The sequence below is a fragment of the Saimiri boliviensis genome, chromosome 12 (genome assembly GCF_048565385.1).
Source record: "Saimiri boliviensis isolate mSaiBol1 chromosome 12, mSaiBol1.pri, whole genome shotgun sequence".
In the NCBI taxonomy this organism is placed as follows: Eukaryota; Metazoa; Chordata; class Mammalia; order Primates; family Cebidae; genus Saimiri; species Saimiri boliviensis.
The window spans coordinates 85,005,872-85,147,888 of record NC_133460.1 but is presented as its reverse complement, the minus strand read 5'-3'; the positions used below and the strand labels follow the sequence as shown (position 1 = coordinate 85,147,888).

Genomic DNA, 142,017 nt, shown 5'->3' with positions numbered 1-142,017 from the left:
ACAGTCACATGTAATGACACCTAGAACCGACTTACACCAACAACCATGCAAGAACACAGATACCAGTATGGTCAGTCACCTAGAGCACATGGTTAACACATTCACACACATGACACAATGCACCAAAATGCTGCACACACAGACACACAATCACTCAAGATCTCTGTTGCCCATAATGATAATTTGACAGAATCAGCTTCATAGTGGCACTTAATGACTTCATGTTTATTGAATGATACAGTGGCAATACAGTCACACACCAAGATACACACATATGTACCTTAGAGCTCAAATAGATATGCCACAAAAAGTGGAAACAAGCCCTGCTAAGAAGGTCCCAAGCAGAATGTGACTAAAGTCAGAAAAGCAGACCAGAGAAGGAGACGGAATGAAAGGAACGCACCTCCGTCAGGGTTGGAGACAAGGCATTCAGTTACCCTTTGCAACTGGAGACATCTTTTCGAAACACAAATCTAATCCTCGAATAAAGCCCCAGCACTATAAAACAGCCTGCACAGCCCATCTGGAAAGTGGCCCCTGCCTACCCATCTGGCCACGGCTCCCAGAGCTCCGGCCACACCAGCCTCCTCTCATCCCTTCACCCCATCTCACTCCCCGCTGCCACAGGGGCTTTGCATGTGCTGCTGCTGGATCTCTCGGTCTCTCTTCTCCCCGTTTACCTTTAGCTTTCAGCTGTGGGTCACTTTCTAACTAGGCTAAATCCCCCATTAATGAGCCCTCCTTATCATAGCATTGATCTCTTTTATGTGGCACTTCTCACACATGTAGTTTTTTGGTCCCTACTACTAGACTGAAAGCCCTATGAGTGCAGACAGTGTTTGTTTTTGCTTCCCATTGACTCCTAGGAGTTGTACCTAATAGTCTTAAGGGCAGACTGTGTACTGGGCACAAAGTAGGTGCTCAGTAAATATGTGTTGTGTGAATGAATGAAAAACACAACTTACTTTTTTTTTTTTTTTTTTTTTTGAGACGGAGTTTCGCTCTTGTTACCCAGGCTGGAGTGCAATGGCGCGATCTTCACTCACCGCAATCTTCGCCTCCTGGGTTCAGGCAATTCTCCTGCCTCAGCCTCCTGAGTAGCTGGGATTACAGGCACGTGCCACCATGCGCAGCTGATTTTTTGTATTTTTAGTAGAGACGGGGTTTCACCATATTGACCAGGATGGTCTCCATCTCTTGACCTCGTGATCCACCCGCCTCGGCCTCCCAAAGTGCTGGGATTACAGGCGTGAGCCACCGTGCCCGGCCTCACAAATTACATTTTTTAAAAACACTAGAAGGACAGCTTGGCCAGAAATTAATAAGTCCTAGAATGCTAGAATTGGGAGGAAGTGGGGAAATCCTGAGTTTTCGCTCTTGCTGTGTGATCTTGGGAGAGTCCCTTCACTTCTCTGGACCTTTCTCCTCTGTAAATGATGAAATTGGGCTTTCAGAATGTGCTCTGTGGAGCTCTAACGGTTCTCAGAAGCATCTAGGGTTGCTATGGATGAAGGTTAGAGAAAGGGTAAGTTTCATCCAACATATTTCTGCTTTTATCTCTCTCTCTCTCTCTCTCTCTCTCTCTCTCTCTCTCTCTCTCTGTGTGTGTGTGTGTGTGTGTGTGTGTGTGTGTGTGTGTATTCAGAATTATTAAATATATCCTTGGAAACTTCTAGACTAGATAAGCTCTAGTTCCCTTACAGAATATTACAACGCAATAGAGGCAAAAATAGTTCCCAAACAGTCAGATAGCAGAGCCCGTGCTGCTTTTTATCTGCAAAGTTATCTAAGTGGACCCCCCCATCTGCAGACTCAACCGAGGAAAGGAGCAATAAGAATTGAATGAGCCCAATTGGAGAAGGATTCCTAGAGGAGAGGAGTTTTCAACATCCCATGCAGATTCCTAACTCCGGTGACAGACTCAAAGAGACCAGGGAGCTGGTGGGGGAGGGAGTCGGGGCGCCACTTCTCAGAAGGGACTGTGATCAAAGCAACAGCCAAAAAAAGTCTAGTCCGGGCTGAATAGGAGTGGCAGATGATGACTGGGGAGGAGGGAGATGCAGGGTGGCCTGCGTGCTTGTTTGAAAGCCTATATGCACTGAGGATGGCAAGTAGGAAAAACTCTAAAGTCAGGTCACCTCACAGGAGCAGAGCTTTCCCCTAGCGAAGGGAGTGCTGAGGGCAGAGGAGGCAGGGAATCCTCTGGAGCCAGATGAGTGAGGACAGAGGCTATTTTTCTCCATGTTCCTTGACGCCAGGGCAGAGGAAACAGCCTCAAACTGGGGGTCAAGCGTGTGTGTTTCGGGGAGGTGGAGATCAGAGAATAGAGCCAGGAGAAAGCCGCTACTTTGGACCTGAGGTTGGCTGAGGCTGGGGGTGGTTCCCTGTGAACCCGAGATCAGGGAAATGCTCCTCTCCTGTTCGCTTCCCCTCCACAGGCCTCAGTGTTTCCCAGCTCTCAGGTACACACCCTCAACTTGCCTCCTCAACCTCTCTGTCCACTCTTCTTGAACTCCCAGATTCCTCCTGCCTCCCCCCGCCCCCGCCAGGCATCTTTACCCGCAGCAGCTCCACTGTTCCTGGCTTCCACCCTGCTTCTCTGCCAGCTCCTAGGCCTCTTTCCTGCAGCTGGCAGTGCTGGCAATGCCCTCTCCTAGTTCTCCACTGACTCTCCCGGCAGCTCTCTCCTCACTCCCTCCCCATGCAGAAGGGACTCAGCCAGGCTTAGGCTGCAGGTTTTCAGCACTTATCCCTCTGCTTGACACACTCATCTACAACCAGGACTTCAAGTTCAACAAGCAACCCCATAGGAATGACCCTCCAACGGGCCCTATTTTATATGTCTATTGAGTGTCAGCGGTACTCAATAGATGTGGAATAATGACTCCCAAACCAGTACTTCAGTCCTGACTTCCAACTGGCATCTCTAGCCCCTCACCAGACAGCTCTCAGACTCCCCAGCATCACCTGAAATTCACTGTGATCACCTTGAGTCCCCAACCAGCCCACCTCTCCCAGAACTCCCTCCCAGGTCATGCACCTGCTAGGGCCAGCCCAGCCCATTCGCCACTCCTTCATCTTCACACTAGGAGTTTGCCTTCAAATATCCCTCATTGTGGCTTTTTATCTGCACACTCCAACCCCAATCACAGACCAGACCAGCTGCCTTTACCGCCTTTAGAATTTGTTCCATCTCCCTGAATGGGCCCCTCTTTCTCCCTCTCTAACCCATCCTCTTCCCTGGCTGCATGAGTGATCTTCCCAAATCCATCATGTCCCTCATCCAGAACCCCATGGCTCTCCATTGCCCCTGCTCAGCATCCAGATCCCTCAGCCTACCTCATCCCCACCCTCCCCTCCAGGAAGCCTTGCCCCATAGGTCTGATTCTTCCCAGCCCCTCACAGACCTCCAGGCTCATTTTATACCTTTTCCAGCTACTCCAATAGCTGGGGCTGCAACTCTTCTGAGGAGTTAAATCCCAAGCATCCTTTCAGCTGATCTTCTCCTCTACACTCTCAACTGGGTATGAATGACGACTTTTAACACTCCTGGCTCCTGCCGCCAAAAGTCAGTAGCTCCTTGCTGTCCCCACCCTATTGCTCCCTCTCCCCATCCCACCCCCCAATAAAAAAGTCAGTAGCTCCTCCAGGGCACTGTTACAGCAAAAATGTCCCTTGCTGAGAATCACTGGGTGGATGCCTTTCCCCATGGGACCCTCTCTAAATGACCAATATGCCTTAGGGCTTTCACCTGCCTCTAAGTCCTTAGCATCACTTTAAGGAGCGATGATGGTGATGGTGATGATGATGGCCATTGCAGCATCCCCTTCAGCAGCACTTTCTATGTGCTAGACACTGTTTCAAATCCTCTACCTATATTCATTCATTTCATCATTACAACCCTATGAGATAGTGTTACTATTATCCCTGATTTTCAGATGACAAAATAGAGGGAGAAATTAAGTAACTTGCCCAAGGTTACCTATCTAGTAAGTAGCCCATGAAAAGGCATAGCAGAAAGCCAGACTTTGGAGCCGCTTCTCAGAAGGGACTGTGATCAAAGCAACAGAAAAAAAGGCTTTTGAAAACCAACTGTCACCAACTGACTGTGTGACCTTGGCCAAGTCCGTTCCCCTCTCTGAAGTTCAATTTCCTCATTTGTAATATGGTAAAACAGTGTCTAGTTCACAGTGGTTGAGAGAGGATTCATGAATACAGAACAGTCCGTGGCATGAAGGAAGCACTCCCTTTCTGTACCTCCTCCCGTCCTTCCCTCCCCTCACAGCCTACCTCACATCCTTAAAAATCATAACAATGACAATGCCTCGCATTTGAACTCAGGCCCTTGAGTCCAGGGTCCAGGCTCTTGACCCCACACACCGCATGGCTCCCCACACTGCTCCACCGGTCCCTCCCTTCCCCCAGGGAGGCCTCTCACTGTGCTCATCGTGTCCTGGTGCCTGGCCCCTAGCCCCCTCAGCCTGGCACTGAGCCTGTCAAAATCGGGTCAGACCATGCCTTGCTAACTCCACCCTGCCCCCAGCTGCAGCATCAGCCTCTCCCAAGGCAGATCCCGGGCCAGCTGCACTGCAACCCAGTCCTACCAGACAACACATCACACGCCTCAATTGCTCCTTTGACTCCCAAACAAATTCTTCACAATAGTACTTCCACCCCTCCTGTGTCCGTCCAGCCCAGCCTCACCCTGACCACCCTTACCTGAAGAAGCCAACCTCAACCTTTATTCTTACTTTCAGGAGATCAAAGCCTGGATCCAGGTTGAGCCCCATGACTTCACCTCCTTCTCCCCATTTCTCTGAGGCTTCGACCTCCTCCAGACCCTGTCCCTCCTTCCCCTTCTGGAACTTGGCTCCTTCAAGTGTCTATTCTGTCTGGTAGCCTCCATCCCCGTCTCCAGTGACCCCTTCTCCTATGCCCTCTGTCTACAGATTTGCTCCTCTCCCGCTGGCTAACAAAGCGTTGCTGCGGTCTCCTTTTCAAAACACCAACCTGTCTCAGTCCACTGTGTACTTCTCAAAGGATAATCTACAGTTGTTGACACTTGCTCTGCCCCCACTTCCTCTTCACGAACTCACCCTCTAACCCCTACCATTCTGCTGACCTCTCCATCCCCAACTCTAATGACCTTCACAAGGCCTCACTCCTATCTCCTGCACTCGAGCTCCTCTTCAGAGTTGACCCTGGTTCCCACCCCTCCCGTGTCCTTCCTCCTCCCCACCTCTCACTGACCTCCGCTCTCAGTTTCACTCCTACTTACCTGGGAAACGCCTCTTGAACATGTTCCCATCTCCCCCCAAACCCTCTTTTCTCTCCTTTTCTCCTTTGGTGTTCTCATCTGCCCAATCCTCACTGCCTCTGCGAAGCTGAGCCCAACCCTGAGTTTCTTTCCTCTGGGTTCCAGCCTCACACCTCCCGTTGCAGCCAGACCCCTGTGCCCTGCCCTCTGCCTGTGCCTCAGCAATGGTCAGAGCTGTCCTCTTCATCTCTTAGCTGCCCTCCAAACCTCAGGAAAATCAGCCCTCTGTAGCTTTGCTCCCTGTAGATCAACACGCCATATATATACATGAGAGACAGAATCTTGCTCTATGGCCCAGGCTGGAGTGCAATGGCGCAATCTCGGCTCACTGCAACCTCCACCTCCCGGGTTCAAGCCATTCTCCTGCCTCAGCCTCCCAAGTACCTGGGATTAGAGGCATGCATCACCATGCCCGGCTAGTTTTTATATTTTTAGTAGAGACGGGGTTTCTATGTTTACCATGTTGGCCAGGCTGGTCTCAAACTCCTGGCCATAAGTGACCCACCTGCCTTGGCCTCCCAAGGTGCTGGGATTCCAGGTGTGAGCCATTGCACCAGCCCCAATATATTTTTTCTTCATTTTTCAAAAATTCATAATCGGGAGGAAAAAAACAAAGATAAATGTTCCCCATTTGAAGCTGCAGCTCTAGCTGCCCTCCTTCAAGGGGCCTTCTTTTGTAGGCTCCTACCTACCTCTGACCTCCCAGGTGTTCACCATCAAAGCTCACCACTCACCACTTGACTCTGCTGCATCTCCCCCTTCTCTAGGCAAGGCATGAGTCCTGTCTCCACACCAGGTGCTGGGATCCTCAGAGGGTTACAAGGCTGGGCCTTCACTTAAGGGGTCTGCTCCCCCAAGAGCAACTGGGAAAGACAGCATCAGATGGTATATAAGTTCTCTTCCAGCTCCACTATTCAAGGATTTGGAATTTGAGAGTTCTTTCTAGAATGTTCCTCTGGGAAGGTCTTCAGAGTGTCTTCAGTTAGCAGACATCCACATGTTCATGAGCTGCTGACAAGAGTGCCCCCCCCTTTTGGGGAGTTGAGGCCCAAGATAAACCAGGAGGATCATAAGATACTGTGTGTGGACACAGGGGTGAGGGAAGTGTCCTGGAGACGAAATCCCTTGAAAATCTCCTCCAATAAGGTAACCTTCCTACACACACACACACACACACACACACACACACACACACACACACTCACCTAAACCCCCTGGAGACAGAAACGTTTCCCTACAAGCTCTTAAGGAGCATCCTCCTCCCTTCTTTCTCCAAAAAAGGGAACAGTCAGCATCCTGGGGCTCAGTACCTCACCACAAACTACAAAGCATGGCTGCCCCCATGGGGCTTCACTGAGCATGGCAGCCTCCATTACTCATCCTCCTGCCCCATCAGGACAGAACCAACCACCATCTCCAGCCCTCCAAGAAAACGCCAATGGCCTCCGCATCCCTCCAGCTCCTTCCCCTCTCCCACTCCTCCCAGGAGGCTGAGTCCACTCCCTGCAGCAATCCCTCACCCTCAACACGCCATCCACCCACACCCTCACGTCCCCTCTCCTAAGGGGCACCCACAGCCCCGGACTGTCCTCGGTTCACCCCGCCCCAGGTCTCCACCGCCCATCCGGAGCTTCCAGGTTGCGTCCCGATTCCAGCCCTGGCCGCCTCCTACGGCCACCTGAGCCAGAGCTGCCTGAAGAGCAACCCCGTGTCCTCGGCAGGCCCGCCCCAGGCTTGAGGAGGGGACCTCATCTCCAAATGAGGTCAGAGGACCACGGACCTCAGACTCTCCTGGGAAACTGGTTACAAATACAAATTCCTGGACCCCACCCAGAACTACCAAATTATTCTGGCGGTGGAGCTCGAAACCTGCCCCGCCCACAGCCCCTCTGGCGATCCCGCTGCGGTCCAGATCCAGGGCCCAGTCAGACGCCCAACACCTCGTCCCAGCGCCCCGAGTGAGCATGGCCACCACTCCGTTAACAGCAAAAGAACTCGAGACAGAGCCGAGCTGGGCTGCGGACAGCCCACGGCTAGTCGGTGGAGGGTAATGGGCCCCAAGCTCTTCCATGGCCCCACAGACCCTCATGTTAGAAGAGCAGCACCCCACCCCTAACCATGGGCTGCGCACCAGGGCGGACAGGAGGCCACGTGCCAAGTCGCTCAGGCCGGAACACGTGGCCCCAGCAGAAGCCACATCTGGATTCTACGTGTGCTGGGCGGCGGGCTTCTTCTACACCACTGGCGTCTTCTTGCCACCCAGGAGACCTGGGCCGGCGGCGCCCCAGCAGAGCAGGGCCCACGGGCTCCCCGTAGTGGGGAGTGCGGGAAACGCAGCTGCGGCCTCGCCGCACACTCCGCTCCCGCCATTGGCTCAAGATCCCTGCGTGGAGCGAGTGCGCCATGCTGCGGCCGCAGCAGGGACAGCATGTCCCAGGGGAGGGCGCAGGAAAGATAGTGCGTGAGGTCCAAATTTCCAAGTTCCCTCCCACCTCCATGCCCCGTTTTATAGCCACCCCCTCAGGCTGACCACTACCCTAGACCCCTTCTAACTAATCGCTAACTGCCTGACTTCAGGAAGGCCAGGGATGAAAGTCAGAGGCTAATGCCTCTGGGCAGCCATAGGAAGTGAGGAAATGCAGATCCCAAATTTTCCCCTAAATCCTAGAAATATGCTCCAGATAAAAAAGTCTTTGCCTGGGTTCAGATAATAGACTCCTGTCCTTCATTCCAGAAATTTCAGCACCATAGAATCACTGGCAAGTTTCTGACAGTATTCAGGTCCATTGCCATGCTGGCCTCCTATCAAAAATCTCATTTGTCACTGACCTTAGCAGGGGAAAAGACCTCAGAATTAGACCCGGTACTCCAGAAGTGGCCTGACCATCTCAGAAAGCAGTGGAGTAACACCTCCCTTGATCTGGCTGCTCCGATTGGTTAATGCAATTCATGGCTGTGTTAGGATTTTAGCAGTCACATCACACAGTTGACTCATATTGAGCTTGCAGTCAACTAAACCCCCCAGGTCTTTTCTTCATGAACTGCTGTCAAGCTGGGCCAGCCCCCACACCCGGTACTTATGTCATTGATTTTGTTTTAACCTAAGTGCAGGACTCTACATTTATCCCTGTTAAGTTTAATCTTGTTGGTTCCAGCCCAGTGTTCCAGCCTGCTGAAGTCGTTTTGAATCCTGACTCTTTCATGCAAAGTATTAACTGCCCCTCCTAGCTCTATCACCTGCAAACTTGATGGGCCTGCTGCTTCGGTCAGTTGTCAATAAAAATGTCAGACAGGACACAGGCCCAGACTGAGCCCTCAGGCATACTGCTGGAGACTTCCCTCTAGTCTACGATGACATGGATTCATTAATCAGCCCTCACTGGGTCTGGCTCTTCACCAAGCTTCCTAGCCATTTGATTCAGATGCTTCTGCCACAACTACAGATAACATGAGAAGCTGTGTCAGCTTCTTTGCTGGAAATGTCTCTTGCCCAAGCTGTGGCCCCCACATCAAGCTCAGGCATTCTTTCTACCCTCCACACCCCACCATCACTTGTTTACTCCTAACTTTAGGGGATCAGATTTCCAATGGTGCCCCCTCCTGCATGACTTCAGGTAGTATTTCTGAGCTTCAGGATCAACTTGTGTGCTTTGGTAAGTATTTCATATCCCGTCATCCCATGCCTCCTCTGAGGTCTTATACTCTTATATTCTTTCTCCTGCCGCCTTCTCTGTCTTTACGTGTGCAGTGGCCTCCCTTGCCTAAAAAGCCCTCTACTTGCTGCCTCCTTCAACTGTGGCTGGCTTCTGCTTCTGTCCTTTTCTCGAAAATCCAAACACTTTCAAATTCACCTTTCAGGTCTCCTAAACCTTCAGCAATCTGGGCTGCCAGTCTCTTAGCTGAGCAACTATACTGCCCAAGCAGTGGGCAGAGATGGCGGAGACGGAAGCAGAAAATTCACAAGACCACAAAGATCAGATATAGGAGCTGCATAAAGCAGAGAGCCCAGGACCACTCACACATTAAAGTCAGGCTGCAGTCAAACTAGGCAGGCGACCAGGATGTTCACAAGGGCTGAGACATGAGGTCAGAGCCTAGACAAAGTGCCTGGTCACAGACAAGAGTCGTGAACACTGAGGAGCCCGAGCCTGGGAACTTCTTACACATTTGCTATCGGGGTTAGAATCTGTCCTAGAGCTAGGTCAGCTGGGAAGGCAGCCTGGTTGGAGGGGAGATGATGTGAACAGAGAGGACCAGGGCCTACGCTTTTCCTGAGCCCTTATTTCTAGGCTACCCAGCATCAGTTGTTAGGGACTCCAGAGTGCCTGAAGTCCAGGGCCATACACTCAAATGTCTATGTGGACCAGACAGGTCACATGAGTGAGATATAGGGTACAATAGTGAAGAGCGGACACTGGCAAGCGGAAAGTAATACAGCCAAGGGGGCAGCTGCTATTCAGCTCCAGCCAATGGTTGTCACGTGGGAAAGGCAATTTCATTACTGCCAGATCTGATTTTCCAAAGAAGCGAGAAATCTTTTTAGGTGCAAGTTTTCTGATCTTTAGTGTTGTCATTCTTTTAAAACTAAAAAACTTGTATTGGCCAAACAAAACCGTATCTGTGCCCCTGACTGGACTAGTAGTGACAGTTGAGGCTAAGTGACTTGGGTATGTGGTAATACTACATTTAGAACCCTCTGTCTGAGTTTCTTAATGTCAATGAGGGTGACTTTTGGGTTATATAGAAACAATTTATATTCACAAATTACTTTGGCTTAAAAAATACATTCAAGGCCAGGCGCGGTGGCTCATGTCTGTAATCTCAGCATTTGGGGAGGCTGAGGCAGGCGGATCACCTGAGGTCGGGAGATCGAGACTAGCTTGACCAACATGGAGAAACCTTGCCTCTACTAAAAATACAAAATCAGCCAGGCGTGGTGGCACAAGCCTGCAATCCAAGCTACTCGGGAGGCTGAGGCAGGAGAATCACTTGAACCCAGGAGATAGACGTTGCAGTGAGCTGAGATCACGCCATTGCATTCGAACCTGGGCAACAAGAGCGAAACTCTGACTCAAATAAATAAATAAGTAAATAAATAAATAAATAAAACACATTCAAGGCCAGGCACAGTGGCTCATGCCTGTAATCCCAGAACTTTGGGAAGCCAAGACAGAAGGACTGCTTGAGCCCAGGTGTTTGAGATCAGCCTGGGCAATAAAATGAAGCCCCTGTCTCTACAAAAAATAGAAAATTAGCCAGGTGTGGTGGCACGTGCCTGTGGTCCCCGCTACATGAGAGGCTGAGGCAGGAGGATCACTTGAGTCCAGAAGGTTGAGGCTGCAGTGGGCCATGCTTGTGCCACTGCACTCCAGCCTGTGTGAAGAAGCAAGGCCTTGTCTCAAAAAAGAGCAAACAAACCATTCAACTCTTCAAAGTTACAAATCCAAAATCCTATCTCTTTTCTAAGCTTTTAAGTTCTCCTAACAAATCTTATTATTTTGCTTATAAAACAAAAGTGTGACGTTTGATCCAACTTACATTTAACTGAACTCCTTTAAACACCTAAATGGCATTTATATGATTAATATATTTGATTTCCTTAAGTACTTAATTTATCTGACCAAGACAAAAACCTTCTCAAGTACTTATAACTCCAATAAATTGTTTATAAATATAGCAAATCTTAAGTCATTCTAAATGTTCTAAAACTACAGAGACTTAGCAATGATTGCATCACTGTACTCAAGCCTGGGTAACAGTGTAAGACCCTGTCTCCAAAACAAATTTTGTAAAGGAAAAAAAAAAAAAAAAAAAAAAAAGAAGCTTACTAAGATTTCAATTGAAAAATTCCAGAATAAATACACACTTTTTAGTTGGCATTACAAAAGAAAATTTGTTACTCTCACAAATGATCTTCCATATATCAAGAACTTAAAATACAAACTACATAGATTCTTACAGCAAATAGTAATGATATGGGTTTGATGTTTTTAAACACACCTGTTCTTCATCCTAAGTCATCCATCATTAAAAGATGCATACCTGGCCAGGCACGGTGGCTCACACTTGTAATCCCAGCACTTTGGGAGGCCAAGGCGGGCAGATCATAAGGTCAGGACCGCTGGCTGATATGGTGAAACCCCATCTCTACTAAAAATACAAAAATTAGTTGGGTGTGGTGGGGTGCACCTGCAGTTGCAGATACTCAGGAGGCTGAGGCAGAAGACTCACTTGAACCCAGGAGGCGGAGGTTGTTGTGAGCCAAGATCATGCCACTGCACTCCAGCCTGGGCGACAGAGTGAGAGTCCATCTCAAAAAAAAAAAAAAAAAAAAAAATGCACACCTACCAAGGAAACAACTGATGCCACTCTTAAGTATTTTGGAGGTTATCTTCTCAGACGACTGAGATTGCAGAACCACCAGAAATGTTGGTTGGGATGCTGTGAAAGGACCCAGAAAGCATATTTGTGGCCTCATAAAGCCCTATAACATGGCCTCTATCACATAGAGAGGCAGCCAGCCAGCTCACATCCCTGATTTTGACACTATTCAGGATCTAACTGTACTTTCTCACAGAAGTCTAAAATCCCATCTAGGCTGTCAGATACCTTGTCTCAGTGGCACATTTCCTTGGCTCTCAAAACACAAAAGGTCTTCTCATCTCGATGATTTCTGCTTTTTTTTTTTTTTTTTTTTTTGAGACAAGAGTTTTGCTGTCACCAGGCTGGAGTACAAGAGCACAATCTTGGCTCCTTGCAACCTCTGGCTCCCAGATTCAAGCAATTCTCCTGCCTCAGCCTCCCGAGTAGCTGGGTTACAGGCATGTGCCACCATGCCCAGCTAGTTCTGTATTTTTGGTAGATACGGGGGTTGGTCAGGCTGGTCTCAAACTCCCAACCTCAGATGATCTGCCCACCTCAGCAATTTCTGCTTATTTCTAGGTGAACCACAGCTCTTAGGTTTTTTTGTTTTTTCAAGAAATGGGGTGTCACTATGCTCCCTAGGCTGGTCTCAAACTCCTGGCCTCAAGCTATCCTCCTGCCTCAGCCTCCTAAAAAGTGTTGGGATTACAGGTGTGCACCATTATGCCCAGAAACTCTTTAGTTTTTAAGATGAAACCTGGTTGAATGCAGGATTTCTCTTACAACTTTGACTTCTGGTCACAATTCCTAAGGTTCTCCTGACAGAACACTGGTCTCCTCACCCTTAGTTCAGGGTCTTGGCCCCCACTCCTCATTGCCCATCCTCATTTAGCTTTCCCCTCTAGAACTTTACACCCATCTTCTTTCTTGAGACTCTCTCAGCATCACCCTTTCTGCGCCCCACCCCCATGCCAACTGGATTCCCAGAGGTCCCTACTCCGTCTCCAGTACTGTGGAGTCCCACTCCCTTCTCCATGATTCTTCCCCATTCACACTCACACTCCCTCTTAGGGAACTGTTCTCTCTTCAGAAAAGGGAAATCTGATATTACTTGTTCACACTAAGACATGCACAACTGAGTCCTCCTTTTCATGCTAGGTAAATGATGCTTCCTAAGAAGAAACGGAAGAAAGGAAACTAACATTTCTTGAGCACTTACTAGGCACTATGCACTGAATTTACTGTTTCACTTGAGTAGTCTCATTCTCAATAGCCACATAAAAGGACCTATTAAGAAATCCAAAGGCCGGGTGCTGTGACTCATGCTGTATTCCAGCAGTTTGGGAAGCTGAGGCAGGAGAAGCTGAGACCTAGGAGCCTAGGAGTCGGAGACCAGCCTGGGCAACATAAGGGCCCATCTCTACAAAAAATAAAAATAAAAAAATTGGCTGGGCATGGTTGTACAAACCTATAGTCCCAGCTACTTGGGAGGCTGAGGTGAGAGGATCACTTATGCCCAGGAGGTCAAGGCTGCAGTGAGCTGTGTTTACACCACTGCACGACAGCCTAGGTGACACAGCACTCCAGCCTGGGTGACATGGCAAGACCCACCAAAAAAAACAAAAAAAGAAAGAAATCCATCCCAGCACTTTGGGAGGCCAAGGTGGGTGGATCGCCTGAGGTCAGGAGATCAAGATCAGCCTGACCAACATGGTGAAACCCCATCTCTACTAAAAAAAAAAATTAAAAATTAGCCAAGTGTGGTGTCGGGTGCCCGTAATCCCAGCTATTCGGGAGGCTGAGGCAGGAGAATTGCTTGAAACTGGGAGGCGGAAGTTGCAGTGAGCCGAGATTGTGCCACTACACTCCAGCCTGGGCAACAAGTGTGAAACTCTGTTTCAAAAAAAAAAAAAAAGAAAGAAAGAAATTCAAGCTCAGAGATGGTAAGTAATTTGACCACCTCACTGTTAGGAAAAGGTGAAACCAAGATTCAAACCTAGTCCAGTCAACATAACTTCAAAATCATTTTCTGGCTCAGCACACTGCTTTTCCTTTTAAAATCAAAACCAAATCCTTACTAGTCAAATATTAGCAGAGTGAAAGGACAGTGTTCTGGTGAGAAAATACTGCTTTACTGATTTCTGGCTAGAAACATGAGGCTCTAATCAGGAAACTCCCATGGCTGTGCCTCTCCCACTCTCTAAAAGATCTCCCGAAACCCCCACACACAATATCTCAACAACTAGCATTTATATAGTGCTCAGTTTACATAGTATTTCCACACACATTGGCAGGTTATCATATTATTAACCAATTTTTTCAAATGAGGGGACTGAAGCATAGAGAGATGAACACCCCCAAAGCCACCCAGCGTGTGTAAAGTACATTGACGATCTCAGTTAAGTTCACTGGCCAGAAGCTTGTGTTCTCTCCACTCAGCCACACTGTGTCCTCCACGACATCCTCCTGCCCCATTTCCTTTATTCTTTTGGGAATCAGATACTAACCCAGAACCTAGGTCCCTGTTCCTGTTCGAGACCCTGCCCTAGTAAAACCCTTTTTGTCTCCAGTCCAGCACTTCATGGACTTTCAGTCCCTTCCACAACTTTTATCTTTTCCACCTTGTTTCTCCTGCCCCAAGTCACCTCTTCTGTGATTTCACTTCAAGCAATGTATCTTAAGAGTCAGAGTAGGATCAGAAAAGCATTGCTGCTGTAGTTTCTCTCCAGGCACTAATGAAACACCTTTCATGGACACTTAGTCTTTATAATAAAACCTTGAGTGCCTGCGCCAGGTGTTTTAAAAACATTATCAGGCCAGACACAGTGGTTCATGCCTGTAACCCCAGCACTTTGGGAGGCCAAGATGGGTGGGTCACGAGGTCAGGGGTTCAAGAACAGTCTGGTGAAACCCTGTCTCTACTAAAAATACAAAAATTATCCAGGTGTGGTGGTACATGTCTGTAGTCCCAGCTATTTGAGAGGCTGAGGCAGGAGAACTGCTTGAATCTGGGAGGTAGAGGTTGCAGTGAGCCGAGATTGTGCCACTACACTCCAGCCTGGGCAACAGAGCAAGACTCCATCTCAAAAAATATATATATTATCACAAGCCCTTGTAACAATGTTGCAAGCTATGTGCTATTTCCTACCCTCACAGGGGAATAATTTGAGACCCAGAGACACTGAGTTACCTAAGGTTAGAATTAGCAAGTGGCAAATAGTGATTCAAACCCATAAGTCACCTCTAAAACCTCTGTTCTTGTCAGTGTTATCACACAAACCCTTGTGAAAACAATGTCCAAGCAGACTGTAAAGTAGGTGGGGTTTTGTTCAAATAATATGATCAAAAATTCACAATTCAAAAACTTGGAGGCAATACTCTCAAACCCACGGTCCTACCTCTAGACTAGCATGGCAGCCTCTGCGACAATCGCTTTGTCTCCTGAATCCCTGCACACATCACAGGGCCTCCTTCATGCCCTCTGACTGTGCTGCAGGCTCACACAAATCTTCGATGCCTCTTTAGGAACTGTCCTTTTATCTCCTTGGGGAGCAGCAGCTCTGATGTCTTATTTTCACCCAGTTATGTTTCAGATATCTTTAATATCATTAAATTTTGTTTTGGAAGATTGTTCCCCAGCGATGGCATAGGTGATAGGGTCCTTTTAAGAGTCAGAGGTTACAGAGGCGTAGCAACTGGTTAACACAAGCACGAGTTGATGTTTATACCTCTGCTCTGCTCAGCAGCTGACAACCAGATAAGCCCTGAGACTAGAAACAGGACCTTAGTCAGAAAGCAAAATGGGGAAGAACAGTAAAGACTGAGAGACACAGAAAAGCTGGGGCTGCTGGAAGTTAACGACTGAGCCTTTGCTATGGACCATTCTGCTAAGGCTTACCCTGACAAGGTAAATGATGTCTTCCCCACACATATAAAGAAGTCACGTTTTGGGCAGTTTGTCATTTGCTCAAAGTCATGCAGAATGGCAGATCCAGGAATGCAAAGACTCCATTCTCAACCACTACAACATACTGCACTATATATATTCAAGAGGTAATAAAAACCTGACCCAGGCTTAGCATAGATGACAGCTTAAGGAGAAGAGCTTTCCTCATAGTTCTGACCTCAATGACTAAGTGAATACATTTTAAGTAAACCAAATAAAACAGCAAAATTAGCTAGAGCCAAAGAGAAGGTTTCCAAGGCCCAGAGCCAGTTATCTAGAAGAGGTGATTGCAAGGTGACTATGGAATGGCCTGCAGCCCAGAGGGACGGCTTGGCACAAGCTAAAGAGCTATCTTCTTCACCCATAAGGCTAGGGACCAGGAGCTGAGCAAGAGGATCTGAGTATTTACAGAGAACTACAGAGAGGCTTGGCTTATAGTGAGGAGGAGGGGAGGTAGCTCGGGGTAGGGATGGACCTAAGAGAAGATGAATGGGATCACATTGTGGAAGGGGCTGAGAATTCGAGCCAGCCATAACACATCTCAGACTGAGGTCTGAGTAACTTGATTCAACATTTCTTCCAAGTAGGGTCTGGCACGGTGGCTCCAGAGACCAGAACACAGATGAGGACAGTGTAAGGCTACAAATGAGTAAATCCAATCTATGTCCACTCCAGGACAAATCTGAGTCAGCCAGATTTCTGTGACCAAAGGGTTTTCTTTTTGAGATCTATTGTCTCACCCATTTCCTAGAGTAATTTACAACAAAACCCTTAGGCATTGAGAAGCAGTGTTTGTTATGGACTGGAAGAAAGAAACTAAAGGAAAAAACCCTAACCCCTGGTTAATTATTCCCACATTATCAGTTTGGACTTACCACTTTCTGCAGGAAGCCTACCATAGAAACCTGAACATGGTGAGGAGTTTCTCCCCTACATACCCTAATTCTAATTGCCTGCCTGTCTCCCCCACTGAACTGAGAGCACCACATGGGAACTAATACAGTGCCTGGAACAGAAGTGCTCAACAAATGGTAGCTATGAATATCCCACTCACATTTTTCTAAATTTTCTGATTGCCCTACTACCCTAGAAGAATCCTAACATTCTTGTTATTTTTTATTTATTTTTATTTTTTAGAGTGAGTCTTGCTGTTGTCACCCAGGCTAGACTGCAATGACACGATCTCGGCTCACTGCAACCTGTGCCTCCCGGGTTCAAGTGATTCTCCTGCCACAGCCTCCCAAGTAGCTGGGATTACAAGCACCCGCCACCATGCCTGGCTAATTTTTGTATTTTTAGTAGAGACGGGGTTTCACCATGTTGGCCAGGCTGGTCTCAAAGTCCTGGGCTCAAATAATCCTCCTGCCTCCACCTCCTAAAGTGCTGAGATTACAGGTGTGAGCCATCACACGGGGCCAACACTTATAAATACATGGAAAGGCATGGACTAAAACTGAATCAAGGAGGGCCTGATTTGACTGCTATTATATTTCATGGTGTGAGGAGACAACAGCTGCCTTCTCACCCAAGGCCCTGGGCTGGGAATATAGCAGTCAAGTCTGGCTGCCCAGGCAGAAGAGGCATCAGATACTCCCTGTTTCTCTTCCTCTAGGGTGGGTTTAGGTACTATACTCTTCTGTCTACCCTCAATTCAATATGGTTTATCTCACATGTTTGTTTTTCCCTATGCTTTTCTTAAGACAGACAGAATCTGTTTACAGATCACTAAAACCACGTTTCTGAGTAAATCACATAATAAATATAACCACCACCACCACAGTCATTTATTAAGTGCTTGCCAGGCACTGTGCTAAAGCTTTACACACATTGTTTCAGTTAATCCAACAACACCGAGGTAGATATATTCAACATGCCCCCCTCCACCCATGTCATTACAGTTGAGAAAACTGAGCTCAGAGAGGTTAAGTAAATCAACCAAGGTCAAACCCAACTGGTAAATAGTGAGGCTAGAAATTTGAACCAACTATATCTGACTCCAAAATCCACGCCTTCAAACACTATGCTAGAGTGTTTACCACTGAAAGTTAAAGGACACATGCTCCTTCCCAAAATACGAGAGAACAGATTTTAAGTGGGAAAGCGGGAGTGGGGGGAATATATATAATCAGCTAAGGGACTCAAACTCTTGGAGGAGTCAAGAGATAGTCTGGGTATAAGCTGACTACTGGGTCCTCTCGACCCTTCAGCTGCCAGTGCTTTCTCATTAAGAACTCCACTCCTGGCTGGGTGCGGTGGCTCACACCTGGAATCCCAGAACTTTGGAAGGCTGAGGCGGATCACCTAAGGTCGGGAGTTTGATACCAGCCTGACCAACATGGAGAAACCCCATTTCTACTAAAAATACAAAAATTAGCTGGGTGTGGTGGCGCATGCCTGTAATCCCAGCTACTTGGGAGGCTGAGGCAGGACAATCGCTTGAATCTGGGAGGCAGAGGTTACAGTGAGCCAAGATAGTGCCATTGCACTCCAGCCTGGGCAATAAGAGAGAAACTCCGTCTAAAGAAAACCAAAAGCCAAAAACCAAAAACCAGTACTCCACTCCTGACATCTGACTACACAATACACTGTTTCCCTTTCAGCAAGCACTGGGATGCAGAGGTCGGGCAAATTTGGTGACACAGAGCCAAAGACGCCTCAGAGAAATTAGGAGACACTCAAGTTCATCACCCCTGAACTGCTGGTCCCTAAGGCACACAGATGCATTTAGATGGAAACCCTCCATGAAGGGGACACATTACATATATCATGTGTGATGCCCATCAGCACTCTGCAAAGGGGATGCTGGTATCTCCTTTTGATAGTTCAGTTCTTCCACACTAGCTTCCCAGGCCCAGCCCCATTCTCAGTAAGTCTCAACAACTCCTGCACCTCTCCCCTCAACTGGTCCTCTCCTACTCCCTAGGTGCCCTCCCCTAACCTATCTCCAGAGGTGTCACTGACCACAGGCTCCCAGGCCTCACCACTTCCCGAAGAAATGCCCTCAAAGTGCTCAGCAAGGCTCCATTCATCCATGACCTATGAGGATTAAACCGAGATGGCAAAAGATAAGCAGAAAGGCCTACCAGAGTGAGACAAGCTAAACCAGGATGTACAGAACTGACAACAGAAGGTCAAGAAGACATAGCAGACAGAGAACAAGAGGGCTAGCCATGGGCAAAATAAACAGAGCTGTCAAAAATCAAAAAAAGGAGATGGCCCTAAGATGAACAGGGATGATCCCAGAGAGAGGGATCCTAAAGACAAATCTATTGAAACACTTGAAGCCACAGAGTTTCTGAGGGAAGAACAACTGTTTTGGAAACAGTCTCGGTGAGGAGGCTGCTGGAGAGATGAAGCAGGGGAGAGCTGAAGACGGGAAACTGCAAGCAGCTCTGGAGAGACACCAGACTTCCCTTCAGAGCTGGCAGTTTGAGAAGACATCAGTGAAGTGTGCAGGAAGTGGAGGACAAGCAGCTGGAGGTCTCAAGGCGGAGTAAGACACCAGCTGAAAGGCCAGGCCTCAAACCCTGGAGCTACTTCTAGGCACACCTCATTATCTACCCTATCTGGGTGAAACTGGTCCCTAAGGGTCAGTCCCTGCAGCCCTTGCTAAACGCTGTACCAGATTTTGAAGGGTGGAAGACTCAGGGGTAGGGAATCTACTGAGAGATGAGACACAGCTCCATTTTTGTAAAGTTCCCATTCCGAAAGAGAACCACCAACCCCTCCATTCCGTCATCCTTGAGGGATCCACTCATCTAAGGAACTCACTGTATTCAAGTCACAAAACTGAGGAATCGAATAGCAGTTAGTATACTGCCCTTGAAGTCTGAAAGGACAGCGGAAGGTGAAAGGTGACACAAAGACATGGGAGGAGCCAAGGTGGGTTGCTCTGCACCTTAAGACTCATCCTATTACTGAACCTCAGCACTGTTCACACATCTGGGCCAGAGGCCCGAGCCCTCCACACAGCCACAGCTGCACTGATGTGGGGTTGTGGGGACATCAACGTCAGCAGGAAGCCTAGAATAGAGGCCCTCTCAGGGGAGCCCAGAGGCTTTGAGGAGCCTGGAGGTAGAACTTTGCTCTCTACTGGTTTCCTCCTCTCTCAACAGTCCCTTATCTTGTCCACACACAGTGCACAATATACACGTGTGACCTTGTACCTTCTGGTTGCTTCATGTAATTTCTCCAACTAAGCAGAGGCTCCTGGGATTTGATAAGGATCAGATTTTCCTCATGCCCTGCAGTGCTAGAATGTAACAAATACTTGTCACAGGTGGGCTATCAGGGGTGCTATTACAGAAGCATTTTCCACAAATGGCAAATACATGTCAAAACTTTTTGTTATTCTTTGCCTTACAGCTTGTACTTGATACCTATCTACTTCTATCTTCGTTGGCTCATGCCCAAAGATGTTTGTTCCTATATCCATCTCAGGCTGGGGACTGGGTCCCTGGTCTTTGTTAAGAAATACAAATTCTGTCCACTTATGGCAATACTGAAAGAAGATGTAGCCGACTAGTCTCTGGGGGCAGAGGGAGGGAGTTGTCTCCCCACACTGGGCTGGCCCACTGATAAGGATCCTTCCCCTCTCTGTCTCCTAACAGATTCAGATTAATGATCGCTCATTCCTAATTGTCAAATTTCTTTTCCTTCATCCTGTGTCTAATCACCAGTGACAGAAACCATTACGCAAATGAGAGCAGACGACTTCCCCCAACTGTTCACGTTGGTAAAAACCTTGTAATTTAGAGCTCTGATTTGTAGGGGAAGCTGGTCTCCCCCAGGCATCCTGGGCATCTGCTCAACTGATGCCCAGAACAGCCCCTCCTCCAACCCCAGAACTCCAACCCCCTAACAAATACTTGACTTTACAAAACATGAGTTTTCTCTGTACCTGCTGGTGTGAATAGAGCAGGCTGTAACGTGGCTGACCTCTATACAGGTCCGAACCCCCATCTTCCCTTGCTGTTATTTGTGTACACCACACTGCCAGCTTGGATGGGGGTGAACAACTACAGCAGAAACGTTTCCTCTGTGGCAAGCAGAATTTAAGCCTAAACATCCCTAAACAAGGTAACTGAAGGGGAAAACCTCATCCTTTCCTTGGGAGAAGTAGCAGCAGCTGAACACGAACCAAGACTCACATAGTGCCATCTAGAACTACAGCTTCAGTTCTATAGATGCAAAAGCATGCTGGGAGAAGTTATGGGTCCTATTCAAGGACACACAAGTAATGCAATTAGAGATAGAACTCAGTTCCCCCATAGCTGCTTCTAGCACTAATTCATAATACGGCTTCCCTGGCAGTTTTTCCAAGATGTTGTTAGTGGGAGCCTAGGAGAGCTTTTGCCCTGAGCTGTATATTCTGCACCATCTTGGGCTGGGTCTGCCTTCAGATACTGCCCAGTGCGGTGGTATCTGAGGACAGAACCTGTGGTACAAGGAGGGAGGCAAGGAAGGATAATCAACATAATTCGGTGGAAAGGAAGGAGCAGGAAACAGTGCTAAGTTACAACTGATTGTAACTCATCACCTAATCTCTCTGAGCCCATTTCTTCCTCTGTGAGAATACCTACCTTGCAGGATAGAGAGGAACAAGGATAAAAGCACTAGGCACATATTAGGTGTCTAAAAATGAGGGTCACTCTTGTATTACCCAAGGATCAAGACCAATCCTGTGAAGGTTCCAAGATTAGCCTTTTCCTTCCCTCCCCTTCAGCCACCTTAGGGGAGACCTGTGTGAGCACAGAACCCAGCGAGGACCGGCTAAGTGCACATCTCCTTGACACATCACCCACATCTTTGAGGGCTGAGCCAGGAATACAGCAGACCTCGGAGAACGACGATAATCTACTATCTTTCCAAGTGCGACTGTGGCCAAGCTTATCCTCCGTCTGCCTTGTTTTCTTTGCTGCACTCCTCTTTCCCAAAAGAAGTAGAGGGATAGAGATCACTACAATCACATTTCCCAGCATTGACTATATTTGAAAGAGCTACACTTGAGAAGGTACCATGTCTTCACATCCACACTGCATCAGAGAACCCCAGAATGAGGTACTAAAAATAAACACCCCTCCTCAAAAAACAAACTCAGGCATGCAAAAGCATACAAACACATCCTCTCAGTCCATCAGTGCACTATAAACTGAGCTTCGGGGTGAGAGCCAGAGCTCAGATGCTGGAAGTAAACCTTTGGCAAAAGAAAATAAAACCGGAGACCTTCCAACTCTTCTTCCCTTCCAGAGAGAAGGGGATGAAGACAGGAAGAGAGGTGAGGAGACACAGGGCCACCACAATGCCCAATCCCAGGGGCCCCACTCCTACTGAACAGATGTGAATGGTGGCCCTTCAAGTTGTGCAATCACAGCTGCCCACCTGTAAGCTGCGGCCCTGAGAGGGTGCCCATGAGAAGCTCCTAACAGAAAAGGAAATTCGACTTCCATGCTCTACCAGTTGCCCTGACTACTGAGGGTGTTGTGGCACATTAAATGGGGTCTGGCAGAGGCGCTGGCTTTAAGAGGCAAGGTATGTGTTTGCCCGTGCCCTGAGGTGGATCACAGGTAGTGAGTGAGCTGCCTGGGCTTGACCCCATTTCACTATTCAGCCAGGAAGCTCAGCAGGAGTAAAGGATATGGCCTGGGCAGGGAGCATCGTAGGGCCTGGAGGCTCTAGCCAGTCAGCCTCGGACAGGCTGCAGTGAGACCTGGCCAACATATGATGGCTAAAATCCAAGTGTAAAAGCTTAGGATAAGTCAGGCAGTACTTCCTGGGGGCTCACACTGTACTATCCCACTGGAAAAGGTAAACAGTGGAGACCCTTGGTAAGTAGGGAGGCTGGCCAGTGTGGATACACACACATACGCATACGCGCACGTGCACACACACACACACACACACACACACACAGGCTTGCACCCCTAGGCAGGCCAGTGTGGATACATACACATATGAACACACACACACATTTGCACCCCCTAGAACCTAGACACACACACACACACACACACACACACACACACACACACACACACACAGGCCTGCACCCCCTAGAACCTAGAGAAGCCACAGCTAGGAGAACTCCCTTGGTACCCACCATAGGGGCAAGAGCTGGTGCTGAAAGAGAGTAATTGTATGTGTCTATAATTTGTAACTTATGCACAATCATTGGCTCTTATGTCCCAAGGTCCTTCTGTGTATGGCTTGAGCTTATAGGTCCCAGTTGGAACCCTATCTAATCCTCTCTCTCACAGGAAGGCTATCTAGGCTCTCAAGGGCAAGCCTCCCCTCTCACTCACCCCATTAGAGTCCCAGTAGCCATTCCCATACTGCCTAGAGCTTGACTATGCAAAAACTGTCAGGAGGCAGACTGCCCTAATAATAGTCAGACTAGCTCTGGCCCTGCAGCCCAGATGCAGTGGGGGTCCGAGAATCTCCTCTCTCTCTCAGGCTGAGGCACTGAGGCTGCAGGAGATAGGGCTGAGAGCCAGAAGTGACATCCTGACCCAGAAGGGAGGAACAGGAAACAGATACATACATGCGTGTGCATGCACACACATGCACACACATTCCGAGGTTGACAGACTAACATACACACAGACATGATGACAACCAAAAGCTGGGACTCCACACACTGAATGCAGGACTTTAGGCGGGGGGCAGAGAGAGAAGGTGCTGAGGCACAAGAGGCAAGGGTACGAAGTCCCTCCAAATAGGGGTGGAGTGCCAACTGCCCTGCCTCGCCCCAAACACCTGCCTCCTGGGCCATGGCAAGAGTCCAGTCCATTAAGTGCAGCGTGCAATACTAGCGCTTGGAGTCTCCTGTCCTCATCAATGAAGCGGTGTGGACGGGATAGCAGTCACCTGGCAGGAGGCCTTGACTCCTGGCAGGCTAGTTGTATCGGCCCTTGATCATTGTGTTCAACAAGGGCCCCACCTGTAAAGAGACATGAGGAGCGCATCAGAACTGTCTGTTCCCTGGCCCTGGAGTTAGACAGGGTATGTCTGGAGACATCAGATGTCCAGCCAACAACAGGCACAATGTTTTCATACAACCTTGTGAACCCTCTAATCACCCAACTTCCTGAAGGTCAACCCAGTATTGTGGGGCATAGCTCTTTCCTCATGGGTCCATCTTGTACTATTTCTCCCTCTCACAACATCCTGTCTCTTACTGAAGTCAGCCCCAAACTGACAGACATGGTAGAGGAACTAAAAATCCCCAAACACCCAAGAGTGTCTGCATGTTTTTCCAGAATGTTAACTGCCTCCATATCCTCAAAAAACAATCACCAGCAATTGGGGCTGATGCTGTCTTCTAACACCATAGGTATCTGTGGGTGCTGAGGTTAGCCACAAGAAGGAGGTAAGAGCCCTACAAATACCTCCCCCATGTACCCAATGGGCCACTGGCACACCTGTGTGGGAAGCAGGTCTCAACACTACCTACAGCAGCCTGGCACAGCTGGGAGAGTGCAAGGAAATGCTTTAGTGCTCGCTTCCTGTTCCAGAAGAATCCCCTCAGGGAGCCCCCAGATGGCACACAAGCCCCATGGGGAACATTAGCACTAGCATGGAACAAATTATAATTGATCCGCCAGTCAAGCCCAGCTATCACCAGAAAACAAGAATTTTTCTGAACATACTCATAACCTCTATGGAGAGAGAGGACACAGATACTGAAATACAAAAGCTATTATAAAGAATGTCACTCCAGTCCTGACTTTTCCTAGCCAACCCACCCACTGAGCCACTCTGGGGCAGTAACATACCTCTTGTGGGTTTCCCAAGGCCTCTCCAAGCATCTTCTCAATGTTTCTCATTATGGCCACTTTCTGATGAGCTTTGAGAGGATATTCAATTCTCTTAGGGGTAGGAGCCCCCTACAAAGGAAGCAGTAGCTCAGGAAATGCCTTTAGCAGCAGGCAGTAGTGTCACTCTACTGTTCTTAGTACCATCCTCCCTTCTAAGAAACCCAATTCTTGCTGGGTGCAGTGGCTTACATCTGTAATCCCAGCACTTTGGGAGGCCAAGGAGGGTGGATCACTTGAGGTCAGGTTCCAGAAGAGCCTGGCCAACATGGTGAAACCCCTTTCTTCTAAAAATACAAAAATGAGCCGGGCATGGTGGAGTGTGCCTGTGATCCCAGCTACTCAGGAGGCTGAGGCAGGAGAATCACTTGAACCCAGGAGGTGGGTAAGCCAAGATCGCGCCACTGCACTCCAGCCTGGGAGACAGAGCAAGACTCCGTCTCAAAAAATGTATCAAAAAAAAAAAAAAAGAAACCCAATTCAATCCTATGCCTCTTCATCTCCCCAGACACCTGGGAATCACTTCCAGGGATAGTCAACCATCCCATCCAAAATCATTTATTATACCTACCTCACCCAAGACCCAGTTCCATCTGGAAAAAAAACAAAAAAGCAAATCGTATTCACCTTATACCAGAAGTTCACAGTGATGGTAATCCCCCCATTTAGTAATGATTCTATATGATGCCACCTGCAAGAAAACAAACAGGCCCCCGTTTACTACTGATACTTTTGAGGGTGTGGCGCTGGGGCGGGCTGAAAAACAGGTAGAGGCCAGTTAAGGTGGATAGTGAAGATAGTATCTTTACACTCATCCTGTGAAAAAACACGCACTAGCGTTAGAGATAGTGGTGTTCAGTCTCTAAATACCAAAGAAACAAGAATAGTTTCTCTAGGCTCAAACCTCTGGATTCTCTTAGGACTTGAAGAATTGTAGTCCTGTTCTAGAGACAGGGGCAATCATTCGTCCCCCACCCCCGACCAGTTCAGTATGCTCACATCTGGATATGCCAACATTCCTATAGACCACATAAAACCAATCTTGCCATAACTCAGAAGGGACACAGACAAGGCTTTCCAGGGAATGGAAAAGAAAGCTCCCAAGAAGCCCCCAGCCCTAGCCCCCTTCTCACCAGTACATTGGGATGTAAAGAACATCACCAGGGCCAACCACTGTTTCGTAACCAACGACATTTTGGAAATTAGGGAATCTCTCGTAGTCAGGATTGTCAAAGTCCACCTAAGAAGTTCAAGAGAAAGAAAAAAAATATCAGTCAATCACCAAATCTTTATCAGTAAAACTATTATGTGCCAGTTTGGTAGTAAAAACCAATAAACAAAACGATGCCTTTTAAAAGTCTTTAGAATTTATATTCAGCAGAAGATATAATGCACATTAAACTCTGAGAGAGAACAATGTAAGACAGTCCACGTTTGAATGTTAAATGATAAAGAATTCTAGGCCTTCAGTGCTCCTGAAGTTGGAGGACCTAGCCCACAGCCCCAGGATATAAGGAATTATCCTCCACGCAAACCTTCAGAAACTTTCTCCCAAAAACATATTCTAACCAGTAAAGACTCCTACATGAAGTACCTAGACAGCTTTCTGAAGAAAGGAAAGGATAATTCTGGCTGGCCACAGACAATAACATACCTCACTTAAATCCAGGAAATATATTAAACAATATAGCTCAGTTTTATTCACCCTTTCCATATCAAAAAGAAACAGTATCCATGACAAAAGCAAACAATGATTAAATCCAATGGAAACATTTTGTTCCACGAACTTATAAGCCAATCAAACAGAGTAACCAGAGTCATCGGCATCAATGACAGGGTCTGGCTCCAGAATTAACTCTGTGGGGCTAGTTATACTTAAAAACATTCACTGGCCACTCCAGGGAGCCTGGATATGTGAGCTACACTGAAATTATCCTGGGTGTGACCAGCCTATAATCCAAACCTGGCCTATCACTACGGGGAAGGGGAAAGACATTCCAGCCTGGGCATTCCTACAATCTAGAGTTCTATATCCTTCTCAGACCACAAAAACTCACCTGGCTCTGTCTGTCACATGGGTGATGAACAGGGTATGGGTAGAGGCACTCAAACTGATCCGGAGGGAATAAGATGCATCGCTTGTGGCCTTTTATCTGAGCAAAAAAGTTCTGCTGCTCATCATAGTGAGCAGGCGTCACATTTCCTGTAAAAAGAAAAGCATTTTTTTATGCAGAACAGTGGTTCTACTGCACAAGCTGGAATACAGGACCCAGTGCTTGACAAAAACCCAGCCTGCCTTCTCAGCTAAGAGTTCCAAATCAAAATTTAGGCAGAAATCAGGGAAATTCCAATTACAACTCTCAGAAAATGAGATATTACACTTGTATGGTAATAAATCTAGCAAACATCAATGGTTAAGGGTCCACTATCAGCTAGCTAAGTCAACTTTCCTGAATGTAGGCTGCTGCCCTTACCGGAAGCAAGAGCACATCAAAATGACACTCGAAAATCTCGTAGGGTAATCAACTGTGTATATGTGTACTCTTCTTGACTATGGCAGGAATTCAAGGGAAGCAAAACAGAAATGACTGGTATCAACAACATATACACGAGGAGTTAACCAGCCATTCTAAGTTGTATGAGCTCTATATTTACTTTGGGTAGCCCTGAGGAACTCAAAGATTCTCAACCTTTCCTCCCACTTCAATACACCTAAGGGATGCAATAATTTTTTTTTTTTTTTTTTTTTTTTTTAAGAGACAGGGTTTTGCCATGTTACCCAGGCTGGTCTCAAACTCCTGGGCTCAAATGAACTGTCCGCCTCAGGCTCCCAAAGTGTTAGGATTACAGGCGTGAGCCACCACATCCAGCCAAGACAACACTTCTTAGAGCAACATGAGGCTCACTGGTACAAGTGATTTTCGTTGGAGGGAAGAATATCAGATGACTGAAAACAGTGTTGTATAATTTAAATCTGACAAATTATTTTACTATTATTAGTATTTTTTGAGACGGAGTTTTGCTCTTTGTTGCCCAAGCTGGAGTGCAGTGGTGCGATCCTGGCTCACTGCTACCTCCGTCTCCCAGGTTCAAGCAATTCTCCTGTGCCAGCCTCCCGAGTAGCTGGGACTACAGGCGCCCACCACCATGCCTGGCTAATTTTTGTATTTTTTTAGTAGGGAAGGGGTTTCACCAGGTTGGCCAGGCTGCTCTCAAACTCCTGACCTCAGGTGATCCATCTGACTCGGCCTCTCAAAGTGCTGGGATTACGTGAGCCACCATGCCCTGTGGCACATTATTTTAAATGCCACCTTGAATTAGTTGTACTCTAGTGTATGTTCCATCTACTCCTTTATAACCAGGACCATGTCTGTTGTTTGGCCTTTGTACAGTCCATGAGTTGAACACAGGCTTTTCTGCAGGGCATGGAATTTAGAAAATATTCTGCAGCTCTGTCTAGGTATGCCAAGACAGATGCCTTCTTAAGTGATGAGAGACCACATGCATCCTCAAAGGAGAGCTGCTCTCTCATATCTACCTGAGGGATCCACTTCCACGCACCCTATCACAGAAAATGCAGCAACGGAAAGACTTAAGAGTCAAGCAAATCAGAACTGGCTCTTTCTTGGCAGGTCAACCAACAGTTGGTTTCAAAGGGGCAGGTAAGACCGGCCACAGTGGTTCACATCTGTAATCCCAACACTTTAGGAGGCCAAAGTGGGAGAATCACTTGAGCCCAGGAGTTCAAGACTAGTCTGGGCAAAATAGGAAGACCCCCCATCTCTACAGAAAAATATTTTAAGAATTAGCCAGGAATGGTGGCTTACACCCATAGTCCCAGCTACCTGGAAGGCTGAAGTGAGAGGATCGTTTGAGACTGGGAGGTAAAGGCTGCAGTGAGCCCTGATCATGCTACTGTACTCCAGCCTGGATGACAGAGCAAGACACTGTCTCAATAAGAAAACAAAAACAAGGCCGGGCGCGGTGGCTCAAGCCTGTAATCCCAGCACTTTGGGAGGCCGAGGCGGGTGGATCACGAGGTCGAGAGATCGAGACCATCCTGGTCAACATGGTGAAACCCCATCTCTACTAAAAATACAAAAAATTAGCTGGGCATGGTGGCATGTGCCTGTAATCCCAGCTACTCAGGAGGCTGAGGCAGGAGAATTGCCTGAACCCAGGAGGCGGAGGTTGCGGTGAGCCGAGATCGCGCCATTGCACTCCAGCCTGGGTAACAAGAGCGAAACTCCGTCTCAAAAAAAAAAATAAATAAATAAATAAATAAATAAATAAATAAAGAGGCAGGTAAGTGTTAATTCACAAGCCATATGGCTGGAAATCTTTATTAGTACCAGCAGCAAAAGATCCGAATCTGAATAATGGACAATCAAACAAGAAGAAACCAAGGAGCTCAGTGACAATAAGTAACTTCTCTGCTTCCTTGTTCAACCCAGGTTATTCACCATTTACTAAGTACCTACCACGGGCCTGGCACTGAGCTACTGCCAGAAATAAAAATAAGAATGAAACAATGACCCTGCCACATAAATAGCTCTCATTCTGCTGACTGGAGTTTAAAGGCCTCTCCTTTCATTCAAAAGGGAAAAAAAAGCAAAAACAAAAACAAAAAAATCACATATTTATTAGTATATGCATAAATTTCTCCAGCAGAAAGCACAGTAACTAATAATATGCAATACCTCCAGGGAGGAGGTATTACCAGGGAGGAAACTGAAAGGCTGAGAGACAGGGGTGGAAGAGGTATTAATATATATCACTACATACCTATTTACACCGTTTGAATTTAAACTCCATGAATGTATTATCTATTTAAAAGATAAAGTTGAATTCACATTAAAAAATAAGTTGGCCGGGCGCGGTGGCTCAAGCCTGTAATCCCAGCACTTTGGGAGGCCAAGGCGGGTGGATCACGAGGTCGAGAGATCGAGACCATCCTGGTCAACATGGTAAAACCCCGTCTCTACTAAAAATACAAAAAACTAGCTGGGCGTGGTGGCGCGTGCCTGTAATCCCAGCTACTCAGGAAGCTGAGGCAGGAGAATCGCCTGAACCCAGGAGGCGGAGGTTGCGGTGAGCCAAGATCGCGCCATTGCACTCCAGCCTGGGTAACAAGAGCGAAACTCCGTCTCAAAAAAATAAATAAATAAATAAATAAATAAGTTTCCCCTCTTTTACTGGGATAAAAATTTTCTGAATACAAACAGATCTAGTAGAGAAAAGTGGTACAGTCACAGCCACATAATAACATTTTGGTCAACAACAGACTGCATCAACAACAGTGCTCCCATAAGATTATAATGGAGCAGCCCTGTACAGGTACCATTTTTTATCTTTTTTTGGCAATAAAAAAATTCCCAAAGTATCATTTTTTATCCTTATATTTTTTTATTTTGTCACCTTTTTCCTGCAGTGTTTGATACCATATTTTTACTATATCTTTTCTCTATTGAGCTACATTTAGATACACGAATACTTACCATTGTGTTATAACTACCTACAATATTCAGTACAAAAAAATGCTAACACCATTTAGCCTAGCTGTATAGCAGGCTACACAATCTAGGTTTGCGTAACTACACGATGTTGCACAACGACGAAGTCACCTAACAATACATTTCTCAGAACATATCCCTGTCATTATGCGTCACATGACTGTAATTCAGAGAGGTTCCTATTATCTCAGCATATGCATGTACATACCAGCTGAGGAGGAGAAAAGGGAACGTTTTAGAATACATGAAATTAGCTTAAAGACTCGACATACATTATTTCATTTAATCTTCACAACTATTTACAAGACATTATCATGTTTCATTTCTTTCTTTTTTTTTTTTAAACACAGGGTCTCACTCTTGTCACCCAGGCTGCAGTACAGTGGTGCCATCATAGTTCACTGCAGTCTCAAACTCCTGGCCTCAAGCAATGCTCCTGCCTTGGCCTCCCAAAGTGGTGGGATTACAGGCATGAGCTACCATGCCTGGCTCTATTATGTTTCTTTTACAGATGAGTAGGCTGAGGTTTAAGAAAGTGAAGTGGCTTGTTCAAAGTCATGGAGCTAACAAGCGGTGGAGACAGGATTAGACATGAGGTTCAGGGCCGGGTGTGGATGCTCACGCCTGTAATCCCAGGACTTTGGGAGGCCAAGGCGGGTGGATCACAAGGTCAAGAGTTTGAAACCCGGATGACCAACATGGTGAAACCCCCATTACTACTAAAAAATACAAAAATGAGCCAGCCATGGTGGCACACGCCTGTAATCCCAGCTACTTAGGGGACTGAGGCAGGAGAATCGCTTGAACACAGGAGGCGGAGGTTGCAGTGAGCCAAGATCATACCATTGCACTCCAGCCTGGGTGACAGAGCGAGACACTGTCTCCAGGAAAAAAAAAAAAAAAAAAAAAAAGAAATCAGGTTCATATGACTCCAAGCCATGCTGCTTTTGAAAGATTTCTTACCTTCCATGCCGATGAGCAGCAGGTTAGAGGTCAGCTGCCCCCAGCCACGCTTCCCCTGTTGCTTATTAATCCAGTTCCAGTTAAAACCCAAGAAGTCCATGACAATCTTCCTGCCCACAGTGTCATTGAGTGTTTGCTGCAGATACAACCTATGTTTCCCAAGAAGAAAATCCTATTAGTGCATGTACACACAGCCCTTGGCATGGCCTCCCCACATCTGAAAATGCAAACCCAAATCCATAGCAGCTTCTCCCACAAAGAACAGATGTAGTCATGCAAACTTCACCCAACATGGATTCTCATGGAACTGAATTCTTACTTTCCTTCACTGAGTTCTGTTCAACACCAAACTTTTTAATTTATTGTTTCTTTTTGTTAAAAAAAACAGGCTCTCACTCTGTTGCCCAGGTTGGTCTTAAACTCTTGGGCTCAAGCAATCCTCCTGCTCTGCCTCCCAAAGTGCTGAGATTATAGGTGTGAGACACTGCATCGGGCCCCCAAACTTTTTCTTTAAGGAAGTGATGCTTAACCTTTTTTGGGTCACAGAATGACTCTTTCGAGAATACAAGGAGTAGGAGGGTGGTATGAAAACTAAAACTAAAAAAGAAAAAAAAAAATCTCGAGAAGAAGTCCCAGCTACTCAGGAGGCTGAGATAGGAGAATCACTTGAATTTGGGAGGCAGAGGGTGCAGTGAGCCAGGATCGCACCACTGCACTCCAGTCTGGGTGACTAGAGCAAGACTCCATGTCAAAAAATGAATACACAAATAAATAAAAAGAATCCAGAGGTTCCCCATAAAAATGAGCATACATAGAGAACTTTCACACAATTTCAGATTCCTAGAAGTCTATCCATAGAACCTAGAATGATGAATCAAGTCTTCAGTCTTACTCCAGAGACTCGAAGAGCCTCAGACACCTCCTCTGGCCCTTGATGACCACTGTGGTAAATTGTATTACTGTTCACCAAGAGGTGGTTCCTTCAGTGTGGGAGTTTTCTTTCACATCCCCTTGAAGAGAGGCTTGCTAATTTAACCTGCTCTGGCCAAGGAAATGCCCACAGATGTGTTGTTTCCAACTGTAACTGAAGAACCAACCAGTCCACACTACCACATCTCTTTCCCTCTGCCACAGCAACCCAAAAGTTCCAGATAGTAGCCGCTAGGGCAATGTGAATGCCAGAGCGAGTAAGATGATAAAGAACAATATGACGTTAACCATGACGAACATGTAGTGATAAATAAGCCTCTGTTGTTTCTAGCCTCTGAGCTCTGGTTCTAAACCTAGTTTATCTTAACTAATTCCACCACCTATCCTGTTGCAGCCTTCTATAGCTGAATTAAGGAAGACAGCTTATTAGGTAAAGGCCTCAGGCTCCTAACATAACTGAGGAAGGTTGTAAGTCACTTAAGGGATATGAAAACCCAGAAACGCTTGAACAAGCCCACAAGTGACATTTATTAAATGTGCAAACCTGAAAAAAAGACAAAGGCATCTCTGTCCTGGTCCTGAGATCATTACTTCAAAAGACTCAAAGGCGTCAGGTGCACTGTCTCACACCTGTAATCCAGCACTTGGGGAGGCCAGGGGACGTACATTACCCGAGCTCAGGAGTTTGAGACCAGCCTAGGCAACATGGCAAAACCTGGTCTCTACCAAAAATACAAAAAATTAGCCAGGCATGGTGGTTGTAGCGCATGCCTGTGGTCCTTGCTACTTGGGAGGCTGAGGTGGGAGGATCAGTTGAGCCTGGGAGGTAAAAGTTGCAGTGAGCTGAGATCACACCACTGCACTCCAGCCTGAGTGACAGAGCAAGGCCATCACACACACAAAAAAAATTAAAAGGCATCTCACTGCCTAGAATTGCAATGTTTAAGGCACTGTTAATCAGAAAATCTTTTTTTTTTTTTTTTGAGACAGAGTTTCACTTTATCACCCAGGCTGGAGTGCAGTGGTATAATCTTGGCTCACTGCAACCTCTGCTTCTTGAGTTCAAGTGATTCTCCTGCCTCAGCCTCCCAAGTACCTGAGACTACAGGTGTGCGCACCACCATGCTCAGCTAATTTTTATATTTTTAGTAGAGACTGGGTTTCACCATGTTGGCCAGGCTAGTCTCGAACTCCTGACCTCAGGTAATCTGACAGCTTCAGCCTCCCAAAGTGCTGAGATTACAGGTGTGAGCTGCCATGCCCAGCTTTAATAGGAAATCTTGGTAAGTCGGAAACACTACCTTTGTAGGAACGTGGAATCCTCAAGACTCAATGCAACTCTCCCCAAAGATAATAATATATATATATTCACAAAAAAATTATGCAAGTAACTTTGAAAGAATCAGTGATATTCTCCAAATATGAATGTAAACAATATTAGGATTACACCAGAATGGTAAATGCTCAAAATAGCTCAGAAGATCCTAATACATTTTACCCCATAATCACAACAACCTATCTAATCAATACAGTGAAGCTGATCAGTGCTACAGTCAGCTGATAGGGCAAAACTTGCAATCGATTAAAGAGTTTTCCTTGAAAACTCTTTAATCACCCCTAAGGTACAGATTACATTCATTTTTTTTTTGAGACGGAGTTTCGCTCTTGTTACCCAGGCTGGAGTGCAATGGCGCGATCTCGGCTCACCGCAACCTCCGCCTCCTGGGTTCAGGCAATTCTCCTGCCTTAGCCTCCTGAGTAGCTGGGATTATAGGCACGCGCCACCATGCCCAGCTAATTTTTTGTATTTTTAGTAGAGACGGGGTTTCACCATGTTGACCAGGTTGGTCTCGATCTCTCGAACTCATGATCCACCCGCCTCGGCCTCCCAAAGTGCTGGGATTACAGGCTTGAGCCACCGCGCCCGGCTTTTTTTTGGAGACGGAGTTTCGTTCTTGTTACCCAGGCTGGAGTGCAATGGCGCGATCTCGGCTCACCGCAACCTCCGCCTCCTGGGTTCAGGCAATTCTCCTGCCTCAGCCTCCTGAGTAGCTGGGATTACAGGCACGCGCTACCACGCCCAGCTAATTTTTTGTATTTTTAGTAGAGACGGGATTTCACCATGTTGACCAGGATGGTCTCGATCTCTTGACCTCGTGATCCACCCGCCTCAGCCTCCCAAAGTGCTGGGATTACAGGCTTGAGCCACCGCGTCCGGCCTACATTCATTCTTAAGCAAAATGCTCTCACTACGGGAGGCAAGAAACTTCAAGTGACTGAAGAAACACAAAAGTCACATATCTTATGCTCATTCTAGGGTATATGTTCATTTAAAGGAATTACACACTCCACTGTATCATTTAAATCAATCTTTTTCTCAATGTTGGGTGTGTGTGTATGAAAGTATGCACCCATACACTGTTAAATTTGAGGAAATTAATGCATGAGTTAACAGAACTGAACCAATATATAAGACATCATGGACAGATCAATCACAGTTCATATCCTTGAAACTGTTCTGGTCAAAAATCCCATCATTATGACAACTGCTAAGTTTTAAGAAGAAAAAAAGATATTTCAAATCCATTCACTGGGCCACAGACTGCTGATAGGGAGTCAGGAACAGGAGTGAGTGTGGCAAGAGACTAGAGGGAAACCCAGGGTTGGACACCAAATGTGAGAGGGTCATTCACGGTGAAGTACTCAGCGAAAGCAATTCCCCAGAGGCAGTGTTATAGTGTGGGACCGAATATTATCTGGGACCTACATAAGAGCTGTCCTCATAAGCAGGAATAAGATCAGAGAGGAAGAATCACTTTCTTGTGTGTCTGGTGTTTCTGCTGCATTAGGAAAAAGTAACCTGATCTTCCCTAAGCTAGAGAATCCTGACCTTCTTTACTCCAAAATCACAACAAACCACACAACTTTTCAGGTTGAACTATCCCCAGTGATCACAATACTTAAGGACAATGGCTACAAACTGGCACTTTCAGAGCTAAATCCAGTGACAGACATTTTTGTTCGGCCCCCTGCAACTTTTTTTTTAAATCTAATTTAATTGCTCACATTTAAAAGTCAAAAGATTTTAAATAAAAATCCTGATTTTAAACTTCTTTAAAATCAGAATATCTCGCAACCCTAAAATTGCACTCCAAAACTGAAGCAAGCACAGTCAAGTAATGACTTCTCACTATGGTTTTGTTCTCTTTTTTTTTGTTTTTTGTTTTTGTTTGTTTGTTTGTTTTTTGAGACGGATTTTTGCTCGTTACCCAGGCTGGAGTGCAATGGCGCGATCTCGGCTCACCGCAACCTCCGCCTTCCGGGTTCAGGCAATTCTCCTGCCTCAGCCTCCCGAGTAGCCGGGATTACAGGCACGCCCCACCATGCCCAGCTAATTTTTTGTATTTTTAGTTGAGACGGGGTTTCACCATGTTGACCAGGATGGTCTCGATCTCTTGACCTTGTGATCCACCCGCCTCGGCCTCCCAAAGCGCTGGGATTACAGGCTTGAGCCACTGCGCCCGGCCCTCTCGTTTTTAATTTTGTAGAAACTAGCTCTCACGACGCTTCCCAGGCTGGTCTTCAACTCCTGGGCTCAAGCAATCCTCCCGCCTCGGCCTCCCAAAATGCTAGGATTACAGGCATGAGCCACCCCGCCCAGCCTTGACTTCTCTCTTTGAACACGACTTATCCCTTCAGCTTCATCACAGATTTCACCCAGACAATATTACTCCTTTCATTCACCTGCCTGACCCTTCTAGGCAACTAACTCTCACTTTATGAGGAAGGAGACGAGAAACCAGAGACTCATAGCTCAAGTTTAATCATTCCCTCATCCCTCAAGCTACAGAAATAACTGGCTGTAGCACCAAGAACCACGAAGAACTCAAATCCCTTACAAGCTTGAAGATCAGACTTCTCCTTCAATAGGAATCCAGAGATGGGAGGGGCCAATCTCTACTTCACCCAATTCTGCCACACCTTCAAACAAGTATAGGAAAGGAAAATGAGTGCCCTAAATCCAACAGAAAACTACGACTTGGGAGTTTACCTCTCTTCCCCTCCTCGCTGTTGTATATCCTGCAGTTTCTCAACAAACTCATGAAATTTCATTTCTTCCCTGTTGGACCTCGGCTTAAAGTTCTGGAAATTAGCCATCTTCTTCTCATCATAGTACAAGAACTTGTGGGTGCTGGCACTGTACACAGAGAAGTCTCCATTGCCAATATTCTCTTGCAAGTATTCAAGATCCCATTTCAAGGCAGGATACACAAGATTGGTGTCGGTCAGCACCACAGGCTCCTAAATGAAAACACCAGGTGAAAAACACCAAATGAAGTAATGCCAAGGAGCTGGTCGGTTCGCCTCCTAGACCCCATCTACTTCTCAGCTTCAGAGTAATTTCTCCCGTTAATCAGCACGAACCCCTCAAGTTCCAGATCTCCTCGCCTTTCTCTCCACCTTCCCACAGGCCCTAATCTAGAGCCCCGCCAGTCTCCCATCTCTTTCACCATTCGCCTCCGACCTCTCAACTGGACACTTTCCTCGACTCCCTCTAGACACGACCCCGCCCCCCACCTCATTCTCAATAAGCTCCTCGGCCCGGGGGTCGCTCTGACTCAGACGTGGGATGGGCCTAGTCGGGAAGCTATAACTGCGCAACTGGGATTCATCCCAAGCGGGGCCGAGGGCTCCGGCCTCCTCCCGGGGCTCTCCAGAGCCAGACGCCGCAGCCTCCGCCGCTGTCGCCGCCATCTCCGCCGCCAGGGACGGCCCCCGCCGGAACCGGAAACTCTGCCTATTCCGGACAAAAAAACACACACACAACGGAAATCATAGAGATGAGCTGCGAGAGAGAGCGGTCCAGAAACACAAAGAACGCGGAGCCGAGGCCTTGAGGGAGCGCCTCCTAATGGTAACATGCAGCTCTGCATCCTAGGCTCCACTCCTGAAGAAGTGGGGCTAAACACTCGTCCCACAGAATAGGGATGATCATCTGGTAGAGCAAAACACCAAGAAATGCTGCCCCAATGTGCCCACGTCTACACACGAGTCAAAGAAGGAAGCAAGTTCAGTTAGGCATTAAACTTTACACTCATGAATAGGGAGAAAAGCAAACTCTTGACCCACCTAAAGAAGTCAGAAGGATGTGTTCGGATCAAAGGAAAAAAAAAAAAAGTCAGAAGGAAAAGCAATGATCACATTGGTAGATGTAGGGCAAAGGCTGCCTGAAGGCCTAGGCAAAAGATAGACAGCAAGTTGAATTCTTCCAAAATCAAGGACAGCTTTCTTTTGTTTAGCATCATTTGATTTTCCTGCCTATATCACCAATGCAGAGTCAAACAATTATAAAAGGCCATATTGATTACCTCTATTGGTAACATTGGTTTCATGGCAAGCATATATTCAAGTAGGAGAAATGATTATATAGGCAGAAAAATCAAATTGATTTTATAATCGATATAGATTGTTTAAATCTATATCGATTATAAAAGGCCCTATTAATTACCTCTATTGCTTATTTGGACAGTTCTTCTGACTGGCTGTGAGAGGCCCAATTCTAAGATGTATCCCAAGATTTGTACCCTATGGCATACACAATTCTGTATACATTTATCCCCTTAGAAGAAAACACAACTGCGAATATGATGGAGTGTCACTCCTGTCATTAGGTTAGTTTATATGACAAAGATGTAATTAAAGCCCCTAACCAATTAACTTTAAGGTAATCAAAAAGCAGATGATTTATCCTGGTGGGCTTAATCTTATCACTCTAGCCCTTTACATCGGGGCTAGAGGTCAGAGACAAAATCTAAGAGATTTGAAACCACAGCACAGCTGTCCTGTTTGCCTTGAAGGAGCAAACTGCCATATGGCAGGAAATGGCAGGTGGACTCTAGGAGCTGAGAAAGGCTCATGGGTGACAGCCAACAAGAAAGCGGGCACCTTAATCCTACAAATGCAAGTAACCGAATTCCGGCAGCAACCACTGAACTTGGGAAAGGACACACGCAGGTCCTCAGATGAGATCACCAACCCGGCCGACGCTTTGATGTTAGCCTGAAAAGACCCTGAGCTGAGGACTCAGCCAACCAGTACCTGGACTCACGGAATATGTGAGAAAATAAATTGGTATTTTGGGCTGCTAAATTTAGAGTGATTTGTTGTGCCGCAACAGAAACGAATGCACTGGCTTAACTATGTAAGTATGCTACATAGTAACCATGCTACATCAAACCAATAATAGGGCTACCTCTGTGGAAGGGTTTGGGGCTCTAGGTGACAATCAAGGCTTTCATTTTATCTGCAACGTTTGGTTTTTTTTGTTTTTTAATAGGGTCTTATTCTGCCACTCAGGCTGGAGTGCAGCGGTGTGATCTCAGTTCACTGCAACCTCCACCTTCCCAGCTCAAGCAATCCGCCTACCACAGCCCCCCAAGTAGCTGGGACTATAGGCACATGCCACCTGGCTAATTTTTTTTTTTTTTTTTCTGTAGAGACAGGCTTTCACCACGTTGGCCAGGCTGAATGTTTGAATTTTTACAAGAATGTATTGATTCGTAACCTTGGGAATTAAAAGTAAATTAGGCCAGGCATTGTGGCTCATGCCTGTAATCCCAGGACTTTTCAAGGCCGAGGCAGGAGGATCACTTGAGCCTGGGTGTTCCAGACTAGCCTGGGCAACATAGCAAGACCTCGTCTCTACAAAAATTTTTTTTAATTAGCCTGGTGTGGTGGTGCATGCCTGTAGTCCCAGCTACTAGGGAGGCTGAGGTGGGAGAGGTGGGAGGATTGTTTGAGCCTGGGAGGTGGAGGCTGCAGTGAGCCATGATCATGCCACTGCACTCTAGCCTGGATGACAGAGCAAGACCTTTACTAAAAAATAATAATAATAAATTAAGATCAAGAAGATTCAAATAACTAAAATCAAGAATGAAACAGGGATATTACCCCAAACAAAAGGCGTATAAGGACATATTATGAACAATTGTGTGTCAAAAAATTAGAGAACCTAGATGAAATGGCCAAATTCCTAGAAAGGCACGAGTTATAACAGCTGATTCAAGAAGAAATAGAAAATCTGAATAGACCTGTAACAAGAGATTGAATTAGGAATCAAAAACATCCCATGAAGAAAAGCCCAGAAATTGGGCGCAGTGGCTTACTCCCAACACTTTGGGAGGCAGAGGCGAGCAAATCACTTGAGCCCAGAAGGTTTCGACCACACTGGGCAATATGGCGAAACTCAGTCTCTACCAAATCCCACCAGGCAAAAACAAAAACAAAAATAAAAACTAGCAGATATGGTGGCATGCCTGTAGTCCCAGCTATTTGGGAAGCTGAAGTGGGTCACCTGAGCCTAGGAGGTAGAGGTTACCATCCACCGAAATCATACCACTGCACTCTAGCCATTCGAGACAGAGTTAGGCCTTGTCTCAAAAGAAAAGAAAAGGCCAGGCACAGTGGCTTATACCTGTAATCCCAGCACTTTGGGAGGCCAAGGTGGGCAAATCACTTGAGGTCAGAAGTTCGAGACCAGCCTGGCCAACATGGTGAAACCCCCATCACTACCAAAAATACAAAAATTAGCCAGGCGTGATGGTGCATGTCTGTAGTCCCAGCTACTCTGGACGCTGAGGCAGGAGACTTGCTTGAACCCAGGAGGTGGAAGCCACAGTGAACTGAGATCATGCCACTGCACTGCAGCCTGGGCAACAGAGCAAGACTTCATCTCAAAAGAAAAAGAAAAAGAAAAGCTCAAGACCAGATGGATTCACTGAAGTTCACCATATATTTTTTTAAAATTAACACTGGGCCAGGCATGCTGCTCACACCTGTAATCCCAGCACTTTGGGAGGCTGAGATGGGTGGATTACTTGAGGTCAGGAGTTCGACCAATATGGTGAAACCCCATCTCTACTAAAAATACAAAATTAGCTGGGCGTGGCGGCACATGCCTGTAGTCCCAGCTACTTGGGAGGCTGGGGCAGGAGAATCACTTGAACCTGGGAGGCGGAGGTTGCAGTGATGTGAGATTGCACCATTGCACTCTAGCCTGGGTAACAAGAGCAAAACACCGTCTCAAAAAAAAAAAAAAAAATTAACACCAATCCTTCATAAACTCTTCCAAAAAACAGAACATGTTTGAATTCATTCTATGAGGCCAGCATTATCGTGATATCAAAACAAGACTAAGACATCACAAGAAAACTATAAACCAGTATTTCTTATGAATATAGATGTAAAAATCCTAACAGTACACTAGCAAACTGAGTCTAACATCATATACAAATAATTAAATACCATGACCAAATGAGATTTATTCCAGGAATGCAAGGTCAGTTCAACATCTGAAAATGATCAATAAAACACACCATGTAGTGATCAATATTTTATTAATCATTTATAATCAACATAATACAATATATTAGTAAAAGAAAAAAACCCTACACGATCATCTCAACAGACACAGAAAAAGCTTTTGACAAACTCCAACACCCTTTCATGATAAACACAGGGTTCCAAATGACACTGTAAGAAAGTAAGAAAGACCTACAGTCAGAGAAAATATTTACAAATTGTGTATCTGATCAGGAAATTGTATTTAGAATACATAAAGAACTCTTACAACTCAACAATAAAAAGACAAACCAATTTAAAAATGAACAAATTGTTTGAACAGATATTCCTCCAAAGAAGACATACCATGGCCAATAAGCACATGGAAAGATGCTCAACATTATTAGTCATCAGCGTACTGCAAATGAAAACTGCAATGAAATACCATTCATTGGCACTCACATGGCAATAATAAAAAAAGACAATAACAGGTGTTGATAAAGATGTGGAGAAACTGGAACCCTCACACACTGCTAGTGGGGATGGAACATGTCACAGCTGCTTTGAAAAATAATTTGGCAGTTCTTCAGAAAGTTAAACCATAGAGTTACCCTATGACCCAGCAATTCTACTCCTAGGCATATAATCAAAAGGATAGAAAACGTATATCCAGACAAAAACGTATACAAAAATGTTCATAGCAGCATTATTTGCAATATTCAAATAAGCAAAACCAACTCAAATGTCCATTAACTGATAAGTGTATAAATAAAATGCTGTACTGTACGTTCATATAATGAAATATTATACAACCAAAAAAGGAATGACATACTGGTGTGTGCTATAACACAGACAAACTTTGAAAACATTATCCTAAGTGAAAGAAAATGGACACAAAAGGCCACATATTACATGATCCATTTATACTAACTACCCTGAATAGGCAATCCATTGAACTAAAGTAAATTAGCGGTTGCCAGCAGGTAGAAGTAGGGGTAATGTGCTAATGTGTATGGGCGTTTTTGGAAGCAATAGAAGTGTTTTAGAATTAGATAGTGATGATGATCGCACAACTTTGTAAATGTACTAAAAATTACTTTATTGTACACTTTAAAAGAGTGAATTTTTTTTTTTTTTTTTTTTTTTTTTTGAGACAGAGTCTTGCTCTGTTGCCCAGCTGGAGTACAGCGGCGTGATCTCGGCTCATTGCAACCTCTGTCTCCTGTGTTCAGGTGATTCTCCTGCCTCAGCCTCCCGAGTAGCTGGGATTACAAGTATGCACCACCATGCCCAGCTAATTTTTTTCTTTTTAAAGATGGGGTTTCACCATGTTGGTCAGGCTAGTCTTGAACTCCCGACCTCAGGTGATCCGCTCGCCTTGGCCTCCAAAGTGCTTGGATTACAGGCGTGAGCTACCACGCCCGGCCACCCAGCTAATTTTTGTATTTTTTAGTAGGGATGGTGTTTGGCTGTGTTGGCCGGGCTGGTCTTGAGCTTCTGACTGCAAGCAATCTTCCCGCCTCAGCCTCCCAAAGTGGTGGGATTACAGGCATGAGCCACCACGCCCGGCCTAAAAGGGTGAATTTATGGCATGTGAATAAGATCTCAATAAAAATAAATTAGATCAATTCTGTTTCTTGACCTTAATTAGATCAGGGTTTGCTATTGGTTGAATGCAGATGTTGTCCAATTATTCTGAACATCAACTAGTGATATTCATTCACAAGACAGCAAGTCGTTGTATAGTCCTCCCCAAAATTTACATATTAAGTAGTATATATCTGTATTTATTTACTTTTAATTTTTATAACTTAAAAAAAGAGAGACGAAGTCTAACTATATCTCCCAGGCTGGTCTCAAACTCCTGGTCTCAAGTCATTCTCCAACCTAGGACTCCCAAAGCGTTAGGATTATAGGGGTGAGCCACAGCTCCCAGCTTTTATCCATCTTTATTGCTTTGATATATACTTGAGAAATGTTTATAGTAATAGGTTCTGCTCCCAAACTGTGGTCACCTGAAAAGTCACTGAAAATACATGCATATTTATAATGTGTAAGTTATTCAAATCCCAAGTGAAAACATTCATAGGCAAACATAATAATGTCTCCAATTCTTCTGGTGAGTTAAGAGTTTGTTCATTATGGGCCGGTTTGAAATTTGTTTTATTCAAGTCCTACCAACTCTGGGACTTTAAGCTGTCTCTGGGGAGCTGCCTCTTATGATAGGTTTAATTTTACATTTGTTGGGTTGAGGTCACTGAGACACGCAGATGGAAACACGGACTGAGACTAAGGAGCCGCCAATTCAGGGCCGATTTGTGAGTTGCCCTAGCGTCTAAGTGAAGATCAACCGAGTTGGAGAACAGAACAAGCAGGACCAACGGAATTTGAGGAATGATCACGTTTGGGGATGGAAGGAAGTGCCGGTGAAGGAGAGGAAAGCAAGCAGCCAGAGAAGAGGGTAAGACAGGCTCATTTCACTAGTGCAGCTCCCAGGCGAGGTGGTTGAGCTGTCAACCTGACTTGCTGAGGTTCTGAGTTCCCATCATCCCTGGGATGTCAGCTCGGGGAGAAAAAGGACACAACATTCTGAAATGTAAACGAGACCTGCCTGGTTTTCTCTTCTTCCCGTTTATCCATGCCAGCCTCTAACCAACCACTGGCTTCCCAACTCCGTATTTAGACCCCGCCCCTGTTGAACCCTTCGACATTTCTTCACTCCCGGCTTCCTCCGTCCGGTTTGGCCCGGCTCAGCCGCCGTGACGGGCCTTGCGCATGTGCAGAAGGAAACCGGGAAGAAGGTGAAGATGGCGGTGGCCAGGGCCGGGGTCCAGGGAATCCGGTGGCTCCAAAGGGCATCCCTGAACGTGTTGCCGCTGGGCGCACGGAGAGGTCCGTGAGAACTGGCGAGGCCTCAGTGTGGGAAGTGGATGCCCGAGGTTTGGTGTATCGGGAGGGGGAATTGTGCATGCCGCAGCGGCAGCGTCCAGGTAGGGAGCGGAGGTGGCGTTGATGTATCTGGAAAATGGGTGGAGGGTCGCGCTGATCCTGCGAAATCCCGGACTCGGATCTCTGCAGCCCCTGCGACTTGAAGCCTTCGGAGCGGCTGGAGAGCGGGGTCGCTTCTGACTTGTTCTCTTCTGCGCTTTAGCCTTCCACCTTAAGAAGGACGAGCTCCCGGGGCCCTATCCTAGGACCCCAGAAGAACGGGCCGCCGCCGCCAAGAAGTATAATATGCGTGTGGAAGACTACGAACCTTACCCAGATGATGGCATGGGGTGAGACAGAGGGTCTGCTCGCACCCAAGTAGTGAGGGCTGGGTTGGGTGGCTTGACTGGGATCCTTTCTCCCAAACCTTCTCATGACTCCTCGAGAGTCAATGGAGTGGGTGCTTTTCTCTGTAGGGGGAGGTGGGAGGGGGTGGGTGAGCAGCTGCAGCCGAGAGGACTTCAATTTTCTCCTTGGCTCAGGCTGTTTTCTCAAATGAAGAAGCCGAGGTTTTAATGGCTCCCTCGAGGACCCCCGAATAGCAGGAACCTTCCTTGGCTATATCCAGAGCGTCGAGTTTCATTTAGATTGAGCATCTGCTGGGCTCAGGTGCTGTCATCAGGCATGTGACCAGGTTGAAGCTGGACTCCTGTCATAAGAACCTTATTTGTAAACGGAGTATTCCACATTTGCGTGCCCCCCGCCACCCATTTTTTTTTTTTAAGATGGAGTCTCGCTCTGTTGCCTAGGCTGGAGTGCAGTGGTGTGATCTCAGCTCACCGCAACCTCCGCCTCTAGGGTTCAGGCGATTCTCCTGAGTAGCTGGGATTCCTGGCATGCGCCACCACGCCTGGCTAATTTTTGTGTTTTTAGTAGAGACGGGGTTTCACCGTGTTGCGCAGGCTGATCTCGAACGCCTGAGCTTCTACGCCTGAGCTCGTCATTTACCCGCCTCAGCCTCCCAAAGTGTTGAGATTACAGGCGTGAGCCGCTGACGCCTGAGCTCGTGATTTGCCCGCCTCAGCCTCCCAAAGTGCTGAGATTACAGGCGTGAGCCACCGCGACCAGCCGTGTCTCTTAAAAAAAAAAAAAAAAAAAAAAAAAAAAATTCTCTCAGGGCTGTGGATATCATAGCAACTATTAAGCAGATTAAACAGCCAGCCCCCTTACTCCAGTTGATGTTTTCCTGTCCCTTCCATTCTTTTCCGTATCCGTACCCACATAACATCCCAATGGTTAATTATCTGAAGTCATTATCATCACCTTTATTTCCTGTCCTAACATCACTCTTTCAATTTTGGTTTCGGCAGTTTCTGTGCGTCTTGTTATACAATCATTTTGTGACACATGTCTAGTTGTCATCATTTCTTGTTTTTTATTATGTTGTGGATAAGAACAGCCTTGTTCGCGCCGGGCGCGGTGGCTCAAGCCTGTAATTCCAGCACTTTGGGAGGCCGAGGCGGGTGGATCACGAGGTCGAGAGATCGAGACCATCCTGGTCAACATGGTGAAACCCCGTCTCTACCAAAAATACAAAAAATTAGCTGGGCATGGTGGTGCGTGCCTGTAATCCCAGCTACTCCGGAGGCTGAGGCAGGAGAATTGCCTGACCCCAGGAGGCGGAGGTTGCGGTGAGCCGAGATCGCGCCATTGTACTCCAGCCTGGGTAACAAGGGCGAAACTCCGTCTCAAAAAAAAAAAAAAGAACAGCCTTGTTCAAAGTCAGTGTCAGACGAACCTGGATTTGTTGGGGAAAACCCAGCTTAGCAAGGGTCCCATGAGGTGTTTGAGACATGGAGATGAATGCCAACTAGGTGGTCAACGAACACAGTTACTATGAGAAGAATGCTTTTCCAATCTGTTCCCTTTTTGCTTTTAATTCCAATTAGCTGGGTGACTTTGGATTCAGACCCTAAACTTTTAATTTTTCATTTTCTATTTAATGAGGGGATCAGAGTACAGTCATGTGTCATTTAACAACAGGGATACATTCTGAGAAATGTGTTGTTAGGCGATTTCCTCATTGTAAGAACCTCAGAGTGTGCTTATCTAAACCGAGATAGTATAGCTTGCTACAAACCTTGGCTTTATGGTATGGCCTATTGCTCTTAGGATATAAACCTCTACAGCATGTTGCTGTACTAAATACTGTGGGCAGTTGTTATCCAGTGGTATTTGTATATCTAAACATATCTAAACATAGAAAAAGGTATAGTAAAAAGATGCTATAAAAGATAAAAAATGGTACACCTGTATAGATCAGCTTTATTATAAACTTATGGGATCCCCCTTGTATATGTGGTCTGTCCTTGACCGAAATGTTATGTAGCACATGACTGTTATTGATTGTTAAATTCCCTTTCAGCTCTAATATCACATGATTGTGTGACTCATTTTCTTTTCTTTTTTTTTTTTTTTTTTTTTTGAGACGGAGTTTCGCTCTTGTTACCCAGGCTGGAGTGCAATGGCGCGATCTCAGCTCACCGCAACCTCCACCTCCCAGGTTCAGGCAATTCTCCTGCCTCAGCCTCAGTAGCTGGGATTACAGGCACGCGCCACCATGCCCAGCTAATGTTTTATATTTTCAGTAGAGACAGGGTTTCACCATGTTGACCAGGATGGTCTCGATCTCTTGACCTTGTGATCCACCCGCCTCGGCCTCCCAAAGTGCTGGGATTAAAGGCTTGAGCCACCGTGCCCGGCCTAACTTTTTTTCTTTTTATTAGAAGAAGGTGAGGGAAAGCTGGTGGATTTGTGGTTTTGTTTTTTCTTGTTTTTGTTTTTGTTTTTTTGAGACAGAGTTTCACTCTTGTTGCTCAGGCTGGAATGCAATGGCATGATCTTGGCTCACTGCAACCTTCACCTCCCAGGTTCAAGGAATTCTTCTGCCTCAGCCTCCTGAGTGGCTGAGATTATAGGTACCCACCATCACGCCCAGCTAATTTTTGTATTTTTAGTAGAGACGGGTTTCGCCATGTTGACCAGTCTGGTCTTGAACTCCTGACCTCGAGTGATCCACCCACCTTGGCCTCCCTAAGTGCTGGAATAACAGATGTGAGCCACTGTGCCTGGCCCAGGGAAAGCTTATATATGTTGAACTATTTCAGCGTTTGCCATTAACTTTTAAATACAATTTGGACTTCTATGGTTAGTTCAGTGCTAAGTGACTAGAACTTGAGCTCTTGCCTTGAAATTTAGGTTCTTTGTCCTTAGGTGAGGCAGTTATCTTTGCCACTTGGTTTCTCATCCCTAAGATGAGAAGACTGAATTCAGTCTGAAGGCTGCTCACAGCGCCTTCCAAAAGTTCTTGCTGTCTTTTAGGTATGGTGACTACCCGAAGCTCCCTGACCGCTCACAGCATGAGAGGGATCCATGGTATGACTGGGACCAACCAGACCTGAGGGTGAACTGGGGTGAAACGGTAAGAAAGACCGTATTTCATTTGACCTTTCTTCTCCCTTTGTCTTCTTGGAGATTCTTTAGCTCAGATGGCACTTCTTCGACTAAATAACACTTAAGCTTTTCTGCTCAAGGAGGCAAGGTCCAGTGATGTGAGATTTGAGGTTGCATGTGGCACACTGAATGGGATGTCTGGGAATAATGAAAGCTCTGTATTGTGAAAGCTGTGTACTTCCATGATTGAGCTGACCCTATTCAGCAGAACCTAGGCAGAGGCCAGCATCCAATCCTGTGGGGCAGTGTGCCTCAGAATATTGCGCTAGGGCAGTAGAATGCTTCTATCTAGCCTTGTATTGGGCTCTGATCACTCTGGACTTGCCTGCATTTTGCAGGAAGAGTAGTATGTGACAATTATTTGTCTTTCTGCCTCAGATGCACTGGGATATAGACATGTATAACAGGAACCGTGTGGATACGTCCCCCACACCTATTTCTTGGGATGTCATGTGGAAGCAGCTCCTCAGTTTTGTGGCTTTCATGACGTTCATGTTCTGGATGGGGCATAAGTACCCTGTCTACCAGCCTGTGGTGAGTATCTGAGAAGTGCTGGCTTAGGCACAGTTGCTCAGCCCCATTTCCTGAGGAAGTGAAGTCTCTGGGGTAGGAATCCCAATCAATACCAAGCTTGGCTTCCCAAACTCTTAGGAGATAGGAAGATAGGAGGGCCTTACCCAGCGGAGCACTCCTCCATCCCTACTACTTAGACCAGTGTGAGTGAGTAGATACACTTTAAGACTAGATGAGCAACTAGTGTGTGGAAACCAGCTGGTCTCCAAAGTTGCCATTTGGGGATTGTATTTACTAACAATATTTCATTAAGTGATCTTTCGCAATAGAGTTAAGGAATCTTGAGCTAAAATCTTATCCTTTGTTAGACAATGTGAAGGGCACTTCCTATAATATACTGGAGGCAGTTCAGTGTCTACTAAAGGCATAGACTTACATTTTGGAGAATGTAAAGGACATAGTGATTTCTCTAGCTTTCAGGAAGTTTAGTTAAGAAAATTTAGATAAGTGACATGAGCAACATTTGAACAGATACATGGGAATTCTGCACAATTTATGTGTATGTATGGTTTTTTTTTTTTTTTTTTTTTTTTTTTTTGAGACGGGGTTTCGCTCTTGTTACCCAGGCTGGAGTGCAATGGCGCGATCTCGGCTCACCGCAACCTCCGCCTCCTGGGTTCAGGCAATTCTCCTGCCTCAGCCTCCTGAGTAGCTGGGACTACAGGCATGCGCCACCATGCCCAGCTAATTTTTTTTTTTGTATTTTTAGTAGAGACGGGGTTTCACCACGTTGACCAGGATGGTCTCGATCTCTTGACCTCGTGATCCACCCGCTTCAGCCTCCCAAAGTGCTGGGATTACAGGCTTGAGCCACCGCGCCCGGCTATGTGTATGTATGTTTATAGTGAATGTATATGCTTAGCAGTATGAGTTACTGTCAAGGAGAAGGGTTAGCTAGAGCTAATACACACACAAAAAGGCTTTGGGTGGTGGGAAGTTGGAGAAAACATTTAGGGCAAGAGAAAACAATGAAGGAGGCCAGGCATGGTGGCTCGTGCCTGTAATCCCAGCACTTTGGGAGGCTGAGGCAGGCGGGTTGCTTGAGCTCAGGAGTTCGAGAACAGACTAGGCAGCATGATGAAACCCCGTCTCTACAAAATATGCAAAAATAATTAGCCGGGCATGGTGGTGCGCACCTGTAATCCCAGCTACTTGGGAGGCTGAGGTACAGGAATCTTTTGAACTCACTCGGTAGGCCAAGGTTGCAGTTAGCTGAAATCATACTACTGCCCTCCAGCTTGGGGGAGACAGCAAGACTGTCTTGAAAAAAGAAAGAAAACAAGGAAAAGGAGAGTGAGTTAGCTAGAGTAAAATAGATGTGTAAGATAGTTCTTAGATAACCAGAGAGTGAGTTAGCTAGAGTAAAATAGATGTGTAAGATAGTTCTTAGATAACCAGCTGCATTGGTTTCCTGGAGACCTGCTAAAAATTCAGATTCCCAGACCCCACTTCTCAGTGTTCCTAATTCAGAAACATCACAGTAGTGCTCTAGAAGCAATATTTTTAACAAGCTCCCAGATAATTCTGATGTGCATCTAGATTTGGAAATTACTGTGTTAAAAAATATTGTGAGGTGAGTTCATCAGTTAGGTTGGACAGCTTTTATTTCATTGCTAAGGGATTTGGACTTGGTGGCATAATAAAGCGTTAATTCAACAAATATTTGTGGAGCCTCTACTATGTAGCAGGTGCAGATCCTGCTAGCGGTTGGGGATACAGTGATAACTTGGTCTGTCACTAGGTGGCAGGGAGCCATTCTGGGTTTTCGAACAGAAGAGTGACATTATGAATGCTGAGTTCTTAGGAAGATTAATCTGGGAGTAGTCTCCAGGATGTATTGGAAGGAGAGTGGCTGAAAGCAGGGAGGCTGCTGTGTTTGCAGTTGGCTGCCCAGTGCTACCTCTGCAGAGACAGTCAATGTCCTGGAGGTAGCTGGGATGTCTGTGTGCACTGACACGAGCCTTCCCACCAAGCCCCAGGGGCTCCATGCTGGAGAATGCACGTAGGGTTGGGGTGAGCACTAACTTCACTTCAGAAGAGCAAGAAACTGTGTGGTTCTTCCATTTTTCAGTTCTGTAAGCACATCCCCCTTTTCTCCTCTCCTTGAGCTGTGTTTTCTGACAGCTGTTTGTTGGTAAAGCCAGCAGCCCCTAAAGCACGTCCCAGCCTTGTCTCCTCTGTGCTTTCCCCCACCACTGCTCCTGCACGCCTCATTTGCTGGGCCACTTTAGTGGTGGAGCCATTAGAGGCTGAGTGACTTAAAGGAGATTGAGTCTGTCTCGACCCCGAGAGAGGGTGGGATGGATGGATGCATCGTCTCATTTAGAAAGCGTTGCCTCTGACTCTGACACTTTCTTTACCTCCCTCCCTCCCTTCCCCCCTTCTCCTCCCTTCCCTCTCCCCCTTCCCTCCCCCTTCGTCCTTCTCTCTCATAGTGTAGGCACCACTTCTCTTACAATTTAGGCTTTCTCTCTGACTTGGGCTGAGTGGGGAAGAGGAGTGCTGTTCCTGCCATCCTAGCCCAGCTGGGTCTGACCAGAGGCTACTGCGTACCCATTTACCATACATGCCTGTTAACTCAGAGTGGGGTGTAGCCAGGTATTGACTGAAGAATATATGTTCTTGCTGACCTGTGTTTTTTCCTTAGGCACCAAAGCAGTATCCTTACAATGATCTGTACCTGGAACGAGGCGGCGATCCCTCTAAAGAACCCAAGCGGGTGGTTCACTATGAGATCTGAGAAGGCTTCATGGGCTTTTGTGCCCCCTAACTAGGACTCCCTCATTCCTAAAAATTTAACCTTAATTAAATCCCTAATAAAACTCAGTGCTGTGGTATTTGTGCCTCATTTCTCCAGGAATAGTCACTGCCCTGAGGACCCTCATCCTTTTCCCTTTTTTTCTGCTTGATGTCTGCCCTCTTCCCTTTTTTCTTATTATGAAATTTAAAGGATAGGAGGGTGGGGTGGATGGGTGCTTAAGCACAAGATGTGAATTTGTTAATTTCACTTGGGCTGTGAAGGTACTTAAGGGTTTTAGCTGTGTGGCAGGTGTTAAGGGTCACTCCTTTTCCCATTTACAGGGTCAAGGAAGAAATGTTCCTGACTTCCCAAGTTGGAACAACATTTATTTCCCATAAAAAACCTTTCTAGGCTGGGTGCAGTAGCTCATGCATATAATCCCAACACTTTGAGGGAGGCTGAGGCAGAAGGACTGCTTGAAGCTCAGGACTTGGAGAGCAGCCTGGACAACATGATGAGACCTCACCTCTGCAAAAAAAATTTTTTTTTTTTTTTTTTTTTTTTTTTTTTTTTTTTCAAAAAATTAGTTGAGCACAGCACTATGCACATGTGGTCCCAGCTATGCAGAAGGCTGAGGTGGGAGGGAGGATCACTTCAGCCCAGGAGGGAGAAGTGAGCCATGTTTGCAACACCGTTCCAGCGTGGACAACACAGCAAGACCCTGTCTTGAAAAACGTGGCACTATGTGGCGTCTCACGCCTATAATCCCAGCACTTTGGGAGGCCGAGGCAGGTAAATCACTTGACGCCAGGAGTTCAAGAACAGCCTGACCAACATAGCAAAACTCCATCTCTACTAAAAATACAAAACATTAGCTGAGCTTGGTGGTAAATGCTCATAATCCCAGCTACTCCGGAGGCTTAGGCAGGAGAATCACTTAAACCCAGAAGGTAGAGGTTGTAGTGAGATGGTTGCCACTGTACTTCAGCCCGGGCAACAGAGCAAGACTGCCTAAAAAACAAAAGCCTCCTTAATAGTAGTGGTTAGTTGGAAAAAAAATTGTGCTCTAAGGTGTTTCAAATATATTACAGGATTAATAGGGTTTTTGTTTGTTTGTCCTGTCTGCCTAAGGCTGGGACTGGGTCTGATCTTATTTCCATTATAAGAATATTTCTTATTGCAGAGTAGCTTCTGAATCATAACATCTTAATAAATTGACATTACCTGTATTTATGAATTAGAGGACAGTTCAGTGAATTACTATTGAACATGTTCATAGCTTTCATTACTTTTAATGACTCATCCACACTCCTGTAACAGCCTTAGAGGAAAACTATGTTTTTGAGAGTCTAACTCATGCATCTGTTTTTTTGTTTTGTTTAGAGATAGGGTCTTCCTCTGTTCCCCAGGCTGAAGTGCAGTAGCACAATCAGCTCCCTGTAACCTCAGACTCCTGGGCTTAAGAGATCTTCCTTGCTCAGCCTCCCTAGTAGCTAGGACTACTGGTACAAGACCTGATACAAAACCTATCTTATTTTTTGTTGAAGTGGGATCTTGCTATGTTGCCCAGGCTGGCTCAAACTCCTGACCTCAAGCAATCCTGCCTCAGCCTCCTAAAGCACTGGGAATACAGGCAGAAGCCACTGTACCTGGCTCTCATGCTTCTAATTTTTTTTTTCCTTTTGAGATGGAGTTTCACTCTTGTTGCCCAGGGTGGAGTGCAATGGTGCAATCTCAGCTCACTGCAACCTCCACCTTCCAAGTTCAAGCGATTCTGCCTCAGCCTTCCAAGTAGCTGGAATCACAGGTGTGTGCCACCACACCTGGCTAATTTTTGTATATATTTAGTAGAGATGGGGTTTCACCATGTTGGCCAGGCTGGTCTCAAACTCCTGACCTCTGGTAATCCACCCGCCTCAGCCTTCCAAAATGCTGAGATTACAAGCGTGAGCCACTGCACTGATCCCACTGGCTTTTTGGCTGTTTTCATTCTCTACAGCATTAATAATTTCCTTAACAAACATCTGTGTGTCTAATATGTATCAAACACAGATAGGCCCTGGAGATATAAAACTGAGCAAGACAAAGTAATCACCTTCAAATAGTTACATAGCAGACCAGCAGTTATACAAGGTGAAAATAATTATCATTATTGAGACATGGTCTCACTCTGTTGCCCAGGCTGCAGTATAGTGGTGTGATCACGGCTCACTGCAGTGTCTACATCCCAGACCCAAGCAGTCCTCTCACCATAGCCTCCCAAGCAGCTGGGACCACAGGCGTGCACCACCTGGCTAATTTTTATATTTTTTGTAGGCATGGTTTCACCATGTTGCTCAGGCTGGTCTTGAACTTCTGGTCTCAAGCAATCCACCTCCTGCCTTGGCCTCCCAAAGTGTTGGGATTATGGGTGTGAGTCACTATGCCAGGCCAAAAAGAATTTTTTTTTTTTTTTTTTTTTTTGAGACGGAGTTTCGCTCTTGTTACCCAGGCTGGAGTGCAATGGCGCAATCTCGGCTCGCCGCCACCTCCGCCTCCCGGGTTCAGGCAATTCTCCTGCCTCAGCCTCCTGAGTAGCTGGGATTACAGGCACGCGCCACCATGCCCAACCAATTTTTTGCATTTTTAGTAGAGACGGGGTTTCACCATGTTGACCAGGATGGTCTCGATCTCTTGACCTTGTGATCTGCCCGCCTCGGCCTCCCGAAGTGCTGGGATTACAGGCTTGAGCCACTGCGCCTAGCCTTTTTTTTTTTTTGAGACAAGGTCTCACTCTGTTGCCCAGGCTGGAGTGCGGTGGTGTGGTCTCAGCTCACTGCAACCTCTGCCTCCCGTGTTGAAGCGATTCTCATGCCTCAGCCTCCTGAGTAGCTGGGACTACAGGCATGCACCACTACACCTGGCTAATTTTTGTATTTTTGGTAGTGATGGGGTTTCAGCATGTTGGCCAGGCTGGTCTCAAACTCCTGACCTCAGGTGATACACCCACCAAGGCCTCCTAAAGTGCTGGGATTACAGGTGTAAGCCACCGTCCCCAGCCTGTCTACAGGACATTTTTATCTGGAAGGGGCACAATTTATTCAACATAAAAAATACATGATCTTTTCACGGCCCCCTCCTCATCTGAAGTTCTCTAGCTTTTTTTTTTTTTTTTTTTTGAAATGGAGTATCGCTCTGTAGCCCAGGCTGGAGTGCAGTTGCGCAATCTCGGCTCGCTGCAACCTCCGCCTCCCGGGTCCCGGTTCAAGCAATTCTCCTACCTCAGCCTCCCCAGTAGCTGGGATTACAGGCACGAGCCACCATGCCCAGCTAATTTTTGTATTTTTGTTTGTTTGTTTGTTTGTTTTTGAGACGGAATTTCGCTGTTGTTACCCAGGCTGGAGTGCAATAGCATGATCTCGGCTCACTGCAACCTCCGCCTCCTGGGTTCAAGCAATTCTCCTGCCTCAGCCTCCTGAGTAGCTGGGACTACAGGCGTGCAACACCACGCCCGGCTAATTTTTGTACTTTTAGTAGAGACGGGGTTTCACCTTGTTGACCAAGATGGTCTCGATCTCTTGACCTCGTGATCCACCCGTCTCAGCCTCCCAAAGTGCTGGGATTATAGGCGTGAGCCACCGCGCCCGGCCTGTATTTTTTAGTAGAGACGGGGTTTCACCATGTTGACTAGTCTGGTCTTAAACTCCCGACCTGGTGGTGATCTGCCCACCTTGGCCTCCCAAAGTGTTGGGATTACAGGCGTGAGCCACTAAGCCCGGCCGTTCTCTGGCTCTATTAAGAGAGTACCACAGTTTTTCTAGTCTACCAGGCTCTGAAGCCTTTATCAGCCAGGAGAGCCTCTCCAGCTCTCCTTTACAATAACCATTACCACTATGTTAATCCAGGCTTTCATCACCTGGTACGTGGATTGTTCTATTAGTCTCCTAATTTGAGTCCCTGCCTCCACCTCTGCAGGGGTTCCATATTGCTACACCGAAAATACAATATATAGATATAGATATAGATTGATTGATTGAGATGGAGTTTCGCTCTTGTTGCCCAGGCTGGAGTTGCAATGGCGCTATCTCAGCACACCACAACCTCGGCCTCCTGGGTTCAAGCGATTCTCCTGCTTCAGCCTCCCAAGTGGCTGGGATTACAGGCCTGCACCACCACGCCTGGCTAATTTTGTATTTTTAGTGGAGACCAGGTTTCTCCATGTTTGTCAGGCTGGTCTTCAACTCCCCACCTCAGGTGATCTGCCCGCCTCCACCTCCAAAAGGGCTGGGATTACAGGCGTGAGCCACCGCGCCCGGCCAATATTTTTTATCTTACTGCATCCTACCCCGTAATTTTCAGTAACTCACTTAACTGCAGAATTGAATTGGAACTCCACAATCCGCATCCAATCCCCTCCTGTCTCTGTCTCATTCACGGTATGGAAAATTCCAGGGTGCCTATTGGCCGGTTTGGCTTCTTCCTCCTTGCTGGAATATCACCTGTGTTCTTGCAGCTCCAAAGGATAACAACCCTCCTATGATCCTGAAATATTTCAGGAAGCCCCTGGCCCTGTAGTCTCGCCCCCCACACACTTAGAGCCCTCAATCCAACCAAGTTTTTGGGTACCAGTTTCTGCTGGGCTGCAGGGCATCAATTTACCGTTTCAACTAAATGGATTCCACTCCTGAGGATAGGGCCGGGTCTTCTCCCCTGGCTGAAACTCAACGGACCGGAGCTTACTGGACCGGATCTGACCCACTGCGCAAATCACAGGGCAGGTGAGGGAGCCCCGGTTAAAAGCCAGAATCCCGTTTGGAAACGTTCTCCGTGGGTCTGTGCCGGTCTTGGGCTCGGCGCCCGCGGAGCGTGTTTACGACGGAGCCGTACCCGGTCCGCGCCGCTTTTGGCCCTCCGCAGCCGCCGTCCACGGCGCCCGGCTCCGCGCGAGAGGACCCGCTCCGCCGCCGCGCCTGACCCCGGCCCGGGGTCCTCCGCACAGGTTGGTTCGCCCCGCCGGTCTGCGGTCCCTGGGAGCAGAGACTGCGCTGAGACCCGGAGCCCTGCTCCTTCCTCGGCGGAGCGCCTACCCTGCCCGCGGGTCCTGGCCCCGGGGGCCTCCGCTACGCCTGCTCTTGAATTGGATCCGGCTCTGCTGTCCCTGCCGCACGGGAGCCCCCAGCCCGACGCGGGTCTCCCTGTTCAGCGCTGCCCTCGCGCCTTCCCGTCCGCCTCGGTCCTGACCTGGCCCGCCGGGTGTCGCTGCGTTTGGGCCGGGCGGGAAGACCTGTCGTTGCTGAGCCTGGCGCGCCGGGCTTCGGCGACCGCGGGGAAGAAGCTGTGCTGACCGCCCTCCCTAGGGACTGGACTGCCAAGGGTAGCTGGTGCCTTCCTGCACGGCGGGTCTGTCCAGCATGTCCTTGGTTATCTCCCCCTCACGCCCCCATGGCCAGTCTGACCCCGGCAGGGGCCCTTTTTGTAACAGATGCCTCTGAACAATGTGAATTAAGAGCCCATTTTCCCAATTCCTAGACTGTCAGCGATTTAAACACTTTCTGTATTTAAATACAGTGGTTAGAAATACGAGCTCTTGGCCGGGCGCGGTGGCTCAAGCCTGTAATCCCAGCACTTTGGGAGGCCGAGGCGGGTGGATCATGAGGTCAAGAGATCGAGACCATCCTGGTCAACACGGTGAAACCCCGTCTCTACTAAAAATACAAAAAATTAGCTGGGCATGGTGGCGCGTGCCTGTAATCCCAGCTACTCAGGAGGCTGAGGCAGGAGAATTGCTTGAACCCAGGAGGCGGAGGTTGCGGTGAGCCGAGATGGCGCCATTGCACTCCAGCCTGGGTAACAAGAGCGAAACTCCGTCTCAAAAAAAAAAAAAGAAATACGAGCTCTTGAGGCTGATGGAGGTTCACATCCTGGCCTAGCCAGTTGTCATCTCTGGAAAGTGGGGATAATCGTAGTACTTGCTTACCTAATAGGACCATTGAGAGAATTAAATGAGATATGCACATCAAATGCACAGCTCCTTATCATAGCTCCTGTTTTTGTTATTAGGGGCTTTCCCCAGAAGCCTGAAAATGATTGTGACCAGCAGGTGGCACTAGTGACTGTGTAGCAGAGTGTTGAGCTGGTCACAGGATACCCGATAGTAGCCACCAGTGTTTAAAGGTCCCTTGGAAATCTTGGCTTAACGGGCAGCCTTAAACTTTTTTAAAGCTGGAAAGTGCATTAGCGATTAAGTAATACTATCTCCTGTTTCTGTAGGCGAGACTGATCTGACTATAGCTTATTCAAGCAGGTCACAGTAGGTTCCAGGCTTTCTCAACTTCAGTGTAATTTTTTAAAAAATTCTTTCTACCTCTTTGCTAGCCTGTTGGGATGAGACCTTGAATAAACATTAGAATTAGATCAGAAACCACAGAGTTAAAATGGATGTCTACATTCGAGTTCTTACCGTATGCCAAAGGTTCGTTTGCAAGCTAGTTACAACATGGTGAAAAAAGCAGACACAGTGCCAGCTGTCATGGAGCTTGCATATTAGTGGAAGAGACCCACAGTGTAAATGTAAATAAATATGTAATTATAAATTGCTAGGAAGAAAAAAATTGAGACTTTGTGATTGGGTAGTTCACTTATCTGGGAAAGTGAGAAGCTGAGCCCAGAAAGAGATAAGGAGCCAGTTACGTAGAAAGTGAAGGGAAGAGCATTCAGAGTATAGGGAACAGCATTTGCAAAGGCTCTAAGGAAGGAAAATGTCAGGAAATTAAAGGCTAGCTTGGCTAAGCACAATGAATAAGGAGAAGAATCAAAAGATGAAGTGGTAAGCTGGAGCCTTTGGGCACGGCTTTAAGATGTTTGAATTTTATTTTGTGTATGAGAGAAATCATGAAAGACTTTAAGCATAGAATGCCAAAATCCTTTTTTTTTTTTTTTAGAAGTTCACTCCTGCTGCTGTGTAAAGAGTGAATTGGGTAATGGCTTGAGGAGTAAGTGGTTAGCTAGTTGGGAGACTGTTGCAGTAATCCAGGTGAGAGATGATATAATCAAAAAGGCTGTTGGCAGCAAAAATAGAGAAAAGTAGACAGATTAAGATATGTTTTGTAGGTAAAATCAGACTAAATGATGGATTAGAAGAGAAAGAGGGAGAAGGAAAGATCAAGAGGGATTTTCAGGCTTCTGGGTTGAGCAATTGGGTGAATAGTGGAACCATTTACCAAGATGAAGAAAACTGGAGGAAGAATAGAAGAGATTGTGACTGCTCCTTTCTGGGGAAAAAAAAAAAAACAGAAGAGGTGGTAGAATAGAGAATTCCATTTTAGACAGACTAAAATGGGAGTTTACAACCCACGTTAGGGATCTGTTATATCCAGGGAAACATTTGATTAGAAATTGCATATAGGCAAGCTGATCACTTGAGGTCAGGAGTTTGAGACCAGCCTGGTAAAACCCCCTTCTCTACTAAAAATATAAAAATTAGACGAGCATGGTTTCACATGCCTGTAATCCCAGCCACTCAGGAGGCTGAGGCAGGAGAATCGCATCACTTGAACCCAGGAGGCAGAGGTTGCAGTGAACCGAGATTGTGCCATTGCACTCCAGCCTGGGTGACAGAGCAAGTCTCTGTCTCAAAAAAAAAGGGGGGGGAGGGGAAAGAAACTGGACGTAAGAACTTGGAGCTTAGAGGAGAGATTTGTGGTGGTGGTATCAATTTGGGGATCATCAGCATGTGGATGCTATTTAAAGCCAAGGAAATGGACAAAAAGCACTGAGGGATTGTCTGGTTTGATGGTTATCACCACTGGACCTGTGGTAGCCAGTGTGGTTGAATATCTTTTGGGGTTTAAAGCATTAGATTTCAGTAATTGGGTAAATGAACTATGCTTAGATCTGCAGATGGTCACGTATTTGTCACTCTGTGTTGCCCTGAGATGCCCTATCTTGGAGAAGACAAACAAGATCTCTTGCCCACAGTTGCTGCCTGGATCTGGCTGTTAAGTTTGCTGGTTTCTATTTTCAGTGGGCCAGGGGCCATGTCAGTTTTCTGCCACCTGCAGGATACACCATGAAGCTGAAGGAACTTGAGCGGCCCGCCGTCCAGGTGTGGAGCCCAGCCAGCCAGTACCCTTTGTATCTGGCCACAGGTACGGTGACACAGTGGATTAGGATCCATTGAAAGTACATAGGTTGAGGGGAATTTAGTATCTAGAATTACTGGTTGGGCATCAGAGAAAGCTTTCAGCTCACAGGGAGGTAGGATGGTTCACAGCATAAGCAAGGGGATATTAGGTGTTTTGGGGACATGAGGGCTGCCTGCAACTGTGGCTCAAGGTTGGGTACATCATGTTTTCTTGCTTTTGTAGTTACCTTTTGAGAAAGGGTATATCTAGCTCTCTTCTATTCCTCCTCCTCTTCACTCCTTAATTCTCTTACACCTGAAATTCCTGCATATATTGTTGCTCATATGCTGCCTCTTGACTTTTCTTGTGCCTAGGAACATCTGCCCAACAGCTGGATTCCTCCTTCAGCACAAATGGCACATTGGAAATATTTGAGGTTGATTTCAGGGACCCTTCTCTGGACTTGAAACGTAAAGGAGTCCTTTCTGCCTCGAGCAGGTATTGTCTGATCTATTGGTGGGTATACAGGGTAGGTCCTGACAAATACACTGACGAGGAATCCTGGGAGTGGTGTGTGTTTTTCAGGGCTCATCAGAGCCACATGAGGGAAGAAGGAGCTTTGCCAAGTTGGAGAGAAGTTAACTCAGGGCTTATTTTGCAAAAGAATTTTAAAAACAACCACCCCCACCTTTCCAGTCAGCAGCAGTAGCAGTGTCAGGCTGAATGCATGTGATAGAGATGCCTCAGACAAGCCTGGACCCACGTGTACCTGGTCTGTCTTTGAACCCAGAGATACTGGCTCCTTCCTCCCTTGGCTCTTATGAATATAACAGCCTTACACAATATCACCCTCTCTGCCAACAAGGGAAAGAACGAATGATCCTCTCCTCATTGATCTTAGACACTGATTGGTTCTCATGGATTCTGTGGCTCTTGCAGGCTTCCAGCTCTAGATATTATCATTTGTTGAGCACATGTGTACAGCCAGATGCTGTGCTAGAAATTCTGTACATTTTATTTATTCGTCATAATAAGTGATAAGTACCATATTTCCATTTTACATAGGAGGGAACTGAAACTCTGAGAAGCTAGGATTTAAGTCAAGGCCTATCTGAGTCCATAGCCTACCTTCTTTCCGTTATTGTGCTGTTCTTTTAAAGGTTATAAAGGTGGGGCTTACAATCTGAAGCGATGGTCTCCAAATTTTTATATCATCAGAAAAAATGTGAATATTTGTTATATTCAAGTTACATATGCAATATAAATATATACATGTACTTTTTTTTTTTTTTTTGTCCCTTTCTAGGACAACCTTTTTTTTTTTTTTTTTTTAAAGAACAGGGTCTCACTTTGTCACCTAGGCTGGATTACAGTGGCATGATCAGGCCTCACTGCAACCTCCACCTTCTGGGCTCAAGTGATCCTCCCTTCTCAGCCCCCTGAGTAGCTGGGACTGCAGGCATATGTCACCATACCTGGCTAATTTTTCACATTTTTAGAAAATATGGGGTTTTGCCACGTTGCCCAGGCTGGTCTTGAACTCCTGAGCTCAAGTGATCACCCGCCTCGGCCTCCCAAAGTGCTGAGACTATAGGTGTGAGCCACTGTGCCAGCTGGCTATACTATTAATAAAGTATAATTTCTATTAATATTGGTTTTTTTTTTTTTTTTAGATTAGATGTTACTGGTCTAGAAGGCCGGCCACATTCCATCTGATGACTGATGAACTCATTGTGTATTCCTTGGTCCATCTAAGCGATTAGTTAAAACATTTAGGCAGAAGTACCCTCTTTCTTTTCATGGTTTAACCTAATAGTGAAAGGGTTAGTTGTTTACCTTTTCTTGAGCTCCTATATCACTTTATGACAGCATCTCTTATTTTGCAGGCTTTTGTACATCTCTGTGTTTCCAGTACCTGTATCCTTTGAAGAGCAGGCACTTGAGGATTTACTGATGATGATTAGATATTCTTAGCCCCTAAGCAAGTATTTCTGAAGGAGTCCCTTAAAGGGGTGAGCTAAGTCAAGGTGTTTATACTGCTGGAGATTAAAAAAGAGATTCAACCTGAGAAAGCTGATAGGAAAGGAAAAAAGGGTGAGGGGGCACTGGACAAGGGTTCTATTCCTCAACAAGCAAAGCAACAGCTTCAGCATAGGAGTGGCTCCTTAGGGCTAAGGGTTCTTAAGAAAGAGGCAATATATTCTTAGAATCTGAATGCTGATATCTACGTGGGCATAGATTTTAATGTTTTGTTTTGGTTTTTAGGGGTTTTTTTAGAGACAGAGCCTGACTTTGTCACCTGAGATGGAGTACAGTGGTGCAATCTCAGGTCACTGCAACTTCCGCCTCCTGGAATCAAGCCATTCTCCTGCCTCAGCCTGAGGAGTAGCTGGGATGACAGCCACGTGCCACCATGCCCAGCTAATTTTTTCTATTATTACTAGAGATGGGGTTTCACCATGTTGGCTAGGCTGGCCTCAAATTCCTGACCTCAGGTGATTTGCCCACCTTAGCCTCCCAAAGTGCTGGGATTACAGGTGTGAGCCACCACACCCACTGAGATTTTATGTTTTACTCACTGCTCTATCTCCAGCACTTAGAGCAGTGCCTAGCATTATATTTCATAAATATTTGTTATATGAATGATTTTAGAAACTCCCGGTTACCGGCCAGGCGGAGTGACTCATGCCTATAATCCCAGAACTTTGGGAGGCCAAGGGAGGTGGATTGCTTGAGGCCAGGAGCTCAAGACCAGCCTGAGAAACATGTCTCTACTAAAAATACAAAAGTCAGCTGGGTACAGTGGTGTACGCCTGTAATTTCACCTACTTGGGCGGCTGAGGCACCAGAATTGCTTTCATATGGGAGGTAGAGGTTGCAGTGAGCCGAGATGGCACCACCGCACTCCAGCCTGGGCAACAGAGCAAGACTCTACCTCAAAAAATGAAAAAAAAAAAAAAAAAAAGGAACTTTTGAGTTACCAAACAGCATTCAAATCCAGCCCTTCAGTTACAGTTAGTCTTAGTGTCTTAAGAGTTTTTCAAGCTGTTAGTTTGAATTTGGGAGTCATGAACTTTACCTCATACTCCTGATCCACTCTGTAGGGATTTGGGGCCAATAACCAGAATAAATAGTACAGTTAACCCTATTGATAATATTTCATCTCTGCTTTCCTTTCCCACCTCTGTAACTATATTTAGAGATTGAACTGCATTCCCAAAGACCTCAATCCCAAAGGGATTACCTTTGACACAGCCCCGTTGGGGCCTTTCTGAAGAAATTATCTTAGACACCCCAGGGTCTAAGACACCCACTTCATTCTGTTCCATTCTAGGTTAGGTCACATGCTCAATAGTCAGTATCAGAAACTATTGACCAGGATGATCAGGGCAGATAGAGGGCCACTCATTCTTTGCTTTATGTCTTCCTCTCTCCTTTTTTCTGTCATATTCTGCTTGGTGTGGCATAAGGGACAGTTGTGTGGGGCTGTAGCATTGGCCATAATACCAGCAAAGCTATGTGGCTTGAGAAAATCAAGTCAGTTACCTTAGGTTCCCTCACTTACGTATAAAGAAAAGACTGTACAAGATGACTTCTAAGAAACTATTTGAGACCTGAATTCAGGTTTCATGTTCAGTCTCTTATTCCCTTTTATTTTCTAGTAGTCTTCCTCCCTTTTCCTTTTTTTTTTTTTTTTTTTTTTGAGATGGGGTTTCGCTCTTGTTACCCAGGCTGGAGTGCAGTGGCACAATCTCGGCTCACCGCAACCTCCGCCTCCTGGGTTCAGGCAACTCTCCTGCCTCAGCCTCCTGAGCAGCTGGGATTACAGGCACATGCCACCATGCCCAGCTAATTTTTTGTATTTTTAGTAGAGACAGGGTTTCACCTTGTTGACCAGGACGGTCTCGATCTCTTGACCTTGTGATCCACCCGCCTCGGCCTCCCACCTTTTTCCTTTTTTTAAACCTCTTCCTGTATCTCTTCATTATCAACTAAACACATACCTTTCAGAATCTTCCCCATTCTCTGCCTGCCCTTTTCTCCAAACCCATGCCTCAACCAAATGTGGATCCTGAAGATCCCCTTAATCCTCAATCTATGATGCATCAGTGAAATCTTATCTACCTAGAAATATTTGACTAAAAGAAAAATGTTCTGAAACATCAGTATGGGTATAGATAAGAGACAGCCTGAAGCAGTAAGTAGACAGAAGAGTGCATGGTTAAACGCCTCTGGATGCAGTCAGAATCAATATGGATTAGCATGTGCAGTGAAGCAAACAGTGTTTGGTTAGATGAATTTCACTCAAAAAGAAAGATTTCTGGGAGAATAATACATTGTTTATATCATTGACTGAGGACATAGTTGCTGTGGATAAATGAGGTGAGAGGACATTGTGTGATCTGCTGTACCTTAGCCTCTCTATACACTGAGTTTCTAGCTTTCTGGAGTGGCCCAATAACCTCTGGAAGAACCACCCTCAAGTAACATGGAGAAAGTAGAGGATCTATCTTCTGTCATTCCTTTTCTTGAGACAGAGTTTCGCTCTTGATACCCAGGCTGGAGTGCAATGGCGCGATCTCGGCTCACCACAACCTCCGCCTCCTGGGTTCAGGCAATTCTCCTGCGTCAGCCTCCTGAGTAGCTGGGATTACAGGCACGCCCCACCATGCCCAGCTAATTTTTTGTATTTTTAGTAGAGACGGGGTTTCACCATGTTGACCAGGATGGTCTTGATCTCTTGACCTTGTGATCCACCCGCCTCGGCCTCCCAAAGTGCTGGGATTACAGGCGTGAGCCACCGCGCCCGGCCCTGTCATTCTATTTTTATCTCAATTCTAGCTGCTTGGGGAGCACTCTGTCCTCTCTTTGGGTGATTTCTGTAAGGGACAACGTCAAGCAGAAAAAAATCGTTTGTATACTTCTCTTGTTTTCCTGTTCTCAAGACTTGCCTTCCTAGAGGCATCAAGATAGATAATAGAGAGAGCATGGGTTGGTTGGTGCATAGACCTGAGTTGATATCCCAGCTCTGCCCCTTGCTGTCCTCTTGGACACATGATCTAACTTCCCTGAACCGTTTTTTCCCCACTGTAAATTGAGGATTCACAGTAGCTGCATAGTAGTTTGTTGTATATTAGGCATTGAGAAAAGTAGCTTGCCTCTCAGACAGCCAATGCTCCATTCATTCTCCAGCTTGGAATACTGCCTTAACCACTCAGTTTGACTTCTAGGGAGACTTGAGTGTCCCAAGTTATTTTGGCTTGAATGTGGATAAACTCTTTTCACTTTAGTTCACCAACATGAAGCTGGGATTTTTTTTGAAAAGAAACTTACTAAGAAAATAACATTAAAAAAATAGACATAAGGTATCGCTATATTGACCGGGCTGGCTTCCATCTCCTGGGCACAAGTGTTCCTCCGCCTTAGCCTCCTGAGTACCTAGGATTATAGGAGTGAGCCACTGTGCCCAGCTAGACCACCTTTTTTGTTTTTTAACTTTTTATTTTTTAAAAATCCAAGCTTACAGGAAAGTTGCAGAATAGTACACACCCGCCCATCTCTTTCTCCAAACCCATGCCTCAACCAAATTTGGATCCTGAAGATCCTCTTGTTCCGTTTTCACTTGCAGAGTAGAGATGATTGACACTCCCTGGGCATCCTGAATGATCAAGTCGCCTTCCTTGCTTAACTCCACCCCGGTGTGCCCATTCTCCCAGGTGCTATCTGTCACAACCTATTTAGGCGCCAGCTTTACCCTCACTAGTGAGGTGGTTAACCACAGACATGTGCTTTCTGCACGCATACAGAAAGAAAATCTTTTTGTCACACCCTATATGTGGCATTTCAGGCACTCTGAAGTAACTGCCCTCTTTTCCAACCCCTTGGTGACTCCCCTTGAGGTCTCAGGTACCTTTCACTCTGCTCTGTATGTCATGTGTTCTGACCATGCTGAGGTCACTGCACCCTCTGCATTCTTATGTGTGTTTTTCACTGAACATACCCTCCTCTGATTTCTGTGTGACCTACCGTGGGCTTCTCTAGCTACTCAGTTGACATGCCGTCTACCCCTCCTGAGCTCCAGTCCCTGGATGACATGGTTGCCTCTTGAGCCCATATGGAAAAACTTCTCTGTGCTAAATTAAGATCACTGCAACCTTAGAAAACAGCCTTTCTGACAGTAGCCTCTTGGCTAGCATTGTGTTGGCTCTGCCGTTTTGCATCAGATGCTGACCTGGTCTGAGCTGGTGCTCCACGCTTTGCTTCTGACCAGCTGGCTCTGCTCCAGTGACTGGCCTAGCAAGTTCTTGCCTGTCACCCCACTCAGTTGCTTTGCTGACTGTTCCCAGGGAATATTTCATTATAGTTAGAGATCTCGTAACATCATTTGGCATGATACCTGGCTTCTCCAAAGGGCTGTGGAAATGTCCTTGGCTAGCAGCTATGAAGTGAGAAACAGACCACCTATAAGGCTTCAGAGATTTCACATGCCTCCCGTAGGGGCTTTGCAGAAGACCCAAACTTGTCTGGAAGGGGATCCAGGTACCCAAAGGGATCTTTTTCTCTGGGGGCAACACATCGTCAGTATCTTACAGAAACATCCTCAGAAAGCCAGAAAACCATTTTCTGACTGGGAATGTATCCTTTCATGCGTCTATGTCTCTAGGGCGGGCCCTTTGCAGCCACATGGCCACTCCAGTGGGCCAGCCACATGGGAGAGGCATTGGGTCTTTTCTCATTTCCAGTTTGAGAGTGAAGAGGGGACAGCAAGTGTTGGTCTAGGGATCCTGATTCTAATAGTTACAGAAGAGCTTGGGTCTTTCTCTTAATAGGAGACAGTGTTTTATGATGTTAAGAGCTCAGGCTCTGGAATAAGATGGGCCTGACTTTGAAGCTTGACCCTGCTACTTCCTAGCATTTATCATAAAATGGGAATAAAATTACTAGCTCTGTGTACAGAAATTTTGTAACTTCTTTGTGCCTCAGTTTCCTCCATTGAAAATGAAAATAATAGTAATACTTCACGAGGTTAAATATTCAATCAGCTAATAAATCTAAAGCACTTAAAACAGTGCTGATACATAGCAAGTATTCAGTCAGTGTAAGTGGTTGTAAGTGGTTGCTATTATTACCTGACTATTTGAGTTGTGAAGATTACGTGAAGAAATCTATTTGAAGTATATATCACAGGGCCTATATAACCCCAATGTTAACTTAAAAATGTACACATATATATACCTCCACACAACTCAGACGCAGTGGCTTCTTGGCTTCTAGTGTAACATAGATGGAATATTATTTTCAGAGAAAGGGCAGGACTGGGCAGAGGTTACCTCCTTTCTGTCTGGGAAATGAAGGAGACAGGCAGGTCCCAGCTAGGGGTGGGGATGCCTGCATAATGGCAGAAGCTGAAAAGATGTCATCCTCTGCTTACTGACACGAACCTAAGTTTGTACTGATGCCAGTTCCTCCTCTTTGTAGGTTTCACAAGCTGATCTGGGGGAGCTTTGGCAGTGGGCTTCTGGAAGGCTCCGGGGTTATTGCAGGCGGCGGGGACAATGGCATCCTTATTCTATACAATGCGACCCACATCCTGTCTTCGGGGAAGGAGCCTGTGATTGCCCAGAAACAGAAGCACACGGGGGCTGTCAGAGCCCTCGACTTTAACCCTTTCCAGGTACTACATTTCAGTTGGGCAACATGGCCAAGCCAGGGAGCAGCAGATCTGAGTAGAAGCATTCACTTGTGGCCTCCGGTCTGTAACTCTGACCCCTTTCCAGGCTGTTTCAGGGGAGGCTTTTGATAGCCCCAAATGTGGGTCTCTTTCCTCCTTTCTTGCTCTATTTCTTCCTAGGGTAGTGTGTCTCCAAACACCTTTTATTCTTATACAGGGCAACCTCCTGGCTTCAGGAGCCAGCAATTCTGAAATCTTCATTTGGGATTTGAATCACTCGAATGTACCAGTGACCCTGGGATCCAAGTCGCAGGTGAAGAGCACCCCCAGCACCCAACCCTGGCTGCTGCTTTGAGTGTGCCGCTGATTTTCCTAAATAAACTCGAGTTCTGCCGCCAGTTGGAGGTCGAGAGATTTCAGGCTTTACCACTGGAGGGCAGTAAAGCTCCACAGACTAACATGCTACCAGCCAGCTAAGAGCTAGGACGGTGGGTGGGTGGAGGGTGTGTATGGGGTGGTTGGTTTGTGCTCCTTACTTGTTCTAGGAGTTTCTGGGAGGCAGATGAAAGGTGGGGAGAGCAAAAGACACCACAAGAAGGGATGGGAGTGCTGTTTCTCATAGTAGAGCTGTTGCAGGGTTGGGTAGGGCACTGGGCCCAGCAAAAAGGGAACTAGGAGAGGACCCCAGACAGACCTTTGTCCTTTTTGTGGGGAGAGTCAGCTTTGTTCTTTCTGCATGTGGCTGTCCCATGCGGTTGGGGACCTGGTCTTCTGTCTTGGAGAGCCTATCTGTCAATCTGTAACTAGGCCCATCTTTTTTTGCTTCCCGGCGTTTTCTCTGTCTTGTGCTTACAGTATCACCAGGTAAGTTAAGTATGAATCTGATAGCATCTTGTGGTTTCTCTCTCGGCCTCACTCTCTGCGGGTCTTGGGTGTCTATGTTTTCCTCCCTCCCTCATCTTCCTCCTTCTCCCTCTGTTTTTGTCCTAGACAAGAGGGCTGTTTTAAAAGTCTTGACTCTATCCTCTTAGGAGAACCTTGGGAAGGAATAAAACCTAGATGTGCCCGCCATGCCCTCTACTTCTATACCTGATACGCTAAAGGATCCTCCCTGGAAAATTCAAATCCCAGCTTCCCAACACTTTCTTAGTTTGGGTAGCCCTGTGTCTATTCTTGGACTTGCTGTGGGTGGCTGGCAGCAGTGGAACAGCAGATGTCACTTTGTCCAGGAGGTGACAAGTTGTCATCTTCCTGTCCCCATCCTGCCTTAGCAGCCCCCAGAGGACATCAAGGCATTGTCTTGGAACCGGCAAGCCCAACACATTCTGTCTTCTGCTCACCCCAGTGGCAAGGCGGTTGTGTGGGATCTCAGGAAGAATGAGCCTATCATCAAAGTCAGTGATCACAGCAACAGGGTGAGTAGTGGAGGCTCTGGCTTCTCTCTCCTACCTAGCAGTTAGAGCTGCTCTCCCACGCCAGAGTTCTGCTTTCAGCTGTTGGACATGTGAAGTCAGCCACTTAGCACATTTCCTATTGAGAGTGAAAACTCAGGGAAGCTAAACAGAGCTGATCTGGAAGCTTCTAAGCTTCTACCATTTTTTATTCGTGGCCATCACTCTCTGATGGCTGTGATGTTCCCAGTCACATAGAAGAGACACAAAATTTTCCCATTTCAGCTGGGCAAAAGAGTCAGGTTACAGCACCCATTGGGATCTGCTTTGTTCACAGATGCACTGCTCAGGCCTGGCTTGGCATCCTGACATAGCCACCCAGTTAGTGCTGTGCTCAGAGGATGATCGTCTCCCCGTGATTCAGCTGTGGGACTTGCGCTTTGCCTCCTCGCCTCTGAAGGTGCTGGAGAGCCACAGCAGGTAGCATCTCAGACCTCATCCACATCCTTGTGGGGGGATGGTGGGCATAACTGGCCTGGGTAGGAGGCAATGCATCCCTCACTTTAGCTACTAAATATCCTCCCTGGCTTTAAAGCCAGTCCAGTGAACATGCAGTTACCCAATACTAGCTCCAGCCCTAAGCAAGAGGAGGCCCTTAGACCCTGAGGTTATGGAGAGGAGGCTGAGATTCCATCTAAATTCCAGAGATGGGAATGGAATCGGGTCAAGAGAAATACCAGAACAGTGTTTAGTCCCCAGGCTCTGATGTGAGGATAATGTTCATTTCTTTAGGTGATGAGCTTGCCTCCTCCAGGACTTCTTCATCAAAACAATTTGACTCCTGTCTATCCTGTGAACAGCCCTCCACAATCTGTTCTTTCTAACCAAAGGGCCGTGCTGCCTTTATATCTCCTTGGGGTCTTTTATTTTTCTAGACCAGTTCTTGCTCCGTCATTGAGACTGTAGTGCAGTGGTGTGATCAAGGCTCACTGTGGCCTCGATCTCCTGGGCTCAAGTGATCCTCCCGTCTCAGCCTCCCAAAGTGTTGGGATTACAGGCATGAGCCACTGTGCCTGGCCTCCTTGGAGACTTTTTATGGTTAGGTCTTTACTACCTCCTGGGCTAAAAGTAGCCATAGGGATCAGTGTTTGTGTGATTCATACTGATTCATAATCTCTACTCTCTAATCAGTGCAAAGAAGTAGGCAGTCCTGCGGTGATCTGAGAGAGGCAGAGTGGTGCAGTGCATAGTGAACAGGCTCTGGGGTTTGATTTGGGGTCTGACTCTGCAGCCGTTGGAAAGTTACTTAATTTTCAGAACCTCATCTTCTTCGTTTGTAAGATACTATCAGACCATGGATTTTATAGGGCATGATCTGGTATGCCCTATAAAATGTATCAAAGACAGATACGGCACCCTACTGATACTAGGCATTCAACAAATGCTAGTTCCTCTTTTCTTCCCTTTTTAGGGGCATCTTGTCAGTGTCGTGGAGCCAGGCTGATGCTGAACTGCTGCTCAGCAGTGCTAAGGACAGCCAGATCTTGTGCTGGAACCTGGGGAGCAGTGAGGTAGGCCGGCCCTTCTGTGGCATGCTGGGATGGGAGAGAGAAGGTAGAAAAGTCTCAGCTGCAGCCTTGTGTTTGGGGTTTTGTGGACTGTCCCTAATGGTGTGTTCCCTCATATTAGGTGGTATATAAGCTACCCACACAGAGCAGCTGGTGCTTTGATGTGCAGTGGTGCCCTCGGGACCCTTCAGTGTTCTCTGCCGCCTCCTTCGACGGTTGGATCAGTTTGTACTCCGTGATGGGTAGGAGCTGGGAAGTCCAGCACATGAGACAGGCTGACAAGGTTTGAAGGGCTTGGTAGAGAATGCTGGAGGGAAGGGGCTGTCTCTATTTGCGGGAGAGAGACATACAACCTGAGAAGTGGGGACTATTAGAGATTAGGAGACCAGGGCTCTGGGTTTGGGAGGGCTGAACCTTTGCTCTAGCGCCCGTCTTTCTGAAAGGCTGTCAGTTTCTGCCACAATATGAGGAAGGCCTTCACCTTGACTCTTGTTGTTGGATGGGCCCTGTAGTATTTTGGGGACCGTGGGACCCCTTTGCTGGGACAGTTATTTCAGGAGTATGACTCTTATGTTTCCCTCTCCTGTAGATCCATTTTGTACCACCCTCCATTGTAGACTTTGAATGTAGTAGTTTTTCCAAGAGCCTACTTGTTCCTACTTGGATGGAACACTACCCATGCCCCGGAATATGGGAATCTGACCTTTCTAGGTCAAATTAGGGTCTCAAGCGTTCCTCCCAAAATGGAGATTGTAGGTTCCTGCCTCCCTGCCACTTTATGACGGTGATGCAGGTGTCTTTCCCCCTAGATCTCCTCTTCCTTCAGCAAAGGCCAGCCTCTCCCACCACTGCAGGTGCCAGAGCAAGTGGCACAAGCGTCACTGATACCTCCCCTGAAAAAACCCCCCAGGTGGATTAGAAGACCAACAGGTGTTTCATTTGCTGTAAGTGTAGTGGATGTATAGGTGTGGTTGTGTTGTGTGTTTGTGTTTGTGAAGCCTCTCGTGTGCCCAGCATGGAGGTAAGCTCTGTAGGAGATGTATTCCCACTGCCTCTGTCTCAGAATGGACCCCACTTTACCTTTCAAGGAGAGAGTTACTATAGCTTCCCTCTCTTCGCTTCACCCATTCTGTATCTTCTGCAGTCCTGTCTAAAAGGAGTTGACTGCCTCAGAACTCTCAGTTATGGAGATACAGCCTGAGATTCCATCTGAGTTTTCTCTAACCCTTATGTGTCTGGACTGGTAGAAAGGAACTACAGAGAAGGAAAGAAAAAACAGGTTTTATTCTGTCATTCCTCTGTTCAAAACCTTTGGGCCTTCCATTGCTTTATAGACAAGGCTAAATGTACACAGGGCTCCACTTACCTTTCTAGTGTTCATTTCCATCTCATTCTCAGATGTTACCTGTGTTCCAATAACTCCTTTCTGTTTCATTAATAACTCCTTAACTCTCCTGTCTCTGCTTGTACCCTAACCTTCAGCTTCTCTCCTGGGCCTATTGAATCCTACTGCAGCCTTTCAGCGTCTCTCTCTCTCTCTCTCTCTCTCTCTCTCTCTCTCTCTCTCTCTCTCTCGGAGATGGAGTCTTGCTTTATTGCCCAGGCTGAAGTGCAGAGGTGCAATCTCGGCTCACTGCAATGTCCACCTCCTGGGTTCAGGCTATGATTCTCTTGCCTCAGCCTTCCAAGTAGCTGGTACTACAGGCACATGCTGCCACGCCTGGCTAATTTTTTGTATTTTAGTAGAGACAGGATTTCACCATGTTGCCGAGGCTGGTCTCAAACTCCTGAGCTCAGGCAATTCGCCTGCCTCGGCCTCCCAAAGAGCTAGGACTACAGGTATGAGCCACTGTGCCTGGCCACAAGGCCCCTCTCTTAAATACTATCTCCTGCTTGGTGCCTATCTTTAACCCAAGTCAAAATTAACCTCTCTCTATAATCCCGCAGATATATACTTTGGTAATGATGCATTCTAACTATGCTAACGTTATTTATATACATGTATGCAGACTGTACTAAGTAATAGACTCCTTAAGGATAGGGACTATGTCTTGCTGAATTTTATGTCTCCAAAGTGGTGCTTCACAAACTATTAATGTGCATACACATCACTTGGGGATCTTGTTAAAATTCAGAATCTGGCCGGGCATGCTGGCTCACGCCTGTAATCCTAGCACTTTGGGAGGCCGAGGTGGGTGGATCACCTGAGGTCAGGAGTTCAAGATCAGCCTGGCCGTCATGGTGAAACCCCATCTTAAAGAAAAAAAATAAAAAATAAAATAAAATAAAATAAAATTCAGAATCTGGTTCATTGAGTCAGGGGTAAGGCCCAAAATTCTGATTTTTCGGCAGTCTCCCAGTTGATGCCCTTGGAGCCGGTCTGAGGACTAGCACTCTGAATAGCAAGGCCCTGAAATACTTGGTGCAGTGCTGTAAACACTAGGTTTGAATTGAAAACAGATGTATAAAAGTAGAATTCTAGTTTTCAAAGCCAACAGTTTTATTGGGAAGGCAAGACTAACACATTCAATAGTCTGTGAGCTTAAAAAGAAAAAGAGGTAGGGAAGTGAAGAATTCTGAGGTCAAGAGGCCTGAATTCTTATCATAGCTTTGTTGTTTATTAGCTGGGTAACCTTGAACAAATCATTTAACCTCTCAGAACTTAATGGTTCTTATCCGTAAAATAAGGATATTGATGCCTGCCCAGCTTAATTTAGAAAATTAACATGAACCATATAAGAATATATGTACCCACTTTGTAAAACTATCGAGTACTATGCAAATCGAAAGTTAAAATGGTTTGTTTAGCACTAATCTGTGGTATAGATTTTGTGCTGTAGTAGTCAAGATAAATGAGACTTCTGACTGGGAGAGTTCATTAAGGAAGTAGATATTGGGAAAAGACATGGTGACTAGTTAGGGAGTAAAGCCATAGTTGTAAGCCCCAAATAATCTGTACAACAAACCCCCATGACACAAGTTTACCGTGTAACAAACATGCACATTTACTGCATTAGATTGAACTCTTTTTTAACCTAAAGTGAAAGTTTAAAAAAAAAAGTTGTCAGCCTTGGATACATATTGGAATAACCTGAAGAACTGTGGCCCCCCCGCCCGCCCCCTGAGTTTCTGATTGTATTGTCTGGGGTGTGGCCTGGCAAGGCTGGATTGTTGTCCACGTGGTTTTAATATGCAGCCAGAGTTGAGAACTGCTGGAGTAAAAAGGGCTTGTCTAAGGTCCTATTTTGTGCCAGATGCTTTATATAAGGCATCTAATTTGGTGAGAAGGATGCTCCAGGTGGGGGTGTTGTGGATAAAGGCACAGAAACACACCAGGCATTTTAGGGATACAGAGCGATTGTAATAAACAAGCAGGGAAAGAGAGGCTGGGAAAGATAGGTTTGGCCCTGATTTTGCAGAGGTTTGTGCACGGCAGGCAGGGGAGCTTAAGCTCTTTCCTGTGGCCTTGTGAAACCACACAAACTCCTGAATAGCAGCAGGGTGGTACAAGCAGTATCAGGGAAGTCTAAGGCTTGGAGGAGGGAAAAGAACCGAAGGCCAACTATTCTAGTAATCTGGGTGTACTAACACTGGGAATGGGATAGAGTGGACCTGCCTGAAAGACCGTGAACAAGAAGAGGTAGGACTTTGTCATTGCTTGGCTGTAGGGGATACGAAGACTTTGCTAATTGCTGAGGTATTTAGCCCTGGTGACTGGGAGAATGGTGGTACCGGGACAGGTGAGCAGAAGGTGAGTACTGTGTGGTGAAGTTTGAAGCCGATGGTGCTAAGAGTGCAGAAGTGGTTTTGGTAGGGAGACACATTTGATACTAAAGTCCTGATCCTATTCTACCCCCTCGGGAACTCTCTTATTTTAGTGATTTCCTAGCCTAGGGTCAACCATGAGATGCCGTCTCGGTGAATCTGACTTAGTGTTAGTTTTTGGCTCGAAGGTATAACCTTTACCCTTCTTGCTTTTCCTCACCAGTTTGGAGGGAAGCTGGTTACTTTTGGCCTCCCCAGCACCCCTGCGTGTCTCGTGTCTCAGCCTTGCTCCCGCCTAGTCTTCGTCAGTCAAGTCACCACGGAATCTGAATTCCTGCTTCGATCAACTGAGCTGCAGGAGGCCCTGAGATCAGGAAATCTACTGACTTACTGTGAGAACAAGAGCCAGCAAGCTTTACTGCAAAGCGAAAAGATGCTGTGGCAGTTCCTGAAGGTAGGAAGCCTGAAGGCTAGCCGTTCAGAAATGTTTCCCCAAAGCCTGGAACTGCAACCTGTGTTGCCTGCAGTAGAGGTGCAGGCACACTGGGCCCCAGATTACAGAGGCCTTAACTCCCATTAGTATTTTCCCCACACCATACCTACCATCTGGACAAAAAACCTTCACCCTTTACCAGAGGCTCAAAGGCCATTTGGGAAGTGGCTAGGGAAGATGGGGAATACATGAGCTGTGTTTCTTTGTTGCTACTATTGCTGACGTCCTAGATACTTTGCCAGGGCCAAGGCAAAGGCCTTCATGGTATCATGCCAAAGGGCAGGTAAGGTAATGGCGAGGAAGAAAAACGAAGGGAAGAGAAAAAGAAGAGAAAGGAAGAAGATTAATCAGAAGGACATATTGTCGTAAGAAGGCTTTGTGTTTGTTTCAAGTAACCCAAGGCACGTACTTGGAGTGGGCCCTAGGGTTCAGGTGCCTCTGTACATTGGAAGCGTGGATTCATTTCCAGTTCTCATTTAATTTCAAGATCACTGTGACACCAGGAGAAGCACTAGACCTGTCAAAGGAAATGAGCAAGTGAGACATCTGAAGGAAGAAAGGGAAGTAGCTGACTGGTCAGTCAGTGGGATGATTGTGCAAATTTTTGGAATTGTACAGAAGAATGCAGAAAGAATTGGGCCTGTACCAGGGCATCTGAGAGGGACTTGAAAATTTGAGCTAGGCACAGTAGAGCTTATGAAGGTGGACATCAGGAAGTTAGGAAAGAGAAGAAGGATTTGAGAAAGACCTCGACTATATAGTGAAGCTAGAGAATGATGTCAGAAGAAAAGAGTAAAAAGTGATGCTTTTGTCGTAAGCAGGATACAAGTTCCAGGAATGGTGAGAGGGGAAAGAGAGGGAGTGGTCAGGAGTTCACCCTTTACTCTGCTAAACAAAGGGGACAGTGGTACCTATAGAACAGAGGGCATTCTGTTTCGGTTTTGGCTTTGGTTTTTTGAGATGGAGTTTTGCTCTTGTTGCCCAGGCTGGAGTGCAATGGCGTGATCTTAGTTTACTGCAACCCCCGTCTCCTGAGTTCAAGTGATTCTCCTGCCTCAGCCTCCTGGGTAGCTGGGATTACAGGCACCTGTCACCATGCCCTGCTAATTTTTATATTTTTAGTAGTGACAGGGTTTTACCATGTTGACCAGGCTAGTTTCGAACTCCCCAACTCAGGTGATCAGCCTACCCTAGCCTTCCAGAGTGGTGGGATTACAGGTGTGGAGCCACCATGCCTTGCTGGCATTCTGGTATAAAAGCTACCCCAGAGCTGTCCGTCATGGGTTCCTGGTTGGGTGTGGTGAACATTTCCAAGGGAAGAGCATGAAAGGAGAAGGGTGCCCAGAGAGACTATGAGAAAGGTATGGTTAGAAATCATGGTTCAGTGTGGAATAAATTAAGGGCACGGGACAGCGAACCAAGATTACAGGAGCTTCAGAAAGGCTTGCTCCTTGGTATTTGGGACATTGAGTGGGAAGCTGACTTTGTTTGCTATATCCATGCAACTTCTACCGGATGTCTTCTCAAACGTTTAGGCCCATAAGACTACTGTAGGCTACACTTGGCATCGGTCTCCTTGGAAGGATATGGGATGGGGACCGCAGCAGGGTAGCATCAGGCAGGCATCTTCTGTGGGATTCGTTTCAGCAGTCATGCAACAATTCAGAATTATCTTCTTCAGCCCCCCAGAGACAGCTCAGGTATAAGGAGATGAGAATATACATTAGGCAGGTGTGTAAGTTGCCCTGACTTAGAAGCTTCTTGCCCACAAAAGCCAATATATCTTCTACCAATTCTAAAAGCATAGCTTCCAGAATCCCTGCAAGGAATCTGTCCAGTTACAAGAGCCACCGCAATCAGGGAAACACATAGCATGTTGTCCACATTGATTATTTCTAGGTTACATAGTTCCAGTCCAGGTGCAATTTACCAATCACAAGCATGTTGCCTAGGAACAGCTGGCATTTTACTCTTACCAGACTAGCAGGGTAGCAGAGCTAGGAAGTCAATGGAAGGTCAAATTGTCATACACAAGGGGCAGGGGGCTATGTTTACATTGCCCGTAGCCCATCAGTAAGTCAGATCTGGAGAGGAAAAGGGAGAGATGGCATTGGACTGCTGAGGGTACTTCTAGTAGTACAAAGAACTATAATTGAGAGTATACTGGCACAGATGCCCAGCTTGGTGTAGGAAGAGGGTCATTTATGTTCATTTAATGGAATATTTTCTGTGTTGTGTGGTTTCTTAGGTGACCTTAGAGCAAGACTCCAGAATGAAATTCCTAAAGCTTTTAGGATACAGTAAAGATGAGCTTCAGACGAAGGTAAGCTGCTTTTCACATCAGAAATGTGTACTTGTTGAAGAGAAGAAGAGAATGTTGCCCGAGGAAACCACCTCAGCATACCTCTTCCTGGCCTTATTTTTGCATATGTGAGCATTTTACATCCTCGAGTTTGTTTGTTTCTCAGGAAAATAGATCAGGGACCTCAGAGAGTTCAGTTGGTAGGGTACGGAGGTGGGCAAAGAGGATAATGCTTATTTGATCTTACATTGGAAAGAGTGGTTCCCATAGGTCTCTCCCTGCAGGTGGCCACATGGTTGAAGAGTGGTGTGGGGCTAGGAGAGAGTCCTCAGCCCAAGGGAAATGACCTCAGCAGTGACAGACAACAGGTCTCCTGCAGCCAGGTGTGGTAGCAGCCCAGTCAGCCTGACCTAGAGTAACACATGAAACTTGCCTTTAGGATGCCTTTTCCTTCCTGGCCTTTTTCTTTGCTCTCTGTGTGTTCTTAGCTTCTGCAGAAGTTTTCAAACTCCTCATTCTCTTAAAACTAGAGTGAGGCACACAGTCCCTAAACGTTTGGACTGAGGGTGAAGAACTGTGTCTTGGCTAGCCATGAACTGTGGCCCTTCCCAAAAGTTACCTGGCTATTTTTTTTTTTTAGTTTTACCCATTAACAGCCAAATAGTAGAGCTCTCAGAGCTACTAAGCCAACTCTCTGTCTTCTGGGTCCATCCTAAGTAGTCACCTCTGTCCTTCCTTATACAGACCTCCAAACACACTACAGAGGAAGCCTCTGCTTCCTCAGCCTTCTTTGATGAGCTGGTCCCTCAGAACATGACTCCTTGGGAGATCCCCATCACAAAAGGTACCCTGACCCTGAGGGAGAGAGAGAGTCTCTGCTTAGGAGCAGGTGGGCCCAGAGGTTTTGGACTTGAGACATTCCCTTCTTGTCCCTGCCTCATGCCTTCCTCCCACCATCTCAAATGCTGAGTGAGTCACTTACCAGTTAGAGCTCTCTCTGGTTATAGGTTTTCATGGGTAGGTCCTTCCTATAGAAGGCCTTGTATCAGATTTTTTTCTATCCTTGCTGAGAGGACTCTAACCCTGCCCACGGCGATCAAGCACACCTTACACTGTGCCAGTACCCTCCCTTGTCTTGGGCCCTGTCTTTAGACCTGGGCACCAAAATACATTTTGTTGCCAAGGAATGAAGCTTGAGGGTGAAGTTTGGAGCAAAGCAGGGTGAGTGATACAGAGATACAGAGGGTGTGCCGTGGGCTCTGCCAGGGGCAGGAAGCTAGGGTCTGAGAGCAACTCATGCAGAGGGGTTGCTTCTGCCTGCAGATGTTGATGGACTCCTAAGCCAGGCTCTTCTGCTTGGGGAGCTGGGCCCGGCCGTGGAGCTGTGTCTGAAGGAAGAGCGCTTTGCCGATGCCATTATCCTGGCCCAGGCTGGGGGTGCAGATCTGCTGAAGCGAACACAGGAGCGCTACTTGGCCCAGAAGAAAACCAAAGTCTCCTCGGTAACTGCCCATCTTGCAGGAGAAAAAGGGAGGGGATTACTGGGACCTCGTGAGGTGGATACTCACACCCTGGGACCTGTGTTTGAGTATCTGCCTGCCTCTCTCTTTCTACTGTAACCGCCCCCACCCCACCACTAGCCCCTACTCAGTGGTCTAACGGGAGGCCTGTGCAGGACTCCTGCTGCCTAGGCTGGATGGATGCCTGATGGCCTCTTTCCCTCTCTGCCCATTACAGCTTCTAGCCTGTGTTGTGCAGAAGAATTGGAAGGATGTGGTATGTACCTGTAGCCTGAAGAACTGGAGAGAGGCACTGGCCTTGCTACTGACGTACTCAGGCCCAGAGAAATTCCCTGAGCTCTGTGGTAGGTGTGGCCCCAGGCTTCAGGGTAAAGTGGTGTGACTCCAGCATGGAGTAAGGGATGCATGCAGGGCGGAGGCGGAGGAGCAGCCTGAGCCCTGGGAAGCCAGGCCATGTTGTCAGGGCTAGAGTCTGGCCCAGCCAGGAGGCAGCGACCACAGTGCATGCCCCTACTCTCAGAGGGGATCCTTTGTTGTCCTCTTTTACTTTGTCTTGTCACATCATGATGTGAGCACTTTCCCCTTCTCTGTACAGCAACACTCAGTTTCAGTGTTGTCTTAAAGTGACTGTAGCTACTTGTCCCAAGCTCATTGTCCTGTCCCTGTTTCCAAACAGGAGATGGAGGGGCTCACAGGGCAGCTGTGCCTTTAATGAAATTTTCCTGTCTCTGCAGACATGCTGGGAACTCGCATGGAACAGGAGGGCGGCAGGGCCCTAACCTCCGAAGCCCAACTGTGTTATGTGTGCTCAGGGACTGTGGAGCGACTGGTGGAGTGCTGGGCAAAATGCCAGCAGGCTTTGTCCCCCATGGCTCTGCAGGTACCCCTTCTCTTCAGGATACTGGCCACTCCATACCTGGCCCTTAGGAGGCTAGTGGTGGAGGATGTGCAGAGCTAGCAGAGTCGAATCTTCTGGGACAGGCTGGAGCCAAGGTGTTAGGGAGGAGCAAAGGGTCCTCAGTGTCTGGGATTGTCTCTTCTTCCCTCAGAGGAGCCCAAGCAGCAGCTGCTTCATTGTTAGTCCTCATAATCTTTTTCCTATCTCAGGTTTGGTTTTACAAATGTATTCAGTATTTGAGCAAGTGTGGCTTGGCCTTTCTATTAGCTACTGTGAAAAATTCTGTGGATCTAAACTACCAGGTGTCCTGTGAGTCACCACAGAAAGTGGGGGTCACAGACTCATGTAGAGACAAAAATCGCACATGAAACAATTAGGGTAACAGAGTTGATGATGTATACACAGAAAGGGTCAAAAAGCAAAAGGAAGAGGCAGAGATGTATAAAAATGTAAGACCCAGATGGGTCCAGTTAAATCCAATCCTAACAGCTTGGGAGGTGAGGCCAAGTGTCCCTTCTCTGTCATGGTTCTTACATGTCATCATCTGCTGTCTTCACCTGGGTATGACCAGGTACCCTCATCTCTGCCCATAGTAGGAGATCCCTGAGTGAGCTGCCTGGGCTTAGGGAGCAGGATATGCCTCAATGAGAGCTTACCACCCTCATCCTTGTCCTTATAGGACCTGATGGAGAAGGTGATGGTTCTTAACAGGGGCTTGGAGCTACTGCGGGGTCCTCTTGGGGTGAGCCCAGGCCCTGCCACAACCTACAGGGTCACTCAGTATGCCAACCTCCTGGCAGCCCAGGGCAGCCTGGCCACGGCCATGAGCTTTCTCCCCAGTGACTGTGCTCAGGTAAGTGGGGCTATGTGGAGAGAGCAAACCATTTCATTCAGTCATCTAATATTGATTGAGCACTTCCATGTTCCAGGCACTATGCTAATGCTGAAGCTCCTAGGATAGATAAGATCAAATCCCTTAAGCACCTTACAATCTACTGGGGGAAGATGAGATGTCAGTGATTTATGGTGCCATAACAGAAGCTTATACTGAGCACTGTGGGAGTCCAGGGAAGGGACTGATTTTTGCCCGGAGAAGTCAAGGAAGGCTTCTCAATGGCTAAAACAGCTGAGCTGGACCTTCAAAGAGCATAGCTTACCAGCAGATGCAGGGCATTCTAAGCAGAAAGAATAGCAAGGAGGGAGGCACGCAGGTGTTTGGCGGGGATTCAGCAACTTTAAGTCATTTCTAAGGGGGCTACGGTGTACAGCAGGGGCGTCCAAGGGTGAGAATACAGTGGTGAGTTCTGAGTTTCTGTTTCTGGTTGGGCCAGTAAAGCCCCTTCCTCATCCCTCTTTTCCACTTATCACTAGAGTCAGAAACCAAAAACCATGACTTCAAGCTGCTAAAAGCCTAAAACCAAACAGAACAACAGCGAAATCAGATGGGTTGGACAAGCTTGGGATAGAGGGTCAGCTGAAATGTGACTGCTACCTGGGGCCTTGATTGTTTTAATTTACTTGACACAGCTCTTCCTCATTAAAACTTACAGCCACCCGTTCAGCAGCTAAGAGAGCGGCTTTTTCATGCCCAAGGTTTTGGGCATGCTGTTTTGGGCAAACAATCTCCCCCTTTCCCTTTCCCCCGGATTGTTGTGGGAGCTACCCACCACTCTAAAGAGACATCATCTTACAGTTCGGGATCCCAGCCTTCTCCCCAGGTAAGACCTTATTTGTTAATTCATTAGTTCATTCATTCAGTAATACTTAGGTGTCAAGCGTGGTTCTGGGCACTTGAAATATATTAATGAACAAAACTGATGAAAATTCCCAACTTGCATAGAACATCTTCAGTTCTTTTTATAATAAATAACTGTTTATTGAATAACTACAAGGCTCTTAGGACATAAAGGTGCAAAAATCGTGATACTTGCCCTCAAGTAGCTCAGAGTCTAGTGGAAGGATAGATATGTAAAAAAATAGCTGCAGTAAAATTTTTAAGTACCATGATTGGGGTATGGCAAGGGGCTAGCCGGTCATACAGAAGAAAGCAGTTTACTCTGTATGGTGAGCTTGGTGGGGCAGTTCAGGGAGTGCTTCAGAGTCATTCCGATGTTTGATCAGCATCTCAAAAATTAAAAGTTATTTAGGCCAAGGAATGGGTAGGTAAAGACTGTTTCAAGCACAGAGAATAGCAGGTACAAAGACTGAAGCAAGAGTAAGCTGAGGCCTTTTGAAGATTACTGATATTTAACTGGGGCTGCCACACAGGTGTTTGTGGCTGTGAAGTGAAGTTAGATGAAGCTGGAACAATGGGTAAGAGTTAGATCACTAAGGCCGGGCGCGGTGGCTCAAGCTTGTAATCCCAGCACTTTGGGAGGCCGAGGCGGGTGGATCACGAGGTCGAGAGATCGAGACCATCCTGGTCAACATGGTGAAACCCCGTCTCTACTAAAAATACAAAAAATTAGCTGGGCATGGTGGCGCGTGCCTGTAATCCCAGCTACTCAGGAGGCTGAGGCAGGAGAATTGCCTGAACCCAGGAGGCAGAGGTTGCGGTGAGCCGAGATTGTGCCATTGCACTCCAGCCTGGGTAACAAGAGCGAAACTCCATCTCAAAAAAAAAAAAAAAAAAAAAAAAGAGTTAGATCACTAAGGACGTAGCATTCTATGCTAAACAGGGAGGAGCTACTGAACAGTTTTATGAAGAGGAGTGATCAAATCAGCTGTATGTTAGGAAGGGCCAGGCTGGAGGGAGTAAGGAGGCTATAGCAAGGGATGATGAAGACATAAAATAACCGAAAGCTGGCCAGTGAGGTTGGATTTGAGATACTTAGTAGTTAGTAGATGGAACTGACAGAATTGCTGATAGTTTGGAGAGGTGAATATGTGGCTGGGAAGCTGAGGGAAAGGAACGAGGTTCTGGCCAAAGTGCCCAGGTGAATTGGGTACTGTTAACATACAAGGCCAGAAGCTTACTAGAGGAGCTGGGAACAGCATCCAGGGAGATTTGGATACAGTTATCAGGCAGAAGCTCTGATGGCTCATCTTGTCCCACCTTCAATCAGGAATCCGGACCCTAATTCCTTTTTTTTTCCTCCCTTTTTTCCCTTCCTTTCTTCCCTCGCTTGTCTCTCCTTTCACCCCTTACCCTTACCCTCTCTTCCTCTCCCTCTCCCTCTTTTCATTTAAAAATAACTATGGGTTCACAGGAGGTGGCAAAGAAACGTACTAGTATGTCTCCTGCATGCCAACACCACCTTCCCCCCACATCAGCATCTCACACAACCACAGTAGAGTATCAAAACCAAGAAATTAACATGAATACACTCCATAGATTCAGATTTCAGATTCCGTTTCCACCAGTTTTACATACTGTTAGGTGTGTTTACGCAGTGTTGTCACATTGTGTTCTGTAACCACCAAATTCAAGACAGTCCATTTTACCATCACCACAAGACTCTCCTGTGCTGCCGCTTTTATAGCTGCACTTGTCCCACATTCTCATCCTTGGCTTCACCGGTATGTTCTCTGGCTCTATCATTGTTATTTAACGACTGTTACATGAATAGAATCGTGCAATATGTAGCCTTTTGAGATTGGCTTTTCTCACTTAGCATAGCTTCTTTGAGATTCATTCAAGTCGTTGTGTGTACCAGTAGTTCATGCATTCGTATTGCAGAGTAGTATTTCATGGTGTGAATGTAGCATGGTTTTTTTATTTTTTTATCCATTCAAACTTTGAAGGGCATTTGGGTAGTTTCCAGTTTGGGGCTATTATGAATAAAGCTGCTGAGTATTCATATACAAGTTCCTAATTGACATCTTTACTAGCTTCAGTCTCTCAATCCATGCATGTGACATGTTTCGCCAATGCTCTCTCCATCAGCGTTTTATAAATTTTATCACACCAATCCTGTACATATTTTGTCCAATTCATACTTAAGAGTTTAATTGTTTTAATATCACCTATCAGCCCATTCCTATTAAGTATTTAATTTTCTCTTGAGCAGTTTAAAATCAAATCATATTATATTTTGAATCTTGGTTTCCACGTGTTCATTATAAGTATGTAGAAATGCAGTTGATTTTTATGCGTTGATCTGGTTATATCCTGTGACTTTCCTGAATAGTTCTAGAAGTTTTTTGTGGATTCCATGGAGTTTTCTACTAGACAGTCATGTTGTCTGCAAATCTTCAGAGAGTTTCCTTTCTTTTCAATCTATGTGCATTTAATTTCTTTTTCATGCCTTATTGTAGTGACTAGGACTTCTAGTCTACGTTAAATAAGAATTGTGAACATGAGCCGGGTGCTGTGGCTCATGCCTGTAATCCCAGCACTTTGGGAGGCTAAGGTGGGTGGATTATCTGCAGTCAGGATTTCAAGATCAGCCTGGCCAACATGGTGAGACCTCCATCTCTACTAAAAATACAAAATTGCCGGGCGCGGTGGCTCAAGCCTGTAATCCCAGCACTTTGGGAGGCCGAGGCGGGTGGATCACGAGGTCGAGAGATCGAGACCATCCTAGTCAACATGGTGAAACCCCGTCTCTACCAAAAATACAAAAAATTAGCTGGGCATGGTGGTGCGTGCCTGTAATCCCAGCTACTCAGGAGGCTGAGGCAGGAGAATTGCCTGACCCCAGGAGGCGGAGGTTGCGGTGAGCCGAGATCGCGCCATTGCACTCCAGCCTGGGTAACAAGGGCGAAACTCCGTCTCAAAAAAAAAAAAATAAATAAATAAAAAATACAATAAAAAATAAAAATACAAAATTAGCTGGGTGTGGTGGCGCATGCCTATAATCCCAGCTGCTCAGGAGGCAAAGCTGAAGAGTTGTTTGAAGCCAGTACGTGGAGGTTGCAGTGAGCTGAGATTGCACCATTGCACTCTAGCCTGGGCCAACAAGAGTGAAACTCCATCTCAGAAAAAAAAAAATAGTGAACACGAATGTCCTTGCCTAGTTTCCAGTCTGAGAGGGAAAACATTCATTATTTCAGCATTAAGTATGATGTTAGCTTTAGGTTTTTTGTAGATGTTCTTTATGAGACCAAGAACATTTCCCTCTATTCCTTGTGTCTTAGTCCATTTTGTGCCACTGTAACAGAATACCACAGACTGAATAATTTATAAAGAACAGAAATGTATTTCTTATAGTTCCGGAGTCCAAGATTAAGGCATCAGCAGGTATGGCCTCTGGTTCCAAGATGGTGCCTCACTGCTGTTTCCTCACATTTCAGGCGAGATGGGCAAGAGAAGGCAAACCCACTCCTGCAAGCCCTTTTTATAGTGGTATTAATCCATTAATAGGACAAAGCCCTCATGATTTCAACACTTCCAAAAAGTCTCACCCCCCAACACTGTTGCACTGAGGATTTTCAACACATGAATTTTGGGGAACATATTCAGATCATAGCACCTTGTGTACTAGATCATGAATCGTTGTTGAATTTTGTCATATGTTTTTTCTGCATCATTTCTGTGATCATACTATTTTCCTTGTTTAGCTTGTTGATATAGGGGATTAAATTGATTGGTTTTTAGATATATTGGACCAGCTTTGCATGACCTGGAATAAATCCCACTTTCTTGTGGAATATTATTTTTTGTATACATTATTTGATTTGCTAAAATTTTGTTGAGGATTTTTTTTTGGTCTAAGTTCATTAGAAATATTGATGTTAGTTTTATTTTCTGCCATCTTTTTCTGGTATTGGCATCAGGGTAATACTGGTCTCATGAAATTAGTTAGAAAGTGCTCCTTCTGTTTTCTGGAAGAGATTATGTAAACTTTGTATTAATTCTTTGACTGTTCAGTGAAATTCTCCAGTGAAACCATCTTGGCCTGGAGATTTCTTCTTTGGGAGCTTTTAAATGACAAATTCAATTTCTTTAATTGTTGTAAGACTACCCAGATCTTCTTCCATTGTGAGTGAGTTTTGGTAGTTTGTGGTTCTCGAGGAATTGGCTCATTGCTGATAAGTTGTCAAATACATGAATGTCAAGTTATTTGTAGGATTTCTTTTAATGTAGTAATCCTTTTAGTGGCTTTGGGCCTGTTGTAATATTCTCTGTTTCATCTCTGATGATGATTTATGTCTTCTCTCTTTTTATCAATTTTTATGTGTTTATCAATTTTACTGATTTTTTTTTCCTCAAAGAACTCTTTTTTGTTTCACTAATTTTCCCCATTATTCTTCTGCTTTCTATTACTTACCTTTGTCTTTCCTTTCTAAGAGCTGATGCTTTTTTCTCTTCATAGGTTCCAGCTCTGTCTCCAAGGCCAAGGCTTTTCAGTCCTCAGTCATCACCGGTGATGCCCTTGACACCATCCCATCCTAACCCTTATCAGGCCCCCAGGACGCAGAATATAAGTGACTACAGGGCACTTGGGTCCCAGGCTGTCCAGCCTTTGCCTCTGGGCCCTGGGGTAAGGCCTGGTGAGTGAGTCACTGAAGTTCTGTCTAGGCAGAGCCCAGAGGTCTCAGGAAAGCAACTGGCATGGCCAGCATGGATTTGGAGGTCTGTATGTCTGTCTAGTGACAGGAGCTTGGAAGTTGAGAATTGTGAATTCCTAATGCTGTCACTGGCTTCATACCTTTGGCAATATACCAAAGTGTTGTGTTGGTTATTTCAACCCTATGGGATTGTTTTGAAGGTCAGTCACATAAGGAATATAGTTAAAAGAATTTTGTAAATTGTAGATTTCCATATATCTGTATTAATCATTTATTATTAATTTTTTGTTGCTATCCTATTTGCTATCCTGTTTCTCCCTGATATGCTCTGAGATGCTCCTGAATTGAAGTTTAATGACAAATGACCTATTTCTCTTCCACTTCAGCTTCATCTCAGCCACAGCTATTAGGAGGGCAGAGGGCACAAGCTCCTCACCCTGTGGGATTCCCTGGGACATGGCCTCTTCCTGGTTCCCCTCTACCCATGGCATCCCCAGACATCATGCAGCCTGGCTCTACCTCCCTGCCTGAGACTCCTAGACTGTTTCCTCTGCTTCCTGTGAGACCACCAGGTCCCAGCCACATGGTCTCCCACACCCCAGCCCCTCCTGCGAGCTTCCCTATGTCAACTCCTCCAGGGGGCCCAGGTGCCCCATGCTCCAGTGTCCTCCCAACCACTGGCGTCATGATTCCTTACCCAGGTCAGTCTTCCCTCCATGGATCCCTCTTCTGGGTTATTGCCTCCCCTGCCTCTCCCACTACTTTGGGAGTCTTTCCTCAAGCCAGAGGGCTGGGGTCCTATTGGGGGAGGGTGGCCAGGAGTGTAGATGGTCTGCAGAGGGGGGTATGGTGGACTCCAGCTCAAAGAATGCTTCCAGCTTTCAGATCAAAAACTAACAGTGTTTTTCACTATGCACCTACAAACCTCTGTCTTTTTACGCTATAGGATCTCAAGATTCCTGGAAAGATGCTCCAGCCTCCAGGGGAAACCTCCAGACGAACAAGGTCAATGCATCTTTCCCCACCCCACTCCCTTGTACATTCCCCAGTGACCTGTGTTCTAATTCCTTAGAGGATTCAGTCAGTCCTTCCCCTACTCAGGCTGTCCTCACTCTCCTCCCACTTACTGTGCTCCCCTCAGGACCCTTGTCTTTCCCTCTTACACACATACACAAGTTTCCTCATTTCCCGGTTTCCCACACTCACTCTTCTGCCTCCTTGTTCATTATCATTCCTGCCACTCCCCAAAACCAGAGCCATGGAGTCTCTCAGCTTGGACTCATGTGTCTTTCCTCTGTCTCTTTAGCTGCCAGAGACATGTATACCCCCTGCACCAATTACTGCTCCAGTTATGAGCCTCACCCCTGAACTGCGAGAGAGTCTTCCCTCACAGCCCCCTGTCTCCGGTGTGAGTCATGCTCCCCCAAGAGCTTCAGGAGAACGCAGCCTGCAGGTGACAGGGACAGTGTATTCCCCTCCCTTGGGAAACTTCCAGCCCTTCTTGGGTGTAGGTCATGGTAGATGGGCCTCATTCTTCAAGGTAGAGACAGTCTCTGAGCTGAGGGAGACTGGGGGCAGGTACCGGGTGTTCTTACTGCAGAGAGAGGGAGGCTGCTCCTCTCCTCCACTCTTCTCTAATGGGAACAGTGTGACTATGAGTCACTGAGGACTAGCCCTTAGGGAAGCCGTGAGAAGGACAGCTTGCCCCTCTGGCCTTTCTCCCCGCTTCTTTATCAGCGACTTCAGCAGCTGCCCCCTGAGAAAGTGGAGAGGAAGGAGCTGCCTCCAGAGCATCAGTCCTTGAAGACCAGCTTTGAGGCCCTTCTCCAGCGCTGCTCCCTGTCTGCAACTGACTTAGTAAGTTTCAGCCTCTCCACGGTGCCCTCCTCGCACCCCTAGCTGGTTCCAGGACCTCAGCTGTGGACTGGTTCCTTGTGTGACTCTCTTGTCACTGCCTCTGGGCATGTACTTATTTGATGTCCTTGTATCTGTACTTATTTGATGTCCTTGTGGAACAGGGGGAGAGACTTCAAGTCTGGTCTGAAGTCCAGCTCCTTGGTAGCAGGACCAGCAGCATTGAGACTAAAGACAGCAGGAGTAGTGGAAGCAGGGTGAAGCCAGGAGTGAGGAAGTCTGCCATTCCTTTGCTGGCTGTGCCAGCTTGAGCAAGTCACTTCCTTCTCGGGCCTTCACTTCCTTTGTGAAATGAAGCCATTCTAGCTCTAATACACTATGATTCTTTATGGCCCTGGGTAGTGTTAGCCTTGGGGGTTGGGTTTGGAATCTATTTCTTTCCCTGCAGAAGACAAAAAGGAAGCTGGAAGAGGCAGCCCAGCGTCTGGAGTGTCTATATGAGAAGCTCTGTGAGGGGACAGTAAGTACACCTAGCTGTGTTCCCACTGCCTCCTGCCCTCCCACCATCACCATGGCCAAAGGAAGCCCAGCGTCTTTTCTTCCCATAGGTCTCACTGACCTGGGGTCCCCACAAAATACATGCCTCCTGCCTGAACTGAGCCCCAGAACTTAAGTCCTCCCTTATCCCTTCCAGGCTGCCAGGGTAGGGCCTGGGTTGGGCTCACTAACCCAAGGGTCCCTCTCTCCACAGCTCTCGCCCCATGTCGTGGCTGGGCTGCACGAGGTTGCCCGATGTGTGGATGCAGGAAGCTTTGAGCAGGGCCTCGCAGTGCATGCCCAGGTGGCGGGCTGCAGCAGCTTCAGCGAGGTGTCCAGCTTCATGCCTATCCTGAAGGCTGTCCTCACCATTGCTCATAAGCTGCAGGTCTAAACCAGGCAGCCTCTCTTGCTAGGAGGCCGCTTCTGCTGTTCTTAACTCCTCCCTGCAGAAGAGGGGACTTTTGCAACACATTCTGTTTGTTTTTCTTGACTCTTCCTTGCTGCCAGGTATGTGATGCTGCAGGCTTGGCTCCAAATCAGCGGAGTGCCTGCTTTTTACTCCTTTATGCCTGGCCTTCTAGGATCTACCCAGGACTCTCTCAGGCCTGGAGGCAGGGCACAGAGTCAGTTCTTCACTCTCCCTAATATACTCTGTAAGGACCTGGGCAGGGTATCTTCTCCCCCAGGGATATTCTGTTTTAAGTGGCTTCTGAGAGGGTGAACAGGATTGTTACTTCCAAGTCTACCTCTGCTGTGACCCATCTTGTGGGTCTTTTGTTTCTCCTTCTGCGGTTTCTGAGCTTGCCCTTACCTTCTCCCTGCCTCTGACTTCGTATTTCCAGGTCCGTATTTCTCTGTAGCCCAGGGTCTGGGATAGAGCTGACTGCTGTTCACCCTTTGAACAAGTCTTGGATGTGAGGGATGGGTGCTGAGCAGAATCAAGAGAGGAAACTTTGGCGCTGTTAAAATGGAATTTCTCACCTGCCGGTGTTATTAAGGGTGGGCTAGATTAGATGGAAGGTAAACGGCCTTTTGCCGGAAGCTGTCTTAGGCATGAGATAGGAGCAGGGGAACCACAGCCTATGGAGAACTGCCCTTGACCCCACTTATGCTGGAGCCCTAGCCCAAGGCCATTCTTTCTGTGATGATGAAGGCCAGTTCTGGAACAGGAGCCACATGAAGGAAGGATTCTCTTTAGCATTGCTCCTCAAGGGTTGGGGGCCCTTCTCACTCTCAGCCACCACATATCTCAGGGCTGCCTCCTCCGACTGCATTTTCATTTGTGGCACTGTATTTGATGCAGTGATGTACTCAACGGTGCAATAAAGCTGCTTTGATTTGGTTTCGTCTGTCACCTCCCAGTCATTGCCTCTGCAGGTCCTATTTTGCCATTATCTTTCTAGTCCTTTTTTTTTTTTTTTTTTTTTTTTTTTTTTTTGAGGCAGAGTTTTGCTCTTGTTGCCCAGGCTGGAGTGCAATGGCACGATCTCGGCTCACTGCAACCTCTGCCTCCTGGGTTTAAGCGATTCTTCTGCCTCAGGCTCCCCAGTAGCTTGGATTACAAGCTTGCACCACCATGCCCAGCTAATTTTTTTTTGTATTTTTAGTAGAGATGGGGTTTCTCCATGTTAGTCAGGCTGATCTCGAACTCCCAACCTCAGGTGATCCGCCCACCTCAGCCTCCCAAAGTGCTGGGATTACAGGCGTGACCCACCATGCCCGGCACTAGTCCTCTTTATTCTTGCTTCTGGCACCCTAGTAAAGTGGGGGAGAGGCTTAGGGAGAGAAATCAAGAAAGTTAAAGGAAGGTGTCAAGTCCCACTGAATTAGGTTCTCTCCCTACAGCATCTGTGGTCACTCTGCTGGGTGTGTTGGGGTTGGGGGTTGTCTCCCTTCATCCGTGCCTGGTGTTCAGTTCCAGGGTTTTCCCCACCCGACTTCAGAGCTGAGCTCAGCTATACAAAGGGACTGGGTGTGAAGCCAGGGGGTCCTAGCCCTAATCCTGTTGTAGATCCCATCATGTCTGCGGGCTAGATGTGTGTGTGTTTGGGAGGGAGGGATTGTTAGGCAGTATTTGTTTGTAAAGCCACTTGCTCTTCAGATAATACTTGCACTAACTTCTATTGATGAAGCAGTGTGAGCCCCAGCAAAGTCCTTTCCCAAAGTGTCTTTGAAGCCAAGAGCCCATTGAAGGGAAGAAAGGCCGGGAGAGGGGATTAGTTTGTTCAGCAGCTGTGAATTTCAGTGGGAGGTTGATGAACTCCGAAGTCTTTGTTTAAATTAAAGTGGGGGAGAAAAAAGCCGCTGCTGGAGCGAGAGCCCCACTTGGGGCCCTGAACTAACACAAGGAGAAGTCTGAGCTGCAGGGAGCTGTGTACTGACTGTGAAGACTTTTCCCAAACACTCTCGGAAAAGGTGTTGTGAGAAGACAAGCGGGTGGAGTGGCGGATTAGCATGTGAAATGAAGTTTTCATTGACTCCGGTGGGGGTAGAAGGCTATTTTAATGGCATTTTGTTCTCCTATTTTCTCTTTTTGAGCTCTTTAGAGATATTGTTTTGCTAAGACAGGCTTTCTTCCCCCTTCTTTCCAGTCTGAGGATTGCCTCTATGGGAGCCAACGTAAATATTTCTCCTCCAGGAATGTGGGTTAATTAAAAGGAAATGAATGAGTGGAAGCATCCAATCCAGAACTACAATAGGCGAGTGCCCTGGCCTGCCCTCCCCTCCCACCACCGCCAGCACCACCAGCACCAAGGACGACCCCGTCTCTGTGCCCTAACCTGCTGCTAAGGCCATTTGAGGCTGCGATTCTTTTCAAAAAGAAAAAGCTCTGCCTGTGTGTAGGCTCACAGGCCAGGGACAGGAAGGAGACCCTGCTTTGCCCACCCCAACCAATGTCCTTGTCACTTCTCAGGACCTCCCTCTGTTTCTGTCTCCTGGCTGAGACAGATGGGCTCCTGAAGAGCACACAAGAGGTGGGAAGGGGCCTGCGCTCAGCACTCACCCCACAGTAAACTTACTAGTTGGGGGAAGAAGCCAGTCGTCTTTCTCAGCATCAGTTTAAATCTGTAAAACAAAAGCTTTGACTAGCTGACCTCAAAGATGTCTTCCCAAGCACCAGTTCTGGAGTTGTCTACTTTGTACAGGGACCACAGCCCTGGCAGCTGAGTGTAAGTGAGAACTGAAGCTCCATGATGCAGCGGTGGCGGTGGTTGTTCGCTCCTGTCTCCACTTGTGTTTGTTGAATGAACAAGTGAACAAGAGGATATTGCAAAAGGAAGGGAAAAGCAATACAGATCCAAGGCAGCTCAGTCATGTTTTCTTGTTAGAACTGGGATGAATCTGGTATTCATTTGGGGATATCAAACAATAACCTAGGCCAGGCACGGTGGCTTATACCTGTAATCCCAGCACTTTGGGAGGCCAAGGTGGGCAGATCACAAGGTGAAGAGATCGAGACCATCCTGGCCAACATGATGAAACCCCATCTCTACTAAAAATACAAAAATTAGCTGGGCATAGTGGTGTGCACCTGTGGTCCCAGCTACTCAGGAGGCTGAGGCAGGAGAATCCCTTGAACCTGGGAGGAGGAGGTTGCAGTGAGCTGAGATCACACCACTGCACTCCAGCCTGGCGACAGAGCAAGACTCCGTCTCAAAAACAAAAACCAAAAGCAAAAAACCAGCACCTATGAAATAATGTTCTGGCAGCATGATACAGAGTGCTGACCTAGAGTTACCAAGTAGGAAGCACAATGCTACTCTTGCTTTTATGCCAAGAGACTTCCTGAGAATGCAGTTTTACATTACAACATTGTACTTTTAAATTTTCTAGCTGCCTTGCCAAACTCTTTGTGTACATTATTAAGTAATTCTGCAAAGTGGGACACGTAGGTTAGTATATACTGCTGTTTAAGGACGAAAGGCGAGATTCAGGAGGCCCAGGTAAAAGCAGAGGGAAGACGTGAAGGGCCTTTTGCTGATAGAGCTGGAAAATGAGCACTAGGAACACCTGAAAGGAAGTGTATCCCCTGCTCAGGAAGGAGAAACTCTCTCCTCAGCGTTAGTAAGACCAGAAGATGTGAGTGAGGCCGGGGCGTGGGATCTGACCTGGCCATTGCCTCAGTTTGGAATACGGGAGCCCTTCCACTCTTACAGGTGAGCCCCTAGAGTCTTGACTTTAGTTACATGGAACCAGCCACACCACTTTCTCCTACTGTGGGAGAGGGAGGCTGAGGCTGTCTAGCAGCTGACCAGTTCTGCTCCAGAAGAGCTGCCCAGTCCCAGACCTGGGACTGTCTGTCCTAGGGTAAGAAAGCTGGCTGGGAAGCTCCTTGGGTTACAGAGGGTCTGTCGGGAATTGGTTCTTCCCTCCCCAAGGACTTGCTCTGTTTCATAAACAAGTCCCTGCTGTACTCCTCTCTGAGAATAAAAGCAGAAGACTCAGGTACCACAAGCAGCAAGCTCATGGCTATTGAGTGAATGTATTAGAAGATTTATATAGATGATTTACTAATCCTTGGCAGATTAGCCTCAATCCAGGTAACTACTTGGGCCACCAGGGAAGTTAGGCCCCAGAGAGGATGGTATCCTGCCAAGGTAGGAGGGAGGAGAGAGCCTAAGATTGTATCTGTTACAACATCCCACCCCAGTATCCTCAAGAATAAGTGCAGTACCTAGAAAAAGCACACATGTCACAACGACTACAATAAATTAGAGTTCAAGGTGCTGACCTTCCCATTAGCAACGATTTCATTGCAGGAAGTTTACTCATCGAAGGAAGATATCCAGTGCTTTGAATCCTGCCTATTTGAGAACCAGATTGGATTAGTGAGAAGGAAGGGTCTCAGTTTCTCATTCTTATGACCTGCCTCTAGAGGTGCAGACCAGGATCTGAACAGGAAAGTGGCTTTATTTACCTCACTCTTGGCTCAGAGGAACAAGGATCCTTTGGGGAAGAAGCAGAGTTGGTCGCTAGAAGGAAGTAGGTCAGGAGCAGGGAGAAGGTACCTTTAAAGGGTAGAAAATGACTGTACTCGGCCCTTAGCATAGTTCCTAGACTTTTGGGGTCTGGATCTGGAGTCCTGTGGGTGATTGTCCAGGCAGGTCATTGCCGCACTAGTAAAGTCCATTCATGACATGGTATCACAAGGATGAGTAGCACCCTTGGTGTTCGAGTCATCACTCCAGGGCCCCCTCTCCTCCATCTTCAACCTCTGCCTCGCGGAACCAACCCCAAAGACGTGGTTTTTCCAGGCCAGATTCCTATTTCTTTTCAGGGAAAGAAAGGAAAGGGAGAAGAGGAGAAAAAGCATTCAAGATTTCTAGGGAGTCTGTGTCAGCAGGTAGGGGAGGAGCTCTGCAGAAGAGAGGCGCAGCAGTGGGTGAGCCCTGGTAGCAAACAGTGGGCAAAAGGGCAAAGCCATGGCTTAACCTGGGCCCTTCGTGTCTGAGAAGGGCTCTTTCAGTGCCTAAGGCTTGATAGGCCGGGTCAGGCGTTCGGGCTGCTAGGAGAGGGGAGGAGGAACACCTAATTCTCATCCTAATCCAAGGAAGATCCTTAGCTCAAGGTCTGAGTTCTAAGTCCTAGGTGTGGCTGTCGGGAGGATTCAGACAGAGCTCTAGGAGAGCACAGAGGAATTGGGGGAACGGGTTGGAAAGTGGCAAGCTTCGGAGAGATTGCAGTCTCCCTCTCGGGATGCCTAGGTCTGGGAGTGTTGGGCTCCCCATTCCCTAGGTTCCGCAGTTACCGGGGTCTCTAAAAGAAGCCAAGAACCAGTGGGGAAAAGGAGGGGGCAGAGGAAACCCTTAGGGTTTTCTCGCAGGTTTGTGCGCAGCGCCCCCCCGCGGCCGCTCCACGCGGCTACAGAAATACTTGGTGACCTTCCGGCGGCACTGCTCGCAGCGGACTGCGCAGCACCAGTGGAACTTGCAGTTGCAGCTGGACACAGTCTCCGCCCGGCGCTCCTCCACTGCCAGCCCGCAGTCCCCGCAGAGCCGGCGGCAGCTGCGGCGTTCCCAGCGCCCCAGGGCTCGCCCGCGCTTCAGGCACTCTCGGCCTTCGGTGCCCAGCAGCCCTAGAGTTTTGTTCTCCAAGCAGTAGTCCGGGGAGTCCTCCAGGTGCACCAGCTCCCGGGTGGAGATGGAGCGAAAGGTGTCGGCGATAGCGCCGCGGCTGGCCGCGCTGTTGCTAGCGCCCTGCAGCAGGTCCACCTTGAGCGCCGCGTGGTACTTCTCCTTCAGGTGCGCGCCCACCTCGCGGAACTCGGGCAGCTGCAGCCAACAGGTCTGCGTGGTGCAGCTGCCAGACACGCCGTGGCACTTGCACGTGCGTTTCATGGTGCCCTTCACCGCCTGGGGAGAGAGCTAGGAGTGAGAGGCCCGGGATTAAGCACGAGGCAAGCCTCCGCCCCTGCGGAAGTTGGGAGGAGTGTAGTTAGTCTACTGGGCCAGCCCACTTGGTACCTCATTTTGCCAATCTTTTAAATGAACTGAAGAGTTGTCCGCACCTGGGGCTGGTAGTGAATGGAGCCAGCAGCTGCCTATACCCAAGGGCTGCGGGACTCACCTTGCGGCCAGCTTCGTTGTTGTGCAGGTTCATGGCTGCCCGTGCATCCTGTCCTGTTTCCAGGGCATCGACAAATTGCTTGGAAATCGTCTCTCCGAAGCCCACATTGTCACTGCAGCCTCCCCACAGCCAGCCTTGGCCCCCTGGAAAAGTGCAGGGGAAGGACAGGTTATTGAACAAGCGGGCGCAGAGCCTCTCCTGGGCTGCTCTTTCTAATTGGGTTGGGGTTGGGGGTGGGGGGTCCAGGATAGGAGAGGATTAAGGCTGGGCGAGTGCCATGTATCCAGATCAGCGGCCGTCTAGATTTGCTTTTGCCACCTTTACACGCCCACTTCCAGGTTCAGCCAATCCCCTGCTCAGAGCTCAATGACGTATGTAGTTGCCGAGTGGATCTCTGCAAGGTGCCAGTACACCCCTCTGCCAACAGTGCCTCTTCCCATGGGCAGAGGGTGCACCTGCTCTGCTGGTGATTGAAGTCCAGAAGCGACAAAATGGTGCCGAAAAGATGAGGAAAGTGCAAGCATTGAGGGCAAAAGAGGGGCACAATTGAAATGTGGAACAACGATGTTGGAAACTGGTCGAGAGGGCACAGGGGACTGGAGAGGGCACTGGAGCTAAAGAATAGAAAGTAGGCCGGGCGCGGTGGCTCAAGCCTGTAATCCCAGCACTTTGGGAGGCCGAGGCGGGTGGATCACGAGGTCGAGAGATCGAGACCATCCTGGTCAACATGGTGAAACCCTGTCTCTACTAAAAATACAAAACATTAGCTGGGCATGGTGGCACGTGCCTGTAATCCCAGCTACTCAGGAGGCTGAGGGAGGAGAGTTGCCTGAACCCAGGAGGCGGAGGTTGTGGTGAGCCAAGATCGCGCCATTGCACTCCAGCCTGGGTAACAAGAGCAAAACTCCGTCTCAAAAAAAAAAAAAAAAAAAAAAAAAAAGAATAGAAAGTAGACCGAGATAGGCAACATGGAAGGAAGTTCCCCCTGCGTTTGAGAGAAGGAATACCCGAGTGTTGTTTCTTTATAATTATGTTTAAATTAAGGGAACTATTCAATGGAAAAAGAAGGTCCTAAGCTACATTTAACCTGGCTTGTCATCTTAGGGCTTTAGATCAAACTCATTCACACATCTTTCACGTGACTTTCTTCATATTTAGACAAATACAGCTCTTCTTCACGCCCCATCAGGCTTTTCATCCGTTATGTGAGTTGAACTGGCTTATGCTCCCCATCCCTACACGGTTACTCACCCAGTTGCCCATTGCGGGAGTCATCACAGCCACAGTTATCAAAATCTCCAAGGCTGCAGTTTCTAGTCAGGGTGTACATGACTCCAGCAGAACTGATGGCATGTACAAATGCTGTCTCCCGATTAGCTAGCAGGAACCAAAAATCCAGAGTTGTTAGAGGGAGGGGTCGCAGCCCAAAGAAATATCAGTCATGCTACCTTTCTTTAATAACCATCATTGTATCGTCTTTTCCCAGCTCCATCCTATTTCCCCATCTTTATTTTTTTTTAACTTTTACTTTTTGCAGAGATAGGGTCTCACTATGTTGCCCAGGCTTGTCTTTAACTCCAGGCTCAAATAGTTTTTCTAACTCATCCTCCCAAAGAGCCTGGGATTACAGGCTTGAGCCACTGTGCCTGGCCTCATCTTTATAGTGTCTCTTACCCTCTTCCATGGTCTGCTTCACCCCTGGCCTTAGCCCTACTATTCTCCTTTCCTGTCTTTTCAGGACACACATTTTATGACCAGGTGGCTAGGGTACTGTTGACACACATGACTGTAAATGATTTGGGTGGGAAAGAGCCTAAGGAAGAAATGGGGAGGGAGATGACTCTGAAGGCAAGGTTGTAAAGAACCCATCCCCACTTTCTCCTGGAACACTAGAGTCTGAGAGTCCCTAAAGAGTGGCCATGCCACTGAGTCCCCTGGTCACATGGCCAGCGACTATCTCTGAGGCTTTAACCTGTGGCCAGGGGGTCCAGTGGCACGGCCACTCTTTATCTTCTCCATGGGACTCTGGTCTCCAAGTCAGTCTCCACTTGCCCAGTACCTCTGCTAAGGAAGGGGCTAAGCAGAATGAGGAATTATGACCCCTGCCTACCTCCTGATGTAACTCATATTGTGAGGTGACCTTTAGCCAACTGGGAGGCCAAGGATGGTATGAGAAGGGAGTAAGGCAAGATCCATTTGTTGAGCAATGATGGTGTTATGAAAGAAAGAAAACTCTACAGGTGGGAAAAAGGAGGTAGAGAAGGAAAAGAGAAGATCCTGGAGATGGAGATGACCTAAGAGAAGAGAGCAGGTGAGGAATAAGGGTGTTGAGGAGGGAAGGGACTATCCCTAGGGCTCTAACCTGTGACCAGGGGGTCCAGGAGCTGTAGACGAAGCTTTTCTTACCACTGCGAAGCCCGCCATAGCTGGACAGCTGCAGGGCTCTCTCAGGGCAGTTCCAGCGGTCCCAGGCAAACTGATACTTGCATTCTTCAATACCACTCTGGGCACCAGCTGCCACACTGCTGGAATAAATCAGGTAAGCCTGTAGGGACATGGGGTAAAAATCCAGACTGAATTTAGGAGGCATTTACCCTAAACTGACCAAATCCTTCTCTTCCTGCTCACGCTCTCATTCCTCCAAAAGAATGACAGAGTAAGCACTTAAATATGCTGTCTCATTTGACATCACAGATACGCTGTGAAATAGGCACGATTTTGTAGTTCAGGAAACCGAGGCTCAGGGAGTGAGGTAGTGCCCAAAGTCCCAGAGCTAGCAAATGGCAGAACTAGAAATGAAACTCAGTTTTATCAGACTCTATTCCCTATTATCCTTTATTCGCTATACTATACTGCCTCTCCAAAATGAGGCCAAATCGCATAATTCATGAAATTTAAGCAGTTCTCATCACATGACCATCTTTGAAAACAACATTTTGGAACTGAAAATGCCATGAATGTAAAGATCATGAGTACAATTCCAGCATTTGGCCCTGAGAAGGGAGTGTGACTTTGCAGCCTGACAGCTATAAAAGGCTGTTGATTTTTATGGCTCTGAAAATTCTAGCCACGAATTCAGAATTAGTGCTCCTGAGTTCTTATCTCAGCTCTGACCGTGGTTTGCTATGTGGTTTTAGATGTATCCCTAACACTCTCTGGGTCTCAGTCTTTCTATCTGTAATATATACAGCATAATAAAAGATATGGATATAATGAAAAATCTACATTTATCATCTTTAGTCAACAGGCTAAGATTAGTGACATCCATATCAATTAAAGCAATTTGTTCTTACCTTTGGACCAGTCATCAGGAAATTGTTCATTGACCTATATGAGAAAAACAAAACAAAAAACAGAATATAATGCAGAGACACCAACTTGTTTCTGCTTCCAAGAGTGGTAAGAATTATTTCAGCAAATGTAATAGGAAGAAAGGGAAGCTAGTTTTACCCAGGAAACACTGCATTACAAACCTAGTAAAGATAATTTACAGCCAAGTGCAGTGGTTCATGCCTGTATTCCCAGCACTTTGGGAAGCTGAGGTGGGCGGATCCCTTGAGGTCGGGAGTTCGAGACCAGCCTGGCCAACATGGCGAAAACCCATCTCTGCTAAAAATGCAAAAATTAGCGGAGCATGGTAGCAGGCACCTGTAGTCCCAGCTACTCAGGAGGCTGAGGCATGAGAATCACTTGAACCCGGGAGGTGGAGGTTGCAGTGAGCCGAGATTACACCACTGCACTCCAGCGTGGACGACAAAGTGAGATTCTGTCTCAAAAACAAAAAACAAAAATGAACTTGCCATATGACTTAGCAATTGCACTCTTGGGCATTTATCCCAGAGAAATGAAGACTTATTTTCACTCAGAAATTTGTACCGGGATGCTCATAGCCACTTTATTCATAATAGTCAAAAACTGAAAACTACCCAATGTCTTTCAAAGGATGAATGGTTTAAAAAACTGTGGTACATGGTCGGGCATGGTGGCTCACACCTGTAATCCCAGCCCTTTGGGCAGCCAAGGTGGGCAGATCACCAGAACAGGAGTTTGAGACCAGCCTGGCCAACATGGTGAAACCCTGTCTCTACTAAAAATACGAAAATACTATGAAATCTAGCAAAACTGAGACCTACTTTTTAAAGCTTGATAGGCAATGTTAAGTCAACTGAAAAGAACCACTGCTCGATCAGGTATAGTAGTACCAGCAAAACACAAAAATAGAATTCAGAATGACTTAAATGAATTCACAGTTTCCAAATTTGGAAATGAGGTTTGGAGATGAATTTCTGATCCTTAAAGACATGTTAGAGGAGTCAGCCAGGCCCTTTGCCTTGGGGAAAGGGGCCTGAGCTTATTCCAACTCAACACTTTTTATGTTAGGAATAATATTCAAAGATTTTGGACATTACCAAGCCTGACAGAGGTAGTTCCCATTTTCCATAAGACAAAAATTATCGGAAAAGAAAACAACCAAACAAATTGAATGACAAAAAAAAAGCTTTGCCATGGCCATGACGTGTCTTCCTGTGAAAGGAGTATAAGCCAGAACTACAGGGAGTGATAGAGATTCTAGAGAATTCTTTCCTAAAAGATCCCACAATATGCAAAGATTTGTATGATGCCCTGGTCTAGCCCAACTGATTAACGAATGAGTCTTAATTGAGAACCTGTCATGGAACAACACTGTAGGCCTTATTTGAACAACATTCCTAAAAAGTGACTTGTATTTGTTTTTTTTTGTTGTTATTTGTTTGTTTTGGTTTTTTGAGAAGGAGTCTCGCTCTGTCTTGCCCAGGCTGGAGTGCAGTGGTGCGATTGCTGCTCACTGCAGACTCCACCTCTTAGGACTTGTGTTTTGTTTGTTCATTTGTTTGTTTTTTGAGACAGAGTCTTGCTCTGTCTTGCCCAGACTGGAGTGCAGTGACACGATCCTGGCTCACTGCAGCCTCTGCTTCCTGGGTTCAAGTGATTCTCCTGTCTTGGACTGCCAAATAGCTGGGATTACAGGCGTGTGCCACCAAACCCAGCTAATTTTGTGTTTTCAGTAGAGACAGGGTTTTGCCATGTTGACCAGGTTGGTCTTGAACTCTTGACCTCAGGCCCACCTCAGCCTCCCAAAGTACTGGGATTATAGGCATGAGCCACTGTGCCCAGCCAACCTGTGTTGCTAACCTCCAAGTTATTTGCAGATGTATTTGAACCTTGAAAAGACTTGGCCGGATGCCATGGCTCACACCTGTAATCCCAGCCCTTTAGGAGGCCAAGGCAGGTCGATCACAAGGTCAGGAGTTCAAGACCAGCCTGACCAACATGGAGAAACCCCATCTCTATTAAAGATACAAAAATTAACCAGGTATGGTGGTGCACACCTGTAATTCCAGCTACTCAGGAGGCTGAGGCAAGAGAATTGCCTGAACCTGGGAGGCAGAGGTTACAGTGAGCCAAGATTGCACCACTGCACTCCAGCCTGGGCAACAGACAAAGAGAGACTCCTTCTCGAAAAAAAAAGAAAAGAAAAGAAAAAAGAAAAGACTGTCCTGTGGTGAGTACCAAAAGAGGAGGATCTTGTTCTTGGTCAATGAGGCAATGGCGTGTTGTCCTTTTGTAGGTAAAATGTAGATTGCATAAAACATAGTAAGTGTGTGTTGTGAGAAGATGCAGAGAACCAAAAAGGAATTTAAGTGTTTGTATGGGCGCCACCTAGGGATAGCTATGCGATTAAAGGAAAGATGCTAATGAACATTGAAGATAAGACATTTTTTTGAAGACATAAATTTTGTTTAACAAATGGAGGCTGCTATACAGACAGAACATGGTAAAAACAGTATACTCCCAGATGGAGGTACAGGCTTCCCATGTCCCCTGAGGCTGTACAGTTGCTGACGCTATTACCCAGATTCAGGACCATTCAAAGGGTTTATGCCTTCCTGAACCCTCCCCACTCTTCTCAGACCTCTGCTTGAACTCTAGACTTGCATATCCAACCATATTCTTGGCATCTCTCCTTCAGTGTTTAACACACATCTCAAGCTTCGCATGTCCAAAGCTGAACTCCTGGTCCCCAGTGCCACCACCCAAGCCTACCCCTTCTGTAGTCTTCCCCATCTTCTCTGTCTAAGTAAAGGACTGTTCCTCCTAGTTGTTCAGACAAAAATCATGGAGTCACCTTATTTTTAATTTATTTTTATTTTTTGTGACCGAGTCTTGCTCTGTCGCACAGGCTAGAGTACAGTGGCACAGTCTTGGTTCGTTACAACCTCTGCCTCCCGAGTTCAAGTGATTCTTGTGCCTCAGCCTCTCAAGAAGCTGGGATTACAGGCATGCACTACCACGCCTGGCTAATTTTTGTATTTTTAGTAGAGATAGGGTTGGGCCACGTTGGCCAGGCTGATCTCAAACTTCTGACCTCAAGCAATCCGCCCACCTTGGCCTCCCAAAGTGCTGGGATTACAGGCATGAGCCACTGTGCCAAGCCAAGAGTCATCTTTGACTCCTTTCTTTCTCTCACATCTGGTTTCAATCTGTCCTCAAGTCCTGCTACCTCCAGCTCAAAATATATCCAGCATCCAACCAGTTCTCAGCACCTTCGCTGTTCTCACCCTGGCTCAAGCTGTCCTCTCTTGTCTGGATTACAGTGAAAGCCGACTGATGGATCTCCTTGCTTCTGCCTTTGTTCTTCCAAATTCTGTTCTCGAAATGAGTGGTCCGTTTAAAGAGTAACACCTTTAAAATACAAATCGAATGTTGCCACTTGCTGCTCAAAATCCTCTAATAATTTCCTATTTCACACCAAGAAGAAGTTCATTCTTAGCGTGGTTTCTAAGCCCTTCACAAATCTGGCCTCCAGTTCCACCTCTAACCTAATCTCCTGTTTTCCCCCTCGCTGTTCTTCGCCAGCTGTGCTGTCTCCTTGTGGTCCCTCTCACCCACCGGGCACTTTCCAGCCTTGAGGTCGTTGCACTGACTGTTCTCTGTTCCTGGAATCCTGGAATGCTTTGGACTTAGTTGTCTACGAGCTTGTTCCTTCACCTACCTCAGCCCTTTAATCACATGTGTCCTTCTCCCTGAGCCCTCCCTTCATCATCCTGTTTAAAATTGCAACTCCATCTCCCCATCCCTTTTCTCTGCAATGAACACTGTATGCTTTATATATTTGTTAATTCACTGTTTGCCTCCTCCCACTAGGCTATAAGCGCCATTAAGGCAAATTGTGTTGTTGTTGTCGGTTGGACTATTTTGTTCACCAAGTATTACCAGTGCCTTGAACAGTGCCTGGCAATAATAAGCGTTTAATAATGTTTATTAAACGCTTATTAAATATATTTTAGGCTGGGTGCAGTGGCTTACACCTGTAATCCCAGCACTTTGGGAGGCTTAGGCGGGTGGATAACCTGAGGTTGGGAGTTCGAGACCAGCCTGATCAACATGGAGAAACCCCATCTCTACTAAAAATACAAAATTAGCTGAGCGTGGTGGTGTGCACCTGTAATCCCAACTTGGGAGGCTAGGCAGGAGAATCACTTGAACCTGGGAGGTGGAAGTTGCAGTGAGTAGAAATTGCACCACTGCACTCCAGCCTGGGCAACAGGAGTGAAACTCCATCTCAAAAAAATATAGATATAGATATAGATATAGATACAGAGGTGTGTGTGTGTGTGTGTGTGTGTGTGTGTGTGTGTTTTAATGTTTGTTGAATGAATGAAGGCAGGAACCCACATTTAGGGGTGGGACTAGGAAGAAATATCGTCTGAGGAAACTCTAAAGGAACAGCTATCTAGAGAGAGAGGGGGACCTCCGCATTCATGCCCGTGGTTCTAACCATCTTGATTAAGTGATGTCTCCCGAACCCTTACCTTCAGCCCTAACTTCTTTCTTAAGATTTGGAGCTGCATTTCCACGTGAAAGCTAGATTTCTCTACTGGGAATGTTTCAAATTGTGAAGACGGTTTATCTAAAAGCTAACTCATCTTTCCTACCAAACTAGCTACTTCTCACTTGACTTATTTTTTTTTTAATTGATGGAACCACCATTTTGCCAAGTCTCTACCAACTTGTTCTCATCATCCAATCAGTTACTAAATGTATAGTCTTCAGCTAGACCCAGCTTCTGAAAGACTGATTCTGATGTCATTCTTCTGCTCAAGAATCTTCCACAGCTTTCCAACTTTTGGTACTCAAGACCCTCCATAATCTGATGACATAACCTTTCCCATCTCATTTCCCATTAAATATCCCCACCTTTAATCAAGGTGGGGGATTAAATATCCAATTAAATATCCAATTCTTTAGTCAAGCTGAACCAGTGGCTATTCCTGAGCACCTATGCATTCATGCCTCTAGGCCTTCGTTCAGCTGTTCTGTTAAATCTCACCTATTAGTATTTGTAGCCAGTGGCACTGGGACAACTGGATATACACATACAAAATGATGATGGATTGTTATTGCACAATATATATTTATTTAACATGACAATCCCCCATCCCCTTTAATTAACTCAAAATGTATCGTATCATAGACCTAAAGTAACTGCAAAAACAGTAAAACTCTTAGAACAAAGGATGCACGTACATTTTTGTGATGTGGGGTTTGGCAGTGGTTTTGTAGATAGGATAAGAAAAGCACAAGTGACAAAGCATAGATAAATTGAACTTCAAAATTAAAAACATCTGCACTTCAAAAAACAGCAAGATAGCAAAAAGATAACTCACAGAGAGCTTAAGCCTGTAATCCCAGCACTTTGGGAGGCTGAGGCGGGTGGATCACGAGGTCGAGAGATCGAGACCATCCTGGTCAACATGGTGAAACCCCATCTCTATTAAAAATACAAAAAATTAGCTGGGCATGGTGGCGCTTGCCTGTAATCCCAGCTACTCAGGAGGCTGAGGCAGAATTGCTTGAACCCAGGAGGCGGAGGTTGCGGTGAGCCGAGATCGCACCATTGCACTCCAGCCTGGGTAACAAGAGTGAAACTCTGTCTCAAAAAAAAAAAAAAAAAAGATAACTCACAGAATGGGAGAAAATATTTGCAATGCAAATATTTGATAAGGAGTTAATATATGCAAATATTTGATAAGGAGTTAATATACAAAATATATAGATGACTTCTAAAACTCAACCACAGCAAAACTTAATTAAAAAATCAGCAAGGGGCTGTGCATGGTGGCTCATGCCTGTAATCTCAGCACTCTGGGAGGCTAAAGCAGGAGGTGAGGAGTTTAAGGCCAGCCTGGGCAAGGTGGTGAAACCCTGTCTCCACCAAAAAATACAAGAATTAGCTGGGTGTGGTGGCATACACCTGTAGTCCCCAGCTACTCGGGAAGCTGAGGCAGGAGAATGGCTTGAACCCGGAAGGCGGAGGTTGCAGTGAGCCAAGAGTGCACCACTAAACTCCAGCCTGGGCAACAGAGCAAGACTCTGTCCTAATCAATCAATCAGTGTGTTAAAAAAAATCAGTAAGGGACTTGAATAGATATTTCCTCAAAGAAGATATGCAAGTAGCCAATAGGCACATGAAAAGATGCACAATATCTTTTTGGAGTGATTAAAATGTTCTAAAATGGATTGTGGTGAGGGTTGCACAGATCCATGAATTGGCTAAAAAAAATTAGTGATCTGTATACTTTTAAAGAGTGCCTTTTGTGGTGTGTGGATTATACCTCAAAAAAGCTCTTATTTAAAAATCTCACTTATTCTTGATTAAGTACTGGTGCAAAAGCCACAACCAGCACATCTTGAAGTCTCACAGCAAGTTTTCTCTGTTTCCTGTTAAGGTTTCCCTTCCCTCCCTTATGCTTGACTGTAAGTTTGGGCTGCCTTAATTATCTCTGTATACCCTCCACTTCCTAATCTAGTACTTTGAGCATTGTAAGCGCCTATAAAAGTGAATTCAATAAAAGGATTTTGAACTAAAAAAGATAGATCATCAGATGCAACAGAGAATTTAAGGAGAAAAAGAACTGCAGGCCAGGCTCGGTGGCTCAAGCCTGTAATCCCAGCACTTTGGGAGGCTGAGGCCGGTGGATCACGAGGTCAAGAGATCGAGACCATCCTGGTCAACATGGTGAAACCCCGTCTCTACTAAAAATACAAAAAAATTAGCTGGGCATGGTGGCGTGTGCCTGTAATCCCAGCTACTCAGGAGGCTGAGGCAGGAGAATTGCCTGAACCCCGGAGGCGGAGGTTGCGGTGAGCCGAGATCGCGCCATTGCACTCCAGCCTGGGTAACAAGAGCGAAACTCCGTCTCAAAAAAAAAAGAAAAGAAAAGAAAAGAAAAGAACTGCAAAAAGATTCTGAGGAATATTAGAAGTCTGTGGCAAGCCAGTGCTCCCACTAATTTTTTAATGTAGTGAGCAGATGACTGCTACATTAGCACATGATCATACTACAAGAGTAACAGGCAGCAAACACTGAGCATGTGTACACAGAGGTTAGTGCTCTAATCAAACCTTTAGCAGAGTCAATCTGACACTCTTAGTGCTATGTATAATTGTTATTGTGCCTCATGGTAATTAGGTATAAGTGGTGAGCAAGTTACATAAATAACCGTGGTTAGTTGTGTTTTTACACAACCAAGTAAAAACTGTATAATTATTTCTTCTTGTGTTAGTCCTCCAGTATACGTGTGTGTATACACTGATATGTAAAGTTTAATCATATCACGTAATAATAGCTAGCATTTGTCAAGTATGTGAGGAACTCTGCTAAGTGCTTTACCTGTATCATCTTTTTAAATTTTCATAGCAACTCCATGGGGTGGGTACTATACTTTTCACTGAGTGTTTATTTTGTGCACTCCAAGTACATTTATTTATTTATTTATTTATTTATTTATTTATTTAGAGACTCTGGCTCTGTAGTTCGGGCTGGAATACAGTACCCTGACCATGGCTCACTGCAGCCTCGACCTACCGGACTCAAGCAATCTTCCCACCTCAGCCTCTGAGTAGCTGGGACTACAGGCACATGCCACCATGCCCAGCTAATTTTTGTATTTTTTAGTAGAGACAGGGTTTCACCACGTTGGCCAGGCTACTGTCGAACTCCTGACCTCAAGTGATCCACCCACCTCGACCTCCCAAAATGCTGAAATGACAGGAATGAACCACCACACACGGCATATTTTTATTTTGTATTTTTTGTAGAAATGGGGTCCGTTTCATTGCCAGGACAGACCAAGTGCTTTTTTTTTTTTTTTTTTTTTTTTTTGAGACGGAGTTTCGCTCTTGTTACCCAGGCTGGAGTGCAATGGCGCGATCTCGGCTCACCGCAACCTCCGCCTCCTGGGTTCAGGCAATTCTCCTGCCTCAGCCTCCTGAGTAGCTGGGATTACACGCACGTGCCACCATGCCCAGCTAATTTTTTGTATTTTTAGTAGAGATGGGGTTTCACCATGTTGACCAGGATGGTCTCGATCTCTTGACCTCGTGATCCACCCGCCTCGGCCTCCCAAAGTACTGGGATTACAGGCTTGAGCCACCGCGCCCGGCCAGACCAAGTGCTTTTAAAAGTGTTTTACATATTTTAAGTTTATATAATTATCACAATTTTATGAGGTAGAAACTATTATATCTTCCATTTTATAGAAACAGAGACTGAAGCGTAGAGTGGTCAGCCAGCCTCACACAGCTAGTTAAGTGGTAAGGCCAGGACTGGATCCCTGGCAGTCCTACTCTGGAGCGTGTATTCTCCCTGCTGTACTTTTCCACAGCCCGCATTTCCCTTGCTCTTATTCCCACTGACTAATCCAGGAATCCTAATTCCTGAAAAATTCTTCTTAAGTATTTCTGAGAGGTCTAAGCAATCATTTGCATACACTCATGAATACGCCCAGTTAACTGTCACATTGTCTCTGCTACTTTTTTATCCTTTCATTGCACCAGCTTTCGCTTCTATGTCCACAAGACAACCACATCTGCCAGGGCAAAGGCTCTGCTTTCTTATTCATTCATTCATTCATTCATTCATTTATAGATAGAATCTCACTCTGTCACCCAGGCTGGAGTGCAGCGGCGTGACCTCAGCTCACTGCAACCTCTGACTCCCTGGTTCAACTGATTCTCCTGCCCCAGCCTCCCGAGTAGCTGGGATTACAGGCGTGCACCACCACACCCAGCTAATTTTTGTATCTTTAGTAGAGACAGGGTTTCACCATCTTGGCCACGATGGTCTTGATCTCAGGACTTTGTGATCTACCTGCCTCAGCCTCTCAAAGTTCTGGGATCACAGGCATGAACCACCACGCCTGGCTTAGGCTCTGCTTTATCTGGGTAGCATCATATCCACTGGGCATGTTTTCCAGGGACTGTTCCTGCTCACACTGGGTTCTATGTATAAAAGAGTAGGGATCAACAAATACTAAAGGACACTGTAGGCAGAGGTGGGGAGGGGACACCGTGTGTGGCTGAATGACAGGTTTATGTTATGAGAAATATGTCTTTAGGTGATTTTGTCACTGTGCAAACATCATAGAATGTACTTACACAAACCAAGATGGCTAGCCTACTACACACTCATGCTATATGGTATACCTATTGCTCCTAGGCTATGTTATTGTACTAACTACTGTGGGCAATTATAACATGATGGTAAGTATTGGTTTATCTAAACAAAACATAGGCTAGGCATGGTGGTTCATACCTGTAATCCCAGCACTTTGGGAGGCTGAGGCAGGTGTATCACCTGAGGTTGGGAGTTTGAGACCAGCCTGGTCAACATGGTAAAACCCCAACTCTACTAAAATACAAAAATTAGCCAGTCATGGTGGTGCTTGCCTGTAGCCCCAGCTACTCGAGAGGCTGAGGCAGGAGAATTCCTTGAACCCGGAAGGCAAAGGTTGCAGTGATCCAGGATTGCACCCACTGTACTCCAGTCTGGCAACAGAGCCAGACTCTGTCTCAAACAAACAAACAAACAAAAATATTTTAAATGGTGTACTTCTATAGGGCACTCACTGTGAATGGAGCTTGCTGAAATGGAAGTTGCTATGGGTGAATCAGTGAGTGAGGGAGTTAATGGGAAAATCTAGGACATTACTGTAGACTACTGAAGATTTCATATGCACTGTACACCTCTGCTGAGCTAAGTTTATTTTAGAAATTTCCTCAATAATAACCTTCGCTTGCTGTAACTTTGTTACTTTGTAAACTTTTAAATTTTTTAAACTTTTTGACTCTCGTAATAATACTTAGCTTAAAACACAAATATATTGTACAGCTGTACAAAAATATTTTCTTTCTTTACATCCTTTTTCTTTAAGCTTTTTTCTATTAATGTTTTTACCTTTTAACCAAGACACACACACATTGGCCTAGGCCTGCACAGGGTCAGGATCATCAATATCACTGTCTTCCAACTACACATCTTGTCCCACTGGAAAGTCTTTGGGGGCAATAACACACACGAAGCTGTCATCTCCTCTGCTAATGTTTTTTTCTGAATAACTCCTGAAAGGCCTGCCTGAGGCTATTTTACAGTTAGCTTTTTTTTTCTTTTCATAGGTAGAAAGAGGATACTCTAAAATAACAATGAAAAAGTATAATGTAGCAAGCACATAAGCCAGTAACATAATCATTTATTATCAAGTATTATGTACTATATATAATTATATGTGCTATGTTTTGATACAACTGGCAACGCAGTAAGTTCATTTACACCAGCGTCATCACAAACACGTGAGTAATGTGTTGAGCTGCGAAGTTCAGATGGCTACCATGTCACTAAGCAATAGGAACTTTTCAGCTCCATTATAATCTTATGGGACCACTGTCATATATGCGATTCACCATCCACAAAAATGTCACCATGCAGTGCATGACTGTATATAAAAGCTCTCTGGTCTGAGCATGGTGGCTTATGCCTGTAATTCTAGCACTTTGGGAGACTGAGTGGGTGGATCACTTGAGGTCAGGAGTTCAAGACCAGCCTGGCCTACATGGTAAAACTCGTCTCTACTAAAAATACAAAAATTAGTGGTGTGGTGGCACGCATCTGTAATCACAGCTACTCGGGAGGCTGAGGCAGGAGAATCGCTTGAACCCGGGAGGCAGAAGTTGCAGTGAGCCGAGGTTGTGCCACTGAGCTCTTTGTACATTCTGCTCATTTTTTCTGTAAACTTAAGTCTGCTCTAAAAAATGGATCCATTAATTTTTTTTTTTTTTTTTTTTTTTTTTTTTAAGAAAGAACAGGCAGGGCTCGGTGGCTCACGCCTATAATCCCAGCACTTTGGGAGGCTGAAGCGGGTGGATCACGAGGTCAAGAGATCGAGACCATCCTGGTCAACATGGTGAAGCTCTGTCTCTACTAAAAATACAAAAATTAGCTGGGTGTGGTGGTGCGCGCATGTAGACCCAGCTACTTGGGAGGCTGAGGCAGGAGAATTGCTTGAACCCAGGAGGCGGAGGTTGTGGTGAGCCAAGATAGCGCCATTGCACTCCAGCCTGGGTAACAAGATTGAAACTCCGTCTCAAAAAAAAAAAAAAAAAAAGAACAAATGTCTTTTGACCCCATTTAGAGTTTGACTTTTCCGCTTAGGTATCAAAACAGTCACTTGTGTAAAAGGGTCTTATAGAGTTTTAGTAAAATATATATTTTTTAGGTTTGGCTTATAGCACCCCTCCTAGTAATCCTCCCACCCACTTTGTTGGTCTGTAACCAGGGAGCTTGGTAACAAATTCAAGTGACAAGCTTCATTGCTGGAACTTCTCAATTCTCTTACTTAAGAGCAAATGCACTCTTGGGAAGACTCCACAGTCACTCATTTAGATAAACTTCTGGGGCTTGTATCCCTACCCATTCTCCTGATGTAGCCAGCTATGCTGAATACAGTTGGTGAGCCCAAAGGGTGATCTTTTCAAAGAGTGCCAAGCTTGCAAATAAATGGGAGATTTTTTTAAAAGTATTAAATTGTCTCTCTAGAGTTGCGCTGATACACTTTCCATGTTCAGCCTTCAGGGACCTCATACTGAAAGTGCCTTGCTCACCTAGGAGCAGTGTGCATTGGCCATGGAACTCTGGCCATTGCTGACTCAACTACCCTGGACTTCCTCCATCCCTCTAATGATCTCTGGAGAATAAGCACCAGTGCACTTTCTGATTACCTTGAGAGCTAGCAGTTGCCATGGACTTAAAAGCAAATAAGGGGACTAGGATCTGGCCAGATAAGCAGATAATTCCTCAGTAAGACTCTGACAGAAGCTAGCCCTATTGCTGTCTCCAGGTACCTAAAGAGGGTGACTTTGGTGAAAGCATCTTCCCCAGAATTGTCCCTGGCCTTACTGTAATTCCCAGTGGTGAGGGGTGTAACAACCACACGCCACCAACTACCATTAGCTGTTGGGTGGCCGTACTACCTGACCTAGATAGGACTGGATCTTCTCCCTACCCTACTCCCATCTCGTGGTATCTGTCTTTTTTTTTTTTTTTTTTTTTTTTTTTTTTGAGACAGAGTCTCGCTGTGTTGCCCAGGCTGCACTGCAGTGGCATGATCTCAGCTCACTGCAACCCCTGCCTCCCTGGTTCAAGCAACTCTTGTGCTTCAGCTTCCCAAGTAGCTGAGACTATACAGGTTATGCACCACCACTGTCAGCTAATTTTTGTATTTTTAGCAGAGACAGGGTTTTGCCATATTGTCCAGGCTGGTTTCGAGCTCCTGACCTCAAGCAATCTGCCCACTTTGGCCTCCTAAAGTGCTGGGATTACAGGTGTGAGCCACTGCATCTGGCCTCGTAGTGTCTGTCTTGCTTTAGTGTTCGCTTAGAGGTCTTTCATCAGTCTAGGACAGTAAAGTACAAAATGTAGATTGCATGGGAATCCTCTTGGGGAGTTTATTGCACATGCAGACTCCTGGGCCCCAGCTCCAGAGGCTCTTGTTCAGTGGCAGTTGTCAGGGAGGAGGGAGAATGAGTGGTAGAGAGCTGCATGCCCAGGTTCCCAAGATGGTTATACTGCAGGTAGTCCACTTGAGAAACACCGGGCCAGAGAAAGAACAGGGAGATGCTTGCAAGCGTCTAATACCTAAGTAATAATTTGAGGGGCTGGGAGACTTAGATTATTTCTACACTCTTCTGGAAAATGGCTCTCCAACTGCAACATTCTCTTTTTTTGTATCTGGGTGAGGTGTCTTCTGGTTTTGGTAGTTCTCAAAGCTTTCATTGCCTGAAAGGACTGGACCTCTAGCTGCACTGATTACGTTAGTCATGGGTCTGTTTCCTTCTTTGTAGTTTTCCTTTGTGTTACAGTGTTTCCAGCAATTACTGCTGACTTGCCTGTGCACACCTTTCCAGACTAGAAATCAAATATTTGCTGGGGGTTGGGAGGCAATATACCCAGAAGGATTCCAAGTTTTTGCCTGGGGCTATCTGTCCTCTAGCCCCGCCATTCACTACCTCCACTCGCAGAAGTTTTTAAGGCCACAGCTATTATCTTACATTCTTAGACCTACTGTGCATGCTTGTCACCAACCCTGAAGAAAGCAACTCACTCTTAGGTCTATCCTTTTTCCTGTAAGCTTCTAAGGCTCATGCTTCTCCCAAGTTGATTTTCCAGCAGTAAGAATATGGGAGAGCAATCATCACCCCCACCTTTTCTGAGAGCTCATAATAATGTCTCACTGTAAGAAGCATCTCCTGTCACTTGATCCCACCTAGGCTGGTGGTCAAACTGCATCCCTCTGTCCCTGCCTTCCCCTCCTCCTTTAATATGAACACTTACAAAGAAGTTCTTTCTCCTTCCTTTCAATGTGTGTCTTGGTCCTTGCTATTCTCCTTGCTGAATGTCTTTTCCAAGCTGTTAAAAACCATCCGTGGAGGCTGGGCATGGCGGCTCATGCCTGTAATCCAAGCACTTTGGAGGCCAAGGCGGGCAGATCACCTGAGGTCGGGAGTTCAAGACCAGCCTGACCAACATGGTGAAACCCCATCTTAAAAGAAAAAAAAAAAAAAAACCAGCCATGGATACAGATACATTAGTAGTTGTAAGGCTGCAGGTAATGTCCAAAGCAGAGCCCTGCAGACTTTCTATCATTTTCTGTTGCTTCGCTGCTCTAGGGATCTTCTAACCTTGCAACACATTAGTGGCTATAATCTAGCCACAATTAAAGTTTTTTTCATTTAGGGCACTATAGCTCCTCAAACACGCATGCTTTTCTGAATTATGTGGCTTCTCCCCTGGGTAGCTTTGACTTCTGAATTGCCTAGTACATAATCAGCCTGATCCACAGTAAAACTTTTTCCCAGGAAGCTGGGACGGTAGGGGAGGGACTTCAGATTAACCCAAATACAAATGCCACAGCTTCTCTTTTAGCTCTTGGATAGCCTCCAATCTTCTTTTGTTTATTTATGTGCTTAGGCTGGTTTTTTTTTTTTTTTATTGTTTGTTTGTTTATCTAACATTCACTATCCATAGATACACACACATTCATAGAAAGAGCCCTTCTTTACCTGTTACCATCTGAAGAAGTTTACATTATTTTATGACATTAGGAAGTGCACAGAAAATGGCAAGTTTCCATTCTCTGTCTAGTATATCTCGTTGTAGACAAGGGGTTTAAACCACTAACCAATTCACACGTTAAACTGTTTCTTCCTTTTTGGGGGCTGTTCTCCAAACTAGCAGAGCCCACAAGATGGTTTCTGCCACATCACATTGTATGGTTTGCAGTTTCACAGTCATGGTGACAATACATGCCTGATTCTGGATAGCCCATGCCACAGATGGGCACTGGACCAGAGTGCCAGGTACCATGCCATGCCACATTTAGACATACATCTGCCTTTGCACAACGAGGCCAAATGTGTGTGCTGGACTTCCTCTCCCCTTAGCAACAGCGTTCTTTCCCAGTAAGCTCCTCAGCCTGATGCAGCAAGCTTCTTACAGGCCAGTGCCACAAGTGTGCCAGGTATGTCTCAATGCATTTGAATCCCAGTGGTTTATGTAGCTTAGATTTAAGTTACAGTTTTCCTGTTTTTAAAAAAAAACTAAGGTTCTGGCCAGGTGTGGTAGCTCATGCCTGTAAACCTAGCACTTTGAGGAGTTGAGGTGGGCAGATCACCTGAGATCAGGAGTTTGAGACCAGCCTGGCCAACATGGTGAAACCCCGTCTCTACTAAAAATATAACAATTAACCAGGTGTGGTGGTAGGCACCTGTAATCCCAGCTGCTTGGAAGGCTGAGGCAGGAGAATCTCTTGAACCCAGGAGGCAGAGACTGCAGTGAGCCAAGACTGTGCCACTACACTCCAGCCTGCTGAAAAGAGCAAAACTCACACTCAAAAGAAAAAAAAAGAAAAAAAAGGAGTACAGGGTTAAAGGCTAAGGGGAGGGTATGGAGTAGGGAAACTGCCTGGAGCTATAGCTGGAAGGTGCTCCAGTGATAGCAGCTTTCTCTTAGAAAGTTCTGACATTAGCTTTTCACTCCATAGAACTCTCAAAATGCCTTGGGCTGGAAAGAGCCCAGAGATAGCTCTTCTGAGTGAGTTTCCATGTGACTGTCTCTGTTCCACAGCTTCTGACCTATAGAACACATGTGAACGGCACACACAAAGGCATGTTCACACTTGCGCACACGCACAATTACATGGAAAGTAGGAATTACAAATAACCATGAAATAATATCCCATTGGTCCCAGATTTTCTTCATTACCCTTATCTGATCATCCCTGAGGGTATTTGAACTAGGAACTATTCACTATACAATTTGAGAGAGTTGAGTTTAAAATGCAAAATTTTTTTTCAAGGGTGAAAAGCATGACTAATTCTTACCCATTCTACAGTACTGAAATCAGGCTTTCCTATTTAACTAGGGAAGGGAATTAGGAGTAGAAGTTACAAGGTATCTGAAGTCTTGAAAAGAAGTACTCAGACTTTCAAAGACAAATTTCCTCCTACTTAAAAATGTGTCAAGAGGGAACAAAGCTGGTATCAGTGGAGGGATCTATTTCAGCAGGGCGGTAGAACACAAGCCAGATTGCAGAGCGTGAGGAGTTAGGGGCGGCTAGTGCTGACTTGTTGTAGGAGGACAGCATTGAAAGAAAAAAGAGAAATGATTGCAGTGGAGACTGGGAACAAAGGAAGGTCTCTTCCTTCCTTCCTTCCTTCCTTTCTTCCTTCCCTTCCTCCCTCCTTCCCTCCCTCCCTCCTTTCTTTCTTTTGTTCTTTCTTTCTTTTCTTTCTTTGGAGAGTTTCGCTCTTGTTGCCCAGATTGGAAGGTTGGAGTACAATAGCATAATCTCAGCTCACTGCAACCTCTGCCTCCCAGGTTCAAGCGACTCTCCTGCCTCATTCTCCCTAGTAGCTGGGATTATAGGCAGATGTCATGACAGCCAGCTAATTTTTTGTATTTTTAGTAGAGACAAGGTTTCGCCATGTTAGTCAAGGCTGGTTTTGAACTCCTGACCTCAGGTGATCCGCCCACCTTGGCGTCCCAAAGTGCTGGGATTACAGGCGTGAGCCACTGCACCTGGCCAAAGGTATTTTTCCAGATGAGTATAGAAAGGAACATTCGAGAATGCGTAGCTTTTGGTCATATTCCCCTATCTAGTTCACCATCTGTTTCTTCAGAGGGAGTTCAGCCCTGTAAATCATTCTAAAAATGTTTTTTATAAATGTTAATTTTCTATGTACTAATTCAGTGCCCTAAAATATGAAAAGACAAAACAAGTCTTGCAAGCCAATTGTCCCACAGGACAAGTCTGTACCGTGGATCTTTGCAAAAGAAGCTCTGGCAGATTCCTTCGGAAGTGAATCACAAATCACAAATGTTCAGGGGGTCATCTTTTCCCCTGCAACTGCTATGTCATTTGTATTGCAGGATTTTTTTTTTTTTTTTTTTTTTTTTTTTTTTTTTTTTTTTTTTTTTTTTGAGACAGAGTTCGCTCTTGTTACCCAGGCTGGAGTGCAATGGCGCGATCTCAGCTCACCGCAACCTCCGCCTCCTGGGTTCAGGCAATTCTCCTGACTCAGCTTCCTGAGTAGCTGGGATTACAGGCACGCGCCACCATGCCCAGCTAATTTTTTGTATTTTTAGTAGAGACGGGGTTTCACCACGTTGACCAGGATGGTCTCGATCTCTCGACCTCGCGATCCACCCGCCTCGGCCTCCCAAAGTGCTGGGATTACAGGCTTGAGCCACCGCGCCCAGCGTATTTCAGGATATTGTATAGTGATAGGATATCTTCCCTGTCCTCATTTCCTTCTTTCTTTGTGTATTGTAGCAAGCCCTGCTGAGAAATACTAAGCTACAGAAAATCACGTCAGCACTTAGCATCTAAATGAGGACTGCTGCGGGGTTAAGCTATACTCAGGATCCTTTCCTCAGTCTCTAAGTGAGAGCTGCTAAGAACAGCTCAAGCCACCATTCCCAGAAAGCCTGAGATCACAGGAACTTTTTCTGCAGTCATGACGGAGGCAGAGAATTCTGTTTTGTTTTCTGATCTTGTTGCCTTGGTCCCTGCAGTACAGACTTTAGAAAATATTTATGTTTTGCATTGATGGATACAATACCAGTTTATATCAGTATCAGGAAGGTAGGTCTACATGGTAACTCTAAGAATTATCCTCTAAAACAACTAGGTGAACAGTTTAAGATTGGAAAATTAACAGGTTTTGGTGCTTTAGTGCCATTTTTACCACTTAATGGAATTAAATCCAAATAGATGGTAAAATGGTCTCTCCGCAATCTGATCCAACCATCAATTTCTACTGTCTTCGCTAACCAGCCACAGGTCCAATAGAAATAAACTCAAACATGCATTTGAATGGCTTACTCCCTTTTGCTAGTTTGTATTCTTGATTTTCTCCCAAGGACAATGGGAGAAATGTACAATGTTCCCCAAACTTCATTCTAACTAGTGGCCTGGATCTCTCAGACACAGGATAGATAATCTTTTTTGCTATCCCTCTTCCTCCTATTTTGAACCATGGTAGTTTGGAAGTTTAGACTAAGAGAACTATATGCAGTTAAAAATGCTACAGAAAGTATAGATGAAATAAGATTGGTCAGAGATTGATAACAGTTAAAGCTGAGTTATTGGGGTTTGTTATACATGCTGTTCTCAGCCTTTGAAAAAACATATTTTTTCCCATAATATTAAAATTTTAAAACAAACCCAATTATCCTGAAAAGCAATAATCTTCAGAATCCGGGCTCCACCAGATGCCTTGGATTAAGGTGAGGAAATGCCACACAGGATAATGTGGACAATCTCCTGGTTCACTATTTAGTATCCTAGATATCAATAAGGAATGGAAACTTCAAAGTGTGTATGATAAACCTAAAGAAACTGAGTACAGGAAAAGGACTGAAATTCATAGCAGCAAAAGGTAATTGCAGTTTTGAATGAAGGGGAAATTCCTCCTAAAGTAGGATGGTGTCAGTTTGGCCTGGAGAGTATAAGAATTTCATCTACAGAGCTGCAGAGAAAGACTGACCTATCGACCGTCTTACAGGGTCTTATTGGGACTACTGGAATATAGCCCCATAATGTGCCAGTACCATAGGCTGCTGAAGTTGCAAAAACAACCTAGTTTTTAAAAGCAAGTTTGGACTGGTCTGATGATGGTGAATTTCAATGATCCCCTTATGATCTGATTTTCTCTGGGCTTGGAGAAAACTCTAACCTAAGAAGCATACAGAGAAATGAAATGATCAATAACAGGGGCTTACAATAAAGATTGAGAAAAACAAACCATAAAAGTTTAGCTTATAATGAGACTGAAGCGTCTGCCCAAAGTGGATGGTAGTTTCCGTTGAGAGGTCCTAGGAGTGCAGGTATATTTCAAGTGGGACGCAATGGGGAATGTTATTTATGTGACCCAAGCTCAGTGTTTCCCCCAGCTGTTAACCCAGCCTGATCCTTTACCGAGTGAAAAAAAAAAAAAATCCACTTTCTGAAAAATAAAGATTTATCCTAAGAAAAATTATATTGACCTCGTTTTCTAAGCCATATGAATTCTCCCCCACTTTTCTGATGAAAATAGACGAGCGTCACTGGAGCCCAGAAAAAAGGAATTTTATTAATAGTCCTAAGAGATAATAGTACTGTCCAATATAGAGCAGCATTAAACCAATTTTCCCAGTTGGGAAAAAGAAAAGAAAAAAGAAATATCTTTCCATGGAAGAGAGAGGGTTTGGATTCAAACTCCTTTTCGTCTGGTCCTTTTTTAATGCCTCATTTGTCACTATGTAGTATCACACAAAGGAGATCCTTCTTTGTGTCATATTGCTATCCACGAAAAACTGAAACAAAGATGCATCTTAGAGTATCCTTCTTGAACAAAACTAGTTTCATAAGAAGAGCTGTAATGAAGTGTCTTTTCCCAGGACCCTCACAGCCTTTGTTGTTATTAATAATTGTAATATAAGAGCTATTGTCTTTCATGACAAGAGAAATAGAGATTCTAGAAGGAAACACATAGGGCTCAAGTTGCGGAGGCCATCAGCGAGAAACCTGGGAATTCTCAAAGCCCTCAGGCCTTCCTACAGTGCAGCTGATGTAGCTCACCTCAGAGCTACTCCACAAATCCCAGCTTTTTTTTTTTTTTAATGGATCAGGAACTTTTTTTTAAATGAACCAGGGATGCTTTTAAATTACTCTTTTGTACTGTCATATTTTTTTTCCCAGATTCCAAAGCAGCTCCTCACACCTTACTTTCTCTCTCTCTCTCTCTCTCTCTCTCTCTCTCTCTCTCCCTTTTTTTTCTTTTGTTACACCTTACGTTTTATTTATCTGACTTCGGAGATTCCCAGTCTCTTTAAGGATGAAAATCCGCTCCTATCGTGACAGTTTTAGTGGATCCTCACTTGATCATATTCGGCTTTTTTGTATTTGTTTGTGAGAAAACCTCAACATGGCAAAAACTTATGACAGAACCCCCGTATAAATTCAGTAATTTGTAAATTAGTTTGTATTTTATTGTTCATAACATGCACCTAAAAGTAGTAGCACATAGTGTGGAAAACAATAATTTCAGCTCTACACAATGCTTGGTGAGAATATGGATTCAAAGACCCTTCTCCAATAACCGATTCCTTCGCCAGTCAGGAATCCCACATGTCATTATCAGATGAGATTTCAAGAGCCATAGAAAGGTTACTCTAAAACATAAATGTAGAGGACCAAAATATTAGTGTTTTTCAAAAGCTGCCTTAAAATCCGAAGATTTTAGACAAATTCTTTTCCTAATGCAGAAGAGAAATGGACTCTTTTAAATTCCTGCTGCAGACCTTTGGAAAGAAGTGGAGGTGGTAGCTTCTGTTGAAGAATGAGAGCAGAACTACCGATTACTTTTGTGTCCAGGGGCATCCTTCTGATTTGGTGGTGACCAACTTAGGTGGGGAGAGAGCGAGAAATGAACAGAACTGGGTAAGACCCAGTGTCATTATGAGATATCATTTGGAGTAAGATGGGGCCGACCAGTTAAGGCAAAACAGTTTCTAGGCCTGCTCATTCCAGATGATTAAGTGCATTGGAAGAAAAATCAAATTGGTTCCTCTCTGGCCACCATTATAATCATCATCATCTGCTTGGCTTATCCTGCATTCTCATTCTCTTTCTTTGGAGCCATAAGGATTAAGACAAATAAATTCAAAGGAAAGAATTTTCTCAAGTTACTAAAAGACAGTTCTCCTCGGAAGTGTCCCAACTATAAAAAACTGTAGCAAATACTTTTCAAAAAACTTATCTTGTACTGATTTACCTAGTAAAACTGCATATGATAGGGGAATCTCATCATTATTCTCGCCTTTTCAAGCCCATCTGCTGATGGACTTTTTTAGACAGTAATTTCAGGCAGGCCTACAATTGAATAGACAAGCAGAAATTGTGATTCTCTATTTGTTAAATGCTTTTGAGGTCCTTACAAAAAAGGTTGATAATGAAGTATTAAGAGAAGCATTTCAAAGGCTGTGGTTGGTCAAATTTCTCTGCATGGCATAAAGGGGAAGACAACCTTATGCAAAACCCTGATAGTTTCATTAGAAGCATAATCAAGATTTAACGTGAAATTTAAAAGTGACTTTTCAAATGCCACCACAGATTCTTGATGAAGTACAAATGTTTAATTTAAATTGGGGCTTATAGGAAAAAGCAATTAAAATCTAATTGTATTATACAGGAGATTTTTACATTTTTCTCCTCAAAGTCAGGCAAGGGGAGGAGGGGTTCTTAAACCCTGTTTTTTAAATTAGAACTTTCTTTCACATCTCTTTTTTCTTTTTTCTTTTTGAATCCAGACACTTGAATTTGGACAGACAAGCAACCCAGCCACCTTTCAGTGTGGCTGTGTCAGTATCGGAATGAAATGAACATGACCCCCTCCAGCAGGGAAGGGAACACACAGTAAAGGTATTTTTTATAGAACAATTCACAGTGCCCTGGTGACTAGGAAAAGGAATCTCGTGTTTCTCTTTTGCTGATACTGAATCAGCTGAAGAACACCATGAACATCAGTAGAAATGCTCTGAAATAGTCTCCTCTCCCTTTTGTCTTTTTGTTCTCATGAGGGGGAGAGAAGAGAGACTTTTTTTTTAATGTTGAAATATTTAATTAAAATGCCAATTAAAAATGTACTAATTGGTGATTCTGCTTATAATTAGAAATGTTGCAAATTATTGTATTAACTTGCAAATAGTTTTATGAAGTTGGCATACTTATCAACATTCCAATAAAGATGGCTACACTCATTTACGATAAAAATATATTTTCCATTCTCACAGGAAGCTTATCTCAGCAAAGAAATTTCTTTTCTTGCTTCCTCAACAGTTTGCGTAGCAATTGGATTTATATCTTAGTTAAATAGATGGTCAAAATGAGAGATGATGAAGAGAGAGACTGAGCTTATATCTGAACTGGAGAGCAACTCCAAACACCCTAGCATCCTGCATTCTGTATGTTATTGGGTACTTGTGTATTTGCTTATGAACAGTTGCATGTATAGATAGTTTATGTGGTTTCCAAGAGATAAATGAGAATGGTGATGATATTCTTTAGCATTTCTGTTTATAATTTACAAAGCACTTCCATATACTTTATCTGATTTTCTGAGCAATTTAGAAATGTTTGTAAATTGAACAAATTAAATAAATGTGTTGAGACATTTATATTTCTAAAATATTTAGTTTCAAACATGTTTGTTAACCCAATGCCCACTTAGTAGTTTACATAACATTTTTTATGTCTAGAAAATGACAATTTGAGCAATTACTTAAAATATCCTGAAAACAAAAATAAAGTCAGACAGTCCAAAGTAAGAGCTCATTAAATTTTGTCTCCAGACTTCACCTGAAGATCAGATTCAATAAATAGAACTTGCTTTGAACTACTGTCCTCCTCTCCACAAGGCCGACATCAGGATTTGGTTTTAAAAAAAAAAAAGGAGGGGGGGGGCTGCTGTCCATTTTCCCCCACATCACTTGGAAGATTTGTGGAATAGCAATTTATAAAAATAGGAACTCCTCCTCCCATTATTAGTCCTTTATTGGTAAGGGTCCTAAAGATTCACTAAATCAGCCACAAATTTAGAAAGAGCCCTACTCCATAGAACAGTTTTTCATAGGAGAGATCTCAAGCCTTCCTACATTTCTGGAAATGAAATGAGCTTTATCCAACATATTACATACACTTACCTGTTCCCAGTTTCAGGTAAGGGTCCGGTTACTTACCAGCTGTGGCTGAGTTGGAGGACACAGGTAAAAAGAGAGATGTACACAGAAGGCTTTGAAAGAAACATAATCCTCTGGAGTAACAGCTAGAGAAAATTCTAAAAAAACTGGGAGATGGATAGGCAAGATGGAGAAATATTCTCCTCAGTGGCAGTGGGATGGAATTCTCAAAGCCCAACTTTCTTGGTGTGTAAGCGATCCCAAACAGAGTTAAGGGGAGGTGAAATGGAGCTGCCAAACGTGCAAAGGAGAGATTATCTACTTAATTAAAGTTTTTTTTTTTTTCCTCCCTCTAAGACCTTCAGCCAATCGGAACTCAAGTGCTAGAGAAAGATTGAGTCAATCAAAAGAACACTCCAGGATCCTCCCAGACAAATGCAGAAGAAGGGGACCAGGAGAAAGGGGACAAAGAAAGAAGCAGGGGGAAGAGACATAGCAAATCCCCTGCACATAATCACCGCGTGGAGTCTCTTACCTCCCTCTTGCCTATCCCCTCCTACCATACCACAACCTTCCCCCACCCATGCACGCTTACACACACACACACACACATATACACACACACACACACGCACACCCCTCTTTCCTATCCCCTCCTACCATACCACAACCTTCCCCCACCCATGCACACTTACACAGACACACACACACGCACACACATAGACACACACACACAGACACAAACACACACACACATAAACACAGCCTGGTCCCCTAAAAGGGATCCAGAAGGCACTGTGCTTTCCTGGTTGTCCTTTATAGCACTTTGAGACTGAATTTGCATTCAGGATAGCTTTTTTCCAGAAAAAAAATACACCAGGTGCAGGTGAACCTCCGCCCTCTGGTTTGAGAATGTGGAGATGCAGTCCTACCATCTAGTGTATTCTCTCTCTAAGTTAGAAAGGCTAGAAACTTCAGGAAGCCTGATGGTTGTTTCTTCCTTTCAACTTTTCCATCACACAATTACTTACTGAATGCCTGTTTTAGTCTCGACGCTACACTAGGCATTGCGGAAATTTTTAAATACCAAAACGTGATTTTTGCTGTAACAACATTTACAGCCTAGTAAGGTGACAATAAAAGAATGCAGTTTAATAAACGATTAAATAGCTACAAACTGCCTATATAGTGTAGACTTATTTAAGGGAGGCTTTCTGAAGAAGGTAGAATTTGAGTTTTGAAGAAGGGAAGAGATTTCAATAGGCACACAAAACTAATCTCAAAATCCCTACTTTCTTAAACTCGGGTGGTGGAGCCAGGAGGGGACCCAGGCCCTTGCGCACACTCCTCTGGGACTCTATTCCTTCTGTTTCCCTAGGGAGGAGGGTGGCCTCAGCAACAGTGCTGGGGATCCTCAAAGGGCTCCAGACTGATGTCCATGTGGCCATATGGCCCCATCTTTTTTTTAAATTTTCAATTAATGTTTGTGGCTATATAGTAGGTGTATATATTTATGGATTACATGAGATATTTTGATACAGCCATACAATGAATGCATAATAACCACAACAGGGTAAATGAGTATCCATCACCTCAAGAATTAATCTTTTGTGTTACAAACCATCTGATTATACTCTTAGTTACCATGTACAGTGAAACTATTATTGAAGATAGTCACCCTGTTGTGCTATTGAATACTAGGTCTTAATCATTCTTTCTATTTTCACACCTTCTATTTTAGCAGCCACATCACCTTTCTTAAGGTCTGCCTGAGACAACGGTCTTTGTTCTCTTCTTTTTTTTTTTTTTTGAGACGGAGTTTCGCTCTTGTTACCCAGGCTGGAGTGCAATGGCGCGATCTCGGCTCACCGCAACCTCCGCCTCCTGGGTTCAGGCAATTCTCCTGCCTCAGCCTCCTGAGTAGCTGGGATTACAGGCATGTGCCACCATGCCCAGCTAATGTTTTGTGTTTTTAGTAGAGACAGGGTTTCACCATGTTGACCAGGATGGTCTCGATCTCTTGACCTCGTGATCCACCCACCCTGGCCTCCCAAAGTGCTGGGATTACAGGCTTGAGCCACCGCGCCCGGCCTGTTCTCTTCTTTTACCCTTGTTCCTCTTGCTCCAAAACCCTCCCTGGCTAGACTGAACCAGAAAATAAAGAATTAATACAAAAATTCACTTTCTGTATTACCCGGGCCAGATGATTTAGAGGTCTTTACCTCAATATCTTAACTGTGTAATTTTGTTGTCCACATGGAATCTTCTAGACCAAGTCTTTATTTGGGATTCCAAATCTTATTGTGAGATGAGCTTGGTCAGCTGTGCTTCCTGCGCAAACAACTTTAGGTTATTCTTTCTCTCTTCATTCAGAAAGGGAGTAGCAGAGTCTATTTCAGGCCAAGAGTCAGGTCCTAGGTGTAAGGAGCAATGGCTCCTGGATTTCAGCCTTGACTCTTCTCTGACCACAGTTTTTGCCATTTATTTGACTAGAGAACTCCTAAAGGATGCAAAAATTCATTGGGTGGTAGAGCAGATTTGGGCAGTTTGTGTGTGAAAAGGAAGAGCTGATTTAAAATGAGTTCATTGAGGTACTGTCCCATCCCCTTAGAATTTCTTCCACAAAGGGAAAAGTTAAGACTTTCATTGTTTGTTTATCTATTTATTTATTTTTAGAGACAGGGTCTCACTATGCTGTCCAAGCTGGTCTCAACCTCCTGGCTTCACAAGATGATCCCACCTTGGTCCAATGTGCTGGGATTACAGGCGTCAGCCACCACGGCTGGCCTACTTTTATTGTTTTGCACAAAATTAATATATTCTTATAATAAAAACTTAAATATGACAGAAATAAAGAGTGCAAATTCCCTTTGATGACCTGCCTTCTCCCCTCTAGGATGACAGCAGCGAAGTTTTAGATGTTCTATCAGGAGGTTTTATACGCATATGTAAATGTGTATATACATATTTTTCACAAAAATGAGGTTATATAAATTATATTTTACATATTGCTTTTCTCATTTAATAATATACAACTTCCTATGTTAGGGTCTAAAGATCTCTCTTTCAATTTTTTAAAGAGCAGGATAGTATAAATTGGAAGGTTACAAGTAATCTGATTTTGCTCCATATTTAGGTTGTTTTCAGTTTAATAAAGGAATTGGCAGTTTTTTATTTCTTTTTTTGTTGTTCTTCTTTGGGCATTTAAAAGGCAACTTTTTCAACACCTGTGAAAAGAAGAGAATAACAACAAAAAAAAGGCAACTTTTAAATTTATTTCAGTTTGAATTAAAGTATTGCTACTGTAATCACCTTGATACTAGAGGAGGGCGTTTCTCTTAGCTTCTGGTGCTGCTGGCGATCCTTGGCATTTCTTGGTTTACGGATGCATCACTTCAGTCTCGGCCTTTGTCATCACACGGTGTGCTCCCTTTCTTCTCCTCCTCTCCCTCCTCTTCCTCCTCCTCCTTCTTCTTCATCTTCTTTTTCCTTTCTTCTTCTGTTTTTTTTTTTTTTAATTTTTATTTATTTATTTATTTTTAGAGACCATGTCTTGCTTGTCCCCCAGGCTGGAGTGCAGTGGTGCGATCATAGCTCACTGCAGCCCTGAACTCCTAGGAACAAGTGATCCTCCTGCCTCAGCCTCTTGAGTAGCTAGGACTGCAGGTGCACACCGCCACACCTGGCCAATTCTTACATATTTTTGAGATACAAGGTCTCACTATGTTGCCCAGGCTGGTCTCAAACTCCTGGCCTCAAGTGATTCTTCCATCTTGGCCTCCCAAGTATTGGGACTATAGGTGTGAGCCACTGCCCTTGACCTCTTTTCTTCTGAGAAGGACACTATTTGTGTTGGATTAAGAGCCAACAGTACTCCAGCATGACCTCGTGTTAAATTGTCTAATTACATCTGCCACAACAACTCTATGTCCAAATAAAGCCACATGCTGAGGTAGTGGAGCTTAAGGCTTTGATATATCTTTTGGAAGGACACAACTCAGCCCATAACACACAGGACACTTACCTTGAAACATTTCACTCTAAAAACTCCAACAGGCAGGCAGTGTCTCATGCCTGTAATCCCAGCACTGGGAGGCCAAGGCAGGCGGAAAACCTGAGCTCAGGAGTTTGAAACCAGCCTAATCAACATGGCAAAATTCTGTGTCTACCAAAAATACAAAGGTGGTGACTCATGCATGGTCAAAGGTGGTGAATCTGGCGTGGTGACTCGTGCCTGCCTGTGGTCCCAGCTACTTTGGAGGCTGAGGTGGGAGGATCACTGGAGCCTGGGAAGTCAAGGTTGCAGTGCGCCATGATCACATCACTGTACTCCAGCCTGGGAGACAGAGTGAGACCCTGTCTCAAAACAACGACAACCAAAACACCCCCAAAAACCCTGCAGCAAACCTTGTACTCATATTCAGCTGTTGTCTAATTTCAGATTTTATCACTTTGGACCCTTTTACCTGGGTGGTCAAATCCCACACAACAGATGATGGAAAGTTCTGTGATTCCGGAGCCTGCATTCTGGGTATTGAGCCCTTTCTAATTGAGCCATTTGAGTTATTTTGAGGAGAAGTCATCAATTATTTACTGGAGGGGCAGGTGCTTGACTGATGAAGGGGGAGTGAAACTGATGGGCCGGCTGTTCTATGTACAGACTTTTAATCAATAAGCCTCACATCTCACTTGCTCCCTCTGTTGTATCTGGGGCCTCCAGCTAAAAGCTCCTCCTGTGGACTGCTCAGTGCCCTTGGCTGCCTCCCCCTCCACACAAACCCTAGGCAGTAGCTGCTTCTTTCTGGTTTCATTGCCCTTTCCTTATCTCTAACTTCAAAAAGTTGGTTGACAGCTTCATTTGCTGATGGGCCCATTCATTTTTTTCACCACTGTGAGTTTTATTTATTTCTATGTTATTTGTCACCTTTATAATAGGGTGGGGTTCCAGTAGTGAGAGGGAAAAACTGTGTTTGCTTCCCTTCCTAAAACTTGTGAATATATATACTTAAAATGTTAATCGCTATTACCAAATTGCCTTTTCTTTTCAATATTTCTATTTCTCTATTCTTTTTCTTCTTTTGTTGCATTGACTAAACTTGAATATGATATTGCTGATAGTAATGGGCCTCCTGATCTTATCCTATTTTGGTGGAAATGCTTCTAATATTTCATCATTCAATAAGATGTTTTGGAAGCCATTATCCTTACTGAAATGACTCAGAAGCAAAAAGCAAAAAACAGCACGTTTTCACTTGTTAGTGGGAGCTAACACTGAGTACACATAGACACACAGAGTGAAATAATAGACATTGAAGACTCTGAAAGGTGAGAGGGTGAGGAGCCTGGTCCTGAAATTGTACTTTCTGGTTGTTGCTGGCACACATGATTTTTTAATATGCACTTTGTATTCAGAAACATTATTCACTTTAATTCTAACATTTTGTGGGATATTGGTTTGCGTTTTTTATATTGACATATGTCAGGCGTCCCCAAACTATGGCCCGCAGGCCGCATGCGGCCCCCTGAGGCCATTTATCCGCCCCCCCCACCCCCGCCGCACTTCAGGAAGGGGCACCTCTTTCGTTGGTGGTCAGTGAGAGGAGCACAGTCTGTGGCGGCCCTCCAGTGGTCTGAGGGACAGTGAACTGGCCCCCTGTGTAAAAAGTTTGGGGACACCTGACATATGTGATCTGAGAATAGTGACTGTTTCTTCCTTTCATTTCTTGTTCTAACAATAACACTCCTAACAATATAAAGAGTTTTACTGCGTCACTTAAGACCTCTAGTTCGATCGAATAGAAATAATGATAGTGGCAACTTTTGTCTTGTTCATGAAATTAAAAGGAATAATTTTAGTGTTTTACTATGAAAGAAGATATTTGACATGACATTGTGATAGCCAGTCTCTATATGGCTCCAAGTGATCTTTGCCTAGTGATGTTCACACCCCATACCTGAAGAGGGCTCACCTGTGTGATAGGATATTGCAGAAATGGCCGTGTGTGTCTTCTGAGGCTAGGTTATAAAAGATACTGTTTCCGGCCGGGCGTGGTGGCTCAAGTCTGTAATCCCAGCACTTTGGAAAGTCCGAGGCGGGTGGATCACGAGGTCAAGAGATCGAGACCATCCTGGTCAACATGGTGAAACCCCGTCTCTACTAAAAATACAAAAAATTAGCTGGGCATGGTGGCACGTGCCTGTGATCCCAGCTACTCAGGAGGCTGAGGCAGGAGAATTGCCTGAATCCGGGAGGCGGTGGTTGCGGTGAGCCCGAGATCGCGCCATTGCACTCCAGCCTGGGTAACGAGCGAAACTCTGCCTCAAAAAAAAAAAAAAAAAAAAGATACTGTTTCCATCTTGCTGTCTCTTGGTTTGCCTGCTCTGGAAGAAGCCAGCTGCTGTGCTGGAAGGACCCTCAAGCAGCCCTATGGAAGGGTCACAGCAGCAAGGAGGCCTCCTGCCAGCAGCCAACATCAATTTGCCAGCTCTGTGAATCACCCGCCTTGAAAGAGGGTCCTCCAGCCCCAGTCAAACAGTCAGATAACTGCGGTACTAGCCAGTGTTGACTGTAGCATTGTGGGAAATACAAAGCTGGGAGCCCTCAGCGAAGCTGCCCAAATTTCTCACCCATAGAAACTGTATGAGATCATAAATGTGTTTGTGTTAAGCTATCAAGTTTTGGGGGTTATTTATTATGCTTCAGTGGGTAACTAATACAAAGAGCTTTGTAGAGGCTTTATCAGATGAGGAAGTTCACCTCTATGTCTAGCTTTATAAAAGATTTTGTTGTTGTTGTTGACAGAGAGTCTTGCCCTGTTGCCCAGGCACGATCTGCAACCTCCACCACCTGGGTTCAAGCGATTCTCCTGCCTCAGCCTCCTGATTAGCTGGAACTACAGGTGCATGCCACCATGCCCGGCTAATTTTTTGTATTTTTTAGTAAAGATGGGGTTTCACCATGTTAGCCAGGATGGTCTTAATCTCCTAACCTTCTGATCCGCCCTCCTCAGCCTCCCAAACTGCTGGGATTACAGGCGTGAGCCACTGCACCTGGCTTAAAAGATTTTTTAAATAGTGAATTCACTTTGGGAGGTCAAGGTGGGAGGATCACTTGAAGTCAGGAGTTTGAGACCAGCCGGGGCAATGAAGTAAGACTCCCTCTTTAGAAAAAAATTTAATTAATTAATTAATTTTTGTAAAAAATAAATTGATATTGAATTTTATCATATGCATTGTACTCATGTGAATAAACATATTATCTTTCATTAATATACAAATATGATTAATAATGTTGGTGGATTTTCCAATGTTAAACCAAGCTTGCATTCCTAAGATAAACCGAACTTGATCATAAGGTATTGTTGGTTTTAAACATTACAAATTTAGTTTTCTAACATTTTATTAGAATTTTGCATCTATATTACTGAGTGATTATGACCTATAATTTTTCTATTCATAAAGTTTTAGTCAAGTTTTATAAGAATTTTGCTAGTTTCAAGAAATTAGTTGGGAGTGACTTACCCTTTTCTATACTCTAAATTGATTTGCATAAGTTGGAATTATTTGGCCCTTGAATGTATGTGAAAACTCACTGGTGAAACCACCTGGACCTGATTTTTTATCTATTGCTTAAATGCCTTAATTATTATAGGATTATTCAGGGTTTTTATTTCTTCTTGAATCAGTCTTGTTAAGTTATATTTTTTTCCTGGAAAGTGGTTCATTTGATGCAAGTTTTCATATATGTTGGCTTATAGTTGTTTATAATATATTCTTTTTTTTTTTTTTTTTTTTAAGGGACAGGGTCTCTCTGTTGCCCAGGGTGGAGTGCAATGGTGCAATCATGACTCACTGCAACCTTGACCTCCCAGGCTCAATCAATCCTTCCACCTCAGCCTCCCAAGTAGCTGGGTCCACAGGTATGCACCACCCCAACAGGCTAATTTTTGTATTTTTCTCTTGTAGGGACAGAGCTTCACCTTGTTGCCCAGTCTTATAATATACTCTTATTATATATTTAATCTCTGCCATACCTATAATGTTCTCATTTTCATATCTATTACTGTTTGGATCCCTCCTCCTCTCTTTTTGATCAATCATACCAGAGGTTTGTAAATTTTCATCATCATTTCTCCTAAAAATCAAAATTTGTGTTTTTTTTGTTTTTGTTTTTTGTTTTTTTAGACGGAGTCTCACTCTGCCTCCAGGCTGGAGTGCAGTGGCTCAATCTCGGATCACTGCAACCTCCGCCTCCCGGATTCAAGCGATTCTCCTGCCTCAGCCTCCCGAGTAGCTGGGATTATAAGCACCCACCACCACACCAGGCTAATTTCTCTATTTTTAGTGGAGATGGGGTTTCACCGTGTTGGTCAGGCTGGTCTGAATCTCCTGACCTCTTGATCCTCCCGCCTCAGCCTCCCAAAGTGCTGGGATTACAGGCATAAGCCATTGCACCCAGCCGGTGATATTTTTTAAGTTAATAAATGCTAAAATTGAGTACAGTGCCTAGCACACAGAAAGTGCTACATAAAATATTATTTTCTGATTTTATCCTTACTTCCTCCCTTTTACTTAATTTCTTTTGGGTTCTTATGATTTCCTTTTCCTAACTTCTTAAGCTGTATATCAATTTGTTCTTACTCTTGGATTCCTTGTTCCAGGGGAAGCCAGCCTCCATGTGTGAGGACACTCAAATAGCACGATAATGATGGTCTTCTTTTCAAATAAAAGCATTTAAGGTTACACATTTTCTTGTAGATACTGGATCACATATGTGGCGTATTTACGTCATTCAGTTCTAAGTATGTTTTAATTCTAAGAGAATATATACTTTTCAGTTGTCGGGGGTCTTTTAGACATGCCCATTAAATTAAAAGTGATTTATTATGTTTAGAATTCAAACTGAATGGTAAATGGATCTTATTTATCTCTAGTAATGCATTTTGCTTTAAAGTCTATTTAGCCTGACATTAACATAGCAAAACCAGTTTTTGATGTTGTTACTGTTTGCCTGATTACTATTTCTATACTTTTACTTCCAAATGTTCTGTGTCCTTTTGTATTTCTCGTGCAAACCTCACAGAGGTAGATTTACTTTAATCACTCTATCTGTGCTTTCAATGGGACCATTTAATTCATTTGCTTTTTTTGTGTGATTACTGACACTTTTGAATTTCTACCATTTTTTATGTGTGATTTCTACTTGTCTCACTTCTCATCCCACCTCCCTGGCCCATGTCACTTAAATTTTTTTGTTTGTTTGTTTTACATTGGTTGTATATTTTTTAGGTTTCTGAATTCTCTCTGGTAATTTGGAAGTTATACACTCTCTATCCTTTTAGTGTTTACCCTTGAAATTTTATTATCCACGCTCAACTTTTCAAAGTCCAAAGTTAGTGTCTTTACACTCCCAACAATAAAAGGACTATAGAGGCCAATTGTGGTGGCTCATGCCTGAGCGAGCACTTTGGGAAGCCAAAGTGGGCGGATCACCTGAGGTCAGGCGGTCAAGACCAATCTAGCCAACATGGTGAAACTCCATCTCTACTAAAAATACAAAAATTAGCCAGGCATGGTGGCACACACCTGTAATCCCAGCTACTTGGGAGACTGAGACAGGAAAATCACTTGAACCCAGAGGCTGAGGTTGCAGTGAGCCAAAATTGTGCCATTGTATTCCAGCCTGGACAACAGAGCGAGACTCCATCTCAAAAAAAAAAAAAAAAAAAAAAAAAAAAATCAGGACTACTATAGAAAAGTTTAACTGCAATTATCTCCCTCCCAATTTAAATTCTTTTTACTGTCCTGCACTTTAGTTCTATCTTGTTTTATTTTCTGTAATCCCTGTAATCCCAGCATTTTGGGAGGTGTAGGCTGGCGGATTACCTAAGGTCAGGAGTTCCAGTCCAGCCTGGTCAACATGGTGAAACCCAGTCTCTACTAAAAATACAAAAATTAGCTGGATGTGGTGGTGGGTGCCTGTAATCCCAGCTACTTGGGAGGCTGAGGCTGGAGAATCGCTTGAACCCGGGGGACAGAGGTTGCAGCGAGCTGAGATTGCAAGGCTGCACTCCACCTTGGGTGATAGAGTGAGACTCCATCTCAAAAATAAATAAACAAATAAATAAGCCCTATGAGACACCATCATTACTGGTTAGTCATTGCTTTTTCAAGTTCACTCACATATTTACCACTTTCTTTGCTAATTATTTTATATTTTATCTTAAAAAATAGATCGCTTTCCTTCTACTGGAATTACCTCCTTTATAATTCCTGCAGTGAACATCTAATAGTAATAAACGTTCTCAATTTTTGTTTGAAAATGTTTTTATGCTGGGTACCGTGGCTCACGCCTGTAATCCCAGTACTTTGGGAGGGCCAAGGCAGGCGGATCAGTTGAGCTCAGTAGTTTGAGATCAGCCTGGGCAACATGACAAAACCCCGTTTCTACAAAAAATACAAAAATTAGCTGGGCATGGTGGCACAAGCCTATAATCCTAGCTACTCAAGAGGCTGAGGCATGGGAATTACCTGAGCCTGGGAGGCAGAGGTTGCAGTGAGCAGAGATCGCTCCACTGCACTCCAGCCTGGGAGACAGAGCTAGACTCAACAATAACAAAAAGTCTTTATTTCATTCTTGTTTTTGAAAGATAGTTTCACTGAGTGTACAATTTTCAATTTAGGTTTATATTTATTTTATTTGAGCATATTAAAGACATTATTTCACTGTTTTCTGGCATCCATCATTGCTGCTAAAATATCAGCTGTAAAAAAAGTATCAGCTGTAAGTCTAATAATCTTTCCTTTGAAAGTACAGTGGTGACTTTCTCTGTTTTTAAGATATTCTTATTTGTTTGTTCTACTTCTGTTGTCTTAAGAAATAAGATATTCTTTTTTGCCTTGAATATGCTGCACTTCCAGTATGCTGTTTCTTTTTTTCTTTTTTCTTTTTGTTTTTTTTTTTTTTTTTTTTGAGACGGAGTTTCGCTCTCGTTACCCAGGCTGGAGTGCAATGGCGCGATCTCGGCTCACCGCAACCTCCGCCTCCTGGGTTCAGGCAATTCTCCTGCCTCAGCCTCCTGAGTAGCTGGGATTACAGGCACGCGCCACCATGCCCAGCTAATTTTTTGTATTTTTAGTAGAGACGGGGTTTCACCATGTTGACCAGGATGGTCTCGATCTCTCGACCTCGTGATCCACCTGCCTCGGCCTCCCAAAGTGCTGGGATTACAGGCTGAGCCACCGCGCCCGGCCTTCTTTTTGTTTTTTTAGACGAAGTCTCACTCTGTTGCACAAGCTGGAGTAGAGTAGCACGATCTCAGCTCACTGCAACCTCTGCCTCCACAGCTCAAGTGATTCTTGTGCCTCAGCCTTCCGAGAAGCTGGGACTACAAGTGTGTGCCACCATACCTGGCTAATTTTTTTGAGTTTTAGTAGAAATGGGGCTTCACCATGTTGCCCAGGATGGTCTTGAACTCCTGACTTCAGGTGATCCATCTACCTCGGCCTCCCAAAGTGTTGGGATTACAAGCCTGAGCCACCGTGCCCGGCGCACTATGCTGTTTCTAAAGATGGGTTTCTTTTTAATTTAACTTTCTTATGGTTTGTTAGTTTCCTTGAATGTGCGTCTTGGTACTTTTTTGTTGCTTCTAAGAAACTGTCAGCCCTTTCTCTTCAAATATTCCATCTTCCCCATTATCTCTCCATTCTTCCGGAATTATATTTGAATCTATGTAATATGGTTTGGGTCTTTGTCCCTGCCAAACTCATATTTAATGGCGGTCCCCAATGTTGAAGGTGAGGCCTGGTGGGAGGTGACTGGGTCATGGGGGCAGATTTCTCACGAATGGTTTAGCGCCATTCCCCTGGAGCTGTCCTCATGAGAGTGATTTCTCCCAAGATCTGGTTGTTTATTTTATTTATTTATTTATTTATTTATTTATTTTGAGGCGGCGTTTCACTCTTGTTACCCAGGCTGGAGTGCAATGGCACGATCTCGGCTCACCGCAACCTCCGCCTCCTGGGTTCAGGCAATTCTTCTGCCTCAACCTCCTAAGTAGCTGGGACTACAGGCACGCGCCACCATGCCCAGCTAATGTTTTGTATTTTTAGTAGAGATGGGGTTTCACCATGTTGACTAGGATGGTCTCGATCTCTTGACCTTGTGATCCAACCGCCTTGGCCTCCCAAAGTGCTGGGATTACAGGCTTGAGCCACCGCACCCGGCCTATTTTTTAAATTTATTTTTTGAGATAGGGCCTGGCTTTGTTGTCTAGGCTAGAGTGCAATGGCACAGTCTCGGTTCACTGCAGCTGTATCTCTCGGGCCCAAGTGATACTTCTGCCTCAGCCTCCCAAGTAGCTGGGACCACAGGCGTGTGTCACCAAGCCCAGATAATTTTTGGATTTTTTTTTTTAGTAGAGACGGAGCTTCTCCATGTTGACTAGGTTGGTCTCAAATTCCTGAGCTCAGGCAATCTGTCCACCTTGGCATCCCAAAGTGCTTGGCATTATAGGTGTGAGCTACTGTGCCCAGCCATAATTTTTTTTAAGCAAGTCCTCCATAAAAGGATTTAATTTTGCTTTTGCCAGACACCTAGGAACACTTTCAACCAATATTAATTAATTAATTAATTTATTTATTATTATTATTTTTTTTTGAGATGGGATTTCACCATGTTAGCCAGGATAGTCTTGAACTCCTGACCTCATGATCTGCCTGCCTCGGCCTGCCAAAGTGCTGGAATTACAGGTTTGAGCCACCGTGCCTGGATGATTTTTTTTTTTTTTTTTAATACTGCACTCCAGCCTGGTTGACTCGGTCTCAAAAAAAAAAAAAAAAAAGACAATAAATGGCTAATCACACCTCGCATTTCAGTATACTCTGAACCCTCTAGCTATTCTGACTAGAATAGGAAAAAGTCCTTTCTTCCTTTAGTTCAGCCAAGACAAAGTTCTTAAATAGTAAAAAACAGAACAAAACAAAAAAGCTTTAATTTTTCAAAAGTTTAAGACAGTCAAGAATAAATCCACAGAAGTAAGTGGATGTAGGGAATATAGACAAGGCTCGAGCATTCAAGGAAAAAAAGAGAATATAGAACTCATGATAGTAACTCAAATGTATTGAGAAATTCCTACAACCCTAAATAGGTGTTTATTAATTAATTTAGAGACAGTCTTGCTCTGCAACCCAGGCTGGAGTGCAATGGCATGATCTTGGCTCACTGCAACCTCTGCCTCCCAGGTTCAAATGATTCTCCTGCCTCAGCCTCCTGAGTAGCTGGGATTATAGGTGTGTGCCACCAGATGAGGCTAATTTTTGTATGTTTGGTAGAGATGGGGTTTCACCATGTTGGCCAGGCTGTTCTCAAACTCGTGACCTCAAGTGAGCCACCCGCCTTGGCCTTCCAAAGTGCTGGGATTACAGGCAAGAGCCACCACACCTGGTCACAAAACAAAAATGATATGGACATGCAAGAAGTACGAACATTTCGCTTTTACTGCCTGTGATTTCACAGTGGTTTGTACACTTACATTGTTTAGGGATAGAAAAGGCATTCTTTGAAATGAGAACACTAATCAAATCAGTGTCACACTGGTGTTATGACATGGTCTTGATGGAGAGCCATTCTTTGCTTTGTACAAGAGACAATGTCTCTTTTCTTCTTGCCAGTTCCCTGAAGTCACACCATGCTTATTGGAGATAAGGCCAGAAAGATGTTAGGGAAGATCATGTAGAACCTTGTATTCCAGGCTAGGAACACTGTATTTTATTTTGTACAGAGAATCTTGGAAGGTTTTTCTAAACAGAGAAATAACATGATCAAGAAATTTATAAGGAGACTTAAGCTGGTAAAGAATGGACCAAAGGCCAGGCACGGTGGCTCACGCCTGTAATCCCAGCACTTTAGGAGGCTAAGGAGGGCAGATCATGAGATCAGGAGTTTGAGACCAGCCTGGCCAACATGGTGAAACCCCGTCTCTACTAAAAATACAAAAATTAGCCAGGCATGGTGGTGCGTGCCTGTGGTCCCAGCAATTTGGAAGGCTAAGGCAGAAGAATCGCCTGAACGCAGGAGGTGGAGGTTGCAGTGAGTGGAGATCACGCCACCGCACTCCAGCCTGAGCAACAAAGCAAGATTCCATCTCAAAAAAAAAAAAAAAAAAAAAAAAAAGTGTATCAAAGGAGAGAGATCCTGGAGACAGGAAAATAAGAAATTCTTGCAGTTGTCCAGGCAAAAAGTAATGGTTTAGACTAAGATAGAGATAAGGGGATTGGAAAGGAAGGGACTGATGCAGTGAAAGACATTTTGAAGGCAAATTGAATCACAGAATTTACAGGCAGAACTGATTAGAGTAAGTGGGGTTAGAGTAAGTGGGGTAAAAGTAGTCCAGGGGTGGGGGCGGGTGTGGTGGCTCATGCCTGTAATCCCAACACTTTAGGAGGCCAAGGTGGGTGAATCATCTGAGGCCAGGAGTTTGAGACCAGCCTGGCCAACATGGTGAAAACTTGTCTCTACTAAAAATAAAATTAGCCAGGCATGGTGGTGCATACCTGTAGTCCCACCTACTTGGGTGGCTAAGGTGGGAGAATTGCTTGAGCTCGGGAGGTGGAGGTTGCAGTGAGCTGAGATTTTGCCACTGCAGTGAGCTAAGATTGTGCTACTGTACTCCAGCCTGGGAGACAGAGTGAGACCCTGTGTCAAAAAAAAAAAAAAAAAAAAAAAGGCAGTCAAGTGTTGGTTCTGAGATTTTTGAATCTGGATGACTAGGATAGTAACAGAAAGTTGGGTACAGAAAAAGAGAGAGTTTGGGGAAAGAGGAAATAGGATAGATGTGTTTTTACAACAACGTGATTATACTTAACACTACTGAACTGTATACTTAAAAATGGTTAAGGTGGTAAATTTTATGTTGTGTGTGTGTGTGTGTGTGTGTGTGTGTGTTTTCTGCATGAAAACAAAGAATAGGATAAAGGAAAGAATAATAAAGGCAAGCTATTCTGTGTCAGCAACAGCAATCTGCTGAAGAACAGGCTGGAGAGAAAAAGAATGCCTTAGTTTGGTGAACTGTAGGGCAAAAGCCAAGGAGAAAAATGGCAGCCATTCAGCATAAGACCTGAAAAAGTGAAACAGGATGTTTAGTGACCACATGAGTCTGTCCAAAAGCCAGCTCTTGGGGAAACTCTCTGGGATTTTGAAGAAACATGTTGCATGTTTTCTTTTTTAGAGATAGGGTCTTGCTATGTTGCCCAGGCTGGAATGCAGCAGCTAGGCACAGGTGAAATTGCACTACTGATCAACAGTTTCGACCTGCTCTGTTTCTGACCTGAGCCAATTCACCCTCCTTAGGCAACCTGGCAGTTCGATGCTTCCAGAAGGTCACTATATCAATGCCAAACTTAGCACAGACACCCAATTGGTACAGTGCGCTGCAGCCCCAGAACTTCCTGGCTCAAGCAATCCTCCCGCCTCATCCTCCCGAGTAACTGGGACTACAGGCATGCACCACTGTGCCTGGTTCCATAATTTTTTTTTTAATGAGCACTGATTAATACACAAAGCTGTCCCTACTCAATTACTACTCTGCTACTGTGCAAGGGGAGGAGTGATGAAATTACGCTTTATCCATGACTATTAATGGCTTCTTGCCTGACCATTGCCTGGCATGGCTTAGCAACCTCGGTTCTCCTGAGAACCAGCCCGGATGGTTCTCCCTCAAGGTGTTTGATTGATATGTTTCCCATCAGCCATGGCTATTCCTGCCTCATCAGTCATTCCCTACCCTCTCATTCTGGGAGAAAATTGTGATCCATGGATAGAGAGCTGGGAATTGGGTGACACCTTCTATTTCCGTCTATGTTGTCACACAAAAACACGTATTTATTGAGAATTTGTTGTGCACAGGCTAAGTGAATGATCAGTTTCATATGCTTTTTAAAGATAATGGTGTTGTTTCATTTCTAGTGTGTAATCATCTAAAAAGCAACGTATCACCTATGATCATGCAATTCAGATTTTTACATTTTATTTTTTAAAAATTTTAACAGCCTTTTATAGGTATAGTTGGTATACAGCAAACTATGTATATTTAAAAGTACAATTAGATAAGTTTTGACAGATATATGCACCTGTGATTCTGTCACCACAATTAAGATAATGAACATATCCATCAGCTCGAAAGTTTCCTCATTCCTCTTTGCAATCCTTCCCTCCCTGTACCACTCCCATCCTCCAGTTCCATCTTCCAGGAAACCTCTGATCTGCTTTCTGTCATGAAAGATTTCATTGCGCGCCGGGCGCGGTGGCTCAAGCCTGTAATCCCAGCACTTTGGGAGGCCAAGGCGGGTGGATCACGAGGTCAAGAGATCGAGACCATCCTGGTCAACATGGTGAAACCCCGTCTCTACTAAAGGTGCAAAAAATTAGCTGGGCATGGTGGCGCGTGCCTGTAATCCCAGCTACTCCGGAGGCTGAGGCAGGAGAATTGCCTGAACCCAGGAGGCGGAGGTTGCGGTGAGCCGAGATCGCGCCATTGCACTCCAGCCTGGGTAACAAGAGCGAAACTCCATCTCAAAAAAAAAAAAAAAAAAAAAAAAAGAAAGAAAGATTTCATTGCGTTTTCTACAATTTTATTTCGTTTTATTTTATTTTTTGAGATGGAATCTCACTCTGCCACCCAGGTTGGAGTGTAGTGGCACAATCTTGGCTCACTGCAATCTCTTCCTCCCGAGTTCAAGCGATTCTCCTGCCCCAGCCTCTCGAGTAGTTGGAATTATAAGCATGCACCACCACACTTGGCTAATTTTTGTATTTTCGGTAGAGACATGATTTCACCCTGTTGGCCAGGCTAATCTCGAACTCCTGACCCTAGCTGATCCTCCCACCTCAGCTTCCCAAAGAGCTGGAATTACAGGCATGAGCTACCATGCCCAGCCATACAATTTTATATAAATGGAATTGTGCAGTATATACTCTTTTTGTCTGAGTTCTTGCCCTGGGTATGATGTTTTGACTTTCTCCCATGTTGTCGCATTTATCAATAGTTCTCTTCTTTTTATTACTTAGTAGTGTTTCATTGTATGAGTTTATCACATTTTGTTTACCCGTTCACCTGCTGATGGTCACTGGATTATCTCCAGTTTTATCAAGCTATTACAAATAAAACTGGCTGGGAGTGCTGGCTCATGCCTGTAATCCTAACATTTTGGGAGGCTTACTCAGGAGGATCTCTTGAGCCCGGGAGTTCAAGACCAGCCTGGGCAACATAGTGAGACCCCCACATCTCTATTTTTTAAATTAAAAAAATAATAAAAGAACACTGCTGCGAATATTTAGTACAAGTGTTTAATGGATCCCTGTTTTCATTTATTTGGGGTAAATATTTAAAATTGAACAGGGTCTCATCATGTGGCCCAGGCTGGTCTCGAACTCCTAACCTCAGGTGACCCACCTGCCAATTCCTCCCAAAGTGCTGGGATTACAGGCGTGAGCCACCATGCCCGGCCTTCACCTTCATTCTCTTAAGGCATTATCTGTTGTGCCTGTTCACCGTGGTGTTTCTGGTAGTTTGTCTTTATTTCTGAATTTATTTTCTTTCTAATTATTTCCTGAGTTCTGTCACTTTATTTCTGAGTTTGTCTGTTTTGGATTTTTACTATTCTTTTATGTCTTGTATCATTTAAAAGGTGTTTTCCAGTTTGTTTCAAAGCAAGAAGCTGTATGTCTGTAGAAACTATTCTGCTTCTTATTTTCCTTTTCCTCATAATAACTTTTATTAGATTTAACCTTGATACTTTTCTGTTGCTTCTTTCTTTTTTTTTTTTTTTTTTTTGAGACTGAGTTTCGCTCTCGTTACCCAGTCTGGAGTGCAGTGGCGCGATCTCGGCTCACCGCAACCTCTGCCTCCCAGGTTCAGGTAATTCTCCTGCCTCAGCCTCCTGAGTAGCTGGGATTACAGGCACGCGCCACCATGCCCAGCTAATTTTTTGTATTTTTAGTAGAGACGGGGTTTCACCATGTTGACCAGGATGGTCTCGATCTCTTGACCTCGTGATCCGCCCGCCTCAGCCTCCCAAAGTGCTGGGATTACAGGCCTGAGCCACCGCGCCTGGCCTTCTGTTGCTTATTTCTATGTGAGGTTGGCATTCCTGAAATTTTAGGAGATAGGAGTGTAGTGTTTAAAAGTCTGCTGGCTTGCTTCTCGTGGCTTTCTGACATTGTTTCTTTCCTCCTCCACCTTATCTGAACATCTCTTTCACTGGATTTTTTATCCCAGTACTGCTTAATTTTGACTCTACTTCCAGACGTTTTTCCTCAGTGTGTGGCCATGTCCTGAAATGGGGCCGGTGGTCAGTTTCGTGGGTTTCTAGGGACTAGATCGCTTTAGCCAGACTCATGGACCCCACACACTCACCCACTGATAGGATTAGGCCAGACTCCTTCAGTTCTGCCGCTTGTTCTCAGACTGACCCACGTCACTTTCCTGCTGGATCTTTCGGAGTCCTCCCGTTGGGGCCTGTCAGCTGCACTGCTGCTTCCTTTGCTTTGGCCATGCAGATGCTGAAATGGCACAGAGCTTGTGGGTATTGGGTTTCCCTGACCTGTTTGTATATGGAGTTCCTCGGGATACCCTGTCACCTAATATTGCAAAACGTGGTCCAGGAATTTTGGGTTTGTTATCTAGTTGCCCTCTCAGTTTTCATGTGGAAATTTGGAGAGATTAAATAACTGTGCCTTCATCATTGCTGTCTAATATCTGTATTTGATCTGCGGGAAACGGGAGAGAAGTGCAAAAATAATATATTCTACTTGTTTAGAAAAAGATCAGAGGCAGCCGGGTACGGTGGCTCAAGCCTGTAATTCCAGCACTTTGGGAGGCTGAGGCGGGTGGATCATGAGGTCAAGAGATCAAGACCATCCTGATCAACATGGTGAAACCCCGTCTCTACTAAAAATACAAAAAAAAAATTAGCTGGGCATGGTGGTGCGTGCCTGTAATCCTAGCTACTCAGGAGGCTGAGGCAGGAGAATTGCCTGAACCCGGGAGGCGGAGGTTGCGGTGAGCCGAGATCGCGCCATTGCACTCCAGCCTGGGTAACAAGAGCGAAACTCCGCCTCAAAAAAAAAAAAAAAAAAAAAAAGAAAAAAGAAAAAGATCAGAGGCAAGTAAAATAAAAATGGAATGCTGTCCTCTTCCCAGTTCCATTCTCCAGAGGTGTTTACTGTTTTGGAAGAAAATATTTCCTTCCAAATATTTTCTCTTCTTTTGCTGTGCGTGTACTTTTGTTTCACTTTGCTGTTTGCATTTTCTTGAAATCTTCTTTTTCCACATATATATCTTCTAATACACAATAATGTCTTGGGCACTATCTTTAAGGACTAATATAGTCTGATAGTTGTTGTTATTATTTATTACAATTACCAAGTGGATAATTATCAGGAAGGAAACAAACTACTTCTAGTTGCTTTGAAAATAAACATTTTTTTTTTTTTTTAATTTTTAGGGATGAGGTCTCACTATGTTGGTCAGGTTGATCTTAAACTCCTGGACTCAAGCAATCCTTCCACCTTGGCCTCCCAACGTGCTGGGATTACAGGCATGAGCCGTCACACCTGACCTGAAAATAAACATTTAAATAGTATAAAGAGCCATCACAAAATACGTGACGGTATTTGTCTACAGTTGGAGAGGTCTTGGCACTCAGGACCAGTAAGCGAAGACCTCCTCAATGAACACTAGGATGCTTCTCTTTAAGAAAATTCTGGATTTGAGTCTCGGCACCAAAAAAAAAAAAAAAAAAAAAAAAAAAAAAAAGAGAGAAAAAAAAAGAAAAGAAAGAAAGAAAATTCTGGCCAACCACAGTGGCTCACGCCTGTAATCCAGCACTTTGGGAGGCTGAGGCAGGAAAAATCTCTTGAGCTCAAGAGTTCAAGACCAGCTTGGGCAACATAATGAGACCCTGTCTCTAAAAATAAATAAATAAAAATTAGCTGGTGTGGTGGTGCATGCCTGTAGTCCCAGCTACTCAGGGGCCTGAGGTGGGAGGATCCCTTGAGCCGAGGAGGTGAAGCCACTGCACTCCCACCTAGGTGACAGAGTGAGACCTTATCTCAAAGGAAGGAAGGAAGGAAGGAAGGAAGGAAGGAAGGAAGGAAGGAAGGGAAAGAAAGAGCCAGCCAGGCACAGTGGCTCATGCCTGTAATCCCAGCACTTTGGGAGGCCAAGACAGGCAAATCACAAGGTCAAGAGATCGAGATCATCCTGGCCAACATGGTGAAACCCTGTCTCTACTAAAAAAAAAAAAACAAAACAAAAATTAGTTGGGTGCGGTGGCACATGCCTGTAGTCCCAGCTACTGGGGAGGCTGAGGCAGGAGAATTGCTTGAACCAGGGAGCCGAAGGTTGCAGTGAGCCAAGATTATGCCATTGCACTCCAGCCTGGAGACAGAATGAGACTCCATCTCAAAAAAAAGAATGAAAGAAAAAATTCTGTTTGGATGAATAGTCAAGGCTAAAGTAACCCTCTGATTTTGGATTTCTCAGTGCTGTTTTTCCTTTTTTCCAGCTGTGTATGAGGATTAGTCTTGGGCCCAAAAAGAAGGAGATAATTGACTTCCACTCTCCAGGCTGTAACACGGCCTGGGAGCCGCCCACAGCTCTATTGCTACTTAAGTAACGTGGAGCAAGTCACTTTAACCTCTGGGCTCAAGGATAAATTGTATTTGTAGAAAATTGTTTCAAAATGAATTTTAACTTACTTCCAAAAAATAAAGAAAAGATACAGTAAGGAGAAGTGTGCTCTTACTTCCTGGAGAACTCACTGAAATAGATTCTCAGAAAGTTTGTTGTTATTGAATTGAGAAAGAGAAGCTGTGTTCATAGAGTCCTTGCAGGGCTGAATCTCCTGAAAAGATTTTCCCTTCTTAATCTTGAATAAGCTAGGTACCAATCACCTTCCAGAGAACTTTTTATTGTTATTTTTTTGTTTTATTTATTTTTTGAGATGGAGTTTTGTTCTTGTTTCCCAGGCTAGGGTGCAATGGCACCATCTCAGCTGACTGCAACCTCCGCCTCCCTGGTTCAAGTGATTCTCCTGCCTCAGCCTCCCGAATAGCTGAGATTACAGGCACACACCACCATGCCTGGCTAATTTTTTATATTTTTTAGTAGAGACGGGGTTTCACCATGTTGGCCAGGCTAGTCTCGAACTCCTGACCTCAGGTGATCCACCCGCCTCGGCCTCTCAAAGGGCAGGATTACAGATGTGAGCCACCATGCCCAGCCTAGAGAGCTTTTTAAAAAGACAGATGACTGGGCTCCTCCCAAAGGAGCCAGCGTTTATGAATCAGCGTTTCTTGGGATGCACTTTCCCATTCTATTTGGTAAGCTCTTCTCTTTCCCTTATACCCTGCCCCTTCACATATGTGCATTATCTGCTTGGCCTCTGAAAGCTTTTAAGTTTGATACCCTGGAACTAGACAATTTTTTATTTTTTAATTTTTGTGAGACAGAGTCTCACTCTGCTGCCCAGGCTGGAGTGGAGTGAAGCAATCACAGCTCACTGCAGCCTCGACTCCTCCGGGCTCAAACAGTCCTCCCGCCTCAGCCACGTAAGTAGCTGGGGCTGCAGGCACGTACCACTATGCCCAGCTACTTTCTTATTTTTATTTTTGTATTTTTTGTAGAGCTGGGGTTTCAGCATATTGTCCAGGCTAGTCTCTAATTTCTGGGCTCAAGTGATCCACCTGCCTCAGCCTCCCAGAGTGCTGGGATTACAGGTGTGAGCCACTGCACCCAGCTGGAAATGGGAAATTTTTAAGGCCATGTGTTCTCAATGTGAGCTCTAAGGGAGTCGGGGTGGGGAGTGGGGTTAAAGTACAGATTCCTGGGCTTCACAAAGGCTTACTGAATCAGAATCTTCTAGTCACTCAGGAAACGAGACTTTCATATGTGCTCCTGATGATGGAAGTTTGAAAACTCCTGCTAAAGGTAAGTTCTGATGATACCATTCTGTGTTTGTTTTTGTCTGTTTGTTTGAGATGGAGTCTCACTCTGTCACCCAGGCTGGAGTGCACTGGCGTGATCTCGGGTCACTGCAACCTCTGCCTCCTGGGTTCAAGCAATTCTCCTGCCTTGGCCTCCTGAGTAACTGGAATTACAGGAGACTGCCGCCATGCCCTGCTCATTCTTGTATTTTTTGTAGAGACAGGGATTCACCATGTTGGCCAGGCTGGTCTAGAACTCCTAGCCTTAGGTGATCCACCCTCCTCAGCCTCCCAAAGTGCTGGGATTACAGGCATGAGCCACCATGCCCAGCCCTAATGATATCATTTTAATATTATATAGAGAGAGGAATGGGGAAAGGGAATGAAGGACTGATTAATATGTTAATTTCGTCTTCCTGCTATGGTTCTGGAGAAGGAAGGACATTGTCTTTACTTTCTTTCTAGGTTATTACTGACAATGCCAAGCAGCTCTCCTCAAAGCAGGGCATGAGAACATGAGAAGAACATGTCCATAGAGAGCATCAGATTTGAAAGGCATGGGAGAGAAGTCCCAGAGATCAATGTAGCAGAAAAAGTGATAAGGCTAATACCACTACTATTAACTAACATTTATTGAACACCACCTGCCAGGCAGGGTGCTGAGGACTTTATTTCATTTGAGTCTTACATCAGCTTTCAGAGGCAGGTATGATTGTCCCATCATAAATAAAGTTTCAGAAAGATTAGGTAACTTTTATAATATCCAGTTGTTGAATGAGCTGTTGAGTTAGGATTCAAACCCAGTTCTAAACGATGCCAAAGATAGCCAGATCCCCTTGTTCCCTAACTGTGATGCTCAGTACATGGAAGGGAGAGAGTGGGGCCCAGTACGAGGGGATTATGAAGCTGTTGGGTCACAAAATCTTTGCCAAAAATAGGCTGGAGAAAACACTGACCAGAAGTTTATTTAGTAGGTACATGCCTGCCGGGTATAGATGGCCCTCCTCCCTAAATAGTGCGCTTGTTTCCTAGAGAGCTCATTGAAACGTAATAGATTCTTAGAAAATTTTTTTGTTGCTGAATCAAGAAATGGAAGTTTGTTGAGAAATGCTAAGTGTACAATTGCTGAGAAATGCTGAGTGTATGATAAAATATATTGTTTGCTAAGAAGAATGATGGCAAGGAAAACCTAGCCGCCTCGCCCCTCCACAAATAGAAAACGACTTGCGGCATTCTAAAGTGGCAGGACAATATATAAATATACACCGGTTAAAACAATTCTTCAAGAGAGGAACATCTGACCCTTCCCCCGTGGCTCCCTCGTGGAGAATGCTTTTTAGTTTGCCTGTGATCACTGGTGAGCAGGCACCAGCT

General features: G+C 45.4%; 4 protein-coding genes across 13 annotated transcripts; 2 read left to right on the top strand and 2 right to left on the bottom strand.

Moving 5' to 3' along the window:
- Positions 1-23,412: 23,412 nt before the first annotated feature.
- Positions 23,413-36,638, bottom strand: HIF1AN (hypoxia inducible factor 1 subunit alpha inhibitor). Its single transcript, XM_010333174.3, has 8 exons — positions 36,424-36,638; positions 35,897-36,147; positions 30,916-31,064; positions 26,497-26,642; positions 25,573-25,679; positions 25,067-25,130; positions 24,401-24,511; positions 23,413-23,565 (listed from the first exon to the last, which is right to left on the bottom strand). Exons 1-8 carry the CDS (start codon positions 36,598-36,600, stop codon positions 23,521-23,523), a joined length of 1,050 nt encoding a protein of 349 aa, XP_010331476.1. The 5' UTR covers positions 36,601-36,638; the 3' UTR covers positions 23,413-23,520.
- Positions 36,639-42,991: 6,353 nt separating this feature from the next.
- NDUFB8 (NADH:ubiquinone oxidoreductase subunit B8) lies at positions 42,992-50,025 on the top strand. Its single transcript, XM_010333175.3, has 5 exons — positions 42,992-43,077; positions 43,337-43,463; positions 46,495-46,594; positions 47,005-47,160; positions 49,847-50,025. The coding sequence occupies exons 1-5, from the start codon at positions 42,993-42,995 to the stop codon at positions 49,937-49,939; spliced, it is 561 nt and encodes a 186-aa protein (XP_010331477.3). The 5' UTR covers position 42,992; the 3' UTR covers positions 49,940-50,025.
- A 4,367-nt stretch (positions 50,026-54,392) lies between these two features.
- SEC31B (SEC31 homolog B, COPII coat complex component) lies at positions 54,393-91,297 on the top strand. 10 transcript variants are annotated; one of them, XR_012512920.1, is made up of 27 exons: positions 54,822-54,917; positions 57,979-58,065; positions 58,416-58,539; positions 65,521-65,716; positions 65,931-66,026; positions 66,985-67,128; positions 67,442-67,584; positions 68,576-68,675; positions 68,794-68,955; positions 69,482-69,616; positions 72,661-72,891; positions 75,179-75,253; positions 75,517-75,615; positions 75,977-76,076; positions 76,556-76,734; positions 76,970-77,096; positions 77,487-77,632; positions 78,330-78,503; positions 79,201-79,368; positions 83,908-84,085; positions 84,490-84,804; positions 85,050-85,108; positions 85,410-85,556; positions 85,841-85,960; positions 86,406-86,477; positions 86,709-87,004; positions 89,089-89,134. XR_012512920.1 is itself a non-coding variant. In XM_010333180.3 (26 exons), exons 2-26 carry the CDS (start codon positions 57,987-57,989, stop codon positions 86,886-86,888), a joined length of 3,549 nt encoding a protein of 1,182 aa, XP_010331482.3. In that variant the 5' UTR covers positions 54,393-54,696; positions 57,979-57,986; the 3' UTR covers positions 86,889-87,839. The 10 variants fall into 10 exon arrangements, 9 of the variants coding, with proteins under 9 accessions (XP_010331482.3, XP_074238854.1, XP_074238856.1 ...); XM_010333180.3 differs by lacking the exons at positions 54,822-54,917; positions 89,089-89,134 and adding an exon at positions 54,393-54,696 and having other exon boundaries at positions 86,709-87,839; XM_074382753.1 differs by lacking the exons at positions 54,822-54,917; positions 89,089-89,134 and adding an exon at positions 54,393-54,696 and having other exon boundaries at positions 57,942-58,065; positions 86,709-87,839.
- WNT8B (Wnt family member 8B) lies at positions 91,281-118,947 on the bottom strand. The gene is made up of 6 exons (XM_003922299.3): positions 118,719-118,947; positions 96,358-96,391; positions 95,471-95,609; positions 94,316-94,441; positions 93,065-93,207; positions 91,281-92,850 (listed from the first exon to the last, which is right to left on the bottom strand). The coding sequence occupies exons 1-6, from the start codon at positions 118,784-118,786 to the stop codon at positions 92,305-92,307; spliced, it is 1,056 nt and encodes a 351-aa protein (XP_003922348.1). The 5' UTR covers positions 118,787-118,947; the 3' UTR covers positions 91,281-92,304.
- Positions 118,948-142,017: the final 23,070 nt, after the last annotated feature.

What these genes read in the sequence shown, in the direction of transcription:
- HIF1AN (XM_010333174.3), bottom strand. Translation starts at nt 36,600, where the DNA reads ATGGCGGCGACAGCGGCGGAGGCTGCGGCGTCTGGCTCTGGAGAGCCC. An exon ending in AGGAGCTTATTGAGAATGAG is followed by an intron (nt 36,148 to 36,423) that starts GTGGGGGGCGGG and finishes GTTTTCATTTAG; the next exon opens with GAGCCTGTGGTGCTGACCGA. An exon ending in CTGTGAACTTCTGGTATAAG is followed by an intron (nt 24,512 to 25,066) that starts GTGAATACGATT and finishes CTTCCTTTGTAG; the next exon opens with GGGGCTCCTACCCCTAAGAG.
- NDUFB8 (XM_010333175.3), top strand. Translation starts at nt 42,993, where the DNA reads ATGGCGGTGGCCAGGGCCGGGGTCCAGGGAATCCGGTGGCTCCAAAGG. An exon ending in GGGTGAACTGGGGTGAAACG is followed by an intron (nt 46,595 to 47,004) that starts GTAAGAAAGACC and finishes TTTCTGCCTCAG; the next exon opens with ATGCACTGGGATATAGACAT. An exon ending in ACCCTGTCTACCAGCCTGTG is followed by an intron (nt 47,161 to 49,846) that starts GTGAGTATCTGA and finishes TTTTTTCCTTAG; the next exon opens with GCACCAAAGCAGTATCCTTA.
- SEC31B (XM_010333180.3), top strand. Translation starts at nt 57,987, where the DNA reads ATGAAGCTGAAGGAACTTGAGCGGCCCGCCGTCCAGGTGTGGAGCCCA. An exon ending in TGCTGTGGCAGTTCCTGAAG is followed by an intron (nt 72,892 to 75,178) that starts GTAGGAAGCCTG and finishes GTGGTTTCTTAG; the next exon opens with GTGACCTTAGAGCAAGACTC. An exon ending in GGAGATCCCCATCACAAAAG is followed by an intron (nt 76,077 to 76,555) that starts GTACCCTGACCC and finishes TTCTGCCTGCAG; the next exon opens with ATGTTGATGGACTCCTAAGC.
- WNT8B (XM_003922299.3), bottom strand. Translation starts at nt 118,786, where the DNA reads ATGTTTCTTTCAAAGCCTTCTGTGTACATCTCTCTTTTTACCTGTGTC. An exon ending in TCCTGATGACTGGTCCAAAG is followed by an intron (nt 95,610 to 96,357) that starts GTAAGAACAAAT and finishes ATGTCCCTACAG; the next exon opens with GCTTACCTGATTTATTCCAG. An exon ending in CTATGGCGGGCTTCGCAGTG is followed by an intron (nt 94,442 to 95,470) that starts GTAAGAAAAGCT and finishes GGTTCCTGCTAG; the next exon opens with CTAATCGGGAGACAGCATTT.